We start from the raw sequence: 144,179 nt of genomic DNA, 5'->3' as shown, positions 1-144,179 counted from the left end.
CGCTCTCTCTCTGAATGCAACACAGTTGCATGGGCAGAGCCTGTGGAACACCCTACCAGCAGTACATGCCCAAGGCCCTTTCCAGCAAATGTCACTGCCACAGGAGGACCAACAATATCTAGCGTTACTTGATCTGATATGATAACTATTGCAAAGTGAGTGGCATTGCTTGGGCAAGCCTCCTTCATATCAAATAAGAGTAAACTGTGTTTGTGTAACATGCTCCTAAAATAGTCTGGACGTTTAATAGGAAGGTGACTGTGAGAGGAAAACAAGGACATAAAGTTCTTCAGATGACCCCAATAACCTCCTTTTTCACATCAGGTTGGTTTGAGGCAGAATTGGTGGAACAGAAATGCCGATTCTTGATGTGTATTTGTTCCTCTGTGTATGTACTCTACTATGTATTTTGCTCATGTTTTGATTGTTTTGTTTTGTTTACTGGTCAAGGAATTGCAACTCTATCCTGTGTGGTGATATTAAAATGCATTAGGAGACAGCACCACAGAATCTCTCCACAGTTCCTAGAACTGCTCATCATTTCCCCTCGCGGGAGTGAAACCGAATCCTTTATTTGGGAAAGCCAGGAATTACACGAATGCTGTTATAAAATGATCATCTGCTAAAAATGGTCCTGTCCCTGACCACTGCAACTCATCACCAGCCTTACAGGGAGTATCCCTTTCCAGCCACAGTCCGGAGGCATGATTAAGAGCATCTTTCCCCCCGGAGGGAACTTCCTGCCGGGCCGACCACGCGGTGACAGGATTAAAGCCGGGCCTCCTGGCACGCAGCAGCCTCGCAGGAGCCACGCGCGAGCACCCAGGAGGGGGTGAAGAGGGCTGACGTCAACCTCAGCGCTGCCCACATGGACATGCCTAGGTCCCTTCCCCTGTCTGTGGCCTCTCTGACTGGGCGTTCTGGGCCGGCGACCAACTCCTGCGCTCACTCTTTCTGTCTTTTTTTCTGTTTCTCTCCTTCTTCTCCTCCTGTCTGTCATTTCTCTGTGTTCTCTCTGTCTTTCTCTCCCTCTCTCTCTCTCTCTTTCAGTTTCCCTTCATCAGAGACTGCACTTTCTATCTTTCTTTCTCTCTCATAAATGCTTTTGTCAGTCTCTCTCCCCCTCTTTTGTATCGTAGTCTCTTCTTTGAAGGCTCTCCTCTCTCTCTTAATTGTCTCTGTCACTCTCTCATCTACTTCATTTCGCTGTTTCTCTCTCTCAGTTTTTTCGTCCTCCACATCTTTTCTTCTTTGCACCCACCCACCCACCCACCCTCTCTCTTTCTCTCTCTCTCTCTCTCTCTCTCTCTCTCTCTCTCTCTCTCTCTCTCTCTCCTCTCTGTTTTCCTCCAGGGATGTTCTCATAACTCATCTCTGGGTTTACACCCATGGCAGGGCTCGTGTCCCAGCAGAGACGGGACATGGCGCTCATGGGAACCGCACTGGTAATTCACTGAATGCTGCGTGGAGACGGGGCGTCTGTGCTCAGCCGGAGAGAGGGTCGCTCAATAGCTTTCACGTGGCCCAAGTATTCTCTGGTCGCTCTGCTTTTCCCTCTCAGCCCTGTACTCTCTGCTCTGCTCTCTCTCTCTCTCTTTCTCTCTCTCTCTCTCTCTCCCTCTCTCTCTCTCTTTCTGTCTCTCTGTCTCCCTGTCAGCCTTTGGTTGACCTTTGTTTTTTCGTTTTTCTCTCCATCTTAGTCTTTCCACACACTTCTCTTCTGTCATCCATTCAGTTTCTTTTCTCTTTAAAACAGCCGTCTTTCAGGCTACTGCTGTGTGTTCCTGTCCGTCTTGTCCTAATCTTTCTCCCCACCCCCTACTTTTACCACTACCAGACGGTATGATTTCTTTTTCCACCAGTATAATCAAATAACTATTTATAGCCAGCTAACACAATGGCAAACATGGGCAAAAGATACTGAAACGGTGGTGTCTGCACGCAGCCTTCACACGAAAGCTTGTGTGAACAGATAGCCTTCAAAGAGCTCGATTGGACAGGAGTGACCGTTCCGTGTTTGAGAGCACGCCCGCAATCTCTCGCAATCTTTCCGACCCTACACGAGCCCTCGTCGCTCCCTGGCACTCGAGCTGGATGTGTGTTTGTGATAAGGAGTGCGTAAACAGTGTGTGTGTGAGATTGTGTGGGCTCCCGCGCAGACTGCGCTGCTAATTAATCCCCGGTGTGGCTGCAACTACTTCACCAGTAATGGCCCACATCTGTGGGTTTAACTCCACGCTTCTACCGCTGCTGCTGTTACTGCCACTGGAGAGCCTGTGGGGGGTGGGGTGTGTGTGTGTGTGTGTGTGGTGGGGGGTTAGGGTGAGGTTGGGCCCGTTGCCCATTCAAACCCCTGTGTCAGGACTGCCGTAAATTCCCCTCATGTTTTTCAGGCATTGTAATTTGGAGGCCAGATGTGCAGGAGGCTGTGGACAGACTTAAATAAACACTGCATTCCATATTTCTTTTCCATACGTATTATGGGTGGTGGGGGTCGGGGGAGCATCGCCACATGCTTTTCCCGCCATGGACCAAGGACATGGCATGTCACACACACTCACAGACAGGCAGAGTTTCATACGCGTGCACACACATAAACACACTGTAGGGAAAGTAACAAGCAGTAAGTATGAGCTGAAATGTCATATTGCTCTGACAAATGCATGGACTTTAGTAAGTTCAGATATAGAACTTCATGAAAAAGACCTTAAAGAGAGGGATGAACCTTTATGACCCTCTACTGCTGTTGTTTTCTCATCCAGTTCAGATGGAACTAGAATCCCACTGAGTTCCAGTTGGGTGTATAGCATGGTGTGAACGTGGCTTATTACTTACGACACTGTGTCGAATTGTGATAACTCTCCTTGCCTCCCGCGAGGAAATTGGAGAATATTTTAATTCTCGGATTCCATGGCTTGACGGGACTGGCCAAAAATATCATGTGAAGCGTAATGGAGGATGAGAGGATCCTGCTGGATTGGGTGGCAAGGCTGATGAATCCATCTGGATAGGCGATCTGGTCAAATTAGTAAACTCCTTCCTGTGGATGTGCAACATACTGCTTGTGCGGCTCGGGGCAACAATGCGCTATATGTACTCCATGCACTCCCTGCCTTGTCAAAGCCTCCCACGCTCTCAAAAGCGGACAGTTTTGGGTGATAAATCTACGGAGGTCCTTTACGGTTTGTTACCTCACCAAAAGAAATATGAAGAAACAGAAGCCTAAACCTGAGGCTGTGTATATTGAGAACAACATGTTGTTCTGTGTGATAGCTTCTCATTACACTGCACTGAGAGTGCGGCTCAATGTCAGATCAAATGATCTCCATGCTGCGTATCTGTATCTGTACAGTGGAATTTGACTGGATTCTATGACTGGAGATAGCTGAGTTCATATTTAAAGAAAGGTACAAATTAAACACAGAGGGAGGTGATCAATCAGCAATAATAACATCAGATCTATCCGGTGCCAAGGCAATCATGACTTTCATGAATATGTAAATAATCTTTTTCTTTTTAACTGTCATGGGAGACACAGCACAAGTGCTTTGTAAATGTTTGTGTTCATATGCCTAATCTTAATTCTATATGTAACAGGCTTGGCATCTGATATTGTTCAAGCAAAAAGTCAAAAAAATGCTCCTGATAGTTGATCTTCTTAACAGTATTGACAGACTCATTGACAGAAATATGAAATGGGGCATATTTGTGTGAGGTTTGGGTGTCTATATCTCCTTTTTGATTTAAAAAGCAAGAAAAAAAAAAGATGTCTTTTGTCTCCACACTGCAATCAAGCTATTGTAACCCAGGTAACAAAACAGTCGGCCCCAGGGGAACAGACATAAACCACAGACGTTGCCATTACAGAGGATCAACTTCCCTAATAAATGTTTCAGGCACTCTAGGCCTGCACTCTTGTTTTCCCAGCGGGACATTACATTGTTGTGACCATAATCTTGTGGAAAAGCTGGATGAATGTATTGTGTGCTCAAGTGAGCTCCCCTGGTTTCATTTTCCCCACCCCCACCCAAGACAAAATACAAATATATACACACTTTGGCAAATTTCACAGTATACTGTAAGTCAGTGTCTCTTTAAGATCAATATGTTCAATGTGTGTGAATGTTTGTGTGTATATATGTGTGTTTGTGAGATTATGTGTGTGTGTGTGTGTGTGTGTGTGTGTGTGTGTGAGACAGAAAGGGCAAGAAAGAAAGACAGAGCTTGAGAGAGACAGAGTGTGTATTTGTGTATGTGTGAGCCTGGTGTGTGTAAGAGAGAAAATGTGCATTGTGAAAACCACTGCTCCTGTATTGGCCATCGCCAGACAGTCTGCACCCACACAGAGAGAAGCAGCAGGAGCCTGACACCTCCCTGTTTATCACTGCATGAGCACCTCTCTCTCTCTCTATCTCTCTTTTTCATTCTCTCTCTCTCTCTCTTCCACGCTCTCTCTTCCCCCCCTCTCTCTCGCTCTCTTTCAATCTCTATCCCACTTTTAAATCTCTCTCTTTCCCCTCTCTCTCTCTCTCTATCTCCATCTCTGTCTTACCCACCCCCCTCCCCCCTCTGCTTTTATACCAATTTTGTGCTTATAGGGGCAACACTAATATTAGATCAGCTGGGTCTACAGGTCGATAGAAAATACTTTATGCTCGTTAAAATAATTGCTTTCAGTTTTCCAACCCATAAAATTGCCTTTGTAATTCGGTGAGGAATGCATCTTTTGAAACAATCAGTCTCAGAGCCCAAGCTGGGGCAACGCTTTTAATTAGTGGCATCGGATTTCCAGTGAAATGAATCCAGGCTATTGCACAGAGCAGTAATTGTTGGGTAATAGTCTTATTAATTCCGCTGTACGGAGCGGGCGTAACAACTGCATCATTGCATGTTGTCCCTTTTGGGGCTGATCCAGGCGTTTTGGTTTAATGGAATACCGATCTGATGAATATCTGGGTCAGTCATATCTTAGAAAGAATCTCTCTCTCTCTCTCTCTCTCTCCCTTTTCTTGTCTCTCGCTCACCCTCATTTCTTATTGGCCTCGGTGAACATGGAAACTTAATGTGGCTCCCCGTTGCTTCACACACAATAACCTGTCACTCCTTCGCCCGGGTCTTAATTTAGTGCGGTGCCACCCGACAGCACAGCCGTGCTGGTCACCTCAGAAACCAGGCCTGGGTCCTTACCAGCGTAATCCCATAATCCTCCAGTCTCCAGGAGGCTGGAGGCGCGGCGTGGCGGCTGCTGTTGGGGCTTTAATTAAGACAGCGAAGGGGCAGGATATGAGAGTGAACCGGGAGGCACCGCTGGAGAAAAACTTAATGAGTCCATGCTTAAAGACTGACCAATCAAGGCTCAGAGTGTAGCAGCATTTGTCATTTCATTTAACCCATAATTTCCAGAGAATAATGTAACATTATGATTAACAGAAATTGATGAATGATTATGGCACCACTGTGTCAGGCAAAATAGAGCTGGACTGTATTCATGGATAAGGGGATCCCTCTATGCGGGCAGGTAGCGTGTTCCAGGCAGTGTAGCTGGCAGCAATACAAGTCTCGGCTACACAAAATAATACACCTGTAAAGCACAGGGGTTAGTGTCTCCATAAATCAGACGCATGGAGGGTTCCTCAGGGGTCCAGGTTGCCATTAATAAGGTTCTGACAGCAAAGTATGCTTAGGTCGGCCTGATGGTTATCATTCCTCTCCATCAATATTGCCATGCCAGTCTGTTGTTGTCTGGAGTTGCCTTGAACTGTCTGTCGTCCTGTGCTGTTTAAGTGCAGATATTTCATCAAAATGTTATCCAGACAGATACATCAGAGGACATTAAAAGGAGTATGAAATGGAATAATTTGTCCATTTAGTATCATACTGAAATATACTGATGAATAGATCAATAAATAATAAATCTAGAGGCCAAAGATCATTGTTAAACATTATACTTTTATGCAGTGTTCATGTCCTAATTATCCATGTAACTGAGCAAGGTAAGGATAACAAGACTTGTTGGATCCCATCCAAACGGGTGACATATTAACTATTAGTAGATTAGGTTGTAAGAACATAGTTACACCTTAATCCACAGTTGTTGTTTGGGCTATCATGTAAAGCACTCTGGCTTTTCTTTTTCTTCTTTGAACATTCATTAAGCGTGCAAATAAGATCAAAGCAAGTGTGACTAAATTGCATTCACTGAATTCAAGGGTTCCACAATGGGTTCGAATTCGAAAAACAATGCTCACCTTTCAACTCCATAGTGTGTTGGCTACAGGTGAACCATCAGAATGATGTCATGACATCCCCCAGCTATCTACAAGGCTCCAACCCCCACACTTGTCCAGTTCACTGCCTCACCTAAACGCTTATCTCTTTTCAGTATGCAGCCATATCATCACATGACACTCAGGACTGTACCCACCGAGGAATTTTACAGGGAAATAAAATCTAATGGCATCTCAAAGGTTTCACACATTACTGGATGACGGGCCACACCCATTCTGCAGAAACCTGTTGGCCCAGTGTTTTTATACGAAATAGAAACTATTACGCCTTTTCTTCTCGATGGGTTTTGCCTCCCATTCTCCCCATGGTTTTGCATACATCTACCGACCTCTATCTTTTTAACATATACATGTAAAAATGTCCCGATTTTCCCATTGCAGTATACACTGCGCAGGATGGCTCTCTAATAGTGTAGATCCACAGTGAAGGAATATTCTAGAAGGCATTCGTAGAGCTGTCTAATTAGATATAATAGCTTTGACACAAAAGCACTTTACGCGAGGGCCCTTTAAGCACACTGTTACATCTCTAGACTTCAGCTGCAAGTCCACAGACATATGTGGTCCAACTGAGATGATAAGAGCAGTGGGAGAGAGAAAAAAATCTCTCACTCAGAGGAAAAGTCATCTTGGGTCTTAAGACAGTGGTAAGGAGGAGAATTATTAGATCCAACCCAGAGCTTAAGAGAAAGCTTTTGGATTCAAATGTACGCAACATCAATCACTCCATATGCACATCCGGATTGAAGACAAACCAGTCAGCACAAAGCACACTTTATAATGAGATTATTGAAATAAAGCAGCAGCCTTAAAAGCAAGAATTTGTATCAGTTTAAAGAAAGGCAGAAAGATAGAGTGAAAAAAAGAAAGAAAGGTTTGCATGCCGGAGGTGCTCCCGTAACGCTCAGATGGGATTACACTTCTAATCTTCGCTGTCACTTGGAGTGATGGCGAAAATCTCCCCTCTGGCACGGAGGGGGTGTTCAACCTGTCAATTCACAGCTCTGGTCAGCATGGGACCGCCGGAGGACTAGAGACCCTCACCACCCCACCCCTCACCCAGGCCTGCTTAACATTAATGGTGGGGCCTCCTCCACTGCTGGTTCGCTACACCCACCACACCTCACAGAGAGCACTCCCACCAGAGTTCATGTATGTCGGAGTTTGTATCTTTTGCTTTGCTTTCATCCACATAACCTTTTACTGCAATCTCTCCCTCTCTCTCTCCCTCTCTCCCTCCCTCCCTTTCTCTGTGTGTGGAGTGGAGGGGGGGGGGTAAAGAGAGAAAGAAGAGGGGGAGAACATTTGAAGCTGAAGGAAAGATGAAAGGTGCCTTCTAAGGATGAGGGGAAGGAGGAGACATGCACCGTAGTCGAGGAGATGAAGAGATCAACTGATATCATCTGACACACAGCGCATGTAAGGTTCTCACCTTAGTGTCTCCAGGAGTTTACCGCAGACATCCTGTCATTTTTTATGTGTTATACTACAGGCTTTGACATTTCACATTGCTTTGAATGAATTGATCAGTACATACACATGCACTCTTTGACTGACAGTGAGTACCCAATGGAGTTATTACACATATTTTGACTAAATGAAAAGTAGAAGGCATTTAGGTAATTTAATTTTAATTTCAGGTCAGGCCGTGCCCTTTGACCTCATCTGGATCCCTATTAGAATTCATCAATATGGTGCTTTTTTTGTTTTAAATTAAACATCTTTGTAAGGGGAATGAATAAAAGGTTGCAAAGGTTTACCAATACCCATGTGGATTCTGTGTTCGGAGAGTGGGAGCAGTGTATCTCATCTGCATTGCCATAAAGCTTGTTCATTACCATTGCATCCCCAAGGATCTCAGTCACTCTCAAGCACTAGGAAACGTACAGAGCACCTTCAAATCTACATTAAATGCATTCTTCACAGTAAAATAAACAAACCTGCATGGTTCAAAAATGTGAACACACATTAAAGTGTTCCTCACAGAATTCAATGTTCTACATGTGGATTTTTTCCCCCAAGACTTGCTATTTGATGTAATTCATACTGGTTGAATTGATCATATTATTTTCTACATCTTTATACATTCAAAGGGCTGCATTGAATTTGACATGAAGTCTTGTGACTGCTCAGCTAATGTGCAGAATACCACATCTCATGATCATGTTACCAAGTCAAATATCTGGGTTTGGCAGGATTGGGAGAAGCTCCAAGATTTTATATGGCATGACATCAGCTCATGGATCACTTTCCATGCTTCGACCGCAACTACTACTACACTTAATTCATACATCTTACAGTAGTTCACATTATTAATGTATACACTACAATGATAATGTGCATAGTTGTCATTTTCACTAGACCTATCCTAAGTGGAACCATTTGGTTTGCATGTCTTGCAAGTTATGGAAAATACAGGTCTTATTTCCAGAAGTCAAAATAAAATGACAGTGAAGACTATTTCCATGTTATAGCCATAACCTCATGTCATAGCTGTAACATACACTATGCAGGGATTTTAGATATTTGTCACTTCACACACCACCCTCACAAAACTTGGTGCACATAGTATGTTTTAAAGACATGTCATGTGAGAAAAATACTCCCACTGTTTAATCAACACAAAATGGTTGCATAACTGTGGGGAGCTGAATTGTTGTCAAGAATGTGAGGGTGAAAATAAATCAGAAAAATATGAATAGAAGCAGAGAAGCTTTTTGTACAGTTTTGAGCACTCAAGCTTTGTGGACTACATCAGCCGTACACTCATCCACACACAACTATCCCGCTTCTTCAAGAACCACTGAATTACTTTTGCACTCACAAAATAACTCAATAGTCATTATAGACCACAATAAAACCAGAGTGGAGAAAAAAAATGTCACCTTGCCCTCAGGTCAATGACATTCAGGCTACTGTTGAGGGAAACACCACCACTTTTAGCTTTATGGAGCTATCAAACAGGGTTTTTATTACCAAGGACTATAACCTTGCATTGTGAGATTATAAGTATCACCTATTCAAGTGGATTTTCTGACTGGTGTCCAACTTCCATGTTACAGCTGGTTGAAGTTTCATGTAATAATCAGAGTGCATCTCTAGACTGAAGCTTGATCTGTCGCTGGTCTGGTTTACTGGTCAGACAGGAGAAAAAGCGCTGTTTATTTCATTCCCATCTCATGCCTGAGTTCACCGCAGAGGATCTGCTTATGAACGAGGAACCCCTGCAGGAACAAAAGAAAACGGTCCGGCCTATCTAAGACAAACATATTTTTTATGATCTTCGGAGGAGCTGACCTTCTCCAGCACTAATCATCTAATGACTCCCCCGTCAATCAACTTTATTCACTCGACTCCATTCATGAGAGCACATGGCCATCCCCCCACCCCCCACACTTCAGCCCAGTCATTCATTATCAATTTATGGGTGGACGTTTGGTTCGTGTTATCCGTTGTGCGCAGTTAATTATTTCTAAACGTGCCTGAGAGCATGCTCTGAAATGTGACGGTAGTGCCCGAGCCATTAAGGTAATAGGGAGCCAAGGTTCAAGGCACAGCCATCTGTGATCCTCAATCCCGGCCCTCTCTCTCTGTGTGTGTGTGTATGTGACTCACGAGCTACGAGCATGCTTTCGAAGTGTCCTGGCAGAGGATAGGGAACAGGTCAACCATTTACAGCTCTGATTGTCCTCTGTCAAAGGCATGCCATCATGCCCCCTCTTTAAGACATGCCACCACAGTACCCTTTGTGATGAACATGGTAGTGGCATATCCAGCCTCACAGTGTTCATTCGCATACAGCACCAAGGCTGGTGAAGGTGCCACCTGCAGCACTAAAAACTACTTTGAATAAAACCATTGGCTGAATATTTTGAATGTAACGCATGGAGGCAAAGGGGATCATACAGTTCCTGTGTGCATTTCCAGCAGTTCCTCGTGGGCTAAGGATAACCATCTAAATCCTTTCCCCCTTTGAAATTACGCAGAAATATAACCTCCATAAGACTGTGGCTGAATAACATATTTTAATGTTGGAGTTACGCTGATTGCATTGTTGGTGTGGTTATTGCACTCAATGTGCACTATTAAACTTGCAACCATGCTGTGTATTGTACATCTATGCTGTCTTCCTGCACGGCAAAGTGGAGCTGTTATAATGCCCTCAGTAACCTGGCCGACTGCAGTTGTGGAAAGGCTCCAGTATGAGGATGTTAGTCTGCAATGAGTCCAAAGTTGAAATGACGTTGTTTATCAAGGTAATGGGAGAAAAATGAAGATACGTGTTTTACGGCATTCCGGAGACTGCTAGTAGTTGCTTTATGACTTAACAACATGTTTTTCTTCATTTAGATCCAGCTATCTAGCCTGCTATAAAAAAAGTACAGGTAAATACAGTTATGGAACATTGAGCAATTTTTAACCTGGTTCTCCTATGCTATGCTAAGTCAATAGCCCTGTATAACATCAAAATCCAATCTAATGTTGCAGGCCCATAAGAAGTGAAGAAGTGGCTTTTCGAAGCAAATCTACACGTTTCCTTTTCTTCCTTGCAGATTTCCTTGCAGATGGGTAAGATAAAAATCTTACACTTCATTATTGTGACGATTGCACTGGTAGGTCACAATAAGCGACACACTTTACTAGGCAGGAGAGACCACTGTCCACTAGATGTTAAGTTAGACATTAAGAATGTGAATAAGTATTAATCACACTCCGATATTTATTGAAGAATTGGCCATCATTTTCGTGGGGTCGTTTGGTGCAAGCTGTAATTCTGGTTAATTATAACTTAAGGTGAACATGGAGCCATGCCTTAATTGTATTGTTTTTATATCCTTAGCTCTGGATTAATTACATAATGTGCTTTTGCACTTGTCCTTCCTTGTACAGTGAGAATGATAGCAAGCCATGTGGATGTAGTGAGGTGACATAAATCAATAAAGATAGCATCAGATGCGGTCTTTATTGATATGATTGCTCCCTATGAATAGCCAGTAAGGATGAGTCTGTGCCAAGGCTGCTACTGAAGACATATCATAAACTACATGCAAGAACCAACTTACTCTGGTTGCCTTTCACTACTGTGTTCAGATATGGATTATAGGAATTGTAAAACACAAAATGAAGTAATCACAAGAAAGATCAGGGTACCCTTATCATGTACTTGTTACACAGATGTGATAAAGTAAAGTAAGTAAACCTTTGAGGAGTATCCAATTTGTTGGGGTTTGTATAGGTGACATATTAACAAGCCAGTTTTCACCGTACACATTGTTCCAAAACATTCCTCGTCACATGTAATGTACCATGTATGTCTTCCTCTTTTAACATTTCCAGTTGCCTTAACTTCCCTTGTTTTCCTTTTTTCTTTTTAAATCAAATTCGGTTTGAGTATTATCTGCAATGACCCCATTCCAGTGTTTCCCCTTTGCTGCAGTCAAAGAACAAATATCAATCCCCTATCAGCAACGGTGTAAAATATGATAAACCAGGAGATCTTCTGTAAAATATTTACTCTCTCAGATTGAAAAAAAAAACTACAATAGAAGAGAAAAGTGAGGGAGGGATTATGATTTTTTATAACTTAAACATGTTAAAAATCTTCGTTACACTTTTACAGACTGCTGATTACAGGGTAAGTACCCATTGGGTAAGGTGTGAGAAATAATAAATAAAGAGAAAGTAAAGGGTATGATTGTGGAAGTAAGTGGTTCTTACCGGGTCATTTACACATAAAGAATGTACGATTTCAAATTCTATGTAAATCTAAAAGTAGTATGAGTTACTTAAAATTACTTACAAGCAGCATCCTATTTACATGGCCAAATACTTTTGTTATAGTGTAAATAACAAACTGTGAAGTAAGGTGTAAGAAAAAATAAGTACAGGGTATGATTGTAGCAGTACGATCTTAGCCATTTACAAACATTTTACAAGAGAAAATGTTTTTGATTTCACGTCTTTCTAAAAGTAGGCCTAATTACATGTTACTCAAAATTACTTACATGGGGCATACAATGTACTTGCAGGTACAGGAAAGTTACAGGAAAGTAGAGGGTCCTACGCTTCTTTAATTTACAGCCCACAAAACCCATATTACACTGTACATTGAAGAAGTTAGGGGAAAGTACTAAGCTACTAGGGTACTGCTAAGTATATTTACAATATACGTATCAGGAAGTTACTGGCCTACATTTAGAAAGATGATGAAAAATGGTGAAATCAATTTATACTTACCTTATTTGTACAATGTTTATAAATTACCAAATGTAAAATACTTATTTTGACTTACACCATACCTAAAAAGTACTTAAAAGTATTTTGTTTTTAAAAAGGTACTTTAAAGGTAATTTAAATTGTTACTGGAATCTTTTGTAGAAACCAACTATTGTTTCCTTGGCTTTGCCAAGTGTTCATGCAATGTCAAATGCAAGGAGCCTGCAAGAGCCCTGCGAAAACAAGAGAAGGCCTCCCCCCCTGGCTGTCACTCAAATGAAAGGATAGGAAGATGGATGGACAAGACAGAGAGGCAGACAAATTAGAGTTGTAATCAAGCATCAAAACACCACAACACAAACACAAAACATTTTTATCTGATCAACTATGCTCGCCGGCCAGACTTGACAGCCGCGTTTTGTTTTGTTTCTTTTATTCACTTCATCATGCCAGGCCTAATGGACAGTGCAAAGGGGTAACATTAATTATGTCTGACATTAACCCAGACGGCTAATTTCCCATTTATATGTGCCTGTGCAACAAGGGCTCTTTTATTTTCACCTGTCAGTGAGAATTTATCAATCAAATCAAGACCCACAATGGCGCTTGACCAAGCATTTAGGCAGTCAGAAGAACGGGGTAGGGGAGGGGGATCCAGTTCTGCCCCCTCTGGTGGTACATGAGACATCAAGGCTATTGTTCTCTTGCCCTGACTTCAAGCTGTGCATGATTATCATTCTTTGCATGCCTAGAACTGTTATAGTGCAACGGCTTTGCAATTGTTTTAGTATTAAAGGTGTTATTACACACATATTCAGAAGCACGTGAGTATAATATCTGGCCTCATCTCTTCGTTTTACATGTCTATGGCAGAAGTTTACCAGGTCACACAGAGAGCAAGCAAACCAACCAACAGACATATGAACATCATACATTTCCCCCTCTTCCTGTTCTTTCCCATCTTACATTAACGTGTGCTGTAGGTCCAAAGTTTCAGAACAGACATTCGTGGTACATCTACACACGAGTTCATCATCCATCCATTATTTTATTTTATTCCTTTTATTGTATTATAACAGAGAAAATTGCAAGCACCACTTGCATGGCTAAGCCCCTATGACACAATCACAATCGTGAGTGTATGTCAGTCATCATCCTGTGGGACAGCAGTGGTATCCCTGAATCTGATAAACGACAGGCTTCCCCGCTGAAGTACGTCAGGGGTGGGGGGGCAGAGTGATGAGAGCCCTTTTTATTCGCTCTCATTAATCTGTCTGGAACTCAGGGGCCAGCCTTAACGAGTGTTAATTCATTTTAAAACGACCCTCTGCTTGAGGAGCCACATGGAACTGGGTAAAACTGAACACGTATCTAACATCTATTAAATAACGCGCAGGATTAGAGGCTTAACTCTTACTGCTAGTGCTTGGGGAGGCTATACTTAAAAGCCCACAGCCCATTTCAGCTAACCTGCTTTTTTTACACAAAGAACAGGTAACACAAAACACTCATTGCCTGGCATAGATGAGACTGATGACAAAAACACAAAGTGTACCCACTTTATCCCTCTGACTGTCAACACATACATTTCAGCTTTAGACCATTTTTTTTATTATTATTACTGTTTATATGGTTATTAATTAGGCCTCTTTCTGTAGCTTTTGTAGAACTGGGCCATGACTGAAATGAAATGAATCCATGAAATGGTTGACCATTGTGACCATTAGTGTACTGTAGATTTTGTATAATTTCATTGCAAGCCAAAATAGGTTTTGTATCTTAGCATGTGTGATCTGGTGCCTCTGTCTTGCATGTTCGCCGCATCAATAAAGTAAAGAATCAAAATGGATCCTCACAGTTCATGTGTCTGTTGAAACAACATTTTCCTGGATAACATTTACATCATTACTTGAGATACAATGAAGATTGCATGTACTGATTGGTGTCTTTCCTTGGCAAAATAAGATTCCAAAAGTGAATTGATAACCCTTCAATGCAATGTGCAATACTTCAGAACAGAATTTTTCTGTTCAATCATAATACATCACCATTATTTGTCAATTTTATGGACCTTTTTGCATAAAATCTTGACTTGTTGGGGTGTAGCCATCTTAACACTATCTTATCTTAAAGCCCCTAAAGACATACATGTGAGACAGACAATGCACTAATCTTGCAAAACTTATGCAACAACTCACAAAAACCTCTGATAAGGGATACCTGTGGTGTTCATCAAAGAGTTGCATCATTTCATGATTGATCATTGGATGTAGCCACCCCAAAAAAACAGGGTGCACGACATCGGAGGGATCCTGCAGACAGACCAAACCTAAGAGGAAAATAAAGTCCCCCCCCCACTCTGTTGGACCGCTATAGGCTCCCCCACACAAGTCATCTGCATCAAATCCTATTGCAGTCATATTCATGGCGCCATCACTGCACTGGTCATTAATTTTTAAATCTCACACAGGTGTCATGGGAGAGTACCTGCAAAACAAAGTACTACCATCCATTACAGATGAATGTTTTGCCATGTGTCAGTGTCTTAAGAGGACGTGGGGGGGTACACAGAGGACTGGTGGAGGCCAGGAGCTCTTCATTTCCCATTAAGGCGCTGGAGGCGTGCCACTTGTTTGAGCAGTTGAACTAGGAGGTACTTGCAAATGCATATCACACAGCAACAATTGCATATTAATAACGTTGCCGAGGCCCGATTGATCATTAGGGCATCGATATGCACTTTGCATAAAATTATTCCCTTTAAATAGTCTATGTTTGAGGTGACAGGGTGGCCTCATCAATAATGCAAATTTTCCTTTAGTCCTTTAAAGAGGTGGTCGAAAGGAATAACGGGACATTAGTCTGTCTGTGAAACTAATGCATCTTCTTAAAGTCAGATCCCAGGGCTAAAGATAAGATAAGATAAGATAGGTTAACTCCACAGCTACACTTTATATCCTACACTTTAACAGCAGTAAAAGTTTGCATGATTCATTTCTCGGTTTATTATTTTTAAATCTAAATTAAACTTGACGCATTGGCTCAAGTCAAGAAAATTATCCTATAAAATGTCTAAAAACTATCATTAAAAATTCATTTTTGAAAATGAAGTATACAACAAAAACCCTGTACGATCTCAAACAGGGCTTGAAGTCATCTTTGGTCCCAGGTCAGCACTCACGCAGGGCCCTGAGTGCCCATAGTGCCTGTTCAGTTTGGCCTGTCTCAGACGCCGCTCTACGCCATCTGTCTCACCCCATGCCTCTGGCCCCAGTCACCAGTCTTCCTCAGGCACGTCAGCCCTCTCCGGGTTTGCCAATAAAGTGTGGTGTGAGAGACATGTGTGCTGGATTTGCCAATAATGCACACAGCACGGGGTACAGTGGCAGAGACAGAGCAGGATGTCTGCTGGTCAACTGATGGCATTATTCTCTGCACTCTGGCCCGGGCGAAACACACTTAGCATCAACGGGATCTATCAGGGAATCGATTAGGCTCGAGATGAGGATTCAAATCCTACCTTGAATCACAAGAGGAATTCAGAAATGCCCAAACGGTCTGGTGCTCTTTAGGGAAAAAAGAGAGAGAGGAGAGAGAACTACTAAATTATGTACAAACGGTACAAATATGTAAATTTTAACATATAAGACTTGTTTTTTAGACATTTAGAAATATTAATCATCCTTGTTGCGCAGGGAAAAAAGAACAATAGAAATTATGCTGTCAGGACAGTTAAGCACTGGCCCTGTGGTCTAAAGAGCTATGTTCCGATTTGTAATCATTTGAGTCAGGACTCAACATCTCAAGATCACGTTTCACTTCTGGTAAAATATTGAGTTTATATAAGGGAAAGATTTTAAAAGAGCCAATAAAACATGACAATTTACCAAAGTCCGAATGACTAAGGGTACTTGCTGAAGATATAATATGGAGGAATGTCAATGAAAAAGACATTAAATGAGTACCACAAATGACATCTCCAACTGACCTAGGCCAAGTGACTCTTGAAAAGTACTTTACCTCTCTCTGAAGTTTTGGAAGGAAAATAGAGGACATTGTGCCAAGAAGGGGTTAGTGAATCAAAGGGGAAAAGTCCTTGTTCTTCCAGTGACAGCTGGGTATGAAAATGACCATACATAAGTTTTTGAAAAAAAACATATATCACACCCTTACCATGAATCAGATTTAGAATTAGATTTAGATAATATAATACACATTTTTACCAAAGAGAACAGGTAAACTATGTGGAAAGTTGGATGGATAGTTAATTATTTGCACACTGACACGACTTCCTCATATTCGCTATGTTTATCATCACATCTCATGCAAATCAGCTTAACTCTGCGTACAAATGAACTATTCTCGACTCTCCCCCCAAAAAAAAGCTGAATTCCTTGAGTCACACATGAGGCAGCGGGTTCTAATATCAAACTGAGGGGATGCATTTGCTCTCTACTGTGTCTGCTACTGTTCTCCTCCTTGCACAGGCCCCCGTGATCCTGCCAAAGAGAACTCCCCTCATGCATGTCATTGCCTTTGAGAGGCACATGCTTGTTTAACACTTGGATGGCAGATTGAAGATCTGTATTTGCCATACGCACAGTTCGACACTACTCGGGGGTGCAGAAAATCAATATTTCTCTCTTTTTTCCCTCCCCTAATGTGAGTGCTGTTGGCGAAACCCGGAGAATGTGTGCATGTGTGAGATTTTATTTCCATGCATGTATTTATTGTTCCAACATCACCTTTCCATCAATGCAGAGAGGTTCGGCACCTAATAAAACCAACATTCAAAGCAACTCCATGAATGAAGTTCTGCTTAAATCATTTATACCAGGCATTTATTATAGACTTCAAAAACCTTACCCACATCATGCTGCTTTGGCACAGTAATTACAGGATAGTCTAATTTATGTTCAACGGAGAGACCCGTTAGATACAGAAATACAAGGCCAATCCCACTAACTTTTACAGGCCATGGAAAAGGTATGCAATGTAGTGTCATAGACTGCACTACCAGGCAGAACTTTTCATATGGAAGATCTACTTTTCCACATACAGAAGAAAGAGTTGAGGATGTTCGGTTCCCTCCATGTTTCATGCAGTATCTGGGAAACTTTAAATACATGTGCCATTAGATTTCAAAGGAACCTTTCTGCAAAGGTTCCACCATGCCATATTGTCCCCACCCTCCAAGCTCACATTTGGATACAAATTTAAATTAAAAGTTAATTTCAGTTACGGAGGATTACAAAACCTCATCAGCAACTTTCAAAGGCCTTTGTCTTGGATGAAAAAAAAACCCTGATCTGAATACATTATGTATTGTGAACAGATGTCTCTCTCTCTTTCTCTCTCTCACTCTCTCTCTCTCTGTGTGTGTGTTTGTGTGTGTATGTCCTCAGCAAAGAGGTCTGTATTATTTCAATATTATTACTATTTTCTGTCACCCTGTTCTATTTTCCTTCTGTCAAAGCAAATGGCTGTCTACCCATCCCCTCTTCAAACCATTCTGGGATGTCTGTGGTAAGTATGGTACATCAATCTAATTTTGCATGGTTTTCCACAGCAGAAACTGGAAGAAAGACAACTGCCTCAAATCTCTCATTCACCATCGAGATTAACACAGTCCAGCAGTGTATAAACTGAAACACTGTCAATGAGGCTGTCATTTTATATATATAGTATTTGAACCACTCAGTGATTTAAGAATTCATTGTTTGTGAAAGAAGATATAACTACATTTCCTTTTCATTCGCTCCCATGCTGAGTTTATATGAAACACATCTGCTACCAGAGGATGTCGATTTGTTTTGGAACATATTTTTCTGCACGTTTTTCAACGTCAATGTCAAGTTTTGTGCCTTAAGTTTGTATTTAAGTTTAGGGCATCTTCTGTTCGAAAGGACAGCATTGGTAGTCACTGAGAAAAAACAAAAGCTTGTAAAAGGATAACTCCCGTAGAAAAGAGGAGCCTCTTACTGGAGGAACAGCGGTACTGCACTCTTCCGTTTGCTCTGCCTCTCTCTCTCTCTATCTCTCTCTCCTAGTCTCTCTCTATGGCTATCTTCAGAGCCACAGTAGGTAGAGCTCCTTTGACCCTTGTGCACATGGCTCATTACCAAACTTGAGGAGGGTTTTGAGAGTCCAGCGCTCCTCATTGATCAGGCCTGAGACCTCACACATCATCCCATTGTGAGGTACCGACTGCAGCCAATCAAAGACCCAAAAGCAGCTATTGATCAGGGTATTAATTCACTGGCAAGATATACCACACACAGTCACGTCTTGTTCTTCTGCAAGCCACAGGATGTCAATGACAATTCTTCTGTTCTCTGGGCTCAACACTTCAAGCAGCATCTGGTCCACAGATCGAGGCAATACAGTATGTACAGTCATTTTCAGGCAAAATGCATTTTAAGTCATACAATTTCAGAAAAGGCATTGTATTGGATTTAAGACATCATGGTGGTAATACATTTGAGTGAAAGGAAGATGAGGAGGTTCCACATCTTTACATAACATCTGTACTGACGATGTACCATGGCAAGACTCATGGCCACTTGAGGTCTCGTTAGCACGGCGCCACAGATGTGCCAGGGACTCAGAATGGACCCCCCATTTGCCAAAAAAAAAGAAAAATCATTGCATACAAGGAATAAATGATTAATGGGCAGCACTTTGGAGGAGAGAGTAATACACCGTTGTTGGATATTACAGAATGTGTATTAAGCTGCCACTGCTACAGATGCTTCATCCCCTCCTGACAAGCGCAATTCATTTGAGATGCTATTAGCATGCATAATTATGCTAATTAAGTAGTAATTAAGTGCCAATTCTTCAGAGGCTCATTCTTGCCTTTAATTTTGCGGAACACGGCTATTAGTAATGTTTTTATTTTGCACAAATTTCTATCCCCATCTCCAAATATTGCCCAGATGTTTTGCTAAATGTTGAAATTGCATTTGCAAGCCTATTCCCAATTCTTGACAGATACTCAAGACTGTCAAGCTTTATCCCAAACTGTCCCAAGCTTTGATGTAGTTCATAATTGTTGAATGATCTGAACAATATATTAGACTTTAAAGGCACTTTTAACACAGGATGGAATATATATTTAAAAAAATAAAAAAAAACTTCTTCAATGTTGACACATGTGAATCAAAGATCCCTGTTTCTTTGATAGTATTCATTCTCCAAAGAAAACCCACTTATGGCTAAGAGGCTACTGTCTCAGTCCACTGCCTCTGACTCTGTTTCTCAAATCAGGCGGCTTGCCGAGTACTGAGGAGATTGCACGAATGGTCCCAATTTAAAGCCCAATCCATCATTTACTAGTTCAGGGGAGGATCAGAGCTTTGAACAGTGTCCAGGCCTTTAAAATACAGTACCGTCAAATCTCAGTGATCCCCAGCACCACGTCCCATTTCAAACAGAGCACAAAAAATCGTTTTGCGCCCTATCGTTTTGGCTTGCCTTTGAACTGCACTGTGCTCCAACAGAATCCTTACTGGCACTTACTGCATACCCCACTGATACTATGCATTTTACATATGGCGAATCCATTACCATGCTAACCCCATGGTATTACAAACAGGCAGTTGATCGAGCCCACTGCAACTGAATCAGCCTTGCCAATTGGAAGCAGTTGATGAAGAGAAGGTGCACTTGCGGGCTGTTCTAAAATCTACTCAGAATTGAACATGCTCTTTCTGGTGAGGCCCCAGTGAGTGGCTTTGACACAGGAGAGGTCCTCCATGTGAGCTGTAATCTACAGAGGCATTCTTCTCTTCCCATTTAGCCAGGGGAAAGGACAGGTGTTCTCATCGGACATGAAAGCACAGTTTCACTGCATGATGTGTGTCACCCTGGATCAACAGCGCACATGGCTCCAGGTCACAAAAATGGCTCTTTCCTGCACACATAAACATTTTCAGCCATTTTTGTTTTGTCTAGCTAGGAGACTGGCACACAAACATTGCTACCACCTCTCATTGCTCCAGACATGTTGTCTAAAAGTATGTCTGTGTTCAGACCTTAGAAATAAGTTATTCAGAGATTTCAACTGACACAACTTCTCAGTCTCATGGTTTATACACTAAGGACTGGCTACTATATCTGAATATCTTCTAGTTTTCAAAGCCAAACAATGCATCAGGGTGTAAGGACCCAAATCGTCAACCGCGATTGTTAAGGTCAATCTGTCCACAAATTTGTAATAATACAATACAAATAATTTAGGTGCAAAATAATAATATTATATTATTCATGAAAATAAATTAATAGAATAGTGAATATTTGATTCTGAATTTTCAATTGCGTTTTTTCTCAAATTTGCACTTAATTCTCAGCTGATGAAATATTTACCATACCGTGTTTTTATCATGTTTCTTTAAAACATTTCAGAAGTCCCTGAAGGCGCTATAGAGTCAGAGAGAGAGAGAGAGAGTGAGAATCTAAGGGCAGTTCACCGGGCATGACTCGGAGGGAGCCAGCTGAGAAAACACACACATATAAAAGATCATAATAACAGAGCGCGTCAAACTTATCGCCCCACTCCTGCACGCTCCCAGGGCACCTGGGCCGGAGCCGAGGGCCTGTCGACGTCATTTCCCTCCCTCTGACCCACAACCTGTCAGAGGAACCAGCCTTGGCCCGGAGCACAAAGCCCTCTTTTATGGATCCTGCCACTCCAGCTGGAGGTCCCTCTCTCTGAAGGAACTTTATTAGGTGGGTGGTGGGGAAGCGAGCCGCTGAAAAGTCTGAAGTCCTGAAGTGCAAGCCTTTGCAGCAGAGGTCAAAGCCCCTGCTGTTTCCTTCAGGTTATTTACCCTGGGCCTGCAAGCCCCTAATGAGTGATGGTGTTGGTGCGCTGGGCTAGCGGAGGGGCTGCGGGGAAAGTACTGGCATCTCATTTAATTCAGAGACTGGATCATACTCAATCTGTTGAGTGTACAGAACCGCAAGTCATGATGAGGAAAACAGCTTATTTTACAGTATTAAAGAAATATTTGTACAGAGATGTGCCATCTATGAGAAAACAGGAAATGTACAATGTATGCCGATTTAATTGAATTCCAAAATACCAGGGAACTGACTCACACTGAGAAAGCAAATGTTCAAATGAAATAAAGTTAATTAAATAATTCTTGATCTTTTTCTCTTTTTTCTAACCATCCCTCTTGTGTGCCACTTCTTTCTCAGAACATTTTCTTTTTACAGGCTGCAAAATGGACAGTCAGTTTCCAGCTCCTGACTGAAGATGACAGGCAGTTGTCTCTGACATGCGTGAAGGGGCCCTGAGGCAGTGGAGAGACAGGAGTCTCATCGCACGGGGGCTTCTGCGGCCCTCCAGGTCAGCTCTGATCAGGGCTGTTATGAGCGGTGGACTGGCTCGGGTTTCCTGCTCTGTGCAGGGAGAGAGACAGGCAAGGGGAGTTTGACGAGGTGCAAGAGCGTGCGGGGAGACATGCGACTGCTCTTTTTGATGTCGTCGTCAGAGTCGCCTTTCAAAATGGTAGGCTGTGTCTGTGTCGACGTGTCATCGGGGTGGCATGGCTGTCAGATCACGCTGGCACCGCGGGCACTGACTGGGGCATGGCGGCAGCACTTGACGCATTTGGTCACCCCACCAGCGAATATGTTCTAGCAACCAGCAAGCTGGTGGCAATGACATGACGAGAACAGCATGTGACATCATAGAAAAACATGACCGCAGTCATTTCGCCGTTGCCCTGTGGATGTCTTTACCATGAGACAAAAATTTGACTGGAAATTTTTCACTGCAAAGGAGGAAAATCCACTGCATCCTAACATCACAGACATTGAGAAAAGAGTACCATTTTGGCACTGAGATAGGACTGTAATGCTTCTTTCTGTGATATATGTCCAGGCACTCGACAGCTACAGTGGGAGAATAATGTGTAATCATTACCATGGGGGTCAACATTCAATTATTTATGTAACATAAGCAACTATAATTTAACGTTTCCTACCATGCTTCCTGGTGTCATTAACAAGTAACTTGGAATCCAATAAATGTCAAAACTGCTTTCACTTAATTAAAACAATAGATATCATATAGCAAAGTGTGGTCCCATTCATATCCCTGTTTTTCTGTGCACTGCAACTTCCGCTGCCGTTTTATGAGAAAGGGTGGCATAAATAAGGCCCATTAAACTGTCAGGCAATGGGCACAAAACCACATTACTGAAATTAGCTAAGATGCACAGTTATAAAACGGGTGCCCACCCACAGCAGCCAGGATGCACACAAACGCGTGACACGAGTTGAAAACGGATGGGCCGGCTTTGAAAATAGGCTGCGGCTCGGGTCACAGATGGCAGCAGTGATAAGACGGTGGGCTAGCAGTGCATCCACTCCCATTAGCACCCTGTCTCTCCGTCTGATCCCGGGACTGACAGGGCCTGGCCAGTAAAGTCCCGTTCAAACGCCAATTTTCACAAGATGACATGATGCCAGGCCACCAACTGCTCTGTCGGCTTTTTAATGTGGCACTCTCCTCTTCGGGTTTTGGCAGCATGTTTACAGAAGTTGTCGTGGTTGCACATGTCATCCCGTGTGCCTCCTGTGTCAAAACGAGTGTCTCTCATTTTGTCGCCGTGGTGATAAAGGTTAAATAAACGGAGGACTGTCATGATCACCAGAGTCACGTTCTGATTGAGATTTCCATGTTGAGGCAGATGACCTTGGGATGTTGACTTCAATGAGACCTGACAGAGATACAGTAATAAAGAGCATGTCAGACAGTCTTCCATGTCCTCCTTTGTAGGTACATGAAGAGAGCCCATCAGTATTTGACATCAACTAATGCATATAACAGGTAATTAGGAAAATAATCATTACATTTTTCATGTACATGTGCTTGAATTACACTATATTTCATTTAAAATTCAATTTTAAAAGAATGTAATCCTCAAAAAATTCTGTGTCCATAATTTGTTTTCTTTGAGAACTTTTCAATTTCAAGAAATGAATACCACTAATCACTAATATAACTTGCAATGAAATGGTTTAAAGCCAGGGAGACCTACTAGGGAAGAAGTTCAGCTTCATTTGTTTGGCAATACTGCCACTTGCTGGTCTACCAGTGTCACCTACATCTACACAAAACCATGATGATCAAACAAAACATGGTTCCACATACATACAGCTAACACACCAAATACAACATACAGTACATACAGCAAATATCCCCCTTCTCCCAATCAGACTTTAGCCCTAACCCCCTGACTTCCAGAGACCTGAACTCTTTGCGCTCCTTTTATCTCCAGCCTTACATACACATTTCCCACCGCACTCCACATCACCAGCTTGGGCCACTAACCCCTTACTCCACCCAAACCTATTGAGCACACACTATTGATCAGTGGTGCACGCTTATCGGCGCAACTAATTTATTTATGAACTTGTCATCCCCAATCATTGATCACAGTGTCCTTCGCTAGAGTTGTAATGATATGCAGAGGTAAAAAGATTGGCTAATTGTTGTGTTTAATCTAACAATGGCCTAGTGGTCTGGAATAAGAGAGCACAGGTTCTGTGACTGTTGCCCTCCAGGACAGTTTAAAAATAGGATCTGAATCCAATTAGAATAATGAATACAGCAGAGAGCCTCTCTAAATGTAAAATACATGCCACATGGAGCTGATGTTCCTCACGGAAACTCAATAAGATGGGGTCATAATTTTCTTGAGGAATATTTTACATGACTGGGTGTTAATGAACAATTATGGAATGGAAAAATACCCTACAGTCTGGGTAAATCTTCTTCACTGAAATACAATGTCATGCCATGTCAAGTCATTATTTTGTTTGTTGATTCAGGGAATCACAGGCCATTTGCTTTTCTGAGTTTCTTTAATTCATTCATTATTTGGCAGTTCAAGTACAAACTGTGACAGGATTGGCAAACTATCAATGGAATATCACAATTGTGTCCCTATTTTCATCAACAATTGTCTCGGCCAATTCAACTCTTCTAAAAGATATCTACCTTGAAAAGGACATCTACCAAGTAAAAATGCCTACCAATGGAATGTGAGTATAAAGCATAAACCCGGTTGCTTCATTGAACAGGTCAAGATAAGATATATTATTATAATTGTTGTTATTATTATTGTTTTTATTATTATTATTATTTATTGTTTTATTATTATTTTCAATGAACTTAAAATAACAAAAGATGTTCTCTCAAGATAATTATTATTTAGTTTCTAGCAATCTAAACACAATCAATCTAAATTTGTCTCCTAACCTTGCAATAAGAACAAGGTATTTTCCTCCCCTGTTGTCTCAAGACCTAAACGTATTTGTTGATGGACCTCATCAATTTTATTGTTTTAGATAGCCAGCACGAATCGTTGTTTGCTTCACAGTGATATAGCGCCCTCTGCAGATAGTTTATTGTAGTTGTCAACTTACAAAGCTTGAAGACAATTATGGATACATGGTATGGTAATATTATGTTGTGGTCATACTGTGCACCTTGGGACACTGGTTGTCTGGCTTTCTCATTTTATTCCACTTCACCAGCCATGGTTCTGTATAAACATACAGTCATACAATGTGCCACATCTCTGTGTTCATATCTTACTGCTGGTCTGATCCATATTATACATTTTGATATGCACTTTTATGTATACCTACACAGCTCTAGCCATGTTTACTAACTGTTCAGTTCATGTCGCAAGAAAACCCCTATGGCAGTGGTTCTCAATCTCGCTCCTCCTATGGGACCCCCCATGCTCTGCATATGTCCATCTTCCCCCGCTCTGCATACCTAAAGGGCCTCATCAGTAGTGCTCTTGATTAAGAGAACACACCTGATTTAGCTAATCAAGCCTTTTAATCCCACTGATTTCAATCAGGTGTGCTTTGAGCACAGACAGACAGATGATCTGCAGGGCAGGGGGGCTCCGGATGCTGGACTGAAAGCCCCTGCCCAATGTCATCTATGGTCACATGAAAAAAAGTGTCTTGACAAGCTCTGAGGGCAGTAACATTTACTGGCGTGGTATCTAATGTTGTTGTTGTAGCCTACTACTGTATTTTGTGGCATTTCCAGCGGTATGTCTGATTTAGGCTATAGCCATTGCATTTTGTGGCATGTCCTATGATAAGAGATTCTGTACACATAGCCACACCACTCTCCCCACATGGATACAGTTTTGTGTACTAAACATTTCCCGTCTGATTCAAACATTAATACAAATATGTAAAATACTTCTCACCTTTTTGTAAATTGTGTCCATACAACCACAAACACAATCTTCATCCTCCTACTGAAAAGGTTGTTCATGCCTTATTCAACTTTTCTCCTTCAAATGATCCTCACTGATGCAAGACTGTTATGATGATCCCTTCTGTAAAGGGATCCCTACCCTTCTCCTTGGTTAAGGTAAGAAATCCTGAATACTGTATCTCACTGACAGTAAAAGTGTGTCCAATCATTTTGTTATACTATAATGGTTCATTCCAGAGTTATGGTGTGAACTTTGGAAGCAACAATTCAGCACTCTTCTTAACTGCTTTGATTTCATAAGGCACATATTTGATCACTGTATGAACCAACAACAGGGATGTACTGTTTGAAAAACAAATTGAACCAAACTATTCTATGGAGTATTTTATGTTGTCCATGCAGTTAGAATTACAAGCAGTTAAAGCCACCCATGTACTAACCAAAGCCTTGCCAAATCGTTCAGTATAATGACAGATATTTTAAACAGGACATTAGAGAATAGGCTTATAATTACAATAGGTTTATAAAGCACTGCCATGGAATTTCATTTTGCATAGGCTAATGTGCAGATTACCATATGATAACAGTTCAACTTGCTGAATTAGGATACAGGAGAAGCAGAATTGTATTACACCGATTTTTTCAAACGCAGCAGCCCTAACGCTTGACATGGGAGAAAAAGAAGTCATAAATACAGGCCGGTGGTCAATGACCCGGAGTTAATCGCTACGAGCCGGCAGGCACGGGACGGGAGTGATTGTTAGCATTACAGAAGCTGAGTATACTCTTCGCTAATGGCGACGGAGAGCCTGAGGCGCCAGACGCTCAGGAGCTGACACCGGGGATTTCAGCGCAGCCAAGAGCGAATTTTACATTTCATTCTGATATTCCCTTAATGTGGAAATTAATGGGCTCTCCGGCTCGGCTCGGCTCTGCCCACAGGCACTGTGGGGAAGCATTACTGACAGAGAGAGAGGGGCGGGTAAGCGGAGGGGAGAATGAAAGGGGGAAATACAGAGTTGTGAAAGATAAAGACAGAGAAAGGGAGAGCAAAGACATTTCAAATACTGTACCTCAAACATGCAGAGCTCTTTTAAGTGGTTACTTTTTCATTCCCCCATTTTAACAGTAATTTATGAAGGGGGTTAGCTCAACATAATCTCTAGGATCAACCTTATCAAGTTTCATTTGGTTTGAAATCCAAGAGTGAACGCTTACACCAACTTGCAAGGCTACCACTGTAGTTCTCACATGTAGACTACAGTATGAACAGGACTGCAGTACACTGCTCTTGTTCTTAGTGGATACATCTGACCATTTTTCTTTTTCATACGTAAATGTATGGTCACGTCAAAACAAATGAATAGTCTCCACTGGAAACATTGAGTCATTGGCACTGAGGGTTGGATAGTTTAATGAACAAAAAAAAAGTAAATTGTAATGGAGGGATGTGCTTGTCCTGTGCCGTCATGTCCTATGTATGTATGCGTTTTACGTGTATAATCATTATTATTCCGGTATCCTTTACATGCATGGGTTCATTATGTTCTTGATGAGAAGTGTAAGCACTTCCATGTTGTTATTTTATTGTACAGCAGAGGGCAGCAATGCACAGCAATACAAATGCCAAAGATACAGTGTGCTGGGATCCTATTGACTTTCTGAATTATGCCACTGCTTTTCAGAGAATTGTTTAATAGTGATCTAATGTGAAGTTGTACAAAAAGGAATCACATTTGCACAGTCATATAAAATGCCTTGAATAGTTGATATCTTGCTGTGTTAGTGTTACAGTAATGTAACAGTAACATCACTGAATGTGCCGTCTGATTCAGCCATTGCCTGCTCCAGGGTCCCATATGGCTCACAGTCTTGTTTCTCTACACTGAAAGACCAGAAATGAACATTGATCTGTACAGCCTCTCTCCTGCATTTGATAATATTTTATATGTTGTCATACCAAATAAGCCAAAAAGGACATTTTATCCAATGGTGGCACCATGTAGTGGTACACTGTCACTCACCTGTGCCTCCCTATCACCTACAGAACTGACAGAAATGAGCTCTTCAGTGCACTCCTATTGAAAGAGCAGCATTGGAAGAGTGGGGACTATGACAAACACTGTTTTGGCAGAGAAGGACCTTTACCACAAGTTTCTCAAAAAAAGACATTATCATTGAAAGGAAATGCTGATATACCATCTACAGTGAACCCTACTGTGTGATGGCATACATAAGCTAAGCCAGTTCTGCAGCGACTGAATACAAAACTTAGGTGATTTAAATATGAAATGCCTTGGATGTTCAATATAACAAAGTATTCTGAACAACTTACAAAAATTTTGATTGACGTATAGCTCAAATAATAAAACCACCATTCCTGACTGTCAATACAGAATATAAATGGCACAATCTTTAATGAATGAATGAATGAATGAATGAATGAATGAATGAATTCATTCATTCATTCATTCATCAACTGCCTGCACTGATTTCTTCTGAAACCTGTTTTGCTCTTCTAATCTAAGCTAATAAAACAGCTCTCGCATTCCTTTGGTTGTTGTTTAAACAATGATCCCAATTACCCAAAACAGGAGTCTGAAAGAAAAGCAGCAGATGTTCTGTGAAATAGGTTCGTTACAGGAAGCATACTTTAATGAAGCTCGCGAGGTGTGGTGGGCAGCATAATAATGATGCACAGGTATTAGCAGGTCAGAGAGAGTACCATAAGCAAGAGGAATGCAACAACGATTTCTACAGTAATTTCTTCAGCATGCCCAGGAAAATCACATGATTAACACATCCCCTTTAGGTTCCGTATCCAATCAATCACACATGAATGACACAATAGTTAATATTTAAACAGAGACACCATTTACAAACTGAGTGATTTCTGTGCACACCACACATTAAAATCACCACATTTTTTAAGTCCATATGATTCGGAACTTCTTTCCATCCATTTAAACCCTGTGGAAATCATCTGTACCTAAGTCCAAATCACCTGACCCTGTTAGCGTCCTGATTGCTGTAGAAGAACCATAGCAACCGCAGACGGCGCCGTAGGTGAAGAGGGCGGGGTTAATGGCCGTAAGCACAGCGTTATTGTCAGAGACACAGATCAGCATCGAGATCCAACCTGCTCCATTCTGTCCGAGTCTCTGTCGAGGACGGGGCTGAGGCCCCTGAAGCCAGCGTAGGGCCTGTGCGGAGAGCCGTTGAGGGCGGACGGGGAGGCTGTGTCTATGGGGCAGATGTAATCCGCCGAGTCGTCCTGCCGCCTCTTCCGTAAGTGACTGAAGTGTGTGAATCCCAGCTTCTTAGGCTGACGTGGATTGAAAGAAATACAGTTGCGAGGTTGAAAGATTGATGATTATATTTTTGCCATTTGTTCAGTTATGTTCATTCAATTTCATTTATGCACAAACTAAAATGACAAAACAATTGGCAAACTTCATTTCAACTCTGAAAACAAAGAAGAAATAGTATGTGGAAAAATTAGGACATCATAAAATTATCAGCAGGTACCTTTTCACTTCAACATCTTCCATTTCTAAAAATAAAAAAACATCTTACCCTAACTTTGGCTGTTGTGGTGAGAGGTGTGTGCCCCGTGGCGTTGGCATACTCCCTCTTCTCCTGCTGAGCCTGGGCACCCACCAGCGCCGAGTAGTTGGTGGCTAGGTGGCGCCTCAGGAGGGTCTTCTGCGGGGGGATGTTGAGCAGCATGGCCAAAGTGTCCGAGGTAAAGCGCGGCTCCAAGATCTGAAAGAGGCGTATGCGGCACAGCCTCATTAAGACAAACATCAAAAGACTCCTTGCCGTATCAAGCCGCCATCGGATGTAGAGCGGAGCAAGACCGCCGCGGTGTTCAAGAGCTTCTTTGAAGAACGCCCAAATTAAAATGCACATTATTAACGTTAGTATCTGTGCCTGTAAGAGGGACTTTAATTACTGTTGCCTGGGTTCGTTTTGATGCATAAATACAGTAAACTCACGATTAGGCCTCCGTGTACTCCGCTGCCTCTCAGATTGGGTGCATACTCTGCCAGGTCCACCGAGCGAAGCCACTCCATCACACGGTGGTTAGACCACTGCACCACCTCTGAGGGAGATGTCTTATTCTGAGACAAAAAGAACAATAAACTCAATCACACGGTGGTGAGACCACTGCACCACCTCTGAGGGAGATGTCTTATTCTGAGACACAGAGAATAATAAACTATTTTAAAGATTCTCAAAATCCTGGGTCCATCCAGAAACAAGTTAAATCAATTGAATCATTGAAAAGTGCAGCATTCCAAAAATCCCTATCAAAACCTCATATCAAAATTAAATCCTTCAAATTATGAAACCAATTAAGAACATATTTTTAGACAATCAAACTAAACCATGCCACACATGACTTATCCTGGTGTTTGTGTGCGGTGAGTGTTAGGGTCACCTTATGGTCAGTAAGTTGAAAGCTGGGGCACACACAAGCATTTAATGGTCTACAGGAGATGTATTGACTGGTTATGTTATGGTGTGTCTAAAACATACTTTCCAAAGAAAGCTTTAGTTGAACTACATTTTAGTTTTAAATAATTATTTGATGTCCATTGGTACTTGTTATCAAGTCTTGCTGACAGAGACAATTAGAGAAACCGAAATAGAGGAAGGGAGTGCGAGGAGCATAGATGACCATAGTTTCTATAGTTCCTATTTTAGCTACTGTTCCTTTAATTAATGCTCATACTGCTGCTGTTTAATCCTGTTACATATGCATTTTTCTCTTCCGCTCTTTGATCTTTTTGATAATCACCTAGAATATTTTCATTAGAGCTAGCCAAAAGAGATTACATCACTGTTGCATTAAACATCATGCATAATGCGTTGGGCTCCATTGTACTTGTACACTTATATCATGCATGCAGAGCAGGAGGGAAACACAATATGAGAAGACTGGCCATGTTTAGTCTGACGCGCTCACTTTCAATTTCACTTCTGCTACTCTGCCGTTTTCCAACTGCAACTGATTAAAATCAATCTCATGATTTCAGTCATAACACATAACAGTATAATGTATTTTCAAACCACAGGTCTATAGTATATCGTTAAGTTTGGCTGTGGATGTGTTAATATGAGGGAGCCACAGCACACACTTACATTCCTTTTTTTTGGCACACACACCCTTCCAAACCGTCCAAAGCATCTTACAAGTAAAATAAACTACAGTACAAACATACAGTCAATTTAGAAGCCAATTTGGATATAACAAGCTGCTCTAAATTGCAGACATACATGCTAGAAAGTGCTAGAATGCAATGTGGATACGCAACTATTCAGTGGCATTGGTTTATGCAAATCTCATCAACAATCAATCACTTTTTATATTAAATGACCATCATACAATGTATAATTCTACAAACAAATGCAATTCAGTTGCAGTATCTTGTGAATATATCACACAAGTCACTTTATCAGACAATTGAAAGGAATTATATAAGGTGAGAGCCGCCCATCGGGTGATTTCTTCTGCTGTGACCTACCAACAGGCTCACCTCGTCGCCTGGCCTGCGTCTCAGGCAGTGGGGGTCAAACTTGTTAACGTGGAGCACGTGGATGGCACACTTGATGCTGAGATGATGGAGCTGACTGGTGACTTTCAGGAACAGAAGGTCGTTCTGAACCAAAGACGAGAAGGGAAATGTCACTGTGACAGAGGTGAACTGTGATGTAATTGACTTATTCTCTTTATGTAAGCGTCAACAGAACAGAACAGAACAGTCAAGAGTGAATCGACTATAGGCCTGTCATGCAACCTCACCACAGTCAGGTACTGCAACATCCTGCCATCCACGCGAGCTTCATGGAACTGGTCTTTATACTGCGGCAAGCCAATGTCATCCAGCCACCCTGAGATGGAGCAGACACTCACAGTGAACATAATGTAGCACCATATGTAGTCTTGGGTGCAAATGGGTGAGTAATGGGCTTCTGATGTGCGTGGTTACTTCATGCTTAAACTCATCATATGCTTATGAAGACTCTTGTTGGCAAAATTCATCTAATGCAGATCGGAAAGAGACCTGAAGCATGGCGAACATATACACAGTGGTCTCCAGAGGCAAGATTGAGAATGTTATGACTTAACTTTATGCAAGTGCGTGCAGCAACGATAGTGTTGATCACTGAACTGAGCTAAAACTTACGTGTGACCCAGATATGGTCCAGTTCGGAGGACTTCTCCATGGTTTTGTTGCTGAAGGACCGTACGGCCAGCTGTAGCTTCTTCCGGTGCAGTGGGTGCTTAATGCCCATTTCCTGTGAATAAGCATCACAGCGAGGTCAGCAGCATGATTTAAAGGGGACACTTTACTAAAATACACGGTGACCCTTTGCCAGTGTTTAAAAATGGCCTTACCATGAGTGCACTGCATGCATAAAAAAATAACACAAAATACATTTGATACTTGTCAGCATGTGGCACAGTATGACAGACATTGTGACAGTCACCCCGGCTCCTAAGGCACAAGGGGATTCGGACCACAGCTGTGTGCCACCATGACGACTACTTCACATCACAGGAGTCGCTCTATCCGTAGACCAACGTCATATAACCCTGAGGTCCTGACATAGCGTTACACTTTTGGTAGGGTTATATTAGTATTGCTCAACACGGAGCTCTGTGCTTGAACTTTGAGTGCAGGGTTAAGCTCTAATAAGGGGCACCATGTTCTACTGCTAAAAAAAGGCTAAGCAACAGCGGAGGATTAACTGTATGTTTTGAATACAGTCTGACGCAACACAGACGTCGCGAAGCACAAGCTGACTGGTTTACTTAGTTAATTGAAGAATAGTTTTAATATTACATCTGCATCTGCCGTTTACTCCACCAGGTTACAAATTTAAGTTATTAAATGTTGTTAAATGCTTCTTTGACTCAGACAATACTCTGTCAATGTCGGACTGCATGTAAGGTTAAGCCTGTCTGAAGACTTATTAACATGTGGTGTCTCTGTGTGCACTGTTGACAGTAAGTGCTGTTATTTAGTGATGTTTCTATATAGCCTATATCAACAAAACTCAATGAACATTCTGATGCTTGACCTTCTCCATGTCCTGCGGTGTAGCTGAGAGGAGGGTCTGTCCACTCTCTACCCACTGCCTGGTGAGGTTCACATAATGGCCAAGCCCGTAGTCCTCCAGCCAACCACACACTTGCTCTTTGGTCCACTTGGAGAAGGGTGTGTTTTTGTCACTGATGGACGGAAAGTATAGCAGACTTTGCAGATTATGTCCACTATAGGTTATTATGTAAAATAAATTCAGGTGTACAGTACATTCTGGAGAGGTCATACAAAGGTGCACAAATTGAGCCCTAGGAAGTAAAGCCCTTCTATAGTTTACCTCATATTCATACCAGTACCTTACTTCCTTTATCAGTCCTGGATCCTTCTTCTAGAATTTTACTACACAGCAAATTAAGATGGATGTGAGCAAATACTGGGGAGGACATTCCCTGCCTGAATCTGAACTCTACACCTGTAGATGAGGACAGCAGGAGGTGTTTGAGTGACAGGTCTTGCGTACCGGACTGAGCTGCCCGAGTCAGGAGTGCGGGCCAGGCGAGGGCCGGCTGTGGCTCTCAGTCCTCCTCTCCGGAACTCCGATGGCTCAAGGTCAACCCCATTTAGGCCCCCCGACTGGGTCCTCCTGATTCTGAAAAGAGATATGAGATATTCAACCAGAGATCATGTGATATTTCACCAGACAAGAGTAGAATGATGGCACATTTCATGTTCATATTTCAACTCAAATCTCCTGTATGTACATGTCTAATGCATCTCATTTATCACTCCAGTGCAATACTCATTAGCTAATATTTATCTATCGGAGAAAGGTGCACAGTAACAGAATATCTCTCTGAGTTTTACCCACGAAAAAGTCAAGTGACAGTGTCATTTCATGCTTCACATCCATGCATATCCAGTTTGTTGATATCTTGGCAGAATGATAGCACACTCACTTTCCCCATATTTTCCGTATACTTTTGGCGTTCTTGACATTTTCCTGGGATACAGGTGACTGCTGTCCAGAGTCTGCCCCTGACGACATGGGCGAGACATCTGAGGATGTAGTGTCCTCCATTTTCTCAGTCTTTCCTGCACACAGAACAAGTACCTCAACATCAGTACTGCTGTTCCACATTGAATTCACTCACATCTGGAACTGGGACTACTAGAAGTCTGAGTTTGTCTGCGTTAGTACGTTTCATGAACAAATAAGCATGCGCAATTCAAAAGCAACCCACCAATACCAAAGAAGTCTTGTTTTCCTGGATATCCACACCAAAGGTGAGCAATTGAGCAATAAGAGAAAAAAATATTCATTATCCTGTTAAAACAAGCTCCCTTCCTGCTATTACATGCTAGCAATTCAATAACGAAACCAAAAACCACAGCATTTACTTTGGCCAGGGGCCTACAGCAGTGGTGCTTTCTCCTTCATGACTGAATTATTAGTTCTATAACATGTGGAAGTGCTGTACATCAAACAGCAGATATGTTAGCGGGCTTAAAGTAGAACTACAGGCAAGAGCCCCACAATTTTGTCTCCAGCTGGGGGTTTATGTGCCCTTCTGAGCGTGCTCATTCATGCTGTCCTCCGCATCATATGGCAGTGGTTAGGACCTCAAAGGCCGCCTCACCTCCGGGCCCACTTCAAGTCAAAGCCCCACCACTGGGTGGGGTCGGGGCGCAGGCCAGAGAGAGAGTGGGAGTAAAATCTGGCCTGCCCTATTAGGCCTGATCAAAGGCTGGTGGGGTTGGTTGTGATCTGAGGGCAGTGGGTTGTTTTATTTTTTTTTTTGTCCTCCACCCTGCGGGAAGCCGAGAGGCCAGGAATAGACTGAGCGCGTGTTTTTCTTTAGGAGAGGGAGTGAGAGGTACCTAAAGCAGGAGCACTGGCACTCCTGCAAAGGTCTTCAGCCGGCACCCAAATGGGAAGCGAAAGCAGTGCGCACGCACACACACGCACGCACACACGCACACATGTACACATACATACACATGTACACATGCAGAAAAGAGAGAATTAAGGCGTTAGGAAATAGCAGACAAAGGTATGTGTTAGCACATGCAGATGAAGTTTTACAGGAAAGAAAATAATATGTGTCACTAATGTTTAATTAATTATCAATTTTCAAAAGAAGCTGTATGTGATCAGCTCTTTTGCTTTACAGACTTAATTGAAAGTTTTTGAAGATAAAAATGCATTTGAATAGCCCAAAAAAGAAAGCTCAGAAATATTCTACCTAACATGGTAAGAACACTTGTTAGGAAGCATCTGTGAGGTAGTGTGCATACTTAGGTTGAAGTCTCCATCCTCGCTCTCGTCCGGTGACTTCTGAGCCGAGGTGTCACTGCCCTCACTCTCTCTGTTTTGCTCCATGAGAGCCAGTTTCCCTGGCAACGTCTGGCTCTTGTTGTCTGCCAGTCGAACCTGTGCAAGCACAAAAACATTTATCATTTGGGGCATCAAGTGGTAGGGCACCATTTGCATTAAATCAGACGTGTATAAATTGTGAGGGGTAACAATGACAGAATGTGTGGCGTAAGCAAAAGTGATGAAATATTAATAAGCACAATGAAAGAAGACTAGAATTGGTTGATTTTTGTATTTTGTAAGAAAATATCAAAATTAGGAGACAATTACAATACCTCTGTTGATACTACAGGTTCTACTGATGGTCCAGTTACTTGCTATAAGATGGAAAATCACAGTTCATACAGTATGAAAAGATTGTATAAGTTATATATTGTATGGTGTATACAGTATATGAAGGATAAGCATACTATATGTTAGCAATTTCAATGATGAACATGCATTTTTTAGCATCTGACAAAGGGGATAGACTGGAAATTTGAGAGGCACGTAACACTTATTTTTAAGCACTGAGCCCATAGAACTGTTCTTATTGGAAAACTGACTGTGGCTCTTGGAACAAAAATACCTTTGCAAGCCCGCTCTGCAAATCTTCCATACTAGATGATATCAGTCTTGGTTGAGACCTAACACAAAGAGTAAAAAGAATAATGGATCTCATTTGTTCCGTCATTAACACACACACAAAAAAAAACTAGTGGCTAAATAGCTACCTTTGTTCAAGTCTATTTGTGGAAGAAGAAAATATTACGCCAACGAGTCTTCTGAGGGGTGCACATGTTTCTTTTCAATTGCTGTTATTATGAGGGCAATTTCAAGCAATAATTGCTCTGCTGACATTCCAACACTTTGAATGTATCTGTAAGTACAGAATGGCCTCTCTCTGGTCTACTCTCACTTCCTTAGTGACAAGCAAAGAGGGATGCTCATATTATGGAGACATTTTCAGCTTATTACAGAGCGGGACTGATTCAGAGTCACTATAAAATTACACCTGGATCATCTTGCACTTGGAAATTCATCATTGTCGAACAAGATCGGTTCGTACCTGGATTCAGCTTCTCTTTGATTGGACAGAGGAGACGTGAGAACAGGAGAGGAGCCACTGGAGGACTGCAAAGACAACACTGGGGTATTTACACAACACTGGGGTATTTACACAGACACTGGGGTATTTACACAACACTGGGGTATTTACAAGACACTGGGGTATTTACACAACACTGGGGTATTTACACAACACTGGGGTATTTACACAGACACTGGGGTATTTACAAGACACTGGGGTATTTACACAACACTGGGGTATTTACACAGACACTGGGGTATTTACACAACACTGGGGTATTTACAAGACACTGGGGTATTTACACAGACACGTAAACAGCACAAAGACAACACTGGGGTATTTACACAGACACGTAAACAGCACCATCTTCTTTCAAAACATAAGTCAAAATAACAAGCTTCACACACCTACTGCGGCTATTCAGAATTACTTAATTTACACTCCAAATGTAGATACATCGAACACACACACACACACCTCAGAGTGAGTTTTCAAGGAGAGTGCCCTCATCCTCACGTCCCCGTTCATGCGGCCATCCTCACTACAGCATGTCAGAGCTCGTTCCCTGGAGACTATAGAAACAACTCCGAAAGTAGAGACGCTTCATTGGATTGCATAGAAATTATAACTCTTGGTAATATTCCCTCATGTCTTATGAAAGCACTAATGACAAACTGAGACAGTCCCTCTCTGAGACAAGGGCCTCTTTATAATCTATAACAGAAATGTTATGGAGGGCCAACACAAATTAAGAAAAATGGCAAGAGAAACAAGTTTGTTGAAGCTGTACTGCAGCCAACCTGCGCCATTATGAGCTACTGACCTGGTACAGCTGCTGAGGTGTCTCTGAACTGCCTGCACTGGCTCAACAGGATGGTAAGCTCCTCGATTCGCCTATCCTGAATGGCACAGTAAATATACACACACATGGATACACACACACACACACACACACACACACACACACACACACACACACACACACACACACACACACACACACACACACACACACACATTTTCAGGCATATCCTTAATCCTCGTGTGTATTTGTTCAGGTGGCTTTTGACTTTAAAAGACATCCGTTCAGCTAACAGGCTGTGATCTGTGTTACATGACAGATACATGGCAGTGGAGGAAGGCCAACCATGACAGGAACCAAGGAGGAAATCTGAGCTATGGCATCCGTTCAGAAGGCTGTGTGTGTGTGTGTGTGTGTGTGTGTGTGTGTGTGTGTGTGTGTGTGTGTGTATATATTGATGTAATTCTCTTGCTTTGGCAGCAGCCATGTTTCCCTTCACTGTAACTCCATTAGGTGGGTTTGGCATGGCACGACTTGTGTAAGTGAGGCGGGCTGTGGAAATGGCTCTGGCTAAGGCCCTGCAGTATAAACACTCATGTGTCTCCCCAGAGAGCCCACACTAACACACAGAGAGAGCATGGAGGGGAACAAAGACCCCTGTGTGCTTTAATTATTTAACCCTCCAGTCCCTGAGAGGACTTATGAAGGCAGACAAAGGGGACAGGTAGTGTTTACGAGCACATGAGGCTTAGCTTTACATGAGGCTTGGGAGTCATTCGCTACTTCTGTGATTAGCGAAGGAGGCAGAATGTAAATTATATGGCTGGCTTGGATGTACATGTCCTGATCAATCGATTATTTTCCTAAATTTCCCTCTGGATTAATAAAGTATCCATCTATCTATCTTATTAAGTGATGCATAGGTGCCTTTCTAAAGAACCTCTGGGTTGTCCACGCCTTGGCTTGTATCTTGTCTGAAATTGAATGAATGAATTGAATTGAATTGAATTGAATGCATGAATGCATGTATGTGATCTGTGAAAGTTAATGTAATGTAATGTGACACAGACAACCACTTTGAATTCAAATTTTAAGTTGCCATATGCTTTGTAGCTTTTGGGGGGGAAAAAAACACAGTAACCTTTCATACTAAATTTGCAGCAAATTAGAATATGTAATAGGTGGAACAATGTGTGCATGAATGCATATGCAAAATGCGTGAAGTCTCCCCTGCACCAACCTTTTCATCGTTTGCCGCAAGAAGTGACTCCATTCCGGATCTCAACCTCTGCAACTCCTGATCTGTTAACAGATACGCCTTGAGTTACAAATGAAGGATACGTGAGCTGGTGTTCACTAAGCGAATAGAGCTGTTCTTTCATGTTTACGGTAAAGCACCACTACATTGCCGTGAGCAGGATAAAGAGTAAGACACGGGTCTTTTGAGAAGAAAAACCATTTGAGCTGCCCGTCATTCAGGTCCTGATGAAATACTGCATACCTTATGCCATATGCATACCATATGCAAGAGAAGATTAATGGAATGTGCAGCTACGTGAAAGGATGATTTCACTTATACTATGTTTCATTTAAACATCCCATTTCCAAACAGGCCCCCCCCCCCCCCCCACCCTCTTACACACACACACACCCACACAATCCCAATTCATGCGCACACAGGGCAGATTATTGTGCTGAAGTTTGAGCAGACAGAAAGCATGGGATTTCTGTATAAGTGTGTGTATGTGTGTGCATTTTAACATGACTAATTAATAAAGTATATTAATTAGAGATAAGAGAATCTTCAAGCTTACGTTTGTTGTTAAGTCTTCTTCTGTATATCTCCTCTGTATGAGTGAGAGAGGACCAAGTGGTGGAGATGGAGGGGGGGGGGGGTGTGAGACAGACACGTTGTTAGACAACACCACACACTGCTCACAAACACATGCTGACAACCTGCTCTAGTAGCATCTTACTTCCCTAAAACTTTCACTCAATTCATACTTAAAAAATAACTATTTCCTCAATAAAGAAAATGAAATTCCACTGAATCTCAGGACCTTAAGTGACTTCTGTATCAAACAACCCATATCTTCCCATTCAGCCAAAATGACAAACCAAGCTCGCTTTGCCGTTAGCGGCAATTACTCATGCTACACATACCACACTGCATCATAACGGTCCAGCGACAAAGGGACACAAACCAAGAGTGACACAGCAAAAACACACACATGTGGGACACAAATCTGCTGCTGTACTCTGTTTATACGACACAGTGTGGCCTGGTAAGCCGGCTCATAGCAGTGGGGTCACTCACCTCTCTCTGCACTGTCCATGGACACGGGAGATCTGGCAAGGAGCTGAGCCTGCAGGTTCTCAATCTCGGTGTTCTTGGCAAGGAGGATTTGCTGGAGGTTGGATATTTCTACCTGTAAGAGAGAACGAGTGTGAGGAAGAGAAGAGGGAAAAATCGAAGTTATTAACACTTTCATGAATAATGAAATAACACACAAAATTGAAGGTATGGGATGAGGGAAATTATGTAATAACTTGACCTAGAAATAGTCTCAACACTCCTCCCAACATAAATAAACACACATACCACTGCCCCTTTTTATGTCCAAGTCTTGTTTCAGTGATAAAACCAGGGCAACAAAATCTGCTTTGGAGAACAGGTTACCCAGCAATTACTTCCATTGTTCATCTCAATACATGGAACTAGACAATACTATTCTGTATGCATCCAGCACTGGGGTGATGTTACATAAGGTCAGAGGATCCAGGTCAAGCATACAAGGCTTTGTTTAGGGGCATGTGTGCTCATGGTTCACCACAGGGTTACAGCACACTGCCTCCTGCAGTAAGCCTCACAAGGATGTAATCCTATCCACACTGTGTCCAAACCTATAGCAGCTTCAAAGGCCTCTGTGAGGGACCGGGCAGTCACCCCACGTTTTTTGGGATGTGGGCGACTGGACTCGGTGGTGAAGGACGTGCAGGAGATAGTGGATTTTCATATAAAAATATTCTCTTTTATTTACACGGGATCCTCAGATATTGACCCCACAAACATGTGCCCTCAAAATAAACAAACAAATCAAAATACAGACAGTACTCACAGGAACTCAAGTAACGGAGCGCCCTAGCAGTGTTAATTTCGTTGACGAAAACTATGACGAAAAATATTCGTTAACGACCTTTTTCCCGTGACTAAGACGAGACTAATGCCCGAATTATAGATCTGCGTCGGTGTCCGTCCGGACACATAGCCACGCCTTGGCAACACCCTTCCCCGTGGTGGAACGCCCATCCGAGCCCATCCGAGCCCTTCGGAGAGCTGGACGGACACCGACGTGCACCTCTCGATTTTTGTAACTTTTTCGGATACGAACGGATAGCGACGGATACCCCCTTGGCTGTGATTGGTCCGCTAACGAAATCATTTCCTAACGACATCATTTCCGGAATCTCACATTTCCTGTTTCATTCCCTATCTGTTCCTATTCTGTTATAGAGTGTGGATCAGCCGAATATTTCTGTCCGAGCCCGGCCTGCGTCCGACAGAGTAGTGCCCGAGCCAGACAGCCATTCAAATATATTGTCGGAATCCAACCAGACATAGTCAATGTCTCAACTGTTCATACTAATGACACATTTACGTATGTTTTTATGAATAGCCTATAGACCGTCTCACAAGCTTCTTCTAGTTGATTATGAACAAACATAACAGAAGAGGTCTGAAGATATTTCTGAAACACTTATAAGGACGCTCAAATGACCGCGAATTCATAGGAGAGAATACTATCCCATTCTCACAGGAGACATCACAGCAATCGGAGCATATTTGTCAAACGCGATAAAAGATAGCCCTGCTCTGAAATATTCCCATTCCATACTGAATATTCTGTTTAGATCAAATGTTTGTTTTTCGACACCGTGATATTTCATTGGGGTTCGGACTAAATATTTTACTTGCTGTCGGGCTGGGGTAGGGCTGGGACAAGTCAGCGCGATAATGCATTGAACATTCCATATTTAACTTGGCATAGTCGCCCCATAATGCCGTGCGGCGGGCACATACTTTTCTCGATGTGATGCAGCATGTGCGCTGTGGCCGTCCTGAAAAGATGTGTCAATAAATGAATTTAATCCATAGAATCCACGTTGACTTCACTACTTATTAAGATATTGTAACAAATCACGGAAGTGTGGAATATTTGTTATGGCTTTTAATTAAACACTAAACACAATACAATGTCAAAATGGCACGGGCTTTATGCCCTGCTACAAGTTATCACGAACAGACTGTGCTACCGTCACACACCTGTATAAACTCCGTCCCAACACAGAACAACGACATGCAATTAGAACAGTAAGGAACATTGTTAAAGAACATCGTTGGGCGTTGCATCATAGACATGTATATATGTCTATGCGCTGCATCACATCGAGAAATTATGTGCCCGCCGCACGGCATTATGGGGCGATTATGCCAAGTTAAATATGGAATGTTCAATGCCTTATCGCGCTGACTTGTCCCAGCCCTACCCCAGCCCGACAGCAAGTACAATATTTAGTCCGAACCCCAATGAGTCAATGTCTGAACTGTTCATACTACTGACACATTTACATACGTTTCTTAAGAATAGCCTGCCTTTATTAAACTCGAGCATCAACAGATGAATGATAAATGCACTGGCTCACTCAAACAAGCCCCGTTAAACGCACAAGCGCGCACAAAAAGGATATAAGCATATTGAAATGAATTATTCACATTGCAAGAACGGAATGAAATGGCCGACACATTACACACGCTATGCATCTGATATGCCTAAATAAAACTCACGTTATATGCTACACCAGAAGAGGCGCGAATAAAACAAGTCTTACCATTGAAGATTATCTTTTTTCTTTGACACATTCCTTATAAAAGTATCTACATAGTCCAACCATCGATGTTTAATCCATGTTGTGGAGAAGAGGATGGCATCAATCATATTTCATTAAAGCTTCACACTTCTTACATTGGACATATCAAACAGCCTCATTAGAATCCGCATAGAATATGATGCCATCCGACAGAAATATCTCCATAGGCCTACAGTAAATTTCCCCTCGAGTGTCGTTTTAAACTCTCCAGATGGACAGTTTCTTTTTTTTTTAAACTTTAATTGCACAAAAGTTTCGTTATAAAACGATCTACATAGTCCAACAATCGAGGTCTAATCCATTTACATTTTAGTCATTTAGCCGACGCTTTTGTACAGGGGAGAAGCATGTGAAGCAAACACGTTTACTTGACTACTTATTAAGATATTTTAAAATATGGAATGTTCAATGCCTTGACTACTAAGCAGAAATATCTCCATACAGTAGATTCCCCCTCGTTTTGTATCGTTTTTAAACTCTCCAGATGACAGTTTATTTTTTTACTTATTCCTGATACCAGTTTGCCTCCTGTAATCGCGTTGTCACAGCTAGGACAATAAAAAAAAATCCCCGCACCACAAGAAGGCTATTATCCTAAATGTGATTTATTTTAGTCTCAAAAACGAACTTCTCCATCACGTGAGGCAGACACGTTGACTTGACTACTTATTAAGATATTTAAATATGGAATGTTCAATGCCTTATCATGCTTATGTTTGAAAGCCATTGTTTTCAGTTGCAGGTGCTTTTGCCTCTGGCCCGCGTTTGTCGGTTTTGACGTTCATCTCTCTCCCCCAACCATCCAGGTTTAATAAAATCCGCGTTGACTACTAAGCAGAAATATCTCCATACAGTAGATTCCCCCTCGTTTTGTATTCTTTTAAACTCTCCAGATGACAGTTTATTTTTAACTTCTTCCCTGATACCAGTTTGCCTTCTGTAATCACGTTGTCAAAGATATTTATTTGCCCAGTCAGCTTGTTGGTCTTGACGTTCAGATGTTGCGCCTAAACTATCATATCGTCTCGTCACATGATCAAATAGAGACTTGACATTGGACAACAGCATACATATTACCCAGCAATCATCATTACAAATCTGAATATGACAAAAAATACCAAAGAAAATGAGATAGTATTTATTTCATTGAATCGTTTTTAATAGTTTCTATAGTGTATGTAAGATAAGCATATCATTTTGTTATAGATTGCTACTATTTTCACACAAATAATACCTACCATGATGGAGATAAGTTTGCCTTTTCAAGTGAATATATAGCGTTAGACAGACTATTCATGGTAATGTAGTGTGTCTCAAAGACCCATGTGACTACACCTGTTGCTCTTGATGACGTGACGGCTGGTAGGAGGGAGATAAACAATCAACGAATTCTATCACTCAAAGAGGTCGCGTAGTAGCTCGTCTGTGACCAAAGAACCGCTGCTCCACCCACTGTTCTGGCGGTGAATTGTTTTCAACACCCACAGCCGTCGAAGAAGTATAAATCAAAAACAGTACGTCCGAATCCGTCCGAATCTGTTTCCCCGCCCATCCGTAAAACGGACGGACACCGACGCAGATCTATAATTCGGGCTTAAGACGTGACGAAAACGGATCTTTATAACTAAAAACTATGACTAAATCTATTTTAACTGTCGTTGACGAGACGAGACGAAATGTTGGTGGTTGACTAAGTCACAATTGTTTTTTTTCTTCTAAACTTGTATGCACATCATTGTTTGAATGTTGCCCGGTCCTGTATCTATCCCTCCTCCACTCTCTGAGATGGCCAGACATGCAAGTGACGCCCTATGGCTGAACGTTATGATGGCTGAAGTTCAAGCACTCGGTACTGGAAGACAAATAAGAATAGATATCTGGACAGTCTTTAATTATAACTTGACAGAAAATAAAGCACAATGCACCGCAATAACCGGAGAGAAACCTTGTGGCTTCAAAATAGGTGGGAAGAACACAACAAGAGGCACCTGAAAGCACAAGACAATCCTGCCATTTATGCCAAGGTAAATTAGCTAGTAACTGTCAATGATAATTAGCTAATGTTAACTAGTTATTCGAATATATTAGCCAACGTTAAGTTAACTTCAAAGGGGCAGTCGAGTGTATAGGTTGTGTCAGCTTGGATAACTAGCTAGTCATTTTCGATTGAAACCTCCCGTTTGGCTGGCCAAATGAGTTCCAAAACTTTTAGCTAGCTAACGTTGGCTAAACTATGAGGTAGCATAGCTAGTTATACTAGCTAGTTATCGATAGCTAGTAATAACTTAGCTATGCTTACCTTGGCATAAATGGCAGGGTTGTCTTTGTGTGGCTTTCAGGTGCCTCTTGTTGTGTTCTTCCCACCTATTTTGAAGCCACAAGGTTTCTCTCCGGTTATTGCGGTGCATTGTGTTTTATTTTCTGTCAAGTGTAGTAAACACATTGCAGAATGGACCATAGGACAGGCCACGCATGACATTAGTCAAGAAAAAATAAATGAATATGTGATTGGTTTACATTATCCTTGTCTATTTATGCAATTGTTATTATCATTGGCACTACTTTCAACTCTCAAACTATCCGTCTAGCTAAATACTGTATGTTGGTTATCAGATTGCCACAGCAATTCATATGGAGGATATGTGGTTGATTTAACTAAGGCCAGGTAGGCATAGTAGTTGTATTGTGTTATCAGATCATTTGAATCTTCAAAATCTAGACTTGATATTCTCTTATATTTTAATGATAATACTGTTAATTAAGTATTGCCTTAAAATTATTATTTACATTGAATTCATTGGAATTCAGCTGTAGGCATATACTAGGAGATCTGTATCTTAGAGACTAATTGCATCCACAGTTTAAGTACTGCAAGCTTGACTATTATGCAGTTGTAGACACAACACAAGGGGTCCCCGGGCCTGAGAAGGGATGGAAAGGAGTTTAATGTGACTATAAGATGGACTTAACTTTTAGTTTAATGTGACTAAAACTAGACTAAAAATGTAATGAGACTTCGTCGACGAAAACTAGACTAAAACTAAGCAGGATAAAAATGACTAAAAGTGACTAAAACTAATATGCATTTTCGTCTAAAGACTAAGACTAAGACTAAATCTAAAATAGCTGCCAAAATTAACACTGCGCCCTAGGCGCCTGTTTGGCCACTTTATGCCCAATACCGGCACACCTAGGCCCAGAAACTAAGCCCAAAGCTGAGTACATAAACTAGCGGCACCGAAACTAATCGCATAATCTAAGCACAAAACAAAGCACATAAACTAGGCACAAGGCATACAGACAAGGCAAACAGTGTCCACACAGCTAGACACAGTACACACTTCCTCACACCAGGTAAGCGCTACACCTTCCTGCCTCTCAAAATATTCTCTTTTCCAGTCCTCTCCCTCATGGAATGAGGCTCCCTTTAAATAGGGCATAGCCACTTGGGCTTAATTAGTCCAATTAGCTCCCCTTGGAGCCAACCACTGTCGTGGGGAAGCCCGGACCAACCATTGTGGTGGGGGAGCCACAAACTTTTAAAGGGCAACATCCCTTTTCTTGCCACGGTGAGAAGGGAGGGAATTCCCCTTCTCACAGCCTCACACAGCTCTGCTTGTCCTGCAAGGGTTCTGTCTCTCCTGATATGTTTGCTGGTGAGCTAAGCTTGTTAAGCATGCTGCTAGCGGGGTCAAATGTATTGGTTCAATTCAACATATGGCATCAGTCACTTTCTCTATTTTACATGAAAATTAAAGGATCGTGTATTGTTTCCATAAAATCTGCAATTTGTCTCATTTCTGAAATGAAGTAGCATGTGGCTAACAGCTAAACAATGTATAAGAAATTGATATGTCCTAAAAGCTCAATTAAATAATTCACTTTAGAAGACTACATTGAGTCAGTGACTGCACTATCTTCAAAACTCAATTACATATACAGTATTTCCTTTCATAAACTTCTTCACAGCATATCTGAAATTGCATCATAATGAAAATTGCAGAAAGGGAGAGAGGAAAGCCAGGAAATGACATGGAGGTAAATAGGAACAGGAGCAAGTGGTAGAGGCATGGTGTACCACAAGCAGGAAGGGAGAAGGAAGAGTGTGTGTTGGGTGGGTGGCGGGTGGGCGGCCGGGGTGGTCGAGGAGCAGAGCAGGGTTTAGATGAGGGGGGCGAGAAAGAGATGGATTGTGGGTAAGTGCACCTGGAGAGTCCTGCAGCGCTCTTCCCACTGCTGCCTCTCCACCTGCAGGTGCTCCACTGTCAGCCTCACGCTGGCCAGCTGGCTCAGCACGGACTGATAGCACATGTGCAGAGAGGAGGAGATCGACAGCTAAAGAGAGAGAGAGAGAGCGACAGAAGCGTGGAGAGATGAGAAAATTGAGAGTAGAAAAGGAGAGAGATTAAGATGGAGGAGAAGAACAAGAAGGAGGAGAAGAAGAAGAAGGAGAAGGAGACGACGAAGAAGGAGAAGGAGGAGAAGAAAAAGAAAGTAGCAGAAGAAGAAGAAGAGGAAAAGGCCGAGAAAGAAAAGAAGCAAGCGACCACTTGTGGAGTCTTGTGGTGAGTCTTGGAGTACACAGGATTTTACTATGTTACAGATGCACAATAAACTCACAAATACAACAGCGCGTGGAAACCATGACTCATGCTAGACTCTCAGTGGAAAACAACAGCATGGAAGAGAGATTAAATTAAGTGGCAGTTAGCAGTGACATTTGGGCATCTGAGAAATGAGATCTGGAGAGACTTGGAGACTTTCTCACTGGCTGATTTTTACCTTTGTAGCTTTGAGTTTCCTCTCATACTGGACTTTCTCATCCTCCAGCTCCTCCACCTTGTCCTTCATAAGCCTCAGCTCGTGCAGCAGGCCCTGGATGAGTCACGCATACACAGCGATTAGCATACAGTTCAGTCACTTCTCCAAAAACCAAAAAATTATATTTATAATATATTATAATTATACATGATTTGTAGTTGCATGTTATTCAGAAATGGTAAAGATACTTCTAAGTTTAGCTTTTTCACTCCACCCTTATTTCAGTGTTACAGCAGGCAAAAAAGACACCAGGCAGTGAAGAGTATGGTATTATGAAGCAGTGTCTCTGTGCAACGTATACTGAGGTGGTGTGATCCGTCAACCTCCAGTGTTCGGAGTAGCCTTGTGAACTTATGCCCTAATCACTCTGCACACAAAGAAAGCGCATGAGCGAACACCAAAACACGCCACTCCATCATGCATCTTGTACAACATGCCATATGCTATACAAACTGAACTAGAATGACAGAATGATTCAGCTATCGTGAGCTCATGGGTTTAAAACACACATTTAAAACCATCTAATCCCGAAGCTCAAACGAAGGAGGATGCATTCTGCATCATATTACGGGTTATGCAATTAGTCTCATTCATCCACTCCACAAGTTTCCAAGTCACTGTTAGAGGCCGCGTTATAGGCCGTTATCAGCCCAGGCGTAACAGCTCTGTGCATCCCACATCCACCCATGGTTTTCCTACACTCTCATTTCCACAGTGGCAGCTCTGCTCTGTGTCTGAAGCTCCGGGGCTGGAAGCCACGCTGGCACTCCTCGTCTCCTCCGCCCCACAGGCAGGGGCCTCCGCTGGGCCACCGCCATGGCCCTCCCTGGCCTCCCGCTCCGCAGGCTCTTTTTTCTCTTTCACTTTACTGCTGAGTTCCTGCTGGATCCTACACATCTGCTCCTGGAGCTCACTAATCAGATTCACTACACTCTGTCAGAGGGAAAGAATGAGGAAAAAGAAGGGGAAAAAAAAGTATGGACACATATCGAGAATGGATCAAAGGCAGAGAGGAAATGGTAAAGAAAGAGAGAGAGACAAAAAAGAGAGAGAGAGGAGAGTAAAAAGGGAAATGAAGTTGAACCCAGAAAGAGAGAGAGAGAGAGAGAGAGGAGGGAAAAAAGGGAAATGAAGTTTAACCCAGAAGGAGTACATATGCATGACGTGCTGGGCTTTGAGTGTATACACTGCTATGTGGTTTCTCCTCAGGCCAGCTAATTAAGAGTGTGTGTGTGTGGGGGGGGGGGGGCTTTCCCTTTCAGAGGGGGGCCCTGCTTTCTGACTTGTGTCACTTGCAGGGGTTTATGGGATGGAATATTTAAGGACCATACAGAGTGCGTCACAGCGAAGCATATTTAAAGGAGCAAACGAGGCTGCAATGAGAAAAGCTGTGCTGCTTGGTCTTATGAAAACAGCTAAGACCATTTCTGCCTGCAGTATGGTCTGCCAGGGTAAAGAAGTCAATGACCTATTTTGTTTGCCTAAGTGTGGTCACATACCAATAATAAGGCCATCTGTCTACTTACAAACAGACTACTTCCCTTTTTCCAGGACAATTGGGAGGAGCCTGACGGCACATTCTGACCATAATATGTGTATGAAGTATGGTCTAAAAACTGTAGCCAGAAAGTGTTTACCAGATAACTTTTTTTCATTGGTCCAGTCAAGACAAAATAAAAATAAAAAACTGTAAACAGCAGGGCTGCTCTCCAGTGTGAGTAAACAACGAGAGAATGTTGTCTGGAATATGAGAAGAGGAAGTCTGATATGATACTTGAGGAAAGAGAACATGCAAAAGATATGTCTGTCACTGTGTGCATGCTATCTATAGTATGACGTTCTGGTGGGTCCTGGGTCAGGAGAGTTTGCAGAGAGAGAGAGAGAGAGAGAGAGAGGGATAGAGGAAAGAGAGAGAGAGAAGCATGCCAGTGGAATGCTCCAAGCAGATTTCTGCCATTCTTCCTCACTGGATAAAACCCAACAGCTGACATAGAGCAGTCAGAGTTTGTACACACCGTTCATTAAAACAGAGAATAGAATACAGTAGACTAGAGATCTATATTCCCAGAAAACTCAGCCTAAAGAGAATATGAAACCAGAGTCTACTGAGGACAAAACCACTGAGGGAAACTAGAAATGAATGAACCAGAAAACTTCAGAACTGGCAGATAACCCAGACGTATTATTTATTCTATCGGGTGTCTACATAGGGCTATAATTCACATTCAGTAAGGAAAGAGGTACAAATATTCCTAACTCCAACTCAAACAAGCGGGCATGAAGTGAGATCATTCATGTAGGTCCATGGACAAACCCATAAACAGTAAGAGGACTATAGTGTGTATTTGTCATTCTTATACAGGTTCTGGGGCTGGCTGTTTCCGCCTATCAATCACTCATTAAATCCTCCTCGGTCTTTCCAAAGTGCACTTGTCAGGGCTTCAGCAAACAGAGACTTGAACCTGAAAGATGACACCAAAGGCTAGGAACCACCCCACACAACAGCCCCCACCGCCTATCCCCTTGTCCTTGTTGTCTTTAAACAATCATTCCTGAACTGCTAAATGTATGTTTGCTCTTCGAGTGCCAAAGGTCTTCGCCTTGCACTGTCATGAGGGCAGCTAACTGACATAGCCATGTCCACATTTCACAACGCCGGCATGCGGGCAAACCGCTGCCTGTTTACACTGCCAGTAAACGGCCACTGACAGGGTACAGTGGGGATTAACACTACCATGCAGCAGTGCCCTGAGCTAAAGCACTCATTAGACCTATGTAACAACATCTGTTTGTTTACCACAGCCGTAACTGTGAACACTGCCATTACACGTCAGGCATAAGCAGCTTACATTTAAAAATCCCATAATTAGAGACAACTCGTGAATTTTTTGGGCATAGTCTCGTGTGATTCCGAGTGAACCTTCTTCTATCCACTAGTTTATTCAGGATAAGTTAAAAGTACTGAGTTCACTGACACCTTCAGCACCTTCCACTTTAGAAATGGCAACGCTATCTAGTTAAACACCTCTGTCGTTGTTGTTACCTCTGACCATCACTGAGGGAGAGCCAAAGCCCGATATCTGACTATGGTGTAGTCTGTTAGGGCCATGTCAGTGCCCTCTGTCAACACTTCTTTGTTCTAGTATGAATAAAGTTCCTAGCATGAGACAATATTTTCACACAAACACAAAAGTGGTTCCTCTTCCATTTCATTCTCATATGCCCCTCATATGCCACAGTCTAAAAAGCTTCCATAAACAGAATCAACTTTAAACATTTTACAAACCACATCCTACTTTAATAGCCCATCAGGGCCATGACTTCTCTCTGTGACTATGTTTCAAATTTGTTTGTTTGTCTGTGTGTCTGTGTGTGTGTGTGTGTGTGTGTGTGTGTGTGTGTGTGTGTGTGTGTGTGTGTGTGTGTGTATGTGTGTGTGCTTGTGTGTATGTGTGTGTGTGTGTGCACATGTATATGCTCAGTACCTCTGCTTTGTGTTGCCGTTCCACATTATGGTTCTGCTTCTCCATACTGGCTAGTTTCAGTTTCAGGTAAGACACCTCATCCATCAGATCCAGTTTCTGGGTCTCCAGAGAGGTCCTGCTCAGGAGCTCCTGCGTGGAGGGTCCATTCAGGGACACACACGCATACACACGCGCACACACACGCACACACACACGCGCACACACACCCACACACACACACAACGGGACCAAAAAGCACAGGGCTAAGCAAAAGTCCACGCTTCGGCAGGCACAAAGTTCCCTCAAACAAACTCTGACTTTTTGAGAGAGACGGCTCCACGCTGGCTAAATATACACAAGTCTCCATGAGCTCTATTTTTACTTCCTCTCTCACAAGCTGACACATGAGAGAGAGAGAGAGAGAGAGAGAGCTGTAGGAAAAGCTACTACATTATCTGGATGGCTGGTAAAGATAAAAAAAACACAGTAATCACTAATCTGGAGTCTTTTAAAGTGAGTGATAAGTTCAAACAACAAACTATTTAAATAACACAGGATTTAGGGACTATATTCACAGTACCACCTAGACATAGTACAAAACAAGTTATCACCAAAGTCTTAGATAAGATCAGGATACCTCCGAGTGCAGATAGCTGTCTGAACTCTGTGCTTTTCAGGCAGGTGCAAACTTGCATTTAAACGACTTGAGGACACCGAGTTTAGTCCTCCTGCAGAAGGAAGAGAGCTGTGCCTTTGAAAAAGCCCACATGGAAAATATTAGCGCTGTGTCACTGGAAACAGATTTTCTCCTGAAGGCCAAAACCTCATAATGACCACATCGCAGGCTAGCGCACTATATAAAGCGACCCATCAGGGCAGCTCAAGTCTGCTGAATCAATCAGCAGAAGGGGATTTGCTGAAAGAAACGAGTGTAAAACTTAATAATCTTGCTAGCATGCTTTATAATGTGATTAAACCGCTTGCCGTGTTACAATTACCGATGAGGAAAAAAGAGGAAAAACACCAGCAGTTATGCAAAACCACCAAGAGCACATTTCGCCTACCTCTTCCCAACTCCAAGCAACATGAGGCAGAGCTGATTTCTTGCAGAGAGCGGAGGAGTCCACGGATAAGGTACAAAACCCTCAGATGCAGGCTAAGGTCATTAATGCTAATGCATTGAAAAATGACATGACTGTTCCTCTGAAGAAAGGAGGATGCTGTTCTCGCTCTGTGTTATTCCCAGTGTCTCTTTCTCTTTCTCTCCCTACCACTATCTATTTCCAGTCTGTCTCTCTTTTCATCCGTTTCTCCTCACTATCATTCCGTTTCACTCTCTTTCACTCTCTCTCTCTCTCTGCCTCTTTCTCATTCTCTCTCTCCTAATGAAAGAGGCGAGTTTTTTTTCTCTTCCACAGAGCTACGGGGAGTGTCTGACCCATCTGGTTGGAGGCTGAAGATGAGAGGCAGGAGCTGGAGCTGGAGCTCACCTGCCCTAACCGCAGCAGACCACTTCAGACCAGACCGGGCACAGCCCCAACCCGAGCCCCAAACCTGGCCCTGGAAGTCCAACACCCTCTGCTAAGTATTTGGGTTGTCAAGGCAATATGAAGCTCAGTTTGCTGGAATCCTTGCGAGGAATTTCCTCCAACGAAGAAGCTGGATCATAGACATTTTTTCCCTTTTCAAATGCGAGTCGTCTCTTGCACACTGATTCTATTATTGAGAGTATTTCATTTTTGGGGGGGGAGTTCTTGCAGATGGTATTATACCACGACTCCAGAAGCTATTATTAGCATGGGAGATTGAGAGGAGACGCTGTGAAGCAATGATTTAAAAATGTACCTGTTTTTCTTCTCCAGAGGAAGCACCAGACTGGCTCTTTACCAGGAAAGAAGTTTATTTAGAGTTGAAGAGAACCATACTTGGAAATCAAAACAAGTTCCAACGCTGCAAAAGTCATTTATTTGCCGTAGAGCAGAACCACGCAGATCAAACGCCTCTGCTCTTTTGTTTGCGCTTTATGGGGTTTTTCCTCTCATCTCTTGTTAGTGTTCAAAGAGGCAAATTAAAAGACAGAGGCTTACAGTCTCACGTGCAAATGCTGTAGGCATATGAGCAACGCAACAGATTATAGAGCCTTGAGAATTAGGCGTGTGAATCTACAGAGTTGTTTTCACTGGTAAAGCTTGCAGGCTTAACCCCGAACTACAGTGCACAGAGGCTTCAAACATGTGATGAGAATACCACTCCTCACTGTGAAGCAACAGAGACGGGGGAAGAGTGGAAAGTTGGAGGCATCAGCAAGTCAAGTGCTTGCAAGGCAGGGAAGACACATGAATCAGAAAAAATAAGTTAAAGTGGTTTGAAGATAATGAGGAGAGAATGGAAAAGGGGTGGGCTATACCTGCTGCAGCATCTCCTCAGTGTTGTTGAGTTTGTGTTGATGCTCCTCTAGGGAGTACTCCAGGTCCCGAATCTTCTCCCCCTGTGCTTCCACCTGGTCAGTCAACACACTCACCTGTGTGTATATGTGTGTTAGAGTGTGTGAAAAAGAGTCAATATATGTGTGTGTGTGTGTAAGTGTTGATGCATGTTGACAGACAGAGACAGACAGACAGACAGACAAACACAGACAGACAGACAGACAGACAGACGACTACGCCACGCCTTTACCTGTTTGTCCTCTTTCCCTGCCCTCTGTGGACTCCACCGCTCTGCCTTCCAGGCATGGGGGATCTGCTGAGTAAGCACCCTGCTTTCACTCTCTACACTACAGCACTACTCAGCTACAGCACTCACCAGACGTGCCTGATATGCATCTAGACTAAACCCTGGCAAAAGAAAAACCGGATCAGATAAAGGGAGACCTGCGTCAAAGGGACTCCCCCGAGTCTAATTGTCGCTCAACCACTGAACTACTTGGGTTGACCTTGTCAGAACTGGAGCAAGAGAAAACAATGGCCGTCTTTAGCAATCACTCACCACGTCAGATTACCTCCATTTCAATCAATTAGCTGACTCTCTCAGAGGAATGTTCTGGCAAGTGGCAGAACATTCAGCACTTATACCTCGCAGCATCCAAGCTCTCATGGGAAAGATGTGTAAAGGGGGTTTATACGTGTTGAGACTCGTACCAGACATTTCAGCAGAGGGGAATGTTTGTGAAATCCTAGAAGTCATTAGTTGCACAAAAACAAAAAACGTCTACGCCTTCCCACAATTGCGGCAACTCCCCTCTGGAAATAAACACTCAGCAATCTGACAGATTACATGTGTCAAGTGTTTACCACCAAACAGAGATCTCTAGCACAGGTGCCTCTAAAACTGTGATTAGAGCTCTGGAACATGTGACTTATGCATAGTGAAACACACACACACACACACACACGCACACGCACACGCACACGCACACGCACACGCACGTTTTCCCTGGCTTACTGGCTCACATGACTAGGTTATATGATCACAGTAGTGTTTATATTCAGCAGGCTGTGGACCATTGCAAGGTCGCATGAGCATCCACCTTCTTTTAGACTCTGCTCATAATCAACTCACGCAACCCAGTTTCCCTTGGATGGACTCAAAGGGGGTTTGCAAAGGGTACGGGTAGAACTGTTGCCAGTGCCACTAAACACCCAACACACTTGAACATATAATTGTTCAATCTTTCAGGAAAAGTTGTACTATAGTCATATGAAATTTCAAACTAAGTACATTTTAGTATACATTTAGGCAGAATGCAAATACTATGCTCTCAAACATACAGAAACATATACATTTACAAACACATGTACACAGACATACATACAGACACACACACACAAGAATATGTCTTACCTGGAGTACGAGCGACTCTTTGTCCCCTTCTAATCGAGCCAGGCGTTCTTGATAGCTCTCATTGTTCCCAAATGACTGCAGGTTCACCTGTAAAAGGATACGACCCCCACTCTTAAATCTTTCCACATAAACTCACACCCAACAGCCAAGGCAATGGCAGGAACCAGTCTGAACGCCTGTGAACTCTGAAAGGCCCGTGAATACGGATACGGTTACAGACGTCTGTGAGGGAGTAGAGTAGGGCTTGTGTCCTGGAGCCAAAGCCCTGCCGTGGCACCGGCACACCGTATCAACCGTTAAACAAACAAAACCGCTTCCGCCCCTGTCTGAGGGCACCTTCTCATGGAAAGCTCAGCGAGGAGATTCTAAAGTCCTCCATCTGACTACTGTTACTCACCAGGGTACACTGGAATTCCCTAAGAGGTTTACTTTAGTACAGGTTTAATCTGTGCATTTTTTTTTCTTCTTTTTCCTTGAATGTTTAAATGCGAGTGGAATGTAAGGCCTTGTGGAATATGTCAGCAATGTGCAACATACTGTGGATCTACTGCAGCAGTTACTGCAGACGAAACTATTATGTGTGGAGTAAACCGAGCAAAGAGATACAATTAGCCCAACACATACAGGAGTGGTGCTAACAACACCAAGGTTATGACTTTGATTCCCATGGAGCACAAATCCTGATAAAAAAAAGACACCTTTCCTGTTCTGTGGGTCTCTTTGATCATGACTGTCTGCAGAAGTCAGTAAATGCAGATGTCATGTAAATGCTTAAAGGTAGCTTTGCAAAACTCAAAGTCTGGTATCCAAAATAATCTCATTTATTTTTTAAGTTAAGTTTGATATACTTTAATTAAGTTTGATGTTTTTCTTCAGCAAGTTAACACATACCTGTCTATGGATTTTTGCAAGACTACATAGTTGTAAGAGACCTGTAATCTGTTACATAACCATGAGAAGGAGCCACTGCTACATGGCCATGCAATTAAAGTTAGACCAGTTGCCCACAGTGTTTTTATAGGGCAGTTTAAGACCACAAAAGCACAAAAGGGTTAATCTCAAAGCTTCCCTTTCAAAATGTACAATAAAAACACGCATACACATACACCAACAAACATTAGTGTAATTACACACTTCCAAATAAATGGGGAAAGAGAACTGATTGCTGTGAGATATTCAATTCGCTCATAATGCTTCAAACTTAAGTGATCAAAGTAAAACATCAGTGCACCAGTCTGCACCTCCTCAAAAGGAGCCAGCCAGGTAGGGTGGGGTCTCTTTGCTGTGCCCCTCCCTCCCAGGTCCCTGCACCTCCTTTAGGTGTCCTAGAGTCCCTGTCACATGTTCACACTCGCCGCATCTCCCTCTACCGCTGCAGTCACGCAGAATCAATCACTGCCACCACAGAGACGCCCAACAGGAAGGGCCAGGTTTCCATGTCTGTTTGCCATTATCCATGCTAAGACTACGAGCTCCGCGGGCTTTTAGGCAGGCTCTTGTTGGGGCACTTCGGATTGTACACACAGTGACTCACTGGAGTTGTGCAAGAGCAACACAACTCCTGGTGCAATGTGTGAGCCGCATGTGATTCACAGTCCAGTGACGCCTGTGGTTCACGTGGCCCCCTCTCTCTCTCTATCTGTTGACACGGTTTTGTGGCAGTAAACTCCAGGAAATGTGAAAGGGGAGGCTGTTTTTAGACTTTAATGTGTTTGTTTGACACAAGGCAATAAACACTTAACCCCCTCTAGGCTCCACTACTGAGCATGCACTGCTCCGTTCTCACATGTGCTCGGAAACAATCACTCATCAATGAATCAAAGTAAACTTCAAATGAAGCGTGCTTGCTTGGACAGAGAGAGATGGACTGACTAAAGCAAAGAGAGAATGCACAATAGCATTGGCAAATGCAAACCCACTCACCTTTTTCAGCCAGGCGAAATGTTTGTAAAAGTCAATGTCACACTCCATTCTGCACAGCCATTGCAGCATCAGTTTCAGTATAAACCAAGAGCAGTTAACCTCACCATAAGGCTTTAAAAAACAAAAGACTTTCACAAAGACTCCCAGATTTCTCTTTCCTTCTTATGCTCTTTTCCTCTCTGTCTTTCTTTCCCTGGCTCTGGCTCCGGCTCCGTCTCCGCTTCGTCTGGTCAGGCTGCCGAGCATCTGGTTTGCAGCACGGGCAGGCTAGACGGCAAGTTATAATATCAGACTGCAGCCCGGCAGCACAGATCAAGCCAGCTGCTCTCCTTTCCCTTTTCTTTTCTTCTTTTCACATTCTCCTCCTCCTCCTTCTCATGCTTTTTCTCCACCTCCCTTCTCTCACTCCCACTCTCTTACTCTTACTCTCTAGGTTTTCCTATTTTCTTTCTTTTATGCTCTAAGGAGATCTCATTAGCCAGTCCTCAGAACCTGTCTGAACTTCTGTGGGTTATTTTAAATGTGGGGTGCTTTTCTGAGGGGCTGCCCGCCAGCCAGGAGGAGAGGGAACACTCAGTGGCATGTGTGCATCACAGACATGGTACTCCACATGGCAGAGGGGGGAGGGGGGAGGGAAGATGGGAGGAGAGGGGGGAGATGGTGCCAAGAGCAGGAGAAATAGTAAACGGTAGAGAGGGCATATGACGGCAGGATGGAAGATGGAGGATGAGCAGAATGCAAAAGAAGACGGAGATGTGGTGGAGAAGGAGAGAAGTGAGAAGCAGGGGGAAAAAAAGGTAGTGGCAAGGGTGTGTGTGTGTGTGTGTGTGTGTTTGGGGTGGGGCGGGGTTGGGGGGGATCATGGACTGGGGGAAGGGAACAGCAACCCCTAGTTTCAGATCCACTCTGGATCTCATTAGCTGGGCACTGGGGACCCCAGACCCTAGAATTGAGCCTCTTCTTCTTCACACAGGGAGGCCCCATAACACACCCTCGAAGTGAGACTCTTCCTCTTCACACGGGGGGGGGGGGGGGGGGGCTACTCTGCCCTACCTACAGCTGGCTGATGTGAAAGGACCATTCTTCACGAGGGAGCACAGTGTTTCAAAATATACACTTACCCTCCAAAAGTACACTGCAAAGATAACACTGAGACCACCGGTTTGCAAAAACCTGTCTCCTCCGCCCTCTGGGAATTCTCTAGGATAAGCTGTGGTCGTTCGCCAACTCAAACACACTCCACTGGGAACTGTGGGTGGCGTATGAAGACTATGAATGTAGGACAAGTAAGGCCTGGGTCACAGGCCATCTATCATTTCTGCATGGAGTAACATCACATTCCTTATTTTAAATAAGACCCTATTCCTTGGGTGGTACAGCATGCTGTTACACAGTACTAAGTTTTAAACTGAAGTCCTTACATAATACAAAAATGAAAACTTGTCTAGTTTAGAGAAGGCTATAAGCTAAAGGTAAATCCTATGTATGAGTATGTTTTCATACAAAAACAAAACTGTCCTTAAAGATTTAGGTCTGGGATTTGATGGCATGAAACTTGCAGCGTTTGGGTTGTGCTTTACCATCCCAGCTACAAGTGCTACAAACCACTTCTGAAGCACATCTGTAAACAGTAAACGCGAAATCCATATGTCCGTGGGTGCAGTGGGTTGCGTTTCAAAAGCATCACCATAGGTTCCAACAGTACTCACCGCCAGGCCCTGGGTCAGCCACAGCAGCAACATGTAGGCAGTGTCGCTGGGGATCTGCCTCCGCAGTGAGTCTGCGTCCTCTCGACTGTCCTGAAGCTCCAGAACCTCCCGGAGCTCCTCGGTCAGCTGCAGCACTCGCAGAGGGGCAGAATACGTCACGGGACCCGGCAGCTCCACCAGAGCACTGCTGAACTCTCCCAGAGGGACCAGCGCCCTGGAGCCTGGATGAGGGGGGGGGGGGGGTGACGAGAGATGAGAGCTTTCAAGTATTTTTCATTCTATTGAAGTGGATATGGAAGAGAAGGATATGGACATTTGTTTGACATGGGACAGGACCAAAATACCAGCCAACCAACTTCCTGATCACATCAAAGGTGCTCCAAATGTAGCCAGTTTCAAATCTAGAATTATGACCCAACTGTCCTCAGATGCTTTTTGATCAAATGCACTCGACTTTGTTTATTTATTTATTTTCATATGTTCTTTTAGCATCCCTTTTAATACTGTAAAGCACTTTGAATTACCAATATGTAAGAATTGTGCTATATAAATAAACTTGCCTTGCTTTGCCTTGCCTTGTGTTCACTCACAGAGTAACAGGAATTGAATCTCCCCCGAAACATACAGTACTTACCACCTCACATTAGGGGGCATTAAGAATTGCTCAAATAACATTAATTACATAAAATAGTATTAAATAAAGCATTAGCTACAGCACTTTTTCACAATGTTTTTTGTTTGTCAAGAATGCCTTGATGTTAAGCATTACCATTACCTAAAAGGATATCTTATGAAAGAACAAAAAGGATGCTGTTTCAACAAATTAAAATGTAGAAAAGTGAACTTAGTCATCTCAACTTTAATGCCACTCTATAATTATCTGACTATAATCCCTCACTGTGCAAAGAGTGGTACTTCTGGTTTCCGCCAGCAGAGGGCACCCTTTCACTACTTTACAGATGATGAGCCATGCTGAGTCCAACCCTCCCCCTGCCTGTTAACTGGGCAAAGAGAAGCCGGCAATTTCCTCTTTGGTGGGTTTATTTTCCATTGGCATCTTGTGATGAGGGCAAGCCTCACATAAACCTGCTATTCTAGACCACCCTCACTCCAGACTTCTCCCATGTGTGTAAACCATGAAAGCATATGGAACTTCAGAGGTGCATTAAAACCCCATTTAAATAGTTTCATTCCCCTCTACAATTCAGTCATGTACACAATCCCACTTCAGAAAGACTGGGCTATACTTGATAATGCATCACAAACGACCAGACTTTTTTTTATCATTAATGCAATTTTATTTACGCTCTAAATGTATAAATTCTGTCAGATTTTAAGTGTCCGCTTTCAAACACACTGACCGTGCAACAGAGGATTAGCCAGAATTCTATCCAACCACTAAAGCTATTAACACATCCTGTTTCATTCTCTTTTACGATTAAGCCTACTAATCATATTTTCATATGCACTTTGTACTGATAAAGGGGAGTAATTTTGAGCAGTGGAAGTGTCAAGATGCCATATTCATAGCTTCATTCATTATTGCTTATACATTTTTAATTGATCTAATCAAATGTAATGCCATTATTAAACAAACTATTAAATTAAATAAAACAGCTGTACAATGCATCTTTTTTTAACAACACAAACAGCAAATATTTTACTATTAATGTTTTGCCATTAATGTTTCATTCCACTGACAGTACACTGCATGGTTTGGAGGATTTGCCTGAACATCCCAACGCCTGATAACTGCACAGCAGGCATTTTCTGTGACATTTGCTGTTGCTCACTGGGGCTGTTTGGGTGCGTTTGTGCCACCGCCATCTCTTGAACTGAACACGACAGGTTTGGACTCGGAGCCCCAAGCCCTTCCTGATTCTCCGGCTGCCTCCCTCGTTTAGCCTCTGTTTAACGAGACACTTGGTCATCGGTAATTCCTGAACTCCCAGGAGGCCACAGCTCTCCCTAACAAGGCACAGCCCTCAAAAAGCTCATGTTCAACCCCGCTCTTACGCTGAGATTACATAACAGAAGCAGGCAGGCTACAGTCCCTCACATCAGCAAACTTTAAACATAACCACCTAATATCAGCAAAACAATTGCAAAAACACCAACAACAAAACTCAGTTATTCAACGTTACCACTACCAACATCACCAAACCTAGCAGGCTATACAAGCTCCAATATACTACCAGAAGCCTGAAATGTGTATGGTGGCAACAAGGTCATCAATCCATCTCTCCAATCCACTGTGGCTACAGACATAAATACAGATATCATTGTTATAAGAGCAGCTTATCTAACGCGGCAAGCACCACACACCGGCAACAGTTGTTTCAGTCGCGGAGAGAGTGATATTGCGCCCCTGGCTGTTGAGCTTCCATCTCCTCAGGGTTTAATAACATCAGTGCAGGGTGAATAATGCCCCTCTGCTGTCCTGTCAAAGCACTGGATGGGTGGTCATTAGCAAAGCGCTATTTATAGTGGGTCTTGTTGTGTTTGCCCCTCGGGCCAAGACCCCGCTGGCTCATTTGAGATGCCGCTGTGGCTTTGATAAACACCACCATCCCAAATGTAGCACCCCTAAAGGAAGTTGCATAGCCCAGCAGCAAGAACAGCAGGAGGGGGTAGGTTCATTAAGACAATGAAAGCCAGAGGCAGTAGTGAAGGAGTAACTGATGTGTACAGAGGTGGGTAAAATATAGGTACAAATAATTAAAATCCTGCACACAAGGTTTCTTCAAAACCAGAGAGGTTCTGAGGAAAGTCTATCTTCAGCTGTATAAGTTAAGTCCGTCTAAGGCTTTGCAGCCTATTTTTATTCATAACATAACTATATAAACAATATATACATACACACACACAGATATATATGTGTGTGTGTGTGTGTGTAATTATTTACTTTTTAAGTAATGACACTATTAAAGTTTAAATATACTAACAACAGCAGCTACTGCACCTATCGGTACCCACTAATTTTTCTTCTAGCATTCACTGCATGCACTGCAACAGGGAGGCACAAACATCATACCATACATGACAAAACATGGACACGGAGCTGACATATTTCCCAGTGGACTGGCAGAATCTGGGGAGGTCCAAGTGTTACCCTCTAGGACATTTTAGGACATTCTTCTTCTAACCCCTCACAATGAGGAAATAACATGATACTGAATGAGGGTCAGAAAAACAATGCCATATGATCTTATTCTGAGGTAAAAATGCATCTTAATCCACTTGCTTACCGGCAATAATGTCATCCATTTGCTCTAGCGCTGTCTCCAACATGTGACTGGCATCTGAAGCCATGGCAATGGGATATTTCCTTGGCCTCAATCGTTCACTCTCAAGGCTCTGGAAGATATTTTACAAGACAAAAAGGACGTAAAGTCACCAAAACAGAAAAGACTTACATGATCACTGACATGATCACAGCCAAGATCCCAAACTTAGCCATTTCCAGCTTAGCCTCCTCTCTTTGTAATTCATTCAGTGCAAAACAACAACAGCTGTTTTGTTGTGCCCAGTAAATATTTTCTATGGATGTGGCTTTTGGGTTTAGACTTTCCTATCATTTTGCAAAATGGCATCCCACTACTGTCAGCATTTCTGACCAATTGGGATCGGAGTAAAAATAGAGGCAACACAAGTGTTTAGCCATTCTCATTTGTAAAATGGCTATGTTGTTCTTTGGGCTGGCAAAAATATAGTTACTGTGTTTAGAAGCACATGTTTAAAACAGCAATGTTCCAACATTAAGAATTTTGGTCACAGCAAAAACACGTATAAACACATTTCCCCTCTCCTAATCAATGCTGTTTTTGAAGGAAGCAATGATGACCTTAGATGTAACATAAGGAAATGAACGCTGGTGCATCAGATTATCATGATCCGAAATGAACCCAAATTAAATTTGGTTTGAGTGAATCACTCTACAGAGTCATGCCAACTGCTACTTTGAATAGAGTTTTGGATGAAGGGGGTTTCAGTTGTCACTAGTTTGTTGGCAGAGGGAGTTTGAAACAATCATCCATGATTCACAGTGCTGTCTACACATATTTGAATGAATTAACTCATATAGGACAATAAACAAAACTGCACTGGTATTGATCGTTGTTTATCTTCAGTCTATGCGTGCTCCATGGGAATCCCTCAAGGCTCAATTTTAGGTCGACCTTGCTTTCGCTTTTATTTACTACGTATCTATTTAGCTAGAGATTACACAGGTGTAGATCCTACACTGTGGTGACTGTGGTCCCAGCTGCCTTGAGATCATTCACAAGCTCCCCCTGTGTAGTTCTGGGGTTATTGTGCACCTTTCGGATGATCACAGATACCGCACGAGGGGATATCTTGCATGCAGCCCCAGAACTAGAGCGATTGACAGTTGTTTGGTGTAGCTTCCATTTGTGAATAATCGCACCAATAGTTGTCTGATTCTAACCAAGCTGCTTGCCGATGGTTTTGTAGCCCATTCCAGCCTTGTGCAGGTCTACAATCTTATCTCTGACGTCCTTGGACAACTCTTTGGTCTTGCCCATGGTGGTGAGGTTGAAGTTGTGAAGTATGATTCTTTGGACAGGTTTCTTTTATAGACGTCACCAGTTGAGATCAGGTGTACCTTGTTAGGCCTAATGAGGACTAATCTGTGTGCTTCTTGGGCACATAACTGGTCTGTGGGAGCCAGAATTCTTGCTGTTTGGTAGGGGTTCAAATAATTATTTTCCGTGACAAATGCAAATCAATTCATAACTGTTATAAAATTCAGTTTTCTGGATGTTTTGTTGTATATTCTGTCTCTCACTGTTAAAATAGACCTACCATCACAATTATAGATCACACATTTCTTTGCAAGTGGCCAAACTTGCGAAATCGGCAGGGGGTCAGATACTTATTTTCCCCACTGTATGTACAAACATACATATACCACATAGTAACCTAGACATATCCACCAATTAAATACTTGGTGACCAATGTAAACATGCTGTTATTATTTGTTAATTTAATACAATGGCTCCTTCTACCTCTAGCTTTGATGATATATCTCCCCTTGCAGGGTCCTCACTACTAAGTACTCCCACACACCAAGACCACCCCCACCCCCTCCTGTGAGGTAGTATAAATTGACTGACCATTAAGGCTCATTGTGTGCCAGTGCGGTTGTTTTAACAGTGCCATGGGGATACGGCTGTCAGTGAGATAAGCAGGCTGGTATTTCAGAGTTGTAAAGCAACAAGCAGCCTAGGCTGAACAATACTGTGCATACACATCTCCCCGTAATTCACCGTTTAAAACACAGACAAAACTAGCACCCTCTTGCCATTCAAATGAGACAGGAGCCTGACATCAATGCTGCACCGAATATTTTCCAGTGCAGAGGCACACAGGGACCTAAAGCATAATGTGGTCTATGGAAGGCTTTCTGCCTCTCCAACAATTCCTTTAGCTTTGATCATTCATCATATAGGTTGTCCATTTATGAATATCCCCACTACTCAATAGATGGACTGTAAAGTCCCAAAGAGGTCCATGCCTTTTCTTCCAAATATGATGGCAGAATCAGTTGTTACTGTACAAGTTACAACTTGTTCAAGAAGCGCCCCACCTAAAATATTGAAGTGATTAGCATAATGCCTCCATACTGAGATAAGCAGAGCGTGTTAATGTTCTGATGGCATATTAAAGAGAAGATGCTTTAGCTGTTTTACCAGTGAGTGGTGTTCTTTGGATATTCATAGTGCTACTGTTTTGTCTCACTACCAATACTCCTCTGTTTCAGTGACACATGACCATACCCTCACTCTTGAGGCCAAGCTCCTGAATCAACTTGTCTCCATGTAATTGTCCTGACAACACCTCCAGAGATTGTTTCGAGTACAGGATCAAGCCGAATGACTAGTGGCACCTGATATCACTCTGGCCTACCTCAATCAGCGGAGAACACGAGATAGAAGGTGACAGAGAGAGTGAAAGGAGGGGAGACTATAACAGGGAGGGCTTCACTTCACTTGACAGCATCTCTTCAAATTAACTGAAATATATAAAAATTAAAAACATTTTGATTTGGTGAATTATTGGAATAGGTTGGAAGCCCAGATCAATGACTTGTGTACAAACTATTCAGATAAACTATTCAGCAAAACATGCTGTTTCTACAGTGAGGAGCAGCTATTGTCATAACACATAAACAAACGGCCTATCTCCCTTAGAATTCCACTCCCTCTGGCAGAAGGAAAGAAAGGAAAGCTGTAATTAGCCAGCTTTGCAGTAAACAAAACATTGCAGTGTTCCGAAGGGAAAGCTGAATGATTTTTAAGAAGGCTTGGGTAGCGCAGAGCACAGAGAGGCAATTAAAAAACACCCAAATGATACAGTGCAAATAATTCCTTCAAACAATGCTTTACTCTCAGCTGAACATCTCTGTGTGGGAGGAGTGGATTCGGTACATGAGACAAAGCAAAATAAGCTTTGACAAAAATTATATTTCAAATCTATATTTTTAGTTTATTTTATGTGCTAGCTTTGATATCTATCCTGAATTCTAAGCTTTAAAGCAACACAATCAATACACATAACCATAACCATAACGCTGTGCATTGCATATATCGTCTTTTTTTATGCATTTCTAACTTCCCAGTACAGAAAGAAACAAAGTATCAAAAGAATTATTGATTTATTATTGGAATTATTGGTAAATTATTGGTAAACAACTTCAACTTGTTCCTTTAATTATGTACTACAATGGTTTCTGTATGAAGAAAAAAAACTGCAAAATGACATGGAGCAAATGATCAAGCAAGCTCTTTTCCCTCAACCAAGCATCCAGAACCCAGCGTCTCCCTCGTCCTCTAATCGAGCCTGGCATCTGTGACAGAGGCATCAGAGCTGAGGGGGCAGGGGATCCAGAGAAACAACCAGCCGCACATTAGAAGACAATCTGTATGTCAGCTGGTAAAACTTACATTTTACATATTTAGGCGATGACACATCACTTGAAAGTTGAAACCTCAATTAGTATTCTCAGGTTACACTTTCAAGAGCATCACATGACTATCGAGTGTAACTTCATCTGTCACTGTGGAAGCCTGTGTGTTTTTGAAGAATTTGAAAGTTCTCTGTCGCTTCAAGAGCAAGTGACAGTAGATGGTAAGTGTTAAAAGCACTGCCATAACCCTCATCACTGAGGGGTTTGATGGGCTTTGACCCTTTATCAGATCAAAGAAATGTACCTTAGATATCAGATCTGTTAAGCAATGTCATAGCAATGTATGTACAGTAATGTCATCCTCAAAATGCCAGACCGTCGGAAACTATTACCATTCGGAGCCCATAGGCCAACTCAACTCTCATTCTTCCTACCTCACCCGCTATCAGATCTTTTTTCTGATCATTAAGAGTAGTAGAGCTGAGCAGTGCTGCATTATTATTGTGAGTAGCACACTGGTGGGAACATTTTGCCTAAGGGGGCATCCATGCATTTTTTAAAGACTACTTTGAGGAAGTGATAGCTTTCCCCTGCGTTGAACAACGATTTCAACATCATACATACAATTTTGGATAAGAACACACATTAGGACAGTAGGATCAGTAAAATACGATGCTCATCAAAGAAACATGCAATCTTCAAACAACGCGCTACTGTGCTTCCACAAATTAAAATGATGTGATAAGATGTCACTGCTTTTAACATCCACTGTAAAGACCAAACTTGCCTGGGAGCTCCTCTCAAAGGATTACTTTTAGAGGAGACTGATGAGGCGATAACTCTGGGCTCCTTAATTGTAATTTGCTGCCATTATTGAAATCCTCAGAGCGCTCCTAGGCTGGGATGATTCATGTATCGAACTCCCTCAACTGTGTGCATTCTGGATTTGCATATCTCTGCCAGGCAAGGGAGCAGGAAGGCATTCTACTGACACTGGTTCTGTGGTGTTCTTAATGACAGTTCTAGCAATTAAAAAACACCAGCATTGTTTACCGCATCATTCTTATACAATGACAGCCAAACACAATCCCTGTACTCCTCCTCGGTCTGCATCTCTCATGCTCTTTGCACTCTCTAATTTCCTTTTTCACATCCTTTCCTTCATCCTCTGCCCTACAGCAATTTCCTCTGATTCCTCCTCCTTTCTTACAGGACTTTAATATCTAGACATCACAGGGTGTGATTATTATCTCTGAATATTCATACTGTTTACCTAAACAGTGTTTAGAAGGTGAACGTTTTGTTTACAAGACACTGTAGGCCTAAACACAATTGATTTGGGGGGGGATTTCAACCTGAACAAAAGTAGGCTATTTACAATAGTCCTTAATAAATATACAAATAAAAATATGTCATGCGACGAAAAGTAAAAAGACGTTTTCAGACTTGAGCTTTCTTTCATATGTTTGAATCCTTACATAGGAGAAAAACAATGAATAGGTAAACTCGACAGATACAGACAGATTTAATTTAATCGCAACTGGGCACGTGGCATTATGTTATGACAGAAATTAGTGCAAAATACTTACTTAGCAATGCATAATCCATAGGCTAATCCCTCGATACTATCGTCAGTAGTGAATAGCCTACTGCAAATTGCATTTAAGGATGTATACTGACAACGGCAACTGAATAATACGACAATACTTACCGAATTGCTTCGATGCATCCTCAAATCGATAGTCTGGTGCTCTCTCCCGAGATCTTTGAGTCTTCTGGTCGAGTTTAGACTTTTCATTGCTGCTTTCCAGTGCGCCTTTGCTGAACTCTCTTGTTGCGTTCACCTGTCAGTTAGCCTACAGCAGGGGAGACCTTTATGACAGTAACTTTGTTATGTTGACTTTGATCCTCCCGAGGTAAACATTTTTTTTTAAATTAAGTGCATTTTTCGTTTTTTCCTGTGACCAATTTGTGCTGAGGTGGAGAAGTTAACCCCTACATGACGATTTGCCATGTGTCAAGACGAAGTGACCAAACCGAACTTGAATTCATTTCGCAACACCGCAGTCGGCAGAGCCTACGTTTCCTGTTTTAAATCAGACACAGAATTATGAATGCGCTTTGACGCATTGTGAAGTTTAGCATAGCTCACGTCTGATCATGCTTCAAAGTTTACAGATGAAAAAGCTTCCAATGGTAACAGGTACTTTCTGTGCTCTGTCGCCACTCTGCGGTAAACTGTTGTCTGTACAAGTGAAGGCGTGCTCTGCGTAGGCCAAACTCATTCCTCTAGCCTCAGAAATTGATTAGTTCCGTTGTTCTCAAACATTTCAAAGCAGACCCCCTTTTGACAGTGAAAAATACAAATTGTGTTGATTTTTTGTTTAATATTTTGGCTCTGATACTTTTCTACAATCATAGAAATTGAGTTGAAGTTTCAAGTGATATAGTCAGTGGTACAACCATCCTTACATTCAGTAGATGAGTGCAAATAGTTTCTCTCGACAACAATTTAAGCTGTATAAAGTTTTCTAGGAAGTTTAGTTTTTTCAAATATCTGCAGAAAACCTGCCCTTCCATGAGCTCTTTGAAGGATTGTTGTGACCCTATCTACCACCATGGGGTGCTAGAGCTTCATACACAGTCATGCGTTTTTTAGAGAGCAGAAGACTAATCTCCATAATGTATGAAATGTTTGGAGCAATTGGAATACATTTATCATTGCATATGTTTATATCCACCCTATGTCAGTCAACCTCTCCATGCATTTATGTATTTGTGTATTTGTGTGTGTGCGCTCGCCCGTGCGTGCGGCTGCGGGTGTGAGTGTGCGCGTGCTTGTAGAGTGGGGGTGGGGTGTTGCACCGATTTGCTCTGTGTGTGTGTGCGTGTGTGTGTGTGTGTGTGTGTGTGTGTGTGTGTGTGTGTGTGTGTGCGCGCGTGCTTGTAAAGTGGGGGTGGGGTGTTGCACCGATTTGCTCTGTGTGTGTGTATGTGCGTGTGTGTGTGTGTGCGTGTGTGCAGCACCTTTACTTTCTATTGCTATTCCACATTTGTGACTGCCTGTGGGCAGTGTCAGGGAGCTCTAGTATCAAAGAGGAACCTCACAAATCATCCATTAGTCTGTGTGTGTGTGTGTGCGTGCGTGCGTGCGTGCGTGCGTGCGTGCGTGCGTGCGTGTGTGCGTGCGTACATGTACGTGAATATTTCCACATGCCACTTAGCCCATGAAAATCCATAGAAATTCTGATTAAACAGTAATCAATCCATTCGCATTTGTTTGTTTTTGTTTGTTTTTGTCGTAAAGAAAGAGGGAGAGAGGGAAAACCTCCAGTAAGAGATGGAAAGGTGGAGCCGTGTGACAATGATATATTCCCCATGTGCTCTCTTTCGTCTGGAACATTAATAGTGAGTGTTTTCAGTGAGGTCTCCATTTGCCTCTGTCAGGCACTCGCTGGGCACACTCTCATGGCTTATTCCGTTCATATTTTAGAGTCCATTTAAAGGATGTATTTAGAATGTACTGTTCCAGCTACACTAACATTACAGAATACAGGGTCAAATCATTGCAACTGAAAACAATACAGTCTGTATACCAAATCGACTAGTTGTTTCTGATACAAAATAATCTAATATCATGCCATATTCTGATATCATTTTACACAAAATATACTGCTGGCATGTAGCAGTTGGGTTTAAGATGGTTAAAAGAGGGTGTGAAAAAAAAACTTCCAGTATTGTAGTGTTATGATTTAGTATTACTGACTGATGTAATTCCAAAATTGCAAAACCACTAAATGAAATACTCCCTAATGCTCTCCTTGTTTTCAATATTTCTTTGTCAAACAGAAAGACACATTGGGAAATAGCCAGTGTGGCAAGTGAGGATAATTATGGTAATGCTTAAATTTGTATTCATTTCAGGCAGCTAGAGGAGCACTATCTCCTTTTCTCACTGATATTTACTTGCTTAGTTAATGCTCAGCTTGTCATCTTGTGACATTGACTTTTTTGACTCCAAACTTCCTCCTCCTCAATAATGTAGTTTCAACAGAGTAGAGAGGTCGATCGGCGAGACGATAGAGGACCTTGTAAACCTTGAGTGGAGGGCTCTAAGCACAGATTACCTGAAAGTGCTGTTTTCTCTGCGTTTCCCATTAGCCTGGGTACCAGGGGTGTTTTTCTCCTGGCTCTAAACAGCCCAAATGATCATACAGGGAACTGATGAGAAGTAAAACAGCAAAGAGCTGCACTACCATTTCAAAAAAGAGATGTGAGAAGATTTTATTCACCCGTCAGGACTGTGGCATACAGAAATATGATCAGAGATGAGTTTTCAAGTTGACATTGATATAGGGTGATGAAGGAATTTGATGAAAGATAAAAGGGTAATGTTGCAAGAGGAGGTGCGTTTAGTATACCCACCTGAATCAGAACATGAAATCCATCACGTATGAATCAAATGGCAAACATTCAGACCTCGTTATGTATTTGTACTCAACCAGTGCAATGCAAACTCGTTGTTCACTTCATTCGTCTGCTAGTTGTTGACGGTCTGAACTGATGAACAGCGACAGTGTGTGCAAACATTGGTAGCAACAAATCAAAGGACAGCAGATTAGTATTTTCCCCCATTCAGCACAGTACCTGTCATTCATAAGTGAAGAGCCACTTCAACTTAGAAAGGAGTGACACGATGAAAGGAAAATCGGTCTGTTTTATTCATTCCCTATTCCTATCCTATCTTCAGTCACTTCATTGTTAAATGTGTGGTGGATCACAGACGGGGTCAAGCCACAGTGATAATGAATCAGCGTCCATCTCATTGCTGTAGTAGTACAAATGTGTTGCAGCTCAAGTGGTCCACGGTGCACAGTTAAAAAAATTCAGCTCGGCCTTTCCAATTATGCAGCGGGGCGGTAAAATCAAGCAGCTCTGCTGTATGTCAAGGGTTTTGGGTTATGAATAAATGTTGCATGAGATCTAGTGGTGCACGCAAAACAAACCCGAGGCAACACTATAGAGATATTTGCCGGGAAGAAGCTGAGCATTAGACACATTCTAAAATGAAGGAAGGTACACAAGGAAATTAGTACATCTACACAAGCAAAGATAAGGACATGCAGTGACTGGGCAGGCACAAGGGCTGTCTGGACCGGTAAGCAGTGAAAAGGTCTCTGGTCTCATCAGCAGTCATTGCCTTGATGCTAATCATGTTTGTCGTGATTACAGAATATCAGCACCCAAAGACAGGCATGAAAAACAGCTCATATGCTGTCTGTGGGTCCGTCTGTCTCTCTCTACTCTCTCTCTCTCTCTCTCTCTCTTTACTCTCTCCCTCCCCCTCTCGCTCTCTTTCTCTCAAATGGTTTCTCTCTCTGTGAGTCTCTCTCCCTCTCTCTCTCTGTATTTCTCCCATCCTCCATCCTCATGTCTTTCCCTTAGTCCTTTAAAGGGACACAGTTACATCTCCGTTTAGAATGCCATGTTCACCTGAGCACAGGAAAGTCCCATAAGCCCTTGCCTTTGATCCCATTCATTGGGTCAGACTAATATTTCACAGCGATCCTGCAAGAAGTACAGCAGAGGGGACTCAGTGGCATATTTGTATCTCTCAGTGCCCCCCTCTTCACACACACGCACACACACACACACACACACACACACACACACACACACACACACACACACACACACACACACACACACACACACACATACACACACACACTGCCTGGGACACTCTCTCTCTCTCGCGCGCCTCTCATTCTGTTCGTTGGCAGAGCTCGAACCTGGCAGCTTCAGAGCTCACATGGGCTTTTGATAATGTGCATCCTGTGCTATGGCCAGGCCTCCAACTGCCGCAGTACCTGGAGCTGAACCACTCCAAACACGTACAAAAGAGGCTCAGCTGAGCTTGGGCACAGGCGTGTACAGAGCCGAATGCCCACTTTGAGGGCTGGTAGCTCTTCAGCTCTTCAGCTCTTAATTTCTTCGGTTTCTGGGACCATATCAGACCTCTTTTGTTAGTATAAAACGACAACATGTTCTTCTCCATGTCCTGACACATTCTTGAAGGGAGGGATGTTCTTGCTGAGGATTACACACATCTTTGTGGGCACTAATGGAGTAGGCTGTGAGGGACCTTTAAGAAATAATTAGTGGACATTTAGTAGATATTCCTATTCCTTCAGCTGTTGAGGCTCTGAGAGATGTCTGGCTTAGAGGCTTAAGCTGAAGAACGATTGCATTAACATGCCAAGGAACATCTGGTGGAGTACTGGGTTTAAAGCTTTATGATAAACAGCCCTGGGACTATCTAGCTCAAGTGGGCCAGAGTATGGGAATCCATGACCATCTCGGAAAGAGCAAGACCAAAACAATCAATAACAAACTGCTCAAACTGGTCATTTTGCCTCACTTTATCCCTGCTCTGTAGATACCACATGAAAGTGGTGAGGCCAGAAAACACATTGATCATTTAATGATTATTCAGTCCTTTCAGCTACAATAGATATATAATATAACTACGCTTTTATCTGTATGGTTATTAAAGAGAGAGAAAGAGAGATGTTATCTATTCACGCTACTATATATGAAGATTTACACAGTACCTCAGCAAAAAGCCTACCGTTCATGTCTGACAATGACATATGGACACTTAAATGTATGTGTGTGTATGCGAGCAGTTCTCATGTAATATTCATGAGGAGTCTATCTCCCAGAGACCCTGGCCTTACAGCTCTGTGGGGAGGATGGACTATGCTGGCCTTTAAGCGAGAGGGGGAACTCACTTGATCTTTGTCGCCCGTCCAGACAATTCTCCTCTAATACACCGGCTCACCTTTTGTATTGCTGGGAACTTTGGGAGAGGGCTTCTCAACCGAGAGAGCACGGGTCAGAATGGAGATGAGCTACTAGGCCACTACACAGCTATGGCAACTGCCCTAAGTTTGGGCAGTGCAAAGCTTATTTTACGAATAATTTCTATTGGTCATTTTTAGTGCATTGTAACGAGTCCACATTGATATTTGGTATCTGGTATTGACTGGTTGAGGGCCAGCATGTGAGTTTTTGTAATGTTATCAGCACAGAGGTAATCCAAAAAGATCACTTCATACAGAGTAGATAGTCACATTTTTTCTTTTTGCATTGAGTGCAAACGCACACAGAAACATATGTTCATGGTTCAGCCTGCTATCCATTCAGATTACTTGCACCTGTGAACCTCACCAACCGAGAATGATCTGTCCTAGTGCCTTGACACTCAGGAGTTAGTTTAGCTTGCCTAAATAGCAGAGAAAGTTCCATTCAGATGGTGATTGGGTAGTGAGTCATGCCACTGCTGTGATGAGTCTCGTCATCGGCCCAGACAGGTGGGAGGCCACAATGAGACATCTGGCAGCCCAGCCATACTCTGATATGTGTCAGAGACATTTTTATCGAGCATTTCAGACGTCTCAGTCCATTAGGAGACTGTCTTAGTGTGCCTTGATGACAATGCGGAAGAAAGTTGAAGTAAGGATAAAGGATTGTTAATGGCCAGACAGGATAGAAGGAGAACAGCCCACCACCATATTATCCCTTGGGAGTTAGGGTGAATTTTGTAAGGTTGCTCCCTGTACTGCACTGCACTGTCTACTCCCATACTGTATTTCAATACAAAAAAATATTGTTGCAGTAATATTAAGCAAACACTCTTCGGCCAGCATACCTGTCTCAGTATGTGTAACTCAAACTCAGGCGCAAAGAAGGCAAAAGCAAGGACAGGCCCTGTTAGTGTGTTGTCACCGACAACCATTTCTCTATGTGCTCTTTAAGGCTACCATTGGTTGTGGGGTATTGTTTAAAAAAAAACGCAGTGATAACTTAAGACACAGAGCCTGTACTGAGAGGACTGTGTCCTTGGATGTCGACTCGCTGGTATGGCATGTCACTCACTTCATTTATGTCCTAATGAGGCCCTAACGCACCCTCTAACGAGCCTCTAATGCTCTGGAGCATTGGTCTATAACACTCCGGAGAATCAGCTGTTAAGTGACAGGCCCAGGCGCGTGTGGGAGGACCAGGTCGTGATTGTTCAACGGTGGAGAGCGATCGCCGGCGTCGTTATAGAGAGAGAGAGAGCGACTGTTGGCACTCTGCCTCTTAACGAGCTCTGAATAATTCACCGCCTTCATGACATTTTGGCACAGGCGAGGAGCGCAGTGGGGACGGTGCAGGAAGAGGCAACCAGTCCGAAATCACACGTCTGCTCCGCTCGCGTAGCACGAGGTCACGTCTTTCCTGAAACGTGTGCACGCAAACTCATCGATCCCGGCCTCAACACCGTGGCACGAATACACGTTTCACCACTGTAGTGTGGTATTTGGATATGTGCAGCCTGGAACAGAAAGTCTCTGTGCTTACCTAGCAGATCAAGTGGAATTAAGCCATGCGCTTGTCAAACTACTCCTTTGTAACAGGAAGGGTAGTGTGTCTGTGGGTGCGCAACAGTGTAGTTCTGAGTGGGTATCTGAAATAGTGCCTTTGATGTTCCTTACTCAATCATGAGTCTTTAAAAAAAAGCCATTCATGCATGCTTGAAATGCACAGTACCTCTAATGCTAAAAAATGAGAGCATTTGGAAGCACAGATAGAATGAAAACAGTCTCTCCTGACACTACAGAGAAATGGGGACGATACACATTCTTTAAATGGAGTTTTTTTTCAGTGGGCTATGCCATTCAGATGTCTATTAAGCTTTCTGGGTGAGATTGCCAGCGAAATTGTACACATTTCATCACTGTAGCTGAGTGCTTAGGAAAGAATGCATGCTCCTATGACAGTTGAGATCAAAGCAAAGACAGGTTTCTTTCCCTTTCAGTGCACACAACATCTTCTGTTCGCACATTTGAATATTTGGATGGATATTTATCTCAAATGCCAAAATAATGGACGGGTATGTTTTGTGTGGACGTGCCGGATAAAATACCCACAAACACACACACACACCTGAAAATGTAATCGACTCAGTGGGCATTGAGGCTTTGTTCTCTCAGACAGACGGTAGTTTCCAATTTAGAAACAGGGAGGAGAGAATAAAAGGAATTGATTGGGGGGTCCACGGAAACCAGTATACCACTGAGATGTTGGCTCGGGCTAGAGTGTCATTAAGTGCTCAGAGAGGGATGGTAATACTGAAGCAATGCTTGTTCAAAGCTGTACAAAGCTCTGATAAAAGATGTTCAGGAATCGTCCCTAAGGATAACTTTATACCCGGCGAAAGCAGGCCAGTTTTGCTGTCAACATGCCTTCTGATGGTAGACAATAGCTCTTGCCCATGACAGAGTACGCCGATCGACTGAACCTCAAGACATCCATCAATCCTGTCTTCCTGAAGAAATTCATCTAAGTAGATGTCTGTGATGTGTGTGTCTAACCAATTACCAACATTAAATGTGTTAGATAAGCGCACCTACCTCTAAAAAATACTATATATTCTGGCCTTCAGCCAATGAGAATTCATTTATTGCCAAAAGACTATAATACTATATGCTTTTACAGAACAAGTCTGTTAAGTGACTACAGCTCTCTATCTCCATCATGCCATCTTTCAAAATACTCCAGATACTGCAGATATCAGGATGGTAGCTATTCAGCATGGCTTTAGGATTGTCATCTTTAGGGTTAAATGTACATTTAACTACTGAATGAAATTTACGAATATGTGGATTAAAAATGACAAGACCACTTTTAAGAAAAGAAATGTGTTTAATAACATCTTGATAGGACAGTTTTACTTGCAAAGTCTATACATTAACTTTCATCTAACATCATGAGATGTTATGACAAAACTTCACATTCCATTTCATAACAAAAAACAGGAAAAAACAGAGTACCCCACTTAAATTGATTCATGCACTGTGTCCTCAGGAAACCATGGCAACTGGACGAAACCTTTAGAACAACATGTGATACAGAGACACTCCAATAAAAACAGGTATCAAGACTATGGTAGAAAACATTGACTGTAGTTTCGGACTGAAGCTGACATGAAACCATAGCGACAACTCTGGGCACTCACGTATCTTTCATCACAAAAATGTCAAGAGGAAAACAAACGACCACACTGTATGCCACTTAACATGCAACTTTTAGGCAATCCGCATCGACCATGCAAAGGTGGCGTCCCAGAGCCACTGGGGTCTGACAATGGTGGTGACTCTCTCTCTCTCTCCCTCTCTCTCTCTCTCTCTCTCTCTCTCTCTCTCCATATCAGGAATCTTCGCCATCAGCCCACCCCCACTCTCAGTGTTGTGGCCTTGGTCTCATCCAGACGGCTTTGGTCCCCTTCTCTCTGCTCTCTTTCACTCTCTCGGTCTGCTCATGGTGCGATGTGTGCGGGACAGGACTCATCAGGGTGAGAGAGGTGCTTTGAGGGAGTTGCAGGAGCCTCCTTGACTCCCGCTCCCCTGATACTGTGGAGAAAGTAGAAATATAGGATGGGTCAACAGATATTAATCAGGTTTTGGTCATTCTGCTCACTAGCAGTACTTGCAGTACTAAGTACAGTATTAGCATTTGCAAAAGACTGTTATTTCCAATGCTAGGGATTTGGTGAAAAGTACGTTAAATACATTGCGGAGGTGGATGTGCAGGTAATACACAATGAGGAATAAACCTATTGTATGTTGCACTAAATCACTTTTATATATACACAACTATATGTTTTGTTTGAATTTTGTTTTCAAAGTGGTTGTAAAAAAGCACTTTTGTGAGAGTAATGATTCCTTTTCTGTCTCTGTATGGCAACATAAAAGCTTTAAACGAGCTGCCTGCATGGCAGTACACACAGTTATCTAAAAGGACAGAATTGCCTTCCCTTTCTCACAGCCATTTGTCCAGAGCCAGAAGCCACCTCTTATGATAAATTGCCTGTTCCTTTGTTTTTCTCTCCTCTGTCTTCCCTCAGCAATTATTATTTCCTTTCTAAAAGGAATTCATGAATTTTTTTCCCACCAACAGGAACCGTCGCTGGTTCTCTGCAGGAACCAAGCTTTAGCTGTTTAAAATACGGACGTTTAAAATAGGGTTCTTTTGAAAAGGTAAGACCAACGAGTGTGAGTCTGGGGGAGGCAAAATGGGGCCTGTGTAGGCAGCGTAACCTTGACTCAAATGGCCTGGGATGCGCACTGCTAAATAATAGATGAGCTTCCCATCGGTTCGGCCTGGGATTTCAGGCCACTACAGCAACGAATGACCCTGCAGCAACCAGATAAAACATCAGCCCGTTTTTTTTTTTCTCTCTTTGTATGTCTTTTATGTATGTCTCTCTCCACTACACCACATCTGTCTCACTCTCTTTCCCCTTTCATTGCATAACCCCACCCCACCTCCCTCTTTCTTTTTTTTGTCTCTATTTCCCTAAGCCCCTCGCCTGTCCTTGGCCCTGTAAGTTTATCATGTTGTATACAGAAAAGCTGTAATCTGGGATAGGTGAGCGTGCCAACTGTGCTCAAACCCACCAACTGCTGCATTCCTTCCTTTTTTCCTTATACTACACCATATGGTGTGCTGCATAGCTTTACATGCCACACAACCAATTGCTTCCTCAGTGGACCTGTTATATATTGAAAACATACATGTTGTCAAGACACCCTGGTCAAATTCCAAAGTCCAATTGGTCTGGTCCCCTACGCTGATGAAACTGAGATGTCATGGAAACAATGAAGGATGACAAGGTTGCTTGCCTGTAACTACCAAAGATATTACGGTTGCACCTCTGATGGGTTTGTAGCGCAGCGATATTGTGAGGTTTTTCTGGTATTGATTCTGAGTGTGATGAATGATGCTTATGGTTGGAAACAACCTCAAGACTGTAAGTAGAAAACCTAGAGTTGACAGGAAAAGGATATATACCACATACACAGCAATATAAAAAATATTTGATATATAGACAATGCACATATACTGTATGTATGGATGCTTGTGTTGAATAAACATTGCACAAACAAAACAGAAACTCTTTTGTGGCTTTCTTAGTCAAATTGATGCTAAGGTTTAAATTGCTTGTGAGATGAATCCTAGAAGATAGTCAATTGCATGTTTTCTTTGATAGTATGCCTACAATTTGAACCTCATATTCATTCATATTCACATCTGCCAACAAGCTACAAGTTCAAGCTAATGAAAACATTTGCTGCAGTAGGTGGTCGTATTCATCTCCATGACAGTTACGTCTTAGTTAGACGTATGAATGAGAATAGCTTTACCTCTACTACAGGGTGCCAGTGGGCAATGGGTTTACGGGGGTATGTCAACATCTCGCCCCAGTGGTCTCGGCCGAGGCTCTCTGCATCGTTCCCCACCCGACACACACCAATGACCTCATTGTGACCTACCCTGTAAACAAGCCAAGAACAAAAATTCATTTGAAAAAGCAAAAAAAAAAACTGGAGAAGTAGAAACAGAAGGATAAAGGGGAAAATCATCATTGCCATCCAACATCCATCAGCTTTAAGGGGTTCTCGTTATTCTCCAAGGCACGTACCGATCAAATCAGATTATTCTGGGATGTTCTGCAAAAAAATCTCTGCTGAACGATTTGATTGAATCAAAAGGTCAAGGCCTCTGTTTTTCTATGCCGTTGGGGAGAACAGCCTGTTATTCAAGCCATTGTACACGATTTTGAGAAAAAAAATGTGCTGTCATCTTCAGGCTGGGTATATCTAATCAACCTATCCACTACTTACAGGTTTAAAATGGCATTTCTGCAAGGAAGGCAATGATAACACATCTTTGGTGCACTTTCTGAAAAAGATTGAAATAGAAAGGGAAAACAGATTGGCATGGGACTGACCGATCATAGTCCATTACTGCAATCAGGAGACTGATCTGATCGATATTCTCTGGAGGAACATCGAAGACTATGGCCTCATTGTAGACAGGATTCAGCGTGTTTCTCTTAGTGGAAGTTTTTCTCTTCTTCAGCCTCTTCCCATCACACATTAAGGACACCTTCACATAAGGATCTGCAAAAAAACAGGAATCTGCATTATACTGTCTGGTACTTGTGACTTCTGTTTGATACTAATTATGATGTGTGTGTGTGTGTGTGTGTGTGTGTGTGTGTGTGTGTGTGTGTTGTGTGTGTGTGCGTGTGCGTGTGCGTGTGCGTGTGCGTGTGCGCGTGTGCGTGTGTGGATGTGTCTGTCTGTCTATGTGTGTGTGTATTTTACCAGACGCTCCAGTGATGTCCATGGCTTTAAGGTTGCGAGCCTTAATGATGGTGATGGTCAAGCGTCCAGCAGTGGGCAGGTAGCAAAGTGAGAACATAAGGTCCCCTAAATCCACATTATCCTGTGAAGACACCAACAACATCAGCATGACACAACTGTGCAACAGGGGGGGTACAGGAATAGTATACACTCATATATTGAAGGCATCTCTCCACATTATCACTAAGAATCACCAGTCTGCATTACCACTAGAAATCATCTGGAAGATTGAGATTAAGAACAGAACAAATAACAACTCCTTATGTGAGGGTTGGGGGGGGGGGGGGGGGGGGTGGCTGGGTGGCCTGCTCCAGCTCCTATGAAAGAGGAGGTTGGGAGAACCAGGGAGGTAGTTGCTGACTAAGGTGAGTGAGTGTCCTGTCCTGGAGGAGGTGGAAAGGGGTTGGGTAGTGGAGAAGATGCCTCCGTATCTTTTCATCTTTTCATTTTTTGGGATAAAAATGCTGTACTGTTATTCACTGGAGCTCAAAACTAACAGGAATAAAAGAAAGACCTTATCCTTCTGAAAACTAGTTAGCAAATCAACGAATTGATCTGTAGCTTCTGGAGTTCGCTGATGGCCCAGGAAATTAATTACTCAGCAGATGAGTACTCAGCATATGAGAGATCAGGAACATCTGGAGGAACTGCAGATGTCATCGCTCTTATCTGGAAACTGTGAAAGAAATGTTTCTTTTTAATTATTATCATGATGTGTTTTAGTTTGATATTAGTTAGTTAGTTAAATGGAGGACTACCGGTAAGCTCTTTCCATTGTTCTGTGAAAGGAAGTTTGAAACTGTGGGAAGAGAAGCTTGGAATTTAGAGGTGTCATGAAATGTTTAGGTTAAGACTGATTTATTTTTGTAGAGTCAGGGTTTTTGAGGGTCTTAGGTAAACATTCTTATCTTTGGAACCCAGGACGGGATGGTACAAGATGGGAGTGTCATGTCTTTGTTCTGTGATATTGTCTCTGCATAAAGTCTGTTTCTTTTTACCAGAGAAGGCAGTGATGGGTTGAACAGCGTTCTGAAAGCACTCCATTCCTCTTTGGAGGAGTGTAGGTTGAAGAAGCGGTCTAACACCATTCACTCCTCTCTGACAGAGTAAAAGTCAATTATTTATTATATTCTTGGTTGTGTGTCTTAATTCTGAGGTTAATTACAGTCCTTAAAAGGGTGAAATAAATCCCTAACAGAAACTCCTCTACAGATGCTACTGCTGATGCGGAGCAAATGTGCAGGCCAAAGGCATGAACCCCAGGGGCAGCGGTAGATGACGTTTTGAGACATAGTGCTGAAGTAGAAGTTACAGAACTCAGAATTAGACTTGTTGTTATCAGGAGGAGCAGCAAAATGCTCTTCACAAACTTCCATGAAGAACACCATTAAATGTTGGCCACCGGGCTTTTTCGGTTCGCACAGCGGGCTCCTTTGTCTTGAAATGTCTTCAGTGTGACATTTAAATGAGTGGCAAGCACACAGCTCTCTACAGGGTGGGTGAGCCACCTCACATCCATATTAAATCACAACTTTAACAGCAGCTGATGTGACAGGTTGTGATCTAATCTTAATGACTACATGTCGTGTTTTAATGCAGGAGACAAGGGCCAGTGTTGAAAGGGGCCACTACCTATAAGACATGGACGTGACATGAACCCACCCACCTGCCACACACAAACACACAAACACAGACACACATACAGTAGGCTTGCCTCTTTGAGTAGGTGTATTGGTTCTGCTCAAGTGAATGTAGCAAATACATTTTCTGAAGATTTTCGGCCCATAAGTAGATGCTTTCAATGGCAGCGACAGCCAGTTCCCCTCCCCTCCAGAGTAGGCATCTGTCGGGGTGTGTGAATTTTGAGAATTGTGAGGCTTTGGCTTTCTCTCTTTCTTTCTTTTTTCGTACTAGATCTTAACACCACATCAGCTCCCTTGTAGAAAGTAACAGCTCAATTAACACATGCTCCAAAAATAACTCCACTGATAATGTGAGACTTTCTTTTCAGACACTTCGTCACACGCGTAGAATACATTTCCCAACGATCTCTGAAAACCCCTAATGCGAAGTGGCGATGGGTAAAAGCATGCCAACACTTTAATTGCGAATGAATACAGCCTAATCCAAAATTAGCTCTTTCTTTTCTCTTGCAGCAACATAAAAAGAGATTCCTCAAAAAAATCTCATTCTAACTATCCCTGGTTGCCCAAAAGACACCAAGGAAAGCCAGAAGTGTTAAAGCAGTTCATCCTCTGCTGCTCGCATCAGACTGATATTTTTCTGGTGTGAAACAAGAGGATGTTCCTTCCTACAGACCCCAGGGCTCTCCTTCAGCCAGTCACTCCGACACAGCTCCTCTGCCCCTGACATTTGCAGATCATTTCCTAATAGCTTCTCCGGTTGGCTGCTGGGGGGTGGGCGAAAGGGTTGTGGCGTAGAGAAGAGGCGTTAGATCTGTGCTCTGCACCCTGTTGAGTCTCACAGGTTCTGCACTACACCACAATTGCGCTTGTTTTTGTTTTTTTTAACGTCACAGAGAAAAGGTCACTGCAGCTTTTTATTTCTTGCAGTTCACTTGCTACCACATTAACACGGCGCTGTGCCCACACAGGCTGACGGCCATGCAGTTTAATATTCCAGGAGCTTCTGCAGGCTGCTAGGCAGATTAGAAAATAGTCATACTGACTTTTCAAAGAATAGGAAGGATAAGAATACATAATAGTCGTCTGGATTTCAAAACCACTTTTCACTGTGTTATGCTTTGCTGAGCTTAAGCCTCCTTCCTCCTACTACTACTGACATCTAAAGGAATAAGCAAGGCAATATAAACACTGTACTGGCATCACCCATTAAAGGCAACATGTTAAAAATCACATGAAGTGAAACAATCAGAGTTTCAGAACTAACTATCTGCACAAAAAAAATCCCTATTTATTGACAATAAACTAAATGGGGATCGAATTATTCAATTCGTAGCTCTGGCTTTCCCTACACTTTTTAGAAAATAGAAGTGAGACACATATTCTATCTCTTTGCTGAGGTCAGTTTATAGACTTCAGTCTCTGGGCACCAGGGTGTTTCTGGGTGTTTCCATGTTAGAATGATATACACTCATATTGAACTTCATAATATGCAGGGGCATTCACATGAGGCCGAAAGCAAACAGCATAAATGTCAGGTTCCTCTTCAGTGACAGACGTTGTTACTGCACCATTATGCATCTTCGGTTTTAAATTAATCGAAAATGTGAAAGCTCCTGCTATGCTCGATGAAAGCAAATCCCATTTCCTCTGTCATGGTCTGTCTCACATTCATTCATTCATTTCATATGATCTGTCACTGTGCACGTCTGAGTTAGGGTTCAACACACAAACCAGTATCAGAATTCTCAAACTCGGGCGTAATTCAGTGGCCAGAGACTGCTAGGGTCACCTGAATGCTGTTCAGTAGCATTCATTAAGCGATCTAAATAAATAGCAATGACTGTACCACAAACCACAGAGGAATGCTTAAGATGAGGAAATGCATGCAATTAAGTCCTAAGCCACAAACAACATAATTCATAGGCCTGCTGAAATCCATATTCATCCAAATGTATTCGATCGACTCATGCTGCAGGGCCTGAAATAACCAGAAGGGAAATATGAAGGCTTCATCAGTATGATTTGTTTGCAATGGGGTGGATGAAGGTTTAAAATCATTGACTGAGTCACTTGATGAATCACTAATCCTGCGCCTAATTAGATAAAAGACAACTTCTGTATTTAAGCCCCTTCATCACCATGGAATATTTCTGTAACATAGCAAGAGGTATTAAGTAAGGCTCAGTAATCTGCCTGTTTTATTGCACATTAGGTGGCCTAACTCCCTTTTGATAAAGGTGGATTAGGTTGCTTTATTCCTTCATTCCCTGTTGCCCCCCTGGAGACTTGATGTATTAGAACATGATGTGGTAATATCATTCGAGTCACATTTTGAGTGGTTATCTGCGCTGAGGTCTACTGGGAGCCATTTTGTTCTTGGCAGTGCAAACAATATTGAGAATTCTTGAGAGGCAGCACTGAATACTTATTTGTCAGTGTTGTCACTGACAAAAGTGTTGAAGAGTGAATGAGACTATGAGCTGAAAAGAAACAATGCTGAGGTACTGTATAAAGCTACATTTATGCTAATGGATAGGCAGCAACTGTTGTGAATGTATACAGCCCCCATAGCCTAAGTAAGGAAGACATGGTGTATAGTGTGATGATGTCTATTCAATAGGTATAATGTCCATCAGTCCCAATCAGATTTGCACACGCCTGTATTGAAAACTGGATAATTTCATTTCAGAGATTCAGAGGTACTGTAAGCCTATTTTACTGTTTAATTGGACCATACATGGTGATGTACGGAGAATTGTACTGGGTATTAAGACCAAAATTCAGGTGACAACAAAATAATAACATCTTCATTCCAGTTTTATGCATAAGTCTGAAGTAGCCCTCTAGACTTGATCCGGTCTAAGTAAAATGACTCGGCTCATAACACATCTTATTTAGACTTGACAAATGAACACTGACTGAATAGATCATTCTAATTCTGTTGGTCTTCCAGAGTTTATGTCATGTTATGACAAAGTTCAATTCTACCCAGATGCTTAAGGGCTTTACTACAACAATAGGGGATTACACCTCATCACTGTTCAGGATGTAGCCCACTCACCCACCTTTGGCAGATTCTCATGAAATATTCAGCAATGTGTGCCGAGTCTCCCTGGTGTTCCATCCAAACCATTATGACTGGATGTGGACATAGGAGTCATTTCAATTCTGTCTGTTTCACACTAAAGGACTGAACACACAGGAGTCAAGGAGTCTCCATGGGAGATCTTGACAGGAAGGAAAAAAAGAAGATGGGAAAAGAAAGGATGGGGGGGGGGGGGGGAGTATGGTTCCGGTGTCACAGCTATTGTCTGCACCACATTACCAGAGGTGAGAAAGAGAATGTGCATCTGTCGTGAATGATTTACCCTCCAATCTTCAGTTAATCAGGAATTGATTAAGAGTCACTCTTCCCCTCTGTCATTCCATAATCAGTGTTCAGAGAGCCATTTGCAGTGATGAAATAAAATCATCTTAAAAGGTTTTTTTTCTCTGAAAAGTGTACCCACCAAAAGGCCACAAAATATTGTCGGAAGTCATTGATGAAAAACTGCATTGTTATTTACGTATGTGATTAGCAATCTGGAATGGAACTCAGGAGTTGAAGGAAATCAGTGTTGGCATAAATACACTTGGTATGAGCATTTCCATTCAATTGAAGAGTCATATATTGAAGAAACATGTTATTTGTACCATGATCATTATTTGTCACCATGACCCTCTAAATATAGATTTCCCTTAGTGCCACTGGGCAGGACTCATATTGACAATACAATCAACAATCTGTACAGATATGGATTAATAGGACATACAATCTAAGGTGTGATAACTGTTATTATATTGTTGGGCCTAGCACTCAACATCTGAAAATTAAATTTTACAATTTCAATTAAAGTGGAAGAAAGCTCATAATAGCTCATCAGTAAACACTGATTTCACCCCTCCTTGTTATTCCCCATCATTCGGAGCAGATTACAGAGCCAAGCAGAACTGATTGGAAGGATTTCATGAATGCCTCCCATGGGTAGCGATTCACCCTCCATGACTGCAAATGTATGGATGCCAAAACCACTAAATGGATTGATGGCGGTGGGCTCAAAAAGAAGGGTCTCATTATCATTGTGTCGATTCTAGTGACTACTGTCTTCATTAGCGCAAACCCATTGATGTATTGGATCCGTATTGACTCCAAAGGAATGGTGGGTGCCTGAAATGAATTGTCCTTAAACATGAAAGCTGATAGGAGAGCTGATGAATACCAGGCCCATATTTAACGAGGTATGGCACATAATCAATGCCTTCCACAGCCTCGCAGGACCCAGCAGAAGGAGAGGTTGAGGTTGTTGGCTCAACTATGAGCACGGTTGTATTCCTTTGGGAATTCCACATACAGTATAGCTTTATGGAAAATTAATCGCCATTTGCAACACTAATAAGTGAGTGATTCAGAGGCTGACAAAATGGCAAAACAAGGTTATAGATCCCCTGGAGCTTTGGAACAGGAGTCACGAACCTCATGCCCTGTGCCTTACGACTTCCATCAGCCAGATCCCTGTTCACCCACTAGCCCCCTTCTAATTTAGCTTTCTCCCCCCTGGAGATCAGGCAGCAGGAACAAAATGATCCCTCCATCACTCATGCCCTCAGAGAAAGGCTGAAATGGATGGCTTGTCCAATCAAGAAATGAAGGGGCCATAACCTAAATCCATCAACTGCATCCCAAACATGCATCAAATCCAGAGGCTGAGTGCAACCTGAGGCTGTGAAGAAAAATGGAGAATATCAGCTTTGCTTTAGCTGAGAACACCTTCCCAGGCGAGAGCGATGAGCTGTTTGGCATTTACTGCCTAAAACATGCACGGGGAAAAAAGTGTTTTGTTTAACTAAACTGACCTTTACATCTTGCCAGGATAATGAGAAGAAATCCTTAACACACAAGACACATTCCCCTATGAGTTAGGAGTAACACCAGGCTTGGAAGAGATACAGAATATAATAGACAACGCCACTGGGAGGAAATGCTAGATGAACTGAGATATCAATTGAAACAAGAGCTAGAGGGACATGAGGAAAAAAAATTGAGTAATGTTAAAGGAGTTGTCCATGAGAGAGGGGGGAGGAAGAAGGAATGTTCATGTTAGCTTCATCTACTATGATCACCATGGCGACTGTGTTGCCAGCATTTGCATTGTAACCAGCAACTGCCTTGTCAATATTTTCTCTCATTAAAGTAAAGCTTTGCTTAATACGGCGGGCCACGGCACTGACAGCAGGGTGTCCGCACTCTTTCCATTACTTTGCATCCTTATCACTAACACTCAGAGTCTGCTCTTGTCTCAGCACAGGGAAGATTCAAAGCCCCTCCCAGATGGCCAGCTCTAAAGGTCTCCTGAAGACCTCAGAAACCCAGACTGACAAAAATATCTGCAGCCCCTCTCCTTTTGAAAGCCTCACCAGTCTAATCCACACCCGTATGTTGTGGAGCACTCTGTCTATCTGCATGAGGGAGAGCATAGAGGAATTGCCTTATACACGTCCAATATGTCACACTATGTATATTTATATGTTATGCACTTATGTGTTAATTATGCTAATTATCTGCATATTTCCTGTATATTGAATTCATTTTGTTGTTTATATCTGTATGCTGTCCTTGCCTGACAGCCAGCAATGACCAGGGCCAAATTTCTTGTATGTGTCAATAATAATTGGAGAAAACCCCTCATTGTGAGTCTGATGTTGTAAGCAAGTGGGGTTTTACTCACCGAGGACACATACTGGATGTCCCTGATGAGCTTTGTTTCCCTGGGAAAGTCTGCCAGGTCCAGGAAATTGTCCACCACCACCTGGCCAATGATGTCATGGCGCGAGAAGCGGTCGAAGTCGTAGATGCTAAAGTGGAGCTTCCGTGTGGGCAGCTCGGCGTACGCCACGGGGAACAGGAAGACCTCGTCGAAAATGGGGTTCAGAGTCTTACGGTGCACCTTGGTCTGGTGCTTGGTCTTGCGGTCGGGAAGCAGGTAGATCTTGACGTAGGGGTCCGAGGTGCCTGAGAAGTCCTTGGCGGGCAGGTCCTCAGCACGGTGGATCTTGACGATGAGCTGCTCCAGGTCACAGTCGAACTTGAGGATGAAGTGCAGGCGTCCGCAGCCCCCTCCACGGCTGCCCCGGCCTTCATCCCCCTCCAGGGAGCGCTGCTTGTACAGCTCGGGCTTCAGGCGGCCCAGACTCATGCCCGTCAGCGACTCCTGCCTCTGGAACTGAGCCACGTTAAAGTCCGGATTGGACAGGTAACTCTGGCGACGGATGGAATTATACCTTTTTTTCCAGGAGAGAGGAGGGAGAGAACAAGCAGAAGTGAGTAGATGAGGTAGATGGATGGATGGATGGACTGAAAGAGCAGTGTGGAGTTAGGGGTGAGAAGTCACAGCATCGAGCCTGCTGTTCATTTTGTGGATGAATGCATCTCATCAGTCTCAGGTGAGAATACTCACACCTGTCTGTCAGCAACATCGGCACTGCTGAGGAATATTTAAACAGGGAAGTTTTTCTAAAGTTACGGAAAAGTGACACTGCTGAAGGTAAAAGGAAGGGGAACACTGAATTTTAAAATCGTAATAGATTGACACGGACAATGGTGGGGGGGGGGTGTTGGGGGTGGTGTAGGGGGTAACGCTGCAGCAAATTTCACCGTTTCAAAATGTGTTCTGCTCACTGTCTGTATCTTATCTGCGCTGATTCGGTGAGTGGAGCGGAATATTGGAGTTGGAACATTTGGCTTCAGTGCAAATGGACCCCCTCCGGTACGTCGGCATAAACTTATCGCATGAAGTGTCCACAGCACAGAAGCGTGAACAATTTGACAAAAGCCCACGCAATACACATGGCTCAGCTGAGGGACTTGAAGAAGATCTCAGACCCAAGAGATAGTGGCAAATGGCTTGAGAAACAAATTTCTCAGCCCAAACTCTTTCGTATCTGTTCTATTCATCTCTCATGCATGACTTTTGTTTGTTCATCATACCTTGCTGTTTGTCACTGTGGCTTTCAGATGTGCTATATTTTATTCACATAACATATAGACACTCATGATACATTATAACAGAAGATTGCATTGTAGCATTTTTAATAACATAATAAATTATATTATGGAGCAAAAATCTTGCTTTGACCCACATGCTGAGCCTTTACGTGACCTGTATTTCCTCTCTTCTGACTCAAGGCAGCTTAATCTAAACCTTACCATCTCCACCAGCCATGTGATCAACCATATCAATCATAAGTATAGCATTAGCAGTATAAGCCATTTTGTGAGTTCCATCATGAAAGGACGATGGATGCGATACTAACCCAATCTCCGAGTTGGACGTGGAGCGCACAGAGGCTGACGCGGGGTCGGTGATCTGCCTGTGCATGCGCAGGGTCCCATGGATGGAGTTCTGCCGGCTCTTGCACTGCACCTCCAGCGGGATGTCAGGCGAAGTGTGGCTGATCTTCATGGCGGCCTCCGCCGTGGCCGTCGGTGTGGTCACCGGCGGCGGAGACGAGGGCACCGAGGGCACCGACGGAGCTGCGGCGGGCGCCAGCGATGGCGTCGGTGTCGTCACCTTCACCACGGACCCGCGGGCGCAGTGCCTTCTGTCGAGGGTAGCATCCAGCTCTGTGTAGATGGCCTGGGGCCGGAGATGGGCCGAGGTGTGGCTCTCTTTGATGCCTGGGGATAGGCCTCCCTCCCGCCATGGTATCCAGCAGAGCTTCCAGGAGACAAAGAGGGAGACGCCGAACAGGGCCAAACCGCAGGCTGTCACCACCAGTGATAGCAGGCTCACAGACACATCTGCAAGAACAAAATACTGTTTTTAAAATACAGTACTTTCAACCAGTAACATGTACTGTGGAGTACAGTACTCAACCAGTGGAATGATGTTGGAGCACTAGGAGAGAGGGAAGTGAACTTGAACAGAAGAAAAGACTCGGCTAGGAATTTGACAGTGACTGTAAATCTTTGCTAATAACTCAGGATTCAAGAGATTCTGAAGCTCTTGTGTTAACCTTTATGTTGACGCCCTATTAATATCCATGCCAGTATCATAGACATTGAAAATGTTCTGAGCATACATTTACCTTTTTGTCGTCTTTGGTTATTTCTTAATCAAAAAAGCAATCAGTCTGGAACAACTGGAACAAATGTGGATGTTTGTTTGATACAGAATTAAATGAGAAAGACTTGTTGATTGGAAAAGGCAAGTTATTTTCTCTTCATTAAAATCATTACAGCATGAAATGTGATGATGTACTTTGCACAAATGCTTCTGGTGAATATTTTCAAGGTTGACTGAACAGGAATGGCAACTACAGCCAATATCAGTGAATGTTTGCAGCATCCTTCGAAAGTATCAATGAATATCAAGAAAAACAAACAGCACAGGACGTCCAACCAGTAACAGCCCTATTGGGACTATTCTTCCAGCCTTCGATGAACATTACTGAGGGTTCTTCAGAGTTTATTCAGATATCCATCGCTGCACTTCAAGGCTGATTCACAGTCCCCAGCCACTCTCATCAAAATAACTTCCACGGATGAGTGTGCTGTCACCCCGCGTTTGACTGAGTTTGCCTCCACCACCCCTGCTCTTTGAATACTGGGCCGCTGTCACCATTACAATGAGTTATAACTGATAGTGACTCTAATGAAATCAGCGTGTGTTTAATTGAAAATGGGCCGCACCATTAATTATACATGCGACACCAAGGGACTCTCTTTCTTGAACTTAAAAAAAAGAAATAGTGGCAAGATTAATTGGGATTATCTGAGTGGGCGTAATTATCTACATAATAAATACCTTCATTCTAAGTTTGGATGAATTGGCAGACATGGTTCTTTTAGCCTACCTTAAGGAAAAGGAACAATGCCAAACGCTACAGTAATGGTTGTAATTTCAGAATTCAAGACTATTAACAGTTTGGCAAAAGCAAAGTAAGGGCAAACAAGCACTGATAATCCTTCAAATGTCCTATTGTATATTACTGTGGGCATGTCATGAAGGAACCTCCACCCAGGTGATATACAATTAGCACAGATACAGATACATTTAGAATATTCAGGCCAAGTATACTTATAGGAACAGAAAATGAAGCCATGAAGCACAATCAAATGGCAACATTTCAGCTTTTATTCCTTAACAAGTGTCACAGGCCGGGCAATACTCATCCCATGGGGGGTGGGGGCGTGGGGTGCACAGGGTATTTTGAAACACCCTTATGAATAATCTAACCCAGTCACACTCACCGCCTTGTAGTCCTGCAAGCGTGGAGGCACATGTTAGCAGATAAGCAAGGAGTCACGACAAGATCTCTGAGTCATCTCTCACTTCACTTCACAGGGAAAAGCGACGAGAAGTTCCACTTGATGTTTTTTGAAGGGGTTGGCTCAGTGTTCTCCCCAAAGCCTACATTTTGAGTTGCAGTTGATCTTTTCAGGATTGCAATAGGGGTTTGACACTGAGTGGAAATGAATGCTGATTTTATCATCTCATCCATTCGAGAGTACACAGTAGCAGGACAGAGAAAATCCTGCAGGTTTCTACATCAAGAGGAGATTAAAAACGGCAATTCCTGTCGCTGAAGTGTAATGTTGTGCAGATGGTGCCAGGAAAATGAGTGCAACTGTGATACAACTGCAGAAATAGTTTTGAGTCTTTTTTGAGTCTTCATATTTTTTTCAGTCCATCAACCAACAATAATGATCTATCTTTTTTTTTTTTAATGCGTTCCCATTTCTCATCCAGAAAAACAAAATAAGGGAATTATGTAAATTAAGCTTATTTTCTTTGGGTGCTCCTGGCCTCTTCAGAAACAGAGGAGGGTGCTCAGCAGTTTGCTGACAACAGTTTCTACAGCATGTCGGAGGACATCTACCTGTTGTCTCACTGCCTGGTCAAATGAAATGAACTTTAGAAATGTAATATTGAGAAATATAATGAACCTTAAACACATCATCAGTTAATATAACCAAAGAGGAAGTGCTATTAGAAGAAACATAAGACACCAAATGAATATGTGAGCAGGAGCAAGGAAGGCCCTGTGCCTTTGATTCCTGTGGAAATTCACTGGGAGGATGCATGGCATTACGCATTCCCTCAGAATCTAAAGCCCCAAATACAATATTCACAGCTCTGGGCTTTCATTAATGAGGCCATATTATTTTGCTGATAGTCAAGGAAAGAAAGATGTGTTTGCGTACACACATGTGTAACCAGCGTTGAGTAAACAGCGTTGAGTGACTTGAACTCGCAACCCAGGGCATGGGAGGTGGGCGTTCTAGCAAGAAGGCTAAAACCCATGGGTGCTAGTGTCTGTCACTATCTTGCCTCTTAAGGCCTCTGAGAGTGAGGTTTACTCACTGCACAGCACTGTATCCGCTGGCTATTGTTACACATGCATTTGTTTGTCTGGGCTCGTGTGTCTTTCCTTGAACTTGTCCTGTGCAGGAAGTGTTTACTATTCCCAATCTTTTTACTGCATATAGGCCCATTTCCACAAGACTGTATAGCCAGGGACGAAGATCCCATTTCGTTGTAGGGGGGGACAATACACAGTCAAATTTCAGAGAGTAATTCCTGGGGGGACACAGGAAAATTGCAGACGACCCCGCCCCCTCCCCCCGCGATGGTGTTTTGCCATCTTTTTCACATGCAGATGACCCCGCCCTCTCCCCCCGCAACGAAGTTTTGCCATCTCTTTCACATGAGGGACGTAATAACTCGTTTTTAAAATACACAGAGGAACACAAATATCCGACAAGGCAAAATCCACGATTTTGGAATCCCTGCCAGACGCATTTTTTTAGGTCTCGAAAAGAGGACATGTCCGGGTAGAAGAGGACGTCTGGTCACCCTAATTACTACGTTATTCAAAATGATTTATTTGTATTTACAATGACTGTTGGGGGGGACAACTTTATGGTAGGGGAGGACACGTCCTCCCTGTCCCCCCAGAATCTCCGCCTATGTGTATTTAGTTAGTTAATGAACATTCTCATGTGATTCCTAAATGTCATAGAAGTGGTAGTTAGGTTGTCCTTGTAACTGTCATCGCATTTCTATACACACCTATGATAAAATTATCAAAATGAAATCAAAGTAATCTAATTAATTTGTTCGGGCTAATCCTAATACATTATCAATTTGGTTAATCCTATTTGGACAGCAAGTTGGTGGTGCTCATTAGACTGGGATTCAGATAATATTTCAGGTAAACAGCCAGTCTGCTTTCCATCAAAAGCCTGTGACAAAGGTGTAATATTCCATGCCATCAACCACTGTTTAACTTATAATGGATTGCAACCATAGCAGTTTCAAACTGCTCATTCACTGCATTGAACCTCTTGCATTTTTTTTTTCAACCACTTTGAGACATCATATTTATTTTTTCTTCTATATGGAAGGAGGGGGTATGTGATTTTTTAGATGACATATCTTATGGACCTCGTGTTTTTATTCCTTTCACGATGACACATCTCTTCAGCTTTAGGTACAGGCAATCATAAATGCATTCCAAATGATGCCCTTGTGTCTCAGCTAGTAACTGTGAGTGGACTGAATAAGAATGAGAGAGCTGGCAGGGTCGTCTTATTGATCATCAAAGAACTAAACTGACATGTGGGACATCAAGCATGGAATCCAAAATATAAAGAAGCTTGTTTGACTTCACACTCTCTGGAGATGTTAGTCTTATGGAATGTTTATAGTGCCCCCCCCCCCCCCCCCCCCATGTTTCCACGAGGCAGAGAAGACCATAAGAGCTGTTTGGAGATCACACCAGCCTTAGTGCTGGCTGTTTCTACAGGTTTGTGGACACAAAAATATGTCACATGTCAAGAAAATGTCAAGAAAATGTACTCAAGAGAAGAAAATGTACTCAAGAGAAAAAAGGAAACAATGTGGTCAACATTGTTTCCTTTTTTCTCTTGAGTACATTTTCTTTCTCTCTGTGCAGTATATCAGATATGTGCCATGTTCCAGTCAGTCAGCAGAAGACAAATAGTCCTTGTATCTCAACAGCTCTGGATTAGATGGAGGTATCTTTGGTATCCTCCGCCTGCATGATCATTCTTTAATCATAGAAACATGTGTTTCCCACGTCAAAGAGATACCACACTTTTTTTTTTGGAGACTTGTCCTTCACCTTCATTCAGCAGTGATTCACGTTGTTCAGACTGTGAGGGAAGGATGATGGTAGGCATTATACAGGTCAGTTTCTTCATGCACAGCCACTTACTGGCTCTGACCTGATTTTGAGAGATGTGTTTTAATTTCCCCTGGGGTGGTCATTACAGACCACTCAGCACGGTATACAGTGCGTGCATACTCCCCCCCCCCCCCCCCACAACCCCCCCCGCCCCAAGTATATGAGTGCGTCTACTGTAAATAACTGTGTGGCATTCATTTGCACTACTACCACTACTGCTGTCTGGTGGAGTTGTTTTCTTCATTTCTGACATGGAAAAACCTTGGTCACCAACTGAGTCATGGTGCAGCTGGATGGAGATTTCACAGGTGGCATCAGTTTTCATTTCACATGAAAATAACGCAGTTTTTAACATCTAGAGAGTACAGAAGTGCAAGAGAATACTGCAGGCAGGCCTCTGCCTCACATGCATTTGACATGGCTTGCTGATTTCAATATAATCAAGTGTCTCTTTCTCTCTCTCTCTCTCTCTCTCAATCACTTGCTTTCTCTCTCTCCTCTCTCTGTCTTCATCCATACGTTCTTTTGAACCATCTCATCCAAATTGAAGAGGCATTTCTCAGCTGTGGTGATTTATTAAAAACCAGGCCTGGGGCTCTGGGAAAAAAGTAAGCCATTGTGGATCTCTGCAATGGCGTTACCTCCCACTCACGGCTGTCAATATGGTGAGGAGCATGTCGGTATTTCGAATAAAAGCTCTGAGTAGCGTGGGAGCCTTCATATAGGCATGGGATGGATGTCAAATATAGGGTCCAGGTCATGGCATGCATGGTAATAGTGATGGAGATAAAGTAAGGCAATGCCTCATATCTAAGTTACATCCTTGTCTTACCTGTCTATATTACTTTCAAGTATAATTTGGAATTTTTATTTTTGTAATCAAAGATGAATGCTAATGGGTTTCATTCAGACTGTCAGAAATGAAGTAACCCCAGCATCTGATCAAATTAATATACTACCGGAATTATATAATTATTACTCGAAAATGAATCTGATTCTTCAAAAGGGTCCATATATTTGCAATCTTCATTAGTGCTTATTCATGGTTGTCAGTAAAAGTTCCACTAGTGCCATTTCAAGTTCCACTAATTCCAATTCACAATGACAGGTAGCTGGCAGGCATTCCATCCCCCATTCCGTCTTCTTACTGGTTCTTAATTGAACTGAGAGGGGGTCTGAATACCTACAGTATTCTATGAAACACCACCCCATTTGGACCCTTAACGATGTTCTCTGTTCGTGCGAATGGGTAAGTGGGCTGAGCTGACCATAGCCTACTGACCCGCCTGTTCCGAGCCCGTCTTTCCCAAAGCTACCGCAATGCTGCTGTGTTCTCACTTTGGGCTTCAATGTCTTCAGATTTAATCTTGCATGAGTGGGTAACCAAAAAAACTCCCATCTGTACTGCTGCCTCACTTCTGCGATGAAGACAACGAGATCACACGCTTACAAGCGTTAAATGGGTCACGTACTCTTCGGGGAAAACGCGTATGAGAGTGCATGTGTGTGTGCATGTGTGCGTGTGTGTGTATGTGTGTGTGTGTGTGTGTGTGTGAGAGAGAGAGAGAGAGAGAGAGAGAGAGAGAGATACTGAGTGAGTGTGTGTGTGTGTGTGTGTGACAGAAGAGTTTAAACATTTTATGAATTATATACTGTTTGTCATGCTTACATTATTGCAGGCGGTGCGATAAGTCACTCTTGTGTTTGGGACGCTCTTAGCTGTGGAAAAATCTCAAAACCCTTATTCACAAAAGACGACAGTGCGCCTTCATTTGTTTTAAGGGGCGCTGCATGATATAGTAAATTGAGACTGAGCTACAGCTTTTTTTGTCTTTCAGTCAACTTCCTCCTCCTCCTGCTTCTTTCTTTCTATCTTCATGAAAACAATTGCAATTTGGCATACCGTTTAAATTAATTCCCATACGTGAAATTGAAATGTAGTTCGCAAAACGTAAAGAGATATGAAATGCTATAGCATAGGTGCTAAGCACGGCACACCCGCTACCACTTACTGAATGAATGGTGAGGGTCAATGCAACAAGTCTATTGTAATTTATATTCTTATGCATCACACATTTCATTTTCACTTCGTGATCTTACAATTTAGGTTGCCAATACCATTTACACAATTAACAGATAAAGGTGACTTTGGCATGGTCAAAAAGTGGTTTTAGTATAGGCTATATGGTAGCACCGAAGAGGACATTGCCGGCACTGCGAAATTCGGAGCATCACAGACACCTACCTGAGTCTGAGTACCTCGGTCTGGCCAAGTCTCGGAAATGGTATATGAAATCCAAACAATTTTCATTTTGTACTTCGCCCTTAGAGCAGAGATCTGACAACAGTTCTAGTGCCTTTTGACAAATCTCGTCCTCTCTGTCTCCAGGCATTTCCCACGAGCATCCTTCTGAATGGAGGGGCTCCTCAGCAGCACCACACCACACCACTCCTTAGCCAGAACAGACACCAATCCCCACACTCTTTACCAGCCAAGCTGCACTTGAGACTGCAGATCACCACATTGTTGCTCAGTGCCGAGTGTATAAAGTCAAGGGGAAGCCTTTTTGTGTCTCTTACAAGCTCTGCGATTCCGATTATCCCACCAGATATATAGATTTGAAGTTGATCGCTCTGATTCAGATTGTTCTCCGCCGCATTTCACAACGAAGTCCCAATCGAAAGTGCCACTGGTTGATTCCTCAGGCACACACAGTCTCTGCACTGCTTTGCGCTGTCCGCTCTCAACGCGGTGCTGAAATGACTGCGCTCATGTCGATTGAAAGAACAGCGCTTGCGTCGCTCACTTATTTCTCATTGAGCTTTCCGCCGTTTCACTTTTCACACCGAGCCCCAGTCTCTCCGTCTATGACGTGTAGCCCCTGCACACAACTCTCCAATCCGCCTTCAACTTGCCTTGCGCAACATTAAGAATATTTCTCACTGGATCACAAACCATTAAGCTTAATTATTTTTTGATAGAAGTGATAGGAATAAGCACCTTCATTAGCTTTCTTTATTAATAAAGCTTTCCTTGGCCTATTTCGACAATTTTCCATTGGTTTTGAACATACCACATCACACTGCCTAGGTGCTGTATCTATTAACTTATAAATATATGACACGCAGAGCATCTGTTGCCCCTAACAGGAGGGAATAGACATCAAATTATCTGCATGTGCAAACAGATGCTCCATGGTTCTGCCCTTGATTAATCTATACCTGCCACAGGATGGGGAAACATCCTCTCCTATTGATATTTCTGTCCAGTCTGCAGCCTGTTTTAGTCGAGGTTCTAGGGTATGGTGTTTTCTATCAGTACATGCAAAATAAAGCAGCTGATGGAATTAAGATATAGATGATGCACATGGCTGCATATGTTATGCTCATCAATAGTCCAGAATGCAATGCATAATATGTGGTATATATAGTGCCAGGAAAATAGACTCTGACTGGTCCCCCCCCCTCTTTCTCTCTGCATGTGTGTGTGTGTGTGTGTGTGAGTGTGTGTGTGTGTGTTGTGTGTGTGTGTGTGTGTGTGTGTGTGTGTGTGTGTGTGTGTGTGTGTGTGTGTGTGTGTGTGTGTGTACATGCATGCTTGTGTGCAGCATGTGAGCAAAAGTAATAAATACAAATGAAATAGCTGACAGTAGCTGCAAAATATAATTTTGACCTAATACTTCAGACACTCTACTGATTGCAGATGGAATATAAGCCATGGCTCTCCAGTCACTTTCTCTCTCTCTCTCTCTGTTTGTACTACTGTGGCGTGGACTAGCAGTAGAGGAGGAGGACTGTGGAAGAGAATAGGAGTGGACAGACCCCAGCCACTTGAGGTAATGAAGATGCATGCACCCTCATCACCGAGCATCACCGCTCTCAAACACCTGTTTGGCAAACCCAGGGAAGTGCACCATGTATTGATGGTGGAGGACAAGGCAGGGCAAACGTTGCAAGGCGAGGATAACTCCACAAAAAGGGACCAAATAAAAGAGGGAGAGCTATAGAAAGTGCAATCTCTGAGATGTGACATACACAGTATAACAACAGCTGAATACTCCCAGCACTTTTCTTCCGTTCTGAAGAGAAAGCATCCATGAATGACTGGTTCAGTGGCCAACCTGCCTCTGGCATGGCATTGGATTAGAGAGATACATTAATAAATCATGTAATACCCAACAGACCCCAGAGACCCAAGTGTAGTTTACTAAAGGTGTATAAAAGCACCCTCAAGCACTGCGAAAAAAAAGGGGGAAAGAGGGAAAAACGTCATCTGGCGCCCAGTGGAACAAAAGCTACAGTAGACCTTGTGGACCTCAATTACACAGGTCTTACAGGCAGTCAGTGATGAATAATGAATGGATCTAAAATGCCTCCATGCCAAAGGCTTTGAATACATTAGTGAAAACCATTTTGCTGACTGTATTCAGACAGCACACACTCAACACAACATGCTCACACTCTGAAATGAGCACTGAAAGATGATGCCAATCTGAATTAGTTACTATGTTTGTCGTCAGGCACACCACAAAAGATAAAATCCCAATGAATTTCCCTTAAAAGCAGTAGGAGATTGCAAACACCTTCTAATGCTAAGCGGTTTATGTTTATTTATTATGTGTACAGGCACAGGAAACAACATTCTTCTGGACTGTTTCTCATACCATCTGTGTTCCATGAACATAAGTGAACACAGATCAATACTGAATTCATATCTAATCAATATCTGACATTCTATGCCCTTCACATTCCTCTACTGATGCAGAAACAGGCATACGAAATCTCAAACCACAATTACATAATGAAAGCCCATGTCTAACCCATGTTCTATACATCTCTAGACAGGCTGGACATGGATGGCCTTTTGAATGTGAAGAAATGCTTTTGATTCCTGCAAGGCTTTTGTCAATCGCTCCAGTCTACTTAAAGGCCACATCAGTGCTCAGATTCTGATCTCCTTACCTGTGTGCCCTAACTGACTCTGTCATTCTTCACATCGCCGTGGGTTGGAGGCAAGGCAGCCATCTCCACGGGAGACTGTAATCACAGCACCTCTTCTCTCTCTGCTCAGGCTGAGGCAATCAAAGAACTGGGATTAGAGATCTCTCACAGAGACACACACATACACACATGCAGGCACATGCACACACACACACACACACACACACACACACACACACACACACACACACACACACACACACACACACACACACACACACACACACACACACACACACACACACACACAGACACACACACACACACACACACACACACACACACACACACACACACAGATACCCACATAATGGAAATAGTGAGGAGATAGAAATTGGAAGAGAGAGTCAAAGAAAGTGAGTGAGAGAGAATTACAGGAGAAACGCATGTTGTGCCTCTACTGACTGATTGAACCAGAGCAACAGCTCCTATCACCAAAGACATGGAAGACGTACCGAGCCGGTGTGAGCATGCTCTCAGATCCTTGTCAGATGGGCAGCTGGGGGGTTGCTGCAGCCTGCAGTTGTACAATTTCCTGCAACCAGTGGGTTGTATAGTTAAGCCTGTTGGTTCTGAAATGTTCCATTGGTCCTGCTGAAGTGATGGCCTAGTGTGTGTATTTATAGTTGTGGTTGGGCTTTTACTTTGCTTCCAAGAATTCTATTCAGTTCCCCCATGTATAGCACAGTACTCTTGATGAACAATTTCCTAAATGCAAGGGTTTCAGTCAGACATACTGTATGTCCTGGAGATTGGAGTGTGTGGTTCTCTTTTGTTTTATTATATTTGAAACTTCTCTGACCAGCACCTGCATTTTTTTTTATTGTTATACTGGGCAAGTTCTGTCTTCCGTATAATTATCCTTACCCTGGGCAGGGTTTCCCACTACATCATTCATAAGTTATACCTAAGCTGCACCTTAACATTTCAAGGTGTTTTCCAAAACGTTCTTAGCTGAGGATACCTTCTGTAGGAAATACTTTCATAAGGCTGGTCTGGACCACTCTCAGTTATACCTTTACACAGTTTCAAATTTAAAGAAATGTCTTAGAGCCTTACAAAAGATGCCTTAGGATCTGGACATATGCACTGATTGCGATCGTATTTTACATTTTTAATTCCTTGTGAATACAAATCTATGAGTAACATCTAGTCCTTATTTGGGAACATCTTTTTTTATTTTGACCTGCATAGTATTTTTTGTTGATGAAATGATCACCTGAGTCAGGTCCATCACACTCATCTCACACATGTTCAAACCTACATGAATTACAACAATTGATACCAGAAACATGGATTCAGCCTCTCAAGGTTTACATAGGAAGGTTTCTCGAAAGGGAAAATCTTAAGAGACGGTTTGGGAAACACGCAAAGAAAAGTTAACAGTTTCAGTAAGGTATACTTTCAAGTCTTTATAAAAAGGCAAAGAGACACCATCATAGGGAAACTCAGCCCTGATTACAGTAGTAACACACATCTTCACTGAGTAGCTCGTTAAACTCAGTCTGCTCACAAACACACACACACTCTCTCACTAACTCACATACTCACACACACACACACACATGCATGCACACACACACACAACCTGGGAGAGCAGCAGTAGCAGCAAAGCAAAGCAGTGGAAAAAAGGAGTTGTGCAGTTAGTGTAGCATTCCCAATCCTGCCAGGCTTTTAAAAAAATGCATTCCAAAGCAGTATTGCTCTGGGCACCTAATGTGCTTACCAAGGCTCCCTGGCATCCAAAGCAAGTGCTTCTGAGAAGAAACAATATACTGCACATCGCTTTATCTAAGAGCTCTGCCTTTGAGTATCTTACTGAGCATGTTTGTCTCAAAACCGGCAGAGTATACCCGCTGTGTGTATTTGGAAATGTCTATTTGTGTGTGTGTGTGTGTGTGTGTGTGTGTGTGTGTGTGTGTGTGTGTGTGTGTGTGTGTGTGTGTGTGTGTGTGTGTGTGAGTGTGAGTGAATGTGTGAGTGAGCGAAAGTGTCAAAAGGAAGCAGAGGAAAAGAGGAGAGTGAGTGCAAAATAAGACATAGGTCGAAAGACTTCCTTCGGTGCCTCAAGTCAGCTTACTCGGTGTCCATGGCAACTGATATCCAGAGGTGCCTGTTGGTGTTTCTCTCCCCCACTCCATCTCCCCTCCACTCCCTCTTCTTCTTCTTCTTCTTCTCTCTCTCTCTCTCTCTCTCTCTCACTCTCTCTCTCTCTCTATGTCTCTCTCCTTTCACCCCTCAATGCATATCTAGCCACCATCATCTCCCAATGGGCTGAGTCGTAGTGGATAGGGGTTTATCACCTTGGCTGTGCCTCTAATGGGCAACCCCACAGCAGGATCTCCCCAGCTTCTTCAGCCTGAGCGCACCAGAGTAGAGCTATCCCCTTGCCCCTTAATCACCCAGCCCTCATCGCCCTGGCTCCAGTGAATACATTAAAGTGAGGGTGAGGATGCCAAGTAGCCCACTGTGGGCAGTGTCTCCCTCCAGTGTCTCCCTCCACACTCTCCCTCTATTATTGATAGCCTCTTCCACACCAGCCTTCATATATATTGCATTGCTGATGCCCCTATCCTCTTATCAACACTACTCCCCCCCCCCACACACACACACACAAACACACACACATATACACACACTTTCTCCAAGGTTTAGGAAGAAACTCAAGAATCTATTTAGATTACTCATTCCAAATATCTCCTGTTATGCCCCGGGCAACTAGGACGTGTGTTTTGCCTCTATGGGGCCGAGACACTAACGAATAGAGTGAGAAATAGTGGTGAGTCCAGCTGCAATAGCTCAGGACCACTGCCATAACAGACTGTATCAGGAGAGCTATTAGCTGGAGGGCATGTATAATGTGATAGATTATGGGACACAAGATGCTTTGGTCCCATTTTTAAAGACCATGTTGTGTCCAAAAACCATTGACCCTCTATTGACAGTGAGGCAAATGGTTGACATATTGGTTTGAACATGCAAATGGACTGGGGAGTAATCTGGAGACTGATTACTTTCTAAATAGATGAGAAAAATAAGCATGGGCAACCAAAAGAAAATCATACTGATACTTATTATTTTTTGGAGTTCGTCCAAACATAGTTACAAGGTTATAGTTAAAGCAGCAATAACATCACCAACATCCCAGTTGACACTGATAGAAGCTTGCCAACACACTCACTGGTGTCTTTTGGCAGTATACCTACCAATGTCGTGCTGTGAAAGCTTTTCTTCCATTTTTGCAGAGCATTCCAGCCCGGTATACAGAACTACATAGGGCATATACTGGATGGCTAGTGGGAAAGACACAGGTGTTTATCTGTCCTCCACATGACCATATGCTATCAAAAATAATTCAAGGATGGTACCAAAACTAGTTGCCTATAAAACCATACCTCAAAAAGTATCAAATTGTTGCATAGTGTTACTTTAAAGTAAAGCTGTTAATAGCATTGATATAGACATCATACACACACCGATATACTCTTAGGTACTGAGGTAATTGGCAAATCTGGTAAACTATTTTGCTGCAAATAGATACCACACCTTTTTCTGTGATGTGTGAGATGCAATTAATGCCATTTGATTTAGCCCTTGTCCTTCTCAGGGGAAATCAGAGCAGATGGGGAGTCACCCATCCAACTTCAAAGAACCTCAAATAACGTTTGATCAATTGATTGCCATGTCAGTAATCTAATAAAAATCCATGGCATGGCATTTGTATACAAATGGCTTCCATGCTGAACGCTGGGCTCCAATGTGCTCCCTGGTCTGCCATGCATCAAGAATTTCTAAGATCGATTTTAAAGGAATCTGATGCCAGAATACGTCAGACAAACAAGCAATCACAGAATGAGCTAAAGCGCATTTTACTACATTTAAAAACAAATTGAATTAAGAAGAGCAACAGTGGCATTTAGATAATTGTGTTTGATAAAAAAAAAAGTATTGTGACCTGTGGAATGCAACATAAACCTACAGCATCTTGCATCACTGTGAACATGAATATGAAAAATACTGACCATGTAACATCACATCTGACTAAGAATAATGTTGTGTTGACAACATACAGAAGGAGAATCCATACATTTCCATGTAAAATTCATGGAGATACTACACATGTATGATTTTCTGTAGGTCCAATCAGGCTGCTACAAGACTGAATTTCACCAGCTCTCCACTGTCCCCTGTACGTACTAACAAGAGATCAAACGTGGCATGTTTAGTTTCCTGCTGTACAGAGTCTGTAGTCAGGTGTGAAAATGGGAAATTACTATTATTGTGCAGGGCTGAAGCCAAACTTTCACTCTTCACACCTGGCAACAAAAAGCCCTGTGGCACCCCACATTCATCATCCCACGGTGAGAGGAAAGTGCTTTTGTGAGTGTGAGAGGGTTTGTGTGAGTGTGTGAGGGTCTGTGTGTCTGTGTGAGTGTCTATATAAGAGTTTGTGTTAGTGTGTTGGGGTTATATGTGTGCTTGTGTGTTTGTGACAGCAAGTCTGCTATGCATCTCCACTGTCTTTGAGATATTTGAGAAATTTGCGTAGATATGAGTAGAGTAAAGTAGGCCTATCCACTTTAAGACCATATTTGGATCAGGACTAAGGTTAAATCTGTAAGTGTGGCTGTTATCCATATCATGCATCTCCCCAGCTGCCTCCGCACACCCCGATGAACTCACTCCAACTCCAGACATATTTAAAACGCCATTAGCACAGCCTAGCAATATCAGCCAGGAAAGCTTCTATCATACTCTTCTGCAATAAAAGTAATTCAAGGTTGGCTAAGCAATAACCCTGGGCAATTTCATCTTGCTGTCTGACCCTACTGTTAAATTCTTAATTAATAAAATAAAATAAAATAAATAAATAAATAAGTAAAAATAATCTTTCTGAAATATAACAGCACAATTAAAGACTTTCCAATTTAGCTGTTTATGTTTTAAGCCCACCAAACTCTGGCTATGACAGCATTCACAGTGCTGTTGCATAAATGATTGCTGATGTTATTTGTCAGTCACAGGAAACCTACCATAAAATGTGCTGATTGCAGTGGGATTAGCTGCAAACATCCAATAAACATGATTAGCATTTATGATCATGTCACTGCTCTCAGCGGGTTCATTTTAAATGGAGGAAGAGGTAAAAATCCTGCAGTGTTGTAACCGGTCTGTAGAGACATTTCTGTTGGTGTAGCATTCATACTGGATATCATTCATCTAGAAATGACAACATCCTAAATCATCATCATGTTGCTCCGACCATGTGTGTGTATGTGTGAGGGTGTGGTGGCCTAAAAATGTTTCCTCAAGTCAATCACCCCACCACCACACACAAAAAAGCACACATACAAAGCGAAAACAAAAAGAGGCTATGTGTGTGTATGTGTGAGGGTGTGTGGTGGCTCATGCTTATACCCAGTTATGCTTTGACGGACTTGCATGGTTTGTCTTGCAAACTGTCATTAAAGACAGTCTACCCTACACTGGATGCATAAAACATTGCAAATGCAGGTATATTTGTCCTCATTAGCCCTACCCACTCTTCTTATATGCATGACTATTGATTCCTTCCTCTCCTGGGAGATGATCATAATAATGAGAGGAAGGGGCCAAATAACTCACTGTGTATTACTTAATATATACACATGCATAAACTTGACGCGTTCAATACTGAACTATTAAAAATCAATATTGTTTTAAAGTGGAAGAAGACAGAAGACAGCTGCTGTATGTCAGTGTCGATCTCCCTCCGGAGGGGCTACAGGTTATTGGATAACCCTGAGGAAAAGCAGTCATTGATACCCGCCTTCCTGCAAATATTTGTTTATATATCTCCACGAGATCCCCTGGAGAATGATAGCGTCAACGGCATACTGAAGAACCAGTCAGAATAACTGCCAGCAGGAAGCCCAGCGGGCTGGCCCTCTGTCTCTCCAATGTGTCAAGTAAATAATACATCTTCATCCTGGCCGAGAATGTCCTCATCTCAGAAGAAAAAGATACAAAAAAGGGCTCCTGCTAGCACTAATTCTCATTTTGGTCCTGTGGCAGGCAAAAGCACTTTTGTATGTCTTATGTATGCATTTTATGAATATGATTGGGATGTCTTGTTTTTGTTCTGGCACAAAGACAGTGTAAATGTTGCAAGATAAATTTACTTGTCTTCCCTTTGTTGAGACACAGTGAGCTGTCAGGGATAAAAGCTTGATAGAAAAGAATAGTGGTTTGAAGAATCACACATTCTTTTAATGCCTCTTGCAGTTCTTTGTTAACATGCTGCCCACATTGTCACCGATACCGTTTTCCTGAAACGAGAGCCAAGGGAAGCATCCCCCGTACTTAGCAGTGAAATGCCTTGGCCCCTCAATTTTATAAATGTATCGGTAATCGCAAGGGCTTTCCTCGGTCAAGGCTTTCACACGTTGTTGCTTTGCTTTGGCTCAATTCATCACGGGAGACTGCACAGCGGCACAGTGGAAAACAATCTACAATACCATCTGTATGTTTAGAATGGCTACCTCCTGGAGGTTCAAAGGTTTGTAGTTCTCCCTAGCCTTAACAAGCTGCAAAACCTGGTGAGTGTGTGTGTGTGAATGTGTGTGTGTGTGTGTGTGTGTGTGTGTGTGTGTGTGTGTGTGTGTGTGTGTGTGTGTGTGTGTGTGTGTGTGTGTGTGTTTGAATGCATAGGTGTCTGCTCAGAATAAAACCTCCAGTATGTTTTAAATATCTGTTCCACAAAAAAAAAAAAAAAAATTTAAAAAAAAACAGTTCAAGCTGTTGTGGATAGAGCAAAAACCAGCTTCAATAATTTTCTTTTAAGGTAGATTCTATTTTACTGTCTTGGTTTGGTACTAATGTCACATGTCTGCAACATTTAATATAAGTCACTCATAAAACATAACACAGAAGAGGCATAAATATATTGAAAACACATCACTGCATGCATAGGTGGAAACATGGTGGGAGTTAAAGACCAGGCCCTGTAATCACAACACATTGTATCTTACCACTAAGCTGCACTAAACGTTTCTGATTGAAAGTTTTCTCCTAAAATCCTATTCACAAAGCTGCTGAGACCAACTCTTACCAAGGAAAAGCAAGAAGTCCAGTGCTATGGCAGACGTCAAGTCTCATGTACAAGGTGCGAGCTTGCTTTCAAAGACCTCTGGGATTGATTGATGAGTAACAGGTCTGTGGCGGTGAGTAGGCATGTGCTTCATAGCCTACCACAAAGATAAATAAATGTGTGACACAGGTTATGCATGAAATTATAATGGAATACGCAACATGTTTGTGTACACAGGAGCTAGTTTACTTTTGCAATGATTCATTTTTATTTATTTTTTACAATTAATTCAATTTTGGCACTGAGTGAGTTGTTTCGGTTGGTTGACATTATTGCATCCCTTACAATCTTCATAGCCTAAATGATTCCTCCATGATTCATATGGTATCTTTCACAGTAATTCTGCTTCTGTACAACATGTTAATGTGGAGTGATAAAAACTGCCATTTTCGTTTTGGGAGTTGATCTTGAGTGAGTTAGCAGCCTTCTCAACTACTTCTTAGATCTCTGAGACTTTTCTGCTACCTTTAGCGCTAAGGGGGCTTTGTAAATTAGTCCCAAAGTTAGAACTGACACACCCATTATTTTTAGGAGTTTCTTCTACATCGGCAAGTTGGGAGCTATTTTTAGCCTTAAGATGCTTTTTGAACACGGGTCCTGATGGAAAAGAATCAGCTGTAATTACTGTTCTTCTTAATTTTTCTTACTTTATTTTTCTATTCCACCCATTCTTTTGGCACCGCTTCGCTCTTAGCGCTTTTGAGATATTGACACTGCTCCAACTGTCCTGATCCTGTGCAGTGCTCTTGTAAAAATGTTTGCAATCCCCCAAGTCTTTCCTTTCTTTTTCTCGTTTTCCCATTGAAATTAATGGGGTAACACTTCGGAGAACTTTGTAATCCTTTGGCTTTCCGACAGCCACGATTCAAGAACCATCCAATATGAAAATATTTTTTTTATACTGCCATATGTCCAACGGCAACAGCTCACTGTTAAGTGCCTGTGTTGCATGTGCTTTGGGGGTGGACAATCATTTTCATTGAGTGAAATGGAGCTTAACAGTTACTGACAAATCGTTGGATATCAGATATGTAGTCTGTTGCAGTGTATGTGTTTGGAGGTAAAATTATGAACTTAAAGAGAACACAGGGAGATGGTTTTAAGCCTAAATCAGATTTGAATTTTCTATACTGTTTATTACAGTAATGTTTGGCAGCTCACATACTCTATCAGCTCTATGCAACTAGCACACTATTTCCCTGTAATAATATTGCTGTCATGCTCATGTATCTACAGAAAAAACACATGCACACACATATTTTGTGTTTAACAAAATCCAAAACAATACCCCAACAGATAACCTTCAAGCCTTCATACAATTATGTGCTGTGGTTCTGCTTAAGGCTCCTTCCTGATTAACAGGGAGTTTTTCTTTGCCCCTGTTGTCATTGTGCTTGCTCTAAGGGGATCTAGGCTCTGGGCTCTGAGACAATTTTATTGTTCTGGCGCTCTATAAATAAAATAAAATTGAATTGAATTGAATAAAACACATGTATTATTCAACTGTGCTCGAGACACAAAGGATGAAAATGGTTATGGTAATTAGAGGATGCTTTTGTCCCAAACGACCAACACAAACATTTGAAATTAACAATAAAAATGTATCTTGGTTTTGTCAAATAGCACTAGGGAGGTCATTCCACCACGAGATACCACAAAAAGAGTCTTGATAGCCATCTCTTGCTGTGGAGAGAAGAGTAAGACAGCAGACAAAAAATGGTTGAGTGCTTCCTAAATCTCAGTAAGTTGCCTTACACACAATAAATGGAGACCATCAACCAGGGACGTGCGATCATATGAGGCAGGTGAGGCAGAGCCTCATTTTATACAAATATTTTATAAAAAAAATTATTAAATAAAATAAATATTCATATTTCTCTACTAATCTGTGGTATAGGTGTAATTTCTGCATGATTCCAATCATTTCGAGCATTTTTATAATCAAAATCGCTGAATTCGCTGAATTTGCGCATGTCCTATTCAAATAGATGGGAGAAAACAAGGGACGTGCGGTCAGGTTAGGGCTGAAACACACCAAACGCGTTTTTAAAACGGCAGACCCTTCAAAAACGCCTTGGCAAAGTGCGGCGGGCAAAACATTCGCAGGATCACCAGGCTGTTTTGCCCGGCGCCTAGGAAGCGGAGCTGCGTGCGCAACCTGCCTGGGCCGAGTGTGACATTGATGAGCGGTGCGCCTCCGCACCTTGCGCTGGAAAGTTGAGAATAGTTCAACTTTAAGCGCATCTAAAAAACGCCAGAAAGACGCAACGCGTGGCGGAGAAAAGGCGCACACGCAAGGCGCGCTGTACCATAGGAAACAATGCATTTGCTAGCGTCCCGTTTTTAAAAACGCGTTTGGTGTGTTTCGGCCCTTAGGCACCTGTATTGTCTATGGGAGCTAGTGAGGCAGTGCCTCACCTAGGATTGCGCAATCGCTCCAAACTGGGTTTTGCGCATGCGTGCGCATGCGTAGAACCTTTGAGCTGAGCTCAAAACGCATTGAAAAATCATGTAGGTGAGGCACAGAGTACCTCTGCCTCAATGAAGGGGGCGTGCGAGAGCGCACCTGTCGGGGTTATGCTGGGGAACGTTGTTCTTCTTCTACACTTCTGTGGAATGGAAGATTTTATTGCTAAGCTGAAGCAGTTTTCAAAACTGGACTTTCAGTCCAAACGTGAAATGATTAATAATGGGAGGGAGACCCATGCCGGAGCTAAAAGGTATGCTTAAAGCGACGGGACAGAAGATAACTTGATCGACTTCTCACATTCAAAGCCAAATTCCTTTGAACATGTTTGGAACCTCAAGAATAAATTTGGTTTTGAACTTACAGCGGCAGCTCCGTTGATTTCCCATTATTCCTCTTGGGATTGTTTTATGTCTATGTGAAGCCATTTAACATCACACAAGTGGTTGTGATCACTTTGAACCCAAGACTGCTTTTTATTGGTGAGCTAATTTTGGAAATTAAACTTAAATTGTAGGTAAATTGTGTTTCCTGGTTGCAATGGTAATCCTGTTGCTACGTTAGCTAATTAGCTAGCTAAGGACACTTAATAACCTTACGAGTTAATCGGAAGAGTTCAATTTGCATGAAATGATAGCTGGTTATCTAGCTGATGTTATAGTCTCCTCGATTTAACTATTACAATTATAATGGGAAAAGGTAGAAACCCTCAGGGTGCTTGTGCAACTTCGTAAGAAAGAGTTCATATTAACGAGTTCATATTCATGAGTGCATAATATTTACACATGAGTTCATCACAAGCTAGCAGCTGCCTACTGTATGCACCTTACCTATGTGTGTGTAAAGAATGCTGATATGAAAAACAACCAGTAGTCAATGTGAAAGCTGCCAATTGAATGGTGATCTTAGATACTCTATTGGGTTTATGTATTTTTTAAATTTGACTCTGAAAGAATCAGTGCCTCACCAGCCACGAACCTCACCGCACGTCACTGCCATCAACTAATATTGAACTGATTAATATTTTAATAGTAAAGTGTGTGTTGTCTGCCAATATGTGCAAGAATGTCAGTAGGTCATTGGTGATACAGAATTGCTGACCGGCGCCTAGTTAGATGATATTTACTGCTCATCCAACAGATGGTTGAGGAACCAAACCTTTCTTTCGTAGAGCATTGCAATGGTATGCAATGGCCGCCTGCTGCTGTGCCGGAATCACATTCTTATTTCTTGTGTCTCTAGTTGATAACATCACTGCCATTGACAGTTGCCTATGTCTTACGAATGCATGCCACACTGACATTTCTTATGTAGACCATATGTGTATCAGGTTAACATACAACAGGTTCAAGATCGTCATGTCCACTCCTTTCTGTGACAGAAAGACTTATGCACGCCTGTTCTCGCATCTGCCTGTGTTTCCTATGTCAAAGAAGTAGGGCACTTTTAAAAAATGTAATTAAGTTCATCCATGGATAGATTAAAGAAAGGACAGAGGTGGGGACAGGGATGGGCACATACTGTGCGACAAATTGATATCCTTTCATTCAACGTATCTCCCCCCCTTTCTTCTCTTCTTACACTTTATCACGGCTTCTCTTCAGCACAGCTGAGTCACCAACAAAAGCATCACCTGATTGTCAAAAATCGGATCATCATCAGCTGTATCAAAGAATAATTGAAAAAACATCAAGGTGCCCCCCACCCCACCCTACCCCCCTCATCTTGAACTTTAAATTGGCTGCCAAATTGTATGATAGTGCAGGAGTGAGCTCTTAATTGTGTTTCTTAATTAAATCTTTTATCAGCACGACCAGGTTGTCTGGGTTAAAAGGAAATACTGTATGCTTATCGTGTCTTGACATTTACCCATGCTGTGTAAAAGAGATTAGAGAGGCGACAGGGACTCTCGTTAGGGGAAAAAAAGGGATGTACAAATCGCAAAGCATGTGTGTTAACTGCAAACAGCAACATCACAGAGGTCTACCATCACCATCAAGGTTGACAGCGGCTCCTCACAGCGTGGCTACCCCTAAGGACCTATAATCTTTACTGAACTCTGAATGGTACCCTTTGAATGCATCTACCCAGCATGAGCAAACTGAAAAGACAACTTACCATGGTGAAAGGGGGAGTAAGATGTGGGATGCTGGGACCTTTGTGTTCATGTTCTCTTTCATGGCCATTTTTAAACCTTTCTTCAGGATCACTGTCGCATCTACAGACATTTAGTGCGGTTGCTTACTATAACTAGGGAAGCGTTAAGAATGCCTTTCAACAGGAAGGCTCTTACCAGTAAACACAGCCCAAACTTTACATGTATGCCTTTTTTTCCTGTGATCTCATCTCAATGTTTGTGAAAACAAAATGGGGGTGAAAACCAAAAACCCATGTTAATCACTGGCAGTGAAAAAGTGACAACACATACTGCAGAAGACATGGTGTCATGTCCCCATTCCATTAGCCAGTCATCACTTACCTGGTTCATGACTGACTGACATCACATCACACCCTCCGTGTTTTCAGCGCCCTGGCATACCAGAAGAACACTGACAGAATGAGAGCTGTTACAACGGCGGGTGAGGTGTTGCCTCAGGAAAGTTGAAAGGTCACAAAAGCAGTTAACATTTCTGCACTCCCTCATGAGACTCCCCTTCTCGATTGGCCTCTGTTGCTTTTGTGTTACCTTGACTCCCTGTCTCGAAGCAACACAAAGCTATGATAAGTCCTACGTTCTCTGAACCCCTTTTGTTCAAACAGTCTAAGTTGGGAAAGCCCCCTCAGAAGGACAATTTCCCTTCAGTGCGTCCGCTGTCCCTGTGGAGATGAGCAATAACGGTCGGCTCGGAGACAGAAGCGTGGCTGCATCTCATCACAGAAAGCCATTTATTAAATTTCCATTTCTCTCTTTATTCAGAGGTTATTCTGGACTGCATGGAGCTAAAACCAATTCAGCTCCATATGGTATATGGTGTTTGGCGGCTCCGGGCTCAAACACACAGCATAAGGTGAATATAAGACTATTTCAGTAACTCGTCTGTGTGTGTGTGTGTGTGTTAGTGTGTGAATGTGTTTGTGTGTGTGTGTGTGTGTGTGTGTGTGTATGTGTGTGTGAGATACACACACACACACACACACACACACACACACACTGCAGAGGGAGGATGATGTTTACGTCATCTAGGTGACACAAACCCACAGTCCCACACCTGGGCGAAAGAAGCTCTTGAGAAAGTGTGACAGCATAAGCCGGTAATCTGGAGGTGAGCCTCCCACTGAATGAAAAGGGCTCAGGGACTTATCTACGGATTCTGGGGGTTGACAACTCAATGCAGGGGCAACAATCCCAAACACAACAGTACATTCAGAAGGATACCGTGGCCAACAGCAGGGGCAGGGTTCCCGTCACCCTGTTGTGTGCTTCCTGAGAAATGTGTAGAATTTGCAAATTTGTTTGGAACTGTGCCAATCACATATCTTTCTAATATAGATAGAGGGATTTTATTACCATTTTACTGGTGCATAGTACATTGAAGCTGTTGTTGAAGGGGCAGCGCTGTAGCTACCTACTGGTGATGTTTATATAGGAGTATTTCAGTCAAGTTCCAGATTGAAATTCTGCAATAAACGAATCCCATTGATCAACATTAAAGTCAGTAATGCTTCTTCCTATTTTAATTATGTCTAGAAGCTAGATGCAGGAACAAAACTACTGAGGAATATTTATTTATATATAAATTAATAATTTAACAGCAGTTCATCACTTATTTAAATAACTTGCTGAGATCTCATGTTGGCTCGAGTCACTATGCGGTTAGCGGAAGAAAAGAGGAAAATATGTTCATTCAAAAAAGGAGCGGCAGAGAGCAATCAGTCCAGCTCGCAGTGCTAACACAAGACCGGGGTCTTCGTTTAAAGTGCTAATGAAATTCTCTGAGGCAGGATGTAGCTGCGGCAGCTCAGTAGGTGATGTGTGATAAGCATGTGACTGAGCGAATCCCTCGCTGTTTCTTCTCCCTGTCAGCCCGATAAAACCACACAGCGGCTCCGCTGACAGTGTTACACTGCGAAGCACTTTAAGTGGCCAAGTGGGAAAAGACAGTGCGTGCGTGTGTGCCTGTGCCTGTGCCTGTGCCTGTGCCTGTGCCTGTGCGTGTGCGTGTGCGTGTGCGCGCGCGCGCGTGTGTGTGTGTGTGTGTGTGTGTGTGTGTCAGTGAGAGACACAGAGTAAGAATAAGAGAAAGAAAGAGAAAGATGGAGTGAGAGTGCAGAGAGAGCGCAGTGTGAGGGGGAAATAAATGAATTCAATGTAAACGGAGGGGCAGGAAGTATACATTGCTTTTACCACCCCAAGGGCCTCAAAAATGCCATCGAACGGAACGCAAACTAAAAGACAGATTGCCTGCTCAGAACATGTCATAACAGACCAATTAGAGAGCACAGGGCAGCAGAACCCCGAGACTGTTTGCATTCTGCAGGACAACAGTGGAGACAAATTGCTTGGGTGAAACTTGTTGGTTTCTTAAAGGAATTGTGCCTACCGCTAATAAATGCACATTTACTCTCTGCCAGTAATCATGCATTTGTTGAATCCCCCATTGACTGCAGTAATTGAAAGCCAGGAACAGCGTAACACACCACATCTCAGAGAAGTCAATGGAATTCAACATCAGTTCATTAATGGTGCTTGTGGTTGGGTTCACGGACTTACTCTTGTTGTCTGTAAGAGAGAGAGAGAGAGAGAGAGAGAGAGAGAGAGCGAGAGAGAGAGAGAAAGAGAGAGAGAGAGAGAGAGAGAGAGACTGGGAGGTGTTGTCTGCAAACACACTTACTGGAGCCACTAGCTCAGGAAGTCGCTGGGGATTACCCTACTGGTAAACTCAGAGGAGGGTGTAAGCTCCCCCCCAGCACAATCTCCAGATGTACCCTATATGCTTGTTACTATGGAAACGGACATCTCAAGCTCAGGGTCTCAGAAACCACATCATGTTGTTGAGCTTGTCTTGTGGCATTTCCAGGCTGAAGGAATGGTGTTGCCTTCTTTTTTTTCTCTCTCTCCCTCCCCAGTAGCGTGCAGTGGGAGATTCGCTGAGAAACAATGGGAGGCAGAGCAGTTTCTCCAGATTATGTTTTTTGGTATGATTCATCACAGCATGTACAAATAACTACTTTGAAATTACATTTTGTCTGAGATTCTATTTAACCATCTGGCTAAACAAAATAGGAGTTCTGAGATATAAAAGCTGTGGACCCTGAGCCACATTCTAAAGGTGTACACATCTGTGGAGTTAAGCAATGATATTGTACTTGTTTCATCATGCAGCCTGAAAAGCAAGTAAACACAGAAGCACACCAACCGACAACAGTCTCTTGAGGAAAGGTAAAGTGACGGCTAACAGACTGTAACCAGGGAACATGTATTCTCTTGCATGGAGATTTTTCTTAAGCTGTTTGTGTGTTCAGACACTTGTTAATTTATTATACTTCTGTAGCCCTACTGGGGATAATTGAGAAGATGTTGACAGAATCTTGATGCGAAAAATGGTAACAGTGCTAACAACATGAATTTACAAACAGCTTCCCTTTTTTCGGGCTTTTCAAGCACACGCTGCCACTGTTTGCAGTACAGCCATGCGTTGTATTTTAACAGAGGGGCTGACATTCAAGTGCTGGCCTGGCTGGCAATGAGTTTCAATTATTCATGCAAATGCCCTTCAGATACATCTTCCGCAGGTACAGCGGGGCAAGACTAAGTCAATACAGAGTTCAGCATTTGGTGTGGCTCACAGCAACCTCATCTTCGATGGTGATTAGCTCCAAATGAGTCTATTCCACTACAGTGCTTACTTTCTGCTTGCAGATGATAACTCCCCTTTGTGAAAAAATCATATTTGCTATTACCAATTGACTTTGTACAGCACAGGGGAAAATGCTAGCATCGGTCTATTTAAAATCATTCACAATTCATCAAGGACAGTGCCACAGAATACACACGCCTGGAGTATAAGTGTATAAGCGTTTCATGTGCGAGTGCATGTTTTCCGCGGATGAAGATAAAGAAAAAGGAATATGGAGATTTGCATGACCTGAGCAGACTTGTTTGTTATATTCCTTGTGGTTATACCTATTCCCTTCCTCCCAGCCCTGTTACTATGCTTCCGCTGGCTAATTATCTGGGACTGCAGTGGAAAATGATCAGGAAACACCATAAACATCTTAGCAGTCTGTTCAATGGCTGCTACAGGGAAATATGTAACAAGAGAGCCAACATTTCATTTAGTGAAAATGAGCAGTGCACATTTAATATGGTATTCGATGCACCAGGCCAATAAACTGAGTGTGAATATTTAACATGGGCTGAAATGCACAGCGCAAGAGAGTGAAAGAGAGTGAGAGAGAGCGAGAGAGAGAGGGGGCTTTGAGAATTGAGCCATAAAAGGGTTTTGTGGAGCCAGCCATGATTATGGAAAAGCAGATCATTCCTTAGGAGTCTCTGCTATTTTTGACATCTTCCTGTCACTACTAAAAGAACAAACCAATAGGCAAAAAAGTAATAAATAAATAAATAAATAGGCCTTTTAGACCCTTTCTGAAAGGAGTGGACTGGGAATAGATGAGGTCAAGAGTATACTGTCTGACTTTCCTCTCATGAATTTTTAATCTGTAAATGGTTTAAAATCAAGCCAAAAATGCAGGAAACACTGTAAATAAATGTAACATATTTACCGTATGCACGCACAAACATCCTTGCTATATCTATATCTGTATTTAACCTTTCGTTTGGCACAAACAGACAAACCACTAAACAGAGAGTGCTACAGTCCACACAAAATAACTAGGGCTGTCAGCGTTAACGCGTTAATCTATGCGATTAATGCGGCCGCGATTAACGCTATACAATATTTTAACGCAATTAACGCAACTTTAAAAAAAAAAGAAAAAAAAATATTATTATTTTTTTTTTTTTTTTAATGCCTTTATTTGGATAGGACATGAAGTTATGACAGGAAGCGAGGCGGAGAAGAGGTGGGGAGAGCATTGGGAAATTACATCAGGCCAGACTTGAACCTGTGTCCCCTCGGGCAATATAGCCCGGGAGTAGGGGGCTTGGCCTACCATTTTATGAGAGCGGTGAGGGACAGGTGGGGCTTGAATAGCCCCCCTTGTTCAAAGTGGGGAATGACAGAAAAAGTTTGAGAACCACTGCGGTAGTTGAAGATGGAGAGAGTTGAGGGATTGTTGGGCGGAAAGTCTCTGTTTAAGAGCCAAAATGACGGAACAATCGACAAAACTAAAGTTGTATGTAGCATTTGCCAAGCTGAATTTAGCTACCACCTTAATGCAAAGCACCCGAAAGAAAGCAGTCCCAGGTTAGATGATCGCCAACCCATACTCCACGACTTCTCTAGGAAAATAACTAGACCAGTCCATGAAAAGGTTACCATTTAGGATGACAGTGACTGTCGGCCCATCAACATAGTTGAGGACTCTGGGCTGATTGAGGTGATTCGAATTGCTTCAGGAGAAATTCTTACGATTTACCGTCAAGGGGCACCATTGTGTTAAAAAAAATACAATTAAACAACAGTGTCTAAAATACACGCTGTCTGAAGTGATTACTTGTTTATTTATAAGATTTAGTCTTAAGAAAAAAAAAAAACTTTTAATCGCGATTAATCGCGATTAATTAATTTCAAAATGTGCGATTAATTAGTTAATTTTTTTTTATCGATTGACAGCCCTAAAAATAACACAAAAATAAAAAAATAAAAACAACAAACAGAAATAGAAACAGTGAAGTAGTGTTCTTCTCAACACACTCCCATCACCACAGAAAATCACAGCATGGTCTATCTGCCTTCCTCCCCCACTCATGACATAATACCTGCAGGGAAAGCTGTACTGTTCCCAAGGATGCTGGCTCTGACACCAGAGCCTTGATCAAATCTGGCAAGACTTGTCACCAGACATACTTTCATGTGCCGGTTAAAACCATGAGAGGACGCAGAGTCGGCACGGTAGTGAATAAAGTGCGAGGAGGAAGTGACTGGTGAACTGAATGCTAAAGCGTTGCACACACTTCATCTCTCTTTCTCTCTATTTCCCTCTCTATTTCGATCAAACTACTTGAGTCCTAAGCCCCTGTGTAGTGCTGAATGGACAATCTCAGTGAGCTATTGCAAAATGTCATGGTAGGCCAAGACTGTAAACAAAAACTTGTCTAAGGCATGGAATTTAGATTTCTGAAACCGAATAAAAACCCGCTCAGTCAGAGAGGAGGAAGGATTGTTTCTCCTTGGTTCCGTGCGAGGCGTGGGTGGACGTTTAAGGCATTAAAGGTTCTTTTGTTGAGTCTGTGAAGTGTTCAGGATTCACCTGGTGGAGGGGATTTGGTTGCACTTTTCCTTCCTACACGCTGCTTCGCTGATTCACTGTGACCATGGCTCATTGCTCGGTTCCACACGGAGGGATTTAATGCCTCCTCTGTTCTTGTGTGGGATTTCAGCTCCCTGTTTGAAAACACAAATACACAAATACATACACACACACACACACACACACACATACATACATATTGACACATACCTACACACACATACACAGACAGACATACACACACACACACAGACACCAACACCTACACACACAGGCAGAAGCACTACCATGATTTGAGTGAACCCGTTGCCATGGAAACACACACAATGGAGCGTGAGCCACAGGCAAATGTGTTGGATCATTCACACGACAACAGATTTCAGGAATATAAGCTTAGCTTGAGACCGATGGGATGTGATGCGATGCAAGATGAATGCTGAAAGTGCATCATATACAGTATATCAATATTTAATGACCATATCATGGACTATCAATTCCATTTGTGTTTCTAATGGCAGTCTTAGGCATGTATAGAAAATGTGATATCCTGTTAAAAGGCTTTGATACTCCAACCATAATGTTTTTGTATATTTAATTTACTACTGGTAAGCTGTTTCATTGCTTCTGAGACTTTCATGTCATTTTTACAAGTGTCTGATGCTACAGATAATGAGATATGAAAAAGAATTTTGACTTATTATGTGAACAAGAAGGCATGCAAATTTAACACATTGTCATGGTAACCGTTCAAGTAGTATGTGATAGCTTTGAAAGATTTCAATAACATATTAATAGTAATTTTTCTTTTCTTTTCCTATTTTTATGGGCTTCTCATTATGAATGGGAAATTATGCATAATCAACAAAATAACATTCAAATTGCTCATCAGTGAGAAGGCAGGCAACTTAATCAGACCATTACAACAGAAAGATTACCATCTTGAACCCTAAGTTTGCACAATGCTAATAGCCCACGCGTTCAACACTTGGTGTCAGGCACCTCACTTAGTATGCAAGTCTTCACAGAAAATGAACAAGCACTCACATCCAACATGGTGTTGCATTTGCGCTTTAACATGCCCAGCAACTCACACCTCCTGCTGGCAAAACAATAGATGCACTGATCCATATAGCTTCAACAAGGCATCCGTACATGGGTGAAATCATGCACAACCTATATGCATTTACTCACATATTCACTGCAGGCAGGGACTCAACTGCATATGTAATACAAGATGTTCTCATGAGGAATTATTTATGGTAAAGCAATAAGCGCAAAAGCGTAAAAAAGTGATAAAGAAAACACAAAATTACAAATATAAAGTCCTTATCAAATGTTCTACTTACCTTAATGGGAGGAGTACATCTCTATGGAAACCCCTAGAACCAGCAGTCAAGAATCATTGCTATGATGCAATGATTCTTGACTGCTAGTTCTATGGGTTTCCATGGAGATGTACTCCTCCCATAGTGGTAAGTAGAACATTTGATAAGGACTCTAAATCTGTAATTTTGTGATGACATTTAATGTAAGACAAACTCAGACCACAGGAACAGGCAAAGACAGAAATGACACATTATCAGTCTGTTTCCCCTCTCTCTCCTTCATGCTGTCCACTGTGAAGAGCCAACAACCAGATCGAGTGTGAGTGCAAATGTCTCGCATCACATTTCTCTGAAGCTGCTAATTGGTGCTTCCTGGAGTCATTAAAACAAAAGTCACTATCTGATTACTGTCTAGTGAATTCCAGGGAAAATTTTTTGATGAATACATTCGTTCCATTTTCTCATGTTTTCACGATTAGCTTCTCCCAGTGTATGTTCAGCTAGAGCAGACGAAATTGGGAGAAAATAAATTAAAGCAATCAAGGAAGAGTAAAATGCAGACACCATATCTAATTAAATTTGGGGATAAATCTTGCTTGAATGGGTATTTCCCATGAGATTATACCACTATCATGACAAGATGAAGAATGATTGAAGCAAGCTATAAAGCTATCATCTGGGACGTCAATTATGGATAATAAAATGTACTGTCAAGCTAATGATTCTAGTGTTTATTGACTGTCACTGAATTATTACTATGTGACATGGTAAGAAACAAAAAGCGACATATATTTGATACTTAGAAGCATACAATACAGGAAGACAGTGCAATACCTCATTTACTCAAAAAAAATCCATCATAATAGCACCATATCAAGAGCTATAACTGTTTCCTATCAATTGTTTACCTAAAAATCTAAATTAACTTATATATCTGTAATGTGTTGTTTTGTTGGTCTAGAAAGGAGCTTCTGATGCACTAGCCCTGCTCAGTAGTGTGTCAGGCAGCACAGCAGGCTTCCTCCTGTTTTTATTATGGGCGTATGGAGAGAGACAGAGAGCTCTATGCAGCTCACCACCAACAATATAAGACCACAGATAATGAAGACCGGCAATGCATTCTGTTCCACGTTTTAATAAGCATATATCTCTGACCCACAGCCCGTTCTCCTTAACTCCATGCATCATCATCACACAAAAATGCAATTTTCACTGCCAAGAACCCTCAGTGAAGTTTATAAATGTGTGCGATAGCCTCCATGGTGCCGGCCATCTTATTGATTTTTTTTCTCCATGGCTTATTAGTTTACGGAATCTTCTATTTCCTCTTCAGGTTCACATTAATGGCTTGGCTGAGACAGAGGCCAGCCACACTGTTTTTCCATCCTGTCCAAATTTTTTTGAAAATTAAGTTATCTCATCCCTCTTTCCATCGCTGGCATGAAAATATCCCTGTTTTAAACTCGGGGGCGACTCACGGCCTGTTTTCAAAGATTAAAATGGAGCTGTAGATCGAAAGCAGAAGAGATTTCTGGATCCTTATCAGCAGAACAGATCATCAACTAACAAAGAATACACTGGGCAGAATGCTTGACTAATGAAATTTTTCCATCCACTGTCCTGGCCTCTTTTGCCGTTATGAATTGTGAGTTTTAGTGGTGTAGTGAGCACCATATGAAAAACAACCAACTAAAAGCATGAAATACCACATGAAACCTTTGGTTAAATCATTAACCGCAGGACTATATGCATACTGCAGGACGTGTTGAAATTGTTCAGGACTTGTTATTACAAATCATGTTTTAATCTCAATTATGAAGTCAAACCTGTGTTGAGCACATGCATTTAGTGGCAGAAGATAAAGGCGTCAGGTTCGCGGTTAGAGCACTTATAGATTATCGTCATTATAAGCACAGTTCTAAGAGCTGTTCAATGGGTACTGTATGTTAATGCTTTGCTGATTGAATCAGAGCTTTTAGGAAAAGGCATGCAGGCGTTGCCAGTCATCTACTGTGGCATGTTTTGATTGTACTTGGAAAAGGTGTGTGTGTGTGCGTGTGTGGTGTGAATTTCAACTAGCTACTCTTAGTGCAGATGCATATTATTAATCAAGGTACGATTGCAAGGCCCTGCCTCACGTCTCAGCGCTGTGCAAAAGATAATTATATGGAGGAGAATGTTTCAATGTGAGATACACCGAAAGTTAATTCTTTAGTGAAGGTTTTTGTTGGTGAAAAAATTCCCTGCATTCCCTCCAATCAATTTTCATGACCAATTTACACTGGTATTAGTGGAACGTCAGGTGCATTCATAACAAACCTGTAGTCTTTGACATGCATAATTTTGATATGCACTCTGAGGCCCATGTTGTATTTAATTTAGTATACAATTGGCTAGAAAATCATGTATGTGTTTAGACCGATGCCATTTGGAATGTGCCACGCACCACATGGCACATGATAAATTCTACACAACAGCTTATTATTCTAACTATCCCTATGGCTTCCACTTAAAGCCGGCTCCCAGGAGAAGCTTCACTAGGTATAATGAAAGAAAGGGAGAGGTACATGGGTATTTTTATTTCAAATTGAGCATTTTGTTTTAAGTAATCCCACCTGACCTCTGGGCAATAGGCTCCCACTTAAACTGTACATCGTATAACAACTATGGCACCTAAATTCAACTACTGAAATGGGCATATTACCACTGGCACAATGTGCTGTGTACATACGTACGTGCATATGCATTATGCATAGATCCAATCACAGGGAAGGAAATTACAACAGTCTCACAATATATGTATATCATGTCAGCTATAAAAGCATTAATGACAAGCAAAATACAAACATACTTTTGAGTTAATGTTTCTGGCCTATTTCTGGTGAATAAAGAGGTATGTTGAGGGATAGTCACAGCAGGAACTACATTTATACAGCTTTTAGAGCATTCATAGAGTTCATCTTAGCTAATGGCATGGCTTATTCCTGTCATTGGGCTACACTTCCTCGAGTGTGGACTTCCAAATAAAATGTTCTCAAAAACAAACAACCAATTAATCAACTAACGGTCCTGCTGCCCAAGCTGTTGGCATGATCTGTGTGTTCATAACATTGATTGATATTGATCAGTGTGGTCTAATGCAATAATTATGTTCTGCAATGTCAAGATGTTTAGCAGCTGCAGACAGAAAACAGGTTGTTGAGCTATGCTAGAATGGAAAAGTCTGTATACTGTATACTGAAATTTAAATGTCTAATCAATCTTATTTACTAATTACATTGACTCAGATGATTTTATGTTGATGTTCTAATTCAAGGAAAGGACATGAGAGTTTTTAGCGTAGGCTTGAGTAAACTAAACTGTCCTGCAGTTCTCAATTCACCATCGAGGCAGAGCATGCTCACTGGGCTACTTGCATGTTAAGCTCTTCTTCGTCTGAAAAGCACATCGGAAATGCAAATCGTTATTGGTGATGGTTATATCACTACTATATAAGCAAAGAAACAAAGAGGAGCTGAGAGCCTCGTTAAGCAATGCTTCCACGCACACATCAAATCTGAAAGGAGATGTGCATGTCAGCAGATAATTGCCATGACAGTTCATGGCAAAATACAGAGTCAGAGTCTATGCATGCTGAGGATAGTGTGTGAATGTGTGTGTGGCAGGGGGTGTGCACTGATGTCACCATGGAGACAGAAATGTATAATGTTACAACAGGAGTGCTGAATTATTCACCCATATCCCTACAGCTCCACAGCTGAGCTATATCTAAGGATATCAATCATATTGCAACCCCAGTCTCATAGTGGCACACTGCCACCATTCTAAAATAAGCCCTGCATTGCACATCTACTTAAAATGGGTGGCAGTACCAGGAGAGCCTGCAATTGCTCATTAAGACAAGCATCCATAGCACTAATGAGGCTCCACCTTGCAGAGGCCGTCGTGGAAGTTTAAAAGTGATTGAAGTTTTGTTTGAATGTTAAAACCGAAACTTAGAGTTAGCCTTCCACAGTTTCTTTAATTCATGTAGCCTTTACTCTTCCCATCCCTACAGTAACTCGCAGAGCTTATTGAAGATTAACTCCTCCCTCTTCCTCTTCCTGCCTTCCTTTCCCCTCCCCCTTTCACATCGCTGTTGCATAATTGCGTGGCAGTGGTGGCCTGTGTTATGGCTGGGTCACCTTAATGTTAACCGGGAGGGGCAAACGCAAACTGGAAAAGACTGGAGAGGAACACTGCTGGGGATAGGAACAATTTGCTGGTCACCATGACAACGTGATTTAAGGAGTACATCAGAGTAATGTTGGGTTGGGTGGTAGTGGGAGAAGTGGCTAGAGGGCTGATAAAACAGGAAGTCTGTAATGTGGGTTTTTCTCGTTTTATTCTTCATCGCACCAGAGATGGGTGGATTGTTTGGAGATGCGGTGTACTTGTTGTCTGCTGCCATGCTGTGGTGATACTGCGCATAACAGCCCAGAGTCCTCTACCTGAGGATCTCATTTCACTGCTTAAAGTCTCCATCTTGTGGCAGATGAGATCAAGTGCAGTCCATCGACAACACAGGCAGCCTGGATGATGATAATTAGACCACGTTTGTTTTTGGCTTTTGTCTAAACCCATCATTAAACACTAGACTGTGCGAATGTAATTATGGTCTTAATGAAACTGGTTTTCAATATGGACAATAACACCGCTAAAGAATGGATTAAACTCAAGAGCATCAATTTGTGGACTGATGATAGTATAAATGTCACTAGACAAATGTGTTCCTTTTCGCAGTTCACTGCGACATAACAGTATGGTACATGACGTCAGTCATGATCCCAAATCGAAGCATTTATCCATTCACGCCTGAAAGGCCGCGAGATCTGTCAGCGCAAGCTCCTGAGCCCGCCCCTCAGGAGTCCTTATCTTACGATGTGCCCACAGATCTCCCTCTTTTGAAAACTTCGCAAGACGAAGTGCACATCTCCGAGTATATCCTCAACGCTAAACCACAGTCAAAAGAGTTTTGTGTGCTTTCTGCTCTCTACGGGTTGGTGAGTTATCTGGGTTCCTTAACCCTCACTAGCTCAGGGCGCTACAAAATTCGTTGGCTCAACTTAATTTTGAAAGTAGTGGCTGCTATCCTGGCTGCCTGGCTGGCTAAGTTTCTGACTAGCCTGCTAGCTTGCTAACAACGTGTTCGTTGCAGATAGTGTGCTTGTGTTTTAACACTCTTCTCTACTTTCAGATTGAAAAAAAGATGGCCAGACACTACCCCGACTGCGGGTACACCCGTCCCAAGGGTGACCGCCACCGTCGGTGCGTGACCTGCCTCGCGCTTTCGGGCGACGACCCTGTCTGTTCCATCTGTGCTAGCCTCCCGCTAGCTAAGGCTACCAGGCACCTTGTGTTCTGGAAGCGCAAGGACGCCGAGGGGACTGCACCGGCTCCATCCGGGGCTAACGCCCCCGTAGGACTGAGTGCGTCTCCAGCCGTGGGCTCTGTGAGTGTGAGCAGCCGCCTTGCAGCTGCAGCTCCACTCCCTGGCCTCTCCCCGTCTCCGCCGCCTGTCAGCCCTGGGGCTGCGGGCAGCGAGGCGGAGGAGCTTCAACCGAGCGGTGTCCAGCTCCCCGAGCTGGACATCAGCCTGGATGATGATAGTCTGCTGGACTACTCCGATGAGCACACGATGGTGGCTACAATACAGAGTGCCCGAGCTGTATCGACACGGGCTCTGTATGCGCTGAAGTGGCGCAGTTTTGAGCGGTGGTGTGCTGCGCGTCAGCACGACCCCATTAACTGCGCGCTGGGCGTTATTCTAGAATTCCTACAGCAGTTGTTTGATGAGGGGAAGGCGGCTTCCACTCTCAAAGTGTACATGGCTGCCATTTCAGCCTGCCACGCAGGCATTAATGGCAGTCCTCCTGGCAGTCACCCGCTAGCGTCACGCTTTATGGCGGGGGTGAGACGGCTCAGGGTGCCAGAGAGACACCTCATACCCTCTTGGGATCTGCTGGTTGTGTTACGTGCTCTCACAGGGCCTCCGTTCGAGCCCCTGGAGACAGTGGACATAAAGTTTGTCTCTTTAAAGACCGCGCTGCTGCTTAGCAGTTTTCTCGCCTCCTCCCTTTGCGTCAGCAGAGGAGGAACGTTTGAATAAGCTCTGTCCAGTGCGCGCTCTCCGCTGTTACGCAGAGCGCACTAGGGCTTTCAGACAGTCAGATCAGCTATTTGTGTGCTTTGGTGCACGTGCAAAAGGCAGACCTCTATCGAAACCGAGCCTCTCCCGTTGTATAGTAGAGGCTATCGCGTTGTCTTATAAGAGTTTGTCTTTAGATCCCCCGGAGAAGTTGCATGCGCACTCCACGCGGGGGGTCTCGTCTTCCTGGGCCTTGCTAAAGGGCGTCTCAGTGGAAGATATTTGCAAAGCTGCAAGCTGGAGTTCTCGCCACACTTTCATTAGATTCTATATGTTAGATGTGGCTGAACCTAGTTTTCTTCATAGCGTTCTGTGGGCAAGCGATCTCTGAATCCCCTGGCCTGAGAACGATGTATATGATAAGTGTGTTCATGTTATGTTGCACATGAAACATTCCAGGGTGGTTTCCTACAGGCGCAGGATCGCGATCCTTGCCGCCTATGATAAAGGTTGCCCTGTTAATATGTTCACCGCCAGCGGCCGTATGAACCTTTATGAAGGCAAAGGCTTCAATAAAGCTGGTGTGTGTGATTGGCTGCCACTGTATTATCACGCGGGAATGTATAGGGTCCCATACTGTTATGTCGCAGTGAACTGCGAAAAGGAACGTCTCGGTTACTTACGTAACCTCGGTTCCTTAAGCAGGAACCAGACATAACAAAGTTGGCGTGTACAGTGTTACCTTGGATTGATTGTCTTGCTCAGTTTTCTTTCCAAGGGAGATCTGTGGGCACATCGTAAGATAAGGACTCCTGAGGGGCGGGCTCAGGAGCTCGCGCTGACAGATCTCGCGGCCTTTCAGGCGTGAATGGATAAATGCTTCGATTTGGGCTCATGACTGACGTCATGTACCATACTGTTATGTCTGGTTCCTGCTTAAGGAACCGAGGTTACGTAAGTAACCGAGACGTTTTGCTAATGTGAGAAAAATCCTGGCAAACGATACAAGATAATGTGTCACATTTACTTTTATTGTAAAGGCGAGATATTCCAAAATATTCATCATTGTGTTAGCGGGAGAGATAAAAGAAAAAGACAACTAGAAAACATCTACACAAGACTTTGGTAAAAATCTTGGTTGACATTCTTATAAAAAAGAAATTGACAACCCCCAAAGTAAAAGTAAAAAGAATGCAAAAATTAAAAAGGTTTTAGTTGAGGAGCATTACATTTTATTTCTGCTGGGTAAAAATCACAACAGGTTTGTTTGCTTGTCCCAAAAACAGAAACATTTTGAGGCATATAAAATGCTGGAATGGCATGTTACCTGTGCTTTTAGTTCAGGAATATTATACACTACTTAGGAAGAAATCACAGGATGTAACAGTTCTATATCTCAATGAAATGATATAAGTCTACTGTCATTATTTCTGAATAATATAATACCACAACAAGTTTACATTAATTTTGCCAAAAAAGGTACAATTACAACAGATCTAGTTTGCACAAGTAGCAAAATAATAACAGAGAAATGTGTGAATATTTGTCCAAATAAACCAAGTTGACTGTCAGGGACCTATAGTTGGTCCTCTCTAAGAATGGTTGCTGATAGAGGTCGAGAATCTGACTTCAAGATGGGAGGCAGTGACCTGTGATGTCCATGGACTGCCTGCCGACCAGTTAGATGTTTAGTTCTGTCTGTTCACTTAGTTCAGTCGCCCCCTTCAGAATGAGAGTCTAACCTACGCTGCTTCCATGACATGCAGAAGGCATCAAATTAAATAAAACAAACAAACGAACAAACAGTTGAACACAAAAAGTATGAACCTTAAAAATGAGGACAGTTTTAAACCCTCATTGTGTCATGGTATGAGATTTGGTAGTGGTAGTGGTTTTCTCATGATAATATATTACCCAACTAACAAAAAGATACACCTATTCTGCCTGACATTAATATCACCATAGAATTCCTCTGAATTCATGTGGGCTTACAACTGGCAAATATACTTCCAGGACTCACATCTCCATCCCTTATTTCTGTGATCCAGTCCGGCTTAATTACTATTTACAGGCCATTTGAAGATGCAGTCTCTACACAGATATCTACTTTGTTTATGCACCATAAAAGCCCTAATCAGAGTGCCCTGTATCACAGAGTGACAGAGCTCCCCACCCAATGGCATCCCCCAACCATCCCTCTCGTGTCCCGCCCCCTTGAGATGTCCCCCAGATCCCTGTCCCAGTCTCTAGCAGGGATGTACATTGCAGGCCCGGATCTCCTTCCTGTCCTTGCAGCTGCTGAGCTGTGAGCTCTTGAATCTCTTCTTGGCTGTCATGAGCCGCTCCTGGATGCCCCCGCCACACAGCTTAGTGCAGTCTGTCCAAGCCGACCACGGCTTCATCTTACACCCTGCCAGCAAGGAGAGAGAGAGAGAGAGAGAGAGAGAGAGAGTGAGAGTACAGGAGTCAGGACAGAAACGCTATCATTAAATCACCTAACCAGCATGCATGCTGATCACACACACACACACACACACACAGTATATATGTGCATGCAAACACAAATATGCAGAGACACACACATACACACACACACATACACACAGACACAAACACACAGAAACACACACATGATGATCAACAATCCAGGGATGACTATTGATGCCATTGCCACAAATAAATAGCGGATTGAGGAAGAAGAGAGGTTGTGAAGACAAGCGCTCACCCGTGTGCTCGTCGGCCGGCTCCTCGCGGCCCTGTTTGTTCCGGCGCTTCTCCCTAGCCTCTTTGCGGCGTCTCTTCTCGTCGCTGTTGCCCCCACCCCGGTTGCACTTGCGGATCTTGCACTTCTTGCGCTGGACCGTCTCTAGGCAGGGGGTGCCGCCGAACTGCGGCTCCATCATCACCATGCGGGTGCGGATCATGTGCCCCTTGCCGCATGACTTGTTGCACTCCGACCACTCTGACCACTCGGACAGTATGCAGTCCATCGCTGTGGGGGATGAGGAAGGGAAGTGATTGGAGAGAGAGAGAAAAAAAAACAGGAAAAAAAAGACTGAGATCAAGAGGGATGAAGAGAGAGACAAGCAGAGACAGAGAATCCTTAAAACTGTGATGGATAGAATGAAGATGCACAGCGGAGAGAGAGAGAGAAGGGCAGAGGACAGGGCGAGGAGACGGAAGAGTGATGAAGCAGGAAACGGGCCGATTGGCCCGAACAGACACGCGAAAATAAATCCTGGGGATTCCGCCTAAATCGGTTTAATGAATCGATTTAGTTTTGAGAAGAAACCCATCCATCACGAACATTGACAATTGACTTTGTTGCCCTTGACATTTAAATAGTTTCTGTATTTGGAAAATCAACAGCATCGTTTGCCAGAGAGCCAGACACAAACCTAAACAGATATGGCAGACCGGGGTATGGAAATGTTGAATTACATTTAAAAATTACATTGAAATCTGCCAAATGAAATGAATAGCTTTTCCAAACAACAACACATTTTTCTCTTCCCCATCATTTAATAACATTCTTAAAAGAGTGCAAATTTGGAGCAAAATGCATTTTCTGCAGGGTCGTTTCAGCGTGCCTTGCCGCCTGATAGGAATGCTAATCCGGTGCATGGTATTGCACAATTGTTATAGATCCCTCTAATTACGAGCAGGGCCATGTGATATTTCAGCGTAACTAGTCTTCATTTCCCTAATTAGAATGTATGTGTAAAATTGCATAGCAACCCCTTCTAAAAAATGTGTGTTTGCGACTGTGTGTGTGTGTGTGTGTGTGAGAGAGAGAGAAGAGAAAATGAGAGAAAGAGAGTCAGAGTGTGTGACAGTGTTTGTGTGTGCTTTCACAGAGATGTTCATGTGAATATGTAAGTCTGCATATGTAAGTCTGTGTAAAAGAAAATGTGTGTGGGTGTGTGAATATGTGTTGATGCGTGTGTGTGTGTGTTGATGCGTGTGTGTGTGTGTGTGTGTGTGTGTGTGTGTGTGAGTAATCTAGTCTGTGTCTAGGTATTCAGCGTGCTGTGGACTACTCACGGCATTCTGGCAGCATGCACTTCTCCACCTGGTCCAGCTCCTCAGCACACTCTCCCAGCTCCAGGGGGGACTTGAGGGTGCGCTGGCGGGAGCGGCCGCCCTTTCCACACGTCACGCTGCAGTCGCTCCAGTCTGACCACGGAGACAGCAGGCAGGGGATGGTGTCTGCCACGAGAGAGGGAGAGTAGAGAATATGTCAACCATAAGTGTTGTCTATGTGTGTGTGTGTGTGTGTGTGTGTGTGTGTGTGTGTGTGTCTGTGTGTACACCCACACACCCACACACTTACACAGACACACCCACACAAAGATGTACACATGTTTGTGTTCACTGCATTGCACATGTCTGCACATGTCTGCACATATCTGCACATGACACCATTCACATATGAATGTGTGTGTGTGTGTGTGTGTGTGTGTGTGTGTGTGTGTGTGTGTGTGTGTGTGTGTGTGTGTGTGGGTGTGTGGGTGTGTGTGTGGGTGTGCGTGTGGGTTGTGAATGAGAGATTGTGATGGCACATGCGTGAGTGGACACAGCCAGGGATAATGTCTGTAAAAGCTGTGAGTGTATGACGTGTGTGTACATGTGTGTATATGTTGTGTGTTTTTCAATCTGTGTGTGTGAATGAGTGAGAGCCTGTGTGAGTAAGTGTGGGTATATATATGAATGGCGTCATGTGCAGACATGTGCAGACAGATCTCTGTGTAAAGGAGAAAGACTATTTGTATGTGTGCCATGGGGATAATTATGTATGTGTGTGTGTTGCACGTCTTCTGCACTCATGTGTGTGTACATATGTGTGTGTGTGTGTGTGTGTTCCTCTGGCTGTGTGCATTGTCTGGTATTAGTATTTGTCTGGCATACTTTGTTATTAATGTGTGTGTGTGTGTGTGTGTGTGTGTGTGTGTGTGTGTGTGTGTGTGTGTGTGTGTGTGTGTGTGTGTGTGTGTGTGTGTGTGTGTGTGTGTGTGTGTGTGTGTGTGTGTGTGTGTGCATATGACTCACGGCACTCTGGCATCATGCACTTCTCCACCTCTACCACCTCGGCGCTGCACACAGAGCCATCGGTGGGAGGCGTTTTGACCATGCGCTCGCGCCTCTTCATGCCCAGCCCACAGGTGGCGCTGCAGATATCCCACTCTCCCCACTCAGTCACCAAGCAACTGCTGGGCGCTAGAGATACCACAGAGGAAACAGAGGGAAATCACTGACCCACCATACAACAGACCCTCAAACACAGGACAAATAAACATAATGCTGCATACATATGTTCTTTCCTGATATGCAAGACGGTCAATCCTAGCCTGAATTAAATACCCCCAAAAAACTGTCTTTCGGGTTATGTATTATACTCTTTACTTTAAGTTTTTGTATTCTGAAACTTTATAGACCTCATTGTTGCTTACTTTGCATTGTGTCTGTGTATGCTAACATAAGAGTGTCAAGGGGCCATCAGGGATGTGATGCTTTGACATCAGATCAGATCAGTGATACACAGGGAGAGTCTGCTTCTGCCAGGGCAGGTTGAGAGGATGATCCAGGGACTGACTGACCTAGAATCTCAGGCTGAGAAAGTGTGTGCTTGTGTATTGGTGTATTGGTGTGTGTGTGTGTGTGTGTGTGTGTGTGTGTGTGTGTGTGTGTGTGTGTGTGTGTGTGTTTGTGTGCATGTGTGTATTTGTTGATGGGTGTACCACTGTGTACCTGACAAGGTCAGAGTAGAGAGTAGAGAGGTGTGTGTTTGTGGAGGGGGGGGGGGGCATGCTAGTATGCTGCTTGACCCTTGTTATGGAGATGTACCCTCCTGCAGAGTGTAACTCTAGCCCTAGCCTGATACACCTGACTCAGCTAACAAAGCCCATCAGGAGGTTCTGGACATTACAGCCAGGTGCATTAGGCTACAACTCCACTCTAAATATGCTGCTGTGAATGTGCCCTAGCAGACTTGCACCTTCCACCTCGGCAACTGCCAGCTATGTTCTCCTTAGTCCCAATACTGCTTTGACACAGTCGGATCCACGTGCAGGCTTATGTTATGACTCTGCAGCTTTGAAAAGTCACCCCGCGCAGACTTTTAAAAACACTTGATCAAGGACGGTGGTGTCTCCATGGACCGAGGGCCAAGGTGTGCGTCCTCTGCTGGCCTAGGGGGCGATGTGTGAGTGAGTGAGTGCGTGCGTGACATATATATCATGTGTGCTCACTGCACTCCTCGTTGACGATGCACTTCTCCGTCTCCTCGGTGGGCAGCATGCAGATGGAGCCATCCTCGGGGAACTGCTTGACGTATCGCTCCCGTGAGCGGGTGCCCATCCCGCACGACATGCTGCAGGGGGACCAGGTGATCCACTCCGACATCATGCACGTGGAGGCGTCCACTGTGAACAACCAATAAGGAGTTTACTGGAGTGGCCATTTTTACAATGTACCAAACTGTCATGCTTCTATCTTCATTGAAAATCTTTGGTGTTCACTACTTCTGAGAAAGGGTTTTTCAGGAGAACATGTATTTTCACATCAGATAGATCTATTGTTATATCTCTAAGGATATCATGATACTGGAGTAGGGTCAAGAGGGTCACAGACGGTTAACTACAACTCACAACAAGTCACAACCACTTAAAACACTGTTGCCACCTCCAAATCTCCAAAAGTTTGGATGCACAAAAAGTATGGTGTTATTGGAGTTATTTTCTTTTTAATATTTTTCCAATATACAACTAAACCATACACATCCAAAAATCACACTCACCCTATCATCACCACAAAATTGAAGACTTCACTTAGTTCTGCTCGATGAAGCAGCACTAATCTAATCATTAATAAAAGCGCTGGGTAAACGCCACATCCCAAAGGCCTCTGTATCAAGCCAACCACAACATAATCAATCGATAATGGATGTTAACAGACCATTAGGAACCAAGGCAGAGGGAAAATCTCCCCACTGGGCCCCATAAAGAATGCTGAGACTGTTTTGTCTGAACGTCTCAAAGCGAAAGACAAACACATTTATGAGACTTGCAATGACGGCATCAGCCGTGTAATGTGGCACATAAAATGTGAAAGCACTCTTAAAGACAGAGAATCACACATGCCGTAGTGCTACATAATACCCAATTTCAAATCACATATTCCCCCAAAGTCTTCAACTATAATATTTACAATACCATAGCAGCTCAAGGGAAACTGTAGTACAGTTCTGTGTGAATATTTAAGAGGTGTAAATGACCAACCAGCACTAAACAAAAACGTTACAACACATCTCCAGAGCAGTTTCCCGCTTTTGTAATAACCCTTCTTTTTTTCATTGGCTACCACACAAATGAGCTTCAGATTCATCGATCCCCAACCAGCTAATAAAATCTTCACAATAGCACATTTGATCTTTGCGTGCCTCCGCGTCAGAATCGATGCAGGGGCCTATGTGTGCAAATGCCTCACAGCTTTTGTTATCTGATAAAATGTCTTGTCACTATTACCATGGGATGTTATTAGTAGGGTCCCTCCGTGAGCCTACAGCACCTCAAGCCATTATTTTACAGAGTTTGGAGTAAACTAAAAGCTACTTACAGAGGACATAATAAATCACTATTATGGTAAGCCTTGCCACACACTTGTGTATAATTTAACATAAACCCACAGGCAGTAATTACTAAGGGTGACCGTGTAAATAAATGACCTCTGAGGTAACATGAATTGGAATGACCTGTACAATGTATCACACAAATTAGCTTTGGCAATAGTTGTAAAGGAACAAAACATCAGAATGCAGGTAATATGCCCATATTATGCTTTATATACATGGCCCTTTCTTCATAAAAGTATACATTAAGTGTAAAGTGTAATAGTGAAATGAGTCTTGGGGTCTCTTACAAGACCATTTCATGAAGCACTAGTATTTAAGGACATTTAGTAAGTAGCGCCCTGACCTTCTTCACTGCATCCGGGGCCCATGCAAGGCTGGAAGTCCTGGGTGTGTGGGCAGGGCACGCTCAGGTCCAACTGGGCCTTCAGCATGCGCTGCCTCATACGCTTGCCCTTCTCACAGGTGGATGAGCTGCACGCCGACCACGGGGACCAGTTGGAGTAGATGCAGGTCTCGGGCGTGTCATCTACACAGGGGGGTGGGGGGGGGGGGGGGGGGGGGGGGGTGACAGGGTTACCAGTGAGGCCATTGCAGAGACGATCAAAGGAATACAAATACATTTAAATGTGACGAACAGAAGAACTGATGTTCTGCCCCAAACACTTGTAAGATGAACACAAAGACACTTGAATAAAGTGAAAACAATAACCTAGTGAGTGAACATAATTAAAGTAAATCAAATTCGAAAAGGACTTTAAGAGTCAATTACAAACATCTAAGAAATTATTACCATCTCCAGATACTATAGCAGCATTTTCTACAGTCATTTGAGAAATATAATCTTCATTTCAAAGCCTAAAAGACAGAATGCAATCAATGCTCCACACTCTGCTGGCAAACAGATGAAAAATGTCAAAACCAGCAGACCTTCCTCCTTCTCCTCCTGGGCGATGTCGGCGACGATGTCGTCCACATTATCAGGCACGATGTTGCACTGCTCACCCTGGGAAACATTCAAATACATCACATCACTGGGGAGAATTCCCACCCCCCTCACCTCCTCACCAATTCAACAAAAGCAAAAGAAGTCACTGAACCTTTCCTCCCCCTCTGAGAGATCACCATCAGTAATGCAGCAAGATGTAAGATCTGAGATGTGCAGAAGGTTCATTCCTACTGCTGTGTGCACCCAGAGGTGCACTGATTCGGGTCATTAATAAGTGATCTATAGAGGAAGCCTTCAGATAGCCTGGCATTAACGAGGCAATGCACAGTGGTACGTGTGTTCCAAGGCTGTCTGGTGGCTGTGCAGATGCTACACACTGAAATGTATCACTCCAGACACATAGCCCAACAGAGGAGACACATAACATCTCAAACAGCTGGCTGAGTCCATACCCAGTGTTGTACATACCATGTGAGTCCAATTCCAACTCCCTATAGGACTTAAATTGTGTCCCTCGGGACAATCAAATATGTATAATGTATAAATATTACATCAAGGGGAAATTCAGCTTTTCATGGGCTGATTTCAAACACCTTTTTGAAAATATCTGAAGAAAATTGACACACACAAATGCGGAATGTTGGTGAAATATTAATTTCTCTCTGGGTTCGTGAGGCGGCTCAGACCTTGCGAGCGATGCGTTCTACCATCACTCTGGAGACGGGCGTGATGGCACCCCCCTCAGGGTCGTAGAATGGGCTCTGAGGGTGATCCAGACTGGTCAGTGGCCGGATCTTCTCCTGGGGAATGGTGGCCTTGTTGGGAGACTGGGGGGAAGTACACACAAAGAGGAGGGTTGGTAGAAGATCACATATGTTAGAGCAATTATCAGGCAACCACAAATCCATTACTATGCCTTAGTGTAGTGGTTTCACTTGTGCTTAAAGTTAAGGTTATAGTGACATTTATTATGTGGTTTTTTTTTGTATTTGGATTGACTGCTTCATTCAGTCCATTTTGGATTTCCCTAATTTTCACCGTCTTAAAATTACTTTTCAAATGCCCATTCTGTTGAATAAAATGTATTTCTTATTGTAGGCCTGAGGATAGATCATCAATATTCCATTGTTGGAGCTGACATTTTCTGAAATAAAAGCTCCCTCAATACTACCTCCATCACTGCAGCATAAAATAAAGACCTGAACAGTGATATGAGACTGCAATTTTAGTCTTTGGGGTTAAAGGGAGAGACGTCCTGTTATTAGTCAATAGGGAAAAGGTCACGAAAAGGAGGTTAATGCAACAAACAGAGCCTGAGGGGGAGCAAAGGAAGCAAAAGACCCTGTGGAAATTACCCAGCCATCTACCCCCCACTGAGTATGACCTAACATCCCATCCCCGTAAATGATAGGCTGGGCCGGGTGAAACATCACCCCCCGTGGCTCCCAAAAGGGGGGAATTTAGCCAAGAACGGGGCATAGGATTCGATCAAAGCCCCCTCGAGGCAGGATTTTTCACTCGCACTTCTCTCCACTTACGGGCACCAAAAAAAAGTAAGAAAGAAAAACATCCATTGCGGTGAGTGGAGGGGGGGGGGATTACAGGTCTATGTTAATGAGGGAGCTGCCTGCTGCCTGCTTCTCTGCGGTGCCAGTGCACAGAGAGACCAGTAGATGGCGCAGTTACGCAGGACGATGAGGAGACAGAGAGACGGAGAGATCTGCGGAAGGAGCATGATATGAGCACGATATGCATCCCACATCCACAAGAAACAGCAGACTCCTCAGAGCAGCCATCTGTCCTGTGCCTAACAATACATCTCCACTTTTCCTGGGGATAACTCTGCTCTCATCTCTGCATGTGTCCCCTCTGAAATACCATGCTGATTGGAGACTTCGGTGAGGTGAAGAGTGGCAGCCGAAGGCTGTCCCACGAAAGACAGAAAGAAGGAAAAAAAGAGGGCGGGGTCCAACGCAGTTCAACGGGTTCAACCCTGAACTCTGTGATTCAGGCCAATGCTTCCCTTAAAAACCCTAAATCAGCGAGTCGATGAATCTGTGCTTGTGTTTGACTCCGTTGACAGGGCAAACATGGCGAGACCTGAGGAGGAAGAGACGGGTCGGCCTTAGGACGGGTGAAAGGTGGTGAGGGGTAGGGAGTGGTGCTGACCTCATAGGTGACCCCGCTGTCAGTGCCGGCGTCCCAGGGGATGAGATCCTGGACGACCTTCTGGACCCAGCCACACTCCTTGGTGCAGAGGTCCTCGGCGGACAGGCCCACGGTCCAGTCGGGGCTGGGGCCCAGCATTGTGAGGAAGGACATGAGGTGACGTGTGCGGTCCACAGAGAACTCAGCAGAGGGAGCCGCCCGACTGGATTACAGAGAGAGAGAGAGAGATAGAGAGAGGAGAGAAAGAGAAGAGAAAAAAGGAATACAGAGAGACAGGAATACAGAGAGACAGAGAGAGGGGTGTAGAGGTATATGAGAGAAGATAAGTAATTGGAGAGGAAGACAGGATGAAAGAAAGAAAGAAGGTGACAGTGGAGATAGAGAGAGAGAGAAAGAAAGAAAGCCAGAGAGGAAGACAGAAAAAAGAGGTGTGGAGATGTGAGAGAGAGAAGAGAGTGAGAAAGAGGATGAACCAGAGAAAGGAGGGGATGGTGAAACCAAGAGAAACACAGAGTGAAACAACAAAGAGAAAGAAAGGAAGAGAAGACAAGAGAAGAGTACAGAGCACAATAAGTCAATACAACAATGCAACACCAGTGTAACACCTGGAAAAGCAAGAAGGCGTGATAGCAAAGTAAACCTCAGAACATATATATTGAGCACAAATCAGGCAGTCGTCGAATCGATACCTAATACCTCTTCCATACTAATTGCATACTCCATTTTCAATCACTGCATTTGTATTGTGACAAGCACAGATAATTACTTGCATAATCACATTTTTTTTAAATGCTGTGTAATTGTCAAAGTTTGAAGGGGACGCCGAAATTGCAGTGGGTAGGAGGGAAGACACAAGGATAATCAGCGCACATATACTCTCAAATTGAACGCAATGAAGTGTTTTGTTTAGATGGAATTTTGAAGGGAACTGTCATGCTGGCTTTGCTGATAAGAAATATGCAGACGGGCTGAGAGATAGTTATCTGCTCCCACTCATGAAAAGCCTATGGCAATGTCTTATCGTGGTCGACTCGTCATCGTAACTCAGACCAACACACAGTCAAAACCGCTTGCACCTGAAGGCAGGAAGTGACATAGTGGTATGGGTGTTTGTCCCACAGAGGGGGAACAAAGAAGGACAATTGCCGACTTCGCTGTCAGTCTGACAAACATCCAACGCAAAGGCATTGACATTGCTCTTCATTACACCCCGCAAACATCCCACCTCAAAGAGAAATATACAGACATAGACAAACCTCTGTGAATACCTCCACACACAAACACACACACACACACACACGTAGATATACTCACGCTAAGGGCAACCATCTAAAGACACATGTAAACGCACACACAGGCAAAGTTACTAACACAGACACACAAACACATTTTTTTCTAAAGGCACAAGAAAGTCAGAAAATAATAAGGCGGGTTTTGGCTTATATGATATCATTATTTGTGATATTATATTCGCGAGCCGCTCTACACCAAACCCCTGACATTTACAGAAGACTCAGAGTGCCCATCACAGATAAACTTACAGTAACACCTCCTGGAACCCCCCTCCAGCCATAGAATGTCTGAGGAGAAGAAGAAGGAGAAATCCAAACAGTAAAAAAACAGCCAGGCTCTCGCATACAGGAGCCTTCTGGGCCTCACTGGGTCTCCATGCACACGCAGTGAGGAATGTGTGGGCAGGGGAGAGGGAACTGCAGCTGAAGGTAATTTAAGGTGTCCTCAAGGGACGACTGATCACCCACGTGACCATGTCACAAGTGCATCTGAGTGTGTGTGCAGATCACTAGTCACAGATTTGATTTACTTACTGAGATTAGGCACACTACCTAGCATGCTTAACACTGAATGACATTCTAATCCTTCAGTGAGGTACGCAGACACACACACACACAGAGACGAGTAAAGGCCAACAAGAATATGTCTCTTCCCCAGTCTTAGTCAGTGTCTTTCAACCTCTCTTTGTCATACATTCTCAATTTTCTTCCGAAAAAATGAACTCCACTCCACCCAGCTCGACATGAACACACACACACACACACACACACACACACACACACACACACACACGCACGCACGCACGCACACACACACACACACACACACAAAAAAGAAAACATGCATTTAAATTGAGGCTGCATTGACAACCCATGATTTTGCTGTCCGCCTGTCAGGGCACTTGCTAATCAAGTTAACTCAAGCTTTTCAAGAATTCTGGAAAGTTCCACCACGATGCGACTCCCTCCTGTGCCACTGTACACACTTTTGCTTTCAGCAGTAAACATGGCAACAGAGCTAGTCTCGGCGGAAACACAGTTTGAGAGACAGAGACAAAGTGAAAGAAAGAGAAGGAAAGAGAGACAGACAGACAGAAAGAGATGAGAAGGGTAGGGAGAGAGAGAGTTGAGAGAACGAAAAAAGAGAAGGTGAACATGACTGTCTATTCTGAACCAGCATATCATCCTTCTAAAAGTAGAGATCAACATCCCGGCCCTAAATTCGTCTCTGTGTGAGAGAGATCCAGCTGTGTATTGCACATGACAAAGACCCGAGCAGCGGCTGCTTGATATCTCGCGTGTCTGTTCTGTGCGTCTGCCATAGCCAGCGGAGAGGAGAGTGACGAGCCCCTGACCCCCCCCACCCCCACCCCCCGCCACCCAAAGGCATCGGTACCGTCTGCTCTGACATTAGCCCCTCTGAGATGACGTCATGTTTGGATCCCCGCCAAGCTGCCAGCATTGATTCCTGACGCATCACTCCTGTGCTCCCACGATGACATGCTGTCTATCGCGCAGACAGCGGTGGGGGTGGGGGGGTGGGTGGGGGAGAAAGAGCACTGACCTGGAGGTGTGGTCCGTCTAAGCACATCCTCATCTCTCTCCACACACACACACACACACACACACACACATACACACACACACACACTCACTGACCTGGAGGTGTGGTCCGTCTAAGCACATCCTCATCTCTCCGGTGCCTCGCCATCGTTTAATCTGCATACATTTCACAGGGCCACTAAGGCCCATTAAGGCCTCTGTGAGCGGAAAAGGGGATGAGGGGGGGGGGGGGGGCAGTGATGCCGATGAGGTACGACTCGAGCTTTTATGCAGGAGGAGCACATCACACCCAAAGGCGTCTTCCGAGTCCAAGGACCTGAAAACGCAATCACCACCCATCCCAGCCGAACCGCTGTGGTGTTGGCATCTCTCTTCAGGGAGATGAATTTTTCATGCTCTGTAATTCAAAGTCAAGTGCAACCCTGACTGTCAAGTATGTTTAATGTGCCTCTATACATATCCATTCTGCCCTGGCAATGAAAAGTGAACTTGACTGAGAATGAGGTGCATCCCTGAATTAAAAATCAAAGTTCTACCTAAACTATGGCGCGTGCTAATGCCCGCGAAGAAGACCTGGCACCTCTCTGAGTTACTGCCCAAGTCAATAGAACGTGCGAGGTCATGAATAAACATTGTGAAGAGGCCAGAGATGGCGGCCCTCAGGTGTTCAGTCAGTCGCGTCAGACAGCGGATGCTAAGCCAACCGGTGGCGCTCCGTCTCAGTAATAGCGGCGCACTGGCGGCAGTGGCCTTACAGTCCGCTGCCGCGTCTGCGTGGAAGTGAGGCGGAGGAGACTCGCTTTCTCAGACACACACACACACACAGACACACACACACACGAACACACAGAGAGAGAGAGTCTCGGTAATGGCTTTTCAAATTCCATACACTCACTTCCCATCGGCGGGATCCCACGAGAGCCACCAGCGTACATGTATTTGATAATGGAAGTAATATCCGAGGGGGCTTGACTTAACCCTCCACTCTGCTCTCCATGTCGGCTGCACCTCCACCCCCCCAAACATCTCAACTTCCTCCACTCTGCAAACCTCCTCCATCCTCCACCCATCCTTCCCCACTCCTTTTCCCTCTTTCTTTTTTCTTTTCTCACCTTGGTAACAGAGGGCCCATGCTTTGGCTGACACGATACAAAATGAATGCTTGTGTCTTTCAGGGAGAGGGCTAATTAATTAGCACCTTGTAAATAGTGTGTGTGTGTGTGTGTGCGTGTGTGTCTCTGTGTGTGTATGTGTGTGTGTTTTGTGTGCGTGTGTGTGTGTGTGTCTGTGTGTGTGTGTGCCTGACTGGGTTGATTGGTGTGGGCATGTGAAAAGACACATTCTGTGTGTGAGGAGGTGTGAGAGGTGTGTGGGGGTTTAAAAAGGGGGGAGCATTTCTGTGCTTAATTGACAGCCTGCTGTTTAAAATGGGTCAAAGTAATAACGTGAAGTATGGGAGCCACAGGGAGGCCATTAACCTTGATCTACAGGGGCACCATAGGATTACCCATCACTCATCAAAACGTACCTCACACGCTAAAAGAAACTCATGGACACACACACATCTACACACACACACACACACACACACACACACACACACACACACACACACACACACACACACACAGCAACTTTCTCTCTCTCTAACACTCACACGCTGAGACATGCCAGGAATATGATGATTTTGTGTGTGTGTGTGAAACAGCTGAGGCAAAAAGCACTTTTTATAGCTTTCATTTACACCATCATTACTCTCTGACCTCAGGACATATCAGCCCAAAACATAAACATGTGTGTGTGTGTTTGTGTGGCCATTTATTTGTGCCTGCTTTCTCCGCCTCCCCCCTGACACAATCATTTGAATTATTCACATTTGTATTGCCACTGTATGATGTAATTACCTCCTAGTGCATGAACAAGACCGCGTGTTAATGAGCGGATGGGATTGCTTGCTTTGCCAAGGATCCCCATGGACTCGCTGAAGCAAAGCACAAGGAAGTCTTACAGTACAGAGTGATATCCTGCGAGAGGATGGCTAACCAGCTCTTTGGCTCTGTGACTCTTTAAGAGTAATGTAAACACAAACACAAACACACAAACACCCAGACACCACATCCACAAACACATACGAAAACAAGAGAAACTTGAGGGGAAATTCAGTTGAAAGAGGCCTCCTGTGCTGATCTACTTGGTTAAAAAGGGCCACAGCACTTCTGGGCCAAGTGCTTTAATAAGACTGGCTGGAAAGCAGTTCAACTGGGCCACCGGATCCTGAGCAGATCAAGGACATGTGTGTGTGTGTGTGTGTGTGTGTGTGTGTGTGTGTGTGTGTGTGTGTGTGTGTGTGTGTGTGTGTGTGTGTGTGTGTGTGTGTGTGTGTGTGTGTGTGTGTGTGTGTGTGTGTGTGTGTGTGTCTGTCTGCATGGCTGTTGACATCTGTATGTGTTTGTGAGAGAAAGTTTGTCTGTGTGTCTGTGTGTAGGTAGAGTGTGTGTGTGTCTGTGTGTGTCTGTGTGTAGGTGTGTGAGTAGTGTCTGGGAGTACTTACACATTGAGAGGCTGCCATGCTGGCCACTGAGCCTTCATCTTAATGACAGTCAGGACGTCGTCACCCTGGGAGACAAACAGAACGGAGCCTATGTAAGTGGAGGGAAACAGGCAAAATAAAGAACCCTCACATATAATCATAACATTACATTTTTAGACATTATTTCACACACATACCACCCCACCCCCATTTCCCCTCTGTCTCTCCCTGCAGTCTACAGTTCTCAAGCACTGCCTCTCTCTCTCTCTCTCTCTCTCTCTCTCTCTCTCTCTCTCCTTTTTCTCAAAGGTGCTGAGTGTGGTGATGAATGGTGCCTGCCTCCACCCCACCCCACCATCGGGGAGAGACGGCGTCAGTGCCTCATAAAATCTGTATAAATATTTCAATAATAGCCGCTGGCACCCGGGCCAGCTAATGTCATAGGCTTCAGGATGCTTCTCTCTCTCTCTCTCTCTCTCTCTCTCTCTCTGTCTCGTGCCCTACCACTTACGCCCTGTAGTGTCGATGAGTGAATAGAGGCCATCAATATTATCAAGCTCTTCAAAGCTTCCTGTAAAAGCCATTCCAGCAGACTTTTCTCACATATCCTAGTCCTAGTCGGACCACGTATGTCAAAGGTCTTCCATTTACGTGTACCTACAGATCTTCATCTAGTACTTGTAGGATATAGCTCATATATTTGCCCATATGTTACATTGAGAATCACTTGTGCTAGTCTTCTGTGGCAATCAACATTATGAAACATTAAAAATCCTATTTTAGATGCACATGTTCAGTTCCACGGTGTAATGATGCAGAGTTGTGGACCTTCTGTGTCTGTTTCCAATGAGTGACAGCCATATGTCTGGCACAGGAGTTATAAAACCCTGACGGCACCAGCGGAGGCAGGAGGTGGAGTGTCAGATGGAGCTTCTCCCTGTGTTCTGCCGCGCCTGGGCCTCGCCAGAGCGTTCCCTAACATGACAAATCATCCCGACGTCGGGAGAAGTCTAACATCAGCAGCTTGTCTCGCTCGATGCAGCGGGAACATTTACCGGAGTAACGTCAGAAAAGAGACAGAGAGAGAGAAAGAAAGGGAGAGAGAGAGACAGGGGGAGGAAATAGTGAACATCTCAGCAAGCCGAGTGCTTTGTCTGTTACGGCACGGACTCATTATGTATGCGATTTATGGCACCGCATTTTTTTTCCCCACCGACCATGAATCTCCGACACGGGCCCAGGCATGGGAGTGGTTGGCATGGACATAAACTCAGACGAACGAAACGTGGGGCTCATATTGTTTCCCAGAAGGGGGAGGGTGATAAATCGCTCCGAGCAGAATTAGTCTATTGGTTCGGTGATGAATGAGTCTCACGAATTAGCATTACGCCAAACAGGACTGCTGAACCACACAGCCCAGAGGATCCTGAGAAACCCTGACTTCAGAATCCAAGCTACACAAAAACGGCGCCCAGCGACAGGACTGTTACATACGATGAATGAACTTCAAAAGGCAAAGTGCAAGGATCCTATAAGCTGAATCAAATGCTGAATCAAGCTGAATCAAATGCTCAAGTGTCATGATGGAGAAAGAGCCCGAAGACGCTGAATCAGATGGGCGTCCATCAGTCCATCTGATCTCCCTGTTACGCACAGTCCATTTCATAAATGGCTGTGACATGAGTAATGATAGGTTGACTCCCAGTGTGTCTCCCAAAAATAATTACACAAAGAACAATACTATATTACACACAACCCCCACCCCCTGCCTCTCGCCTTTTATGTCCGATCTTGCTCATGCTGTTTGAATCCATGGTGTGGACTGTGCGGCTAGAATAGCAGAGTGGTGATTAAGACAGCAAATGAGCTGTGAGCTTCCTCACTATAATGCTTTGCATGCTCTCTCTCTCTCTCACACACATAAACACACACATATGCACGAACAAACAAAATAATTTATGATTATATTGTATTGTATTGAAATATTGTATTGAAATATATCTACAGATGCACACACACAGAGATGCGCAAGCATAGGACCCATGCAGTAGAATACTTCCACACTATTCTCGCAGCCATGCACAAAGGCAGAAGTCAGAGATGAGGTTCTTGGCAGCTGGAGTGTTGTTTGTGGCTGAGCTCTCCATTCCCCCCCGCCCTCTGTGCACAAGCACACACCCATCCCTTCTCCCTGGAGCCCTTAACGCCAAAGTGTTGGCCTGATTTACATGGATTTTGGTGCTTTTAGATGCCACTCTCTCGCAACAGGGCTCTCACAAACAGGAGGCAAGTGCACTGTCAAATATTGACGAGTACAGTTCAAAAGCACTCTGAATACAACACCATGCTTATGTTTTCCTTTTCTCGCAGGATCATGGCTACAACGTACACACAACGTATGCGGTAGACCGTCTCTCAGCTTTTGGAAGTGTTCTAGCATGCTTCAGTCTTCCCCTGTTGAAATAACAGAAATTTGAACATCTGCTAACATCTACTAATCTGCTAACACTATGCACATCATTCACCGTATCATAACGAACGCATTTCATTTCTCAACCAGTCTCCCTCTATGACAAATGCTTTTCTCGTTTCTCTCTTTTTTCACTTTTAGGGTTAGGGTTGTAAGGACAGCAAAAATGTTACCACGGCAGAAAACACCAGGCTGGAAGGTTTATGTATATGTGTCTGAACCTTATGGAACAGTAGAAAGCATTAGAGTGATAAATACTGCGGAAAATACAATTAATCTGACTCCATTAAATATGAAATTACCTACAATATTACCAAACAGTAGATACGCCAATTGGGAGATCTTAATTAATGTAATGGCATGGCACACTAGTAGTTATATGAATGGTTAATGAATAAACTGTTTTTTGTTAATACAATAAACAATAAGCTTAAATGTCACAAGTGTCGTGACATGGGCATTCTCAGAGTGAATTCTGCCTTACAGGGTGAAGGGATGGTTTCAATGCAAAAATAGCAGTTTGCTACTCTATCGTCAAAGCCTATCCACTATCAGGCAAGTTTCACTAGAAATTAGAGTTTTTTGCCTTGGACCTTATGCTTCTTGTGTGGTTCGCGGGTCTCAGAAACACCATATGTAGCGCAGATATAGAATGCCAGCCACATCCACGGAGTCAACACCAGCACCTTAACATACCAACAGCGGGTACAGGGGGTGTTCATCTTCCACAACTCCCACACTGTCAACACTGCCTAAACATCCCACCGCTTGCTGCTCTGTTTCACTGTTGCATTTCAATGTTTTTCTTTCTCTCAGCGGCTTGTGAATTACTCGTCAACGCTTATTAATTCTGTAAACCAGACAGCTTGCGCTCCTGCTTTTGAAGTCGTGGCGAGAGAATAAGTGGGATTTTTGTGCTGCCTTCGCAAATGCCTTTCGGCAGCCCCTAACTACACTTATGATTCCGGTGACTAATGATGACCATGCTATGACCTCTCGGTGCAGAAACATTTATAGCGTGCCTAATGAAAGACACGGGCTGAGAGAGAGAGAAAACTGCAAAGAAAAGAGTCGACCTGAAGAAATAAGCTCTAGCCTGGCGCCCAGGGTGGAATTGCATACGAGGTTGAAACAATGGATGGGAGGAAGTCTGAATAGCGCAACCCTAGTTCAGGTCTGATGGTGCTTCTCTACCAGGGGCCCTGGAGTGATTCATTATGGTGCGTTACTCACATGAGAAAGAGAAGAGCCTCTTGCAGAGCCCATCTCTGGCTGAGTGGATGAGGCTGCGCTGTGTGGTTATTTGTACAAGTTGCCTTTGGGAAAGGAGCTGATGCGTGCCGAACTCTTGATCTGTTAACCATGTTTCGGCATCTCCTACCCATTCGCCCAGTCACTTTAAAACCCATTTGATTTAATTCAGTGGGGTATGATTCATCTCAGTGAGAGAAAAAGCCCCTGTACGCCTATTACCTACAGTCCAACTGATGACATTTTAAACATGGCACTTACCTGAGTCCCACAGTGAAGAGTACCTCAACGGGGTTCTCGTGACTAAGCCTTTTAGATGAAATGGTAATAGGTCCGCATTTGGGGGAAACTATATGCAGGAACTGTAATAGGCCACAAGTGCTCAGAGAAGTTGAATTATGTTCTTTTCCTTTTCTGGCAAAAAAAATATTAAATAAAAAATCTCGTCTAAAAAGTGACGATGTCTTGCTTGTGTGCTTCTGCCATGAATGTTTTTTTTATTCATGTACATTTTTCTGAGAGTTAAAAAGCTGGTGTTTTGACAATATCGGATTCTCAAATATGTTACATAGCTTGCCTTATAAGCAACATATGCAAGCCAGATTAGCCCATTGCAGTGTTGTCATGAATGGAGCGATGCATCACAAAATAATCATATCCCCACAATGTGACTTTCAAATCAGGCCACTGTGGGAAATAAGCCTATTAACACTAATAATGTTACTGCCATTAATCATTTGGAATTAGAAGGCAAGCCTGGTGAGTAAACTCAGTAGGGATTACACCGCATACACCTCTATTTTAAAATCAGTCAACATGATAATAGGTTCAAATTATTAATTGAATGGACTAAATAGAAGAACTTAAGAATAGAAGTAAAGTGAGACTATTTATCGCAGTGATAACCTCCCCCTATTGGTTAATCTAAAACTACAGCATATTTGATTCATTGATTGATGAATTAATTAAATCAAATGGCCCAAACCAATGGTGTACTTATTTTTTCCTCTCTCTTCATTAGTACAAACTCTTGAACCTATTCTTGAACCTATTCTCAAGATGAACATGTGTAGGCTGTGCTCCAGCACTGGTGTTGGTATTAGCCACTTGAATGCCCACTATCATACGTGTGTTCACAGTTGTTTTCTCCAATGCCAATTAAAATGGCCAAATTCCTTTTTACACCCTCGCAGAAACACCATTATTATCCAAGTTCACTGTAGCCGCTAACTATGATAACTCAATTTCCAATTTCCCTTCAGCGCTGCACATACACTTTGAAGGCTGATTCAAATAAATAAGGGCACAGTATGCGTGAGATGAGGCTCATTTGAATGTGACCAGGTGAATAACTTTCAGATATGTAACAGCAATAGCCTGAGGACTGGTTACAAGAACGATGTGTTCTTAACACGACGTGATGCTCACCACTTTAAAACACATTTAAACGTAGCTTTCTAAATCTGTCTGTCTCTAACTACTCAGCAGTCTTATCATCCACCCAGCCGAAACAAACAACTCCTAGTTTTTTTACTCTTGAAGCATACTTCAATGTATAATTTCACATATTCACTATTATATCCAATATGCTAATGATGTGATTGATGACATATGCTTCAATTTAACTCAAGACATGCTGTATTCTGTATCCTGCCAGTGGAAATAAAGTGGTCTGGCATGGTCTCCCTATGGTAAAAGAGAAAGGCTGTAACAAATGAAATCACACTTTTTGCAGAAATTAGCAGTGCTGAACTACTCTTGTCATGCAAACCAACCTTGCCTATAATGATTTCCTTAAAACATTTGAATGGTCCATCTGCCTCTGCATTCATAACTGGATACAGCCTCTGTTTCTGTGGGAATTCATAATATCAGCCGTTCCTTTGTCATAAAAGAGCAAGTAGATTTGGCTGATTACTAAGGGATTAGCAGCACAGTCGATTTCTACCTCACAATCTAGGGGATGTGCTCCCTGAAATGACAGGTGGAGGGCAACTCAATGTGTGGTAACTGAATGCCATCCAACCGCAAGGACATTTTTTAAATCATCACCAGGCAGCAGATTAAA

At 43.0% G+C, this 144,179-nt stretch overlaps 3 protein-coding genes across 4 annotated transcripts in view; all 3 read right to left on the bottom strand.

Annotated features, from left to right (window-relative positions):
• Positions 1 to 27,154: 27,154 nt before the first annotated feature.
• On the bottom strand, positions 27,155 to 66,842 carry ppfibp2a (PPFIA binding protein 2a). The gene is made up of 29 exons (XM_031569235.2): positions 66,393 to 66,842; positions 61,002 to 61,110; positions 57,754 to 57,974; positions 54,122 to 54,208; positions 52,689 to 52,802; positions 50,303 to 50,431; positions 47,517 to 47,750; positions 46,779 to 46,871; positions 39,385 to 39,496; positions 38,882 to 38,914; positions 38,308 to 38,369; positions 37,089 to 37,164; positions 36,743 to 36,837; positions 36,245 to 36,309; positions 35,765 to 35,822; positions 35,472 to 35,513; positions 35,118 to 35,253; positions 34,701 to 34,733; positions 34,064 to 34,087; positions 33,779 to 33,914; positions 33,343 to 33,471; positions 32,860 to 33,010; positions 31,962 to 32,073; positions 31,577 to 31,665; positions 31,311 to 31,433; positions 29,766 to 29,891; positions 29,344 to 29,532; positions 28,907 to 29,092; positions 27,155 to 27,845 (listed from the first exon to the last, which is right to left on the bottom strand). Exons 1-29 carry the CDS (start codon positions 66,477 to 66,479, stop codon positions 27,750 to 27,752), a joined length of 3,147 nt encoding a protein of 1,048 aa, XP_031425095.1. The 5' UTR covers positions 66,480 to 66,842; the 3' UTR covers positions 27,155 to 27,749.
• A 7,572-nt stretch (positions 66,843 to 74,414) lies between these two features.
• On the bottom strand, positions 74,415 to 94,943 carry syt9a (synaptotagmin IXa). The gene is made up of 7 exons (XM_031569234.2): positions 94,081 to 94,943; positions 86,937 to 87,423; positions 85,352 to 85,904; positions 77,902 to 78,022; positions 77,523 to 77,694; positions 76,936 to 77,065; positions 74,415 to 75,141 (listed from the first exon to the last, which is right to left on the bottom strand). The coding sequence occupies exons 1-7, from the start codon at positions 94,226 to 94,228 to the stop codon at positions 75,079 to 75,081; spliced, it is 1,674 nt and encodes a 557-aa protein (XP_031425094.1). The 5' UTR covers positions 94,229 to 94,943; the 3' UTR covers positions 74,415 to 75,078.
• A 28,327-nt stretch (positions 94,944 to 123,270) lies between these two features.
• The window catches only part of spon1a (spondin 1a), a 92,170-nt gene continuing 71,261 nt past the window's right edge, over positions 123,271 to 144,179 (bottom strand). Inside the window, exons 7-17 of one of the 2 annotated variants that reach the window (XM_031569231.1) lie at positions 138,412 to 138,476; positions 134,547 to 134,585; positions 133,006 to 133,207; positions 131,523 to 131,663; positions 130,818 to 130,893; positions 130,234 to 130,416; positions 128,509 to 128,682; positions 127,310 to 127,477; positions 126,305 to 126,469; positions 124,986 to 125,252; positions 123,271 to 124,670 (exon numbers count right to left, since the gene is read on the bottom strand). In XM_031569231.1, coding sequence (XP_031425091.1) covers positions 124,507 to 124,670; positions 124,986 to 125,252; positions 126,305 to 126,469; positions 127,310 to 127,477; positions 128,509 to 128,682; positions 130,234 to 130,416; positions 130,818 to 130,893; positions 131,523 to 131,663; positions 133,006 to 133,207; positions 134,547 to 134,585; positions 138,412 to 138,476 — 1,644 coding nt within the window. In that variant the 3' untranslated portion in view covers positions 123,271 to 124,506. The remainder of the gene's footprint in view (positions 124,671 to 124,985; positions 125,253 to 126,304; positions 126,470 to 127,309; positions 127,478 to 128,508; positions 128,683 to 130,233; positions 130,417 to 130,817; positions 130,894 to 131,522; positions 131,664 to 133,005; positions 133,208 to 134,546; positions 134,586 to 138,411; positions 138,477 to 144,179) is intronic. The other variant, XM_031569232.1, reaches the window with a different exon arrangement.

This window comes from Clupea harengus, chromosome 6 (genome assembly GCF_900700415.2).
Source record: "Clupea harengus chromosome 6, Ch_v2.0.2, whole genome shotgun sequence".
NCBI classification, from domain to species: Eukaryota; Metazoa; Chordata; class Actinopteri; order Clupeiformes; family Clupeidae; genus Clupea; species Clupea harengus.
The sequence above is the reverse complement of the archived record's forward strand: the minus strand, read 5'-3'. Positions and strand labels throughout refer to the sequence as shown.

What these genes read in the sequence shown, in the direction of transcription:
- ppfibp2a (XM_031569235.2), bottom strand. Translation starts at nt 66,479, where the DNA reads ATGAAAAGTCTAAACTCGACCAGAAGACTCAAAGATCTCGGGAGAGAG. An exon ending in ACAAGACTTCTTTGGTATTG is followed by an intron (nt 33,915 to 34,063) that starts GTGGGTTGCTTT and finishes TTCTGTGTGCAG; the next exon opens with GAAAGACTGAGAAAATGGAG. An exon ending in GAGTACACGGAGGCCTAATC is followed by an intron (nt 29,533 to 29,765) that starts GTGAGTTTACTG and finishes CGCCTCTTTCAG; the next exon opens with ATCTTGGAGCCGCGCTTTAC.
- syt9a (XM_031569234.2), bottom strand. Translation starts at nt 94,228, where the DNA reads ATGCCTGGAGACAGAGAGGACGAGATTTGTCAAAAGGCACTAGAACTG. An exon ending in ACCGAGGTACTCAGACTCAG is followed by an intron (nt 87,424 to 94,080) that starts GTAGGTGTCTGT and finishes TTGTTCTTGCAG; the next exon opens with ATGTGTCTGTGAGCCTGCTA. An exon ending in GGACATCACTGGAGCGTCTG is followed by an intron (nt 77,695 to 77,901) that starts GTAAAATACACA and finishes GTTTTTTTGCAG; the next exon opens with ATCCTTATGTGAAGGTGTCC.